The sequence below is a fragment of the Nicotiana tomentosiformis genome, chromosome 1 (genome assembly GCF_000390325.3).
Source record: "Nicotiana tomentosiformis chromosome 1, ASM39032v3, whole genome shotgun sequence".
NCBI classification, from domain to species: Eukaryota; Viridiplantae; Streptophyta; class Magnoliopsida; order Solanales; family Solanaceae; genus Nicotiana; species Nicotiana tomentosiformis.
This window is the reverse complement of record NC_090812.1, coordinates 60,500,315-60,644,493: the sequence shown is the minus strand read 5'-3', so window position 1 is coordinate 60,644,493 and position 144,179 is coordinate 60,500,315. Positions and strand designations below refer to the sequence as shown.

Sequence of the window (144,179 nt, the reverse complement as noted above, 5' to 3'; positions counted from 1 at the left end):
CTTAAATATTAAAAATTAGTATAGAAGGTATTGTAGTCCAAAAATATGTTATTGCAATTATGTCCTTTCCCTATGAGTTATTCCGCTTAATATTTTAGGGTATTTTGGTATATTAATATTGTATTTATACTTTTATAATAAATTAGGCTCTCCTTTTTCTTAATGGATTTGGACAATATAATACATTCTCAAATTAAATTAGTAATAGGACATTATAATACGTTTTCAAATTAAATTAGTAATAGAAATTTTTAAGAAGTATATCCTAAAAGTAACAGGATTACATGACTAAAAATATTTACCTGTTCAATTTTATATGAATTAGACAGGTCGAAAATAATTATACTAATAGGATTCCTAAAGGTAATCATGTAGGATTCTTAACGTATAGTATTATGTCCTAAAACTAATAGGATTATAAGGCTAATATCTAACATTCCGGTTATATTTTTTTATTATGAGTTATTATGCTTAATAGTATAAGATTATTTTTGTAAACCGACATTGTATTCATACTTTTATAATAACTAGTATCTATAAAGGTGCGTTGCACCTTAATAATGCCACATGATGGTTTAAATATTTATTTATAGGAAGGAACACCAAAATATAATTAATGAGAGAAATTTTATGTATAATAATACAACAATCACCGACATGCCGAAAAATATTATTACATTATCATAATACGTGAGTTCTAAATGAAATGATATCATCAGAACTTACACAAATGATCAATTTAGTCATGTTAGTTAGATAATTATAAATTATAGTTTAAAAGTATTTAATGTGATGGTATTTACCGAACAATTCTTTGTAGACGGTGTTTTTTGTGTGTATGTTTCCTTCTAATGCTTTGGTTGCTTTGCCATAACCCCTCTTGAAAGTGCAACATATAGTTGTTCGTGCAAGAAAACTTATTACGGCAAATATAGTCCAATGTTTAGGATGTTTGTACTTGTGCGGTATATATTATAATTGTAAAACATAAACATACTGAAAATTATTTTCACAGCAAATTTAAAAGGATGTTCTTTAGTTTCAGAAGACAAAAGTTGAATTTAGGGATAAAAATATACTTAGAAGCACATTGACCAGTATCATAATTTTTGCACGTATGGCATTTTTGTCAAAACTTTTATATACCATATGTGTGGTATTGCATAAGCTATTCAACGATCTAAATTTTTCAGTAGCATGTCAGGCATACTTTTTCTTCATATCAACCTATATACAACGGAATATCAATTTAACTTAGTTTATTATATATACGGTGACACAAACATGCATAAGTAATAATAAACTTGATAATAAACTTGTATGGTAAAAGGCCATTTGGTATTAAAGTATTCTTCTTTGTAGTAATTATTGGTATCAACTTCGGCTCAGTAAAAAACTAAAAAATATTTTATTTTTACCATAAAATTTGCTATCAACCTTTTATTTAGTTGATTAACATATTTATTTCTGCTAGCTAAGACAATTTTTTAATTTCTACATACAATTTACAAATTTTATTTTAATCTAATGATGAAAATATTTCCCTTATTAAATGGACTACTATTACCATTGGGGTTGATAACCAAGTGTTCTACTAGAACTAAATCATCTTTTATTGGATGCTATTCTTTGTTTCCGACACGAATTAAGAAGCCACTGAATATTAGATTTGTTATTACTTTATATTTCTTATCAGTTGAATCATTTTCATTTGAGGCCGTAAGTATAATTTTGGCAAGTTAGCTTTTACAGTCTCTGCTTTCGTCGATTTTAGAACTATTGGTAGTACTTGACAGAAATCACCTCCCAAACCAATTTTTTTCACCAAACGGTTCATTGATATCCAATATGTCTCTAGAACTTTGGGCAATTGATTCGATTGTTTGACACTTAGAGATAAACGCTTTATCCCATATTATCAATTTTGCTTTCCTTATAAATTTAGTACTATTGCTCTGCTTTGATATAGTTGTGATAGTTATTTTAGTTGTTTAAAGAGGTATATCAAACAACGTACACTAGTCTCTATAGACGTGCGTTGCCACGTCGTCTATAGAATTATTATCATTTTGTGAAAACTTTATGTAAGGAATAGTAATATTTACCGCATTAATATTCTGAACATATTTTGTTGAACTATGACATAAAAATTAAAGTGGTAGAAATCTAACTGCATAAATTTCAATTTGCTTCTATTCATCAAATTGATGTCAGAAAGCATGCGCTTGCTCCTTTACTTGGTATAGTTCACCGTGCTTGTATCTATTCTATCTTTGTTTTCGACCCAATACGGCTGGTTTTAGAAAGACTAATAAAGATGGGAGTATGTCTCTTTAGTTGTTTTTATTATAAATCGTGGAAAGACTTATACATATAGTAAGTTTCTTGTACATGAAAAACTCATCTATTACTTACTCGAGGGGGTAATTTAATTTTTTAAAGGTATAAAACTCCATCAATTACATGTATAATAAAATTTTACCGCATGTAAGGACCTTTGAATTCTAAATAATTGATTATATGTAAGCTTTTAGGCTTTGAAGATGAATAATTTAATTATGGTTGGTTTAGTCAAATCTTTAAGCTTTTTATTTAGGTTTTTTCCTCCCTAATTGAGCACATATTGGCTAATTTTTTATCCGATCACAACAAAATCATACAAGAAAATAAAGCAAATCACAAAATACAAAAAAGGTTAAAGCTCCATGTATGCAATTTCATTATATGCTAGGCATCTGACGTAAGTAAAAAAAAGAAAGAGAAAATTATGGTCGGGCCTTTCTAATCTAAGTAGGATCAACTTTGTAGGGTCGTATGTATAGTTTAAATCGAAAAAGAATTCCATCATTATGTAATTACAATTAGATTCTTAAATTATACAAATATTTAAGGGCATAAAAGTTTATCAATATTTTAGTCGTTCAACATTTAGCATAAATTATTCGTACTTTTATAATAATATAGATAGATATAGATAGATAGATAGATGATTTCAGTTGTATCCCAACTAATTTGAACTTGTTGATTGAATATTAGTACAATCAATTTGTATATATTGCTAGAGTAACAAATAATAGCAAGACTTTTATATTATTTAGAACTTAGCTAACATTTTATACATTTTATCTATCAGAGCTAAAATTATTTAGGAGTTAGAGCTTTAATAAGAAATATGACAACTACTTTTTCTTTTTTCAGTTCCTTTTTTTTTTGTTATTAGTGGGAAAACTCATGATTGGATCTTGTTTCCACCTGTACTGGCTAAAGTGTCTTCTAAAAGTTTCTTTCAATTGATATATTTAGTGATTTTTAAACTATTTTTATCGTATTCCTTGGACGGCTAAATCTGATTGAGTTGAATCTTTCCAGCAACTCCGTGTAGTCATATATATTGTTCTACATCTTTTCTATATATATCTCTAGTGGCTAGTGCTATGGCTATTTCAATAGCCTACATAGTAGGTATAGGCTGAATCATGATGAAATTTATGAATTTGGAATTCTAATTTTTTAAAGTTATTGTGTTTAAATTAATAATTTATATATGTTCTCAGGAAAAATCAAGGTGTCGGTCAAAGTTATTGTGTACCATCGAATTGGTAAGCATACTCTAGCTCCCTTGACCGTAGAAATAATTTAACTTCTCTTTTAGTGGAGTAATTGAAATATTTATATTTGTTCCTTATTTGTTTTAATTTTTGCGGTTAGTATTCAACATTGTAAAATACATCATATTTTTCATGCATAACATGAATACCTAGAATGTTGATCAAAATTTTATAGAGTACTCATTAAAAGTTTATTACTCCTTCGAAGGTATAATAACTGAATTTTATGCGGTTTGGTATTCAATTATAGCAAAAGTCGAAGCGGATGTCAATGTAAAAGCTAAAGAGGCCTATTCACATTTTTAAATAGAAGTCTTTCTAACACTATTTGAATAGGCCAAAATCTTAGATAACCCCACAAACTTGGTATGTTTTGTAAAATAAACATATAAACTTATGTGATAATTCGATAGACACTTGAACTCGTCCATAGTGTAACTTTTAAACAACTCTGTCCAACTTGGCATACCGCGTATTTTATACTTACTGATGAGCGCGTGATAGCTATTTTAAAGTTGTTGAATCAGAAAATTAACGATAAAAAAAACTCTCTTTATATAACTCATACCCAATACTACTTTCCCCAACAATTAAAAAAAGCCCTAGCCCCTAATATTCCTCTTCTCCATAGCTGAAAACACCATTGAAGCCAAAAAAATTCAAAGGTCATTTTATGTGTTTTCTTCTATATCTCTCTTAAATCACAATAAAAACTTCCATATATTTTCCTCTCTAACTTGTTATCTCCCTTCTCCAAACAAGTTGACGATGATTTCCCATCATAAAATAAAATCTCCACCTTTACATGATTTTCTCTTGATTTTGCTGAAGTTTGGATGAAATTTAACTTTAGAATTAAAAGAACTATGATATAGATTAGATAGGAAATGGGATGGGAGTTGGGTCTGAGAAAGCGAAGAGAGAGAAGATGAACAAATGAGAGGTATTATTTGGCTTTAGACTATTATTTGCTTATATGAAAAAGAAAATACACGTGTTAACATATTATTCGTTCATTTGCCATTTAAGTGGCGTTTGGACCTCACGCACAAAGAGGGTGTTTGGATGAGCTTAAAAGCTAGTTAAACTAACTTTTAAGCACTTTTTTTATTTTCTGGAGTGTTTGGCAAAAAAATAAAACTGCTTAAAAAAACCAAAAGCAACAAGTTGGTTGACCTCAACTTCTCCGATTTTGGCTTAAAAGCCATTTTAGTTTGACCAATAAAATTACTTTCTTGTCCATTATAAATTTTCATAATACCAAAATTACCCTCAGTCAAAGAAACCCTAAAACATCATACTTCTCCAAGACAACCCCTCCTCTTCTTTCCTCTTCCTCTCTGCTTCATATAGAGGTGTTTAAAAATTACACCTTGGACGAGTTCAAGTGTATCTGATCACCCTATAAGTTTATATATTTATTTTACAAAACGTGCGAAGTTTAAAGGGATGCATGTAATTATGGTAATTATCAATCATTTCCTTTTACTTTAGTTTTTCGTTTTTGCCAACCAACGTTGATGTTACAATTTATGTTAGGTGCCATGATATTGAATGTTTTTATCTTACAACTTTTTTTCCGTGCTTTACTTGATATTCCATGTTTCTTTTAACGTTGCTGCGGATGATATTATCTTTTCTTTCTCTTTTATTTTTTATTTTCTCACTTTCTTTTACATTTTAATGAGTTTAGGTTTCTTGTATCATAAATCTGGGGAATGCAATTCGAGATGAACGAATCAAGTTATATAGAGGTCTTCAATATTTACTATAATTTTTTCAAAGGAATCATGATTTAACATTTTAAATCACTCTATTCTCCCTGATAGAACATTCGACACTATTCTTATGTACTTTAGGCATAATCTACCAATTTTTTTTTTAATATTTCTTTTATTTTGGATGGTCTCTTGATTATTTACTTGTCACATACTATAGTGGTCATTCATTTTAGACAAAAAATTTTAAAAAAAGAAGAGGTCTTTGCACAATTATCTTGTGAGTTTGTATTTTGTAGGCAATCAATCACCAGTAATTAAGTAACAAGAAAATAAGGGATATAATTTAGTAGGAAACTATCTTTTATGTTTTGCTATAAATTTGCTTGCTCTTCTAAGTCACAAAGCAATCTCTCTAAGTACCCTCTATATCCGTTATCACGCACCTACTTGTCTGCTTTCCAATTCCTCCTGAGAATGCAATATATGGCAGACTCGGTCCTATCTTCTGTTTTAAAGGAGATCCTTGAAAAGTCCACCCCATATGTGCAGAAGTTCTATGATCTCTGAATTCACTACCAACTGCTAGAGCTTTTCTAGATGATGACCACATGTGATGGCAAAACTGGTGGGGATGTTTCTATCATCCCAATTGTAGGTAGTGGAGGGCTTGGCAAAACTACTCTAACTCAACCAATCTAAAATGATGAAAAGGTCACCCATTTCTTTGACATAAAAATATGGGTTTATGTGTCTCACAATTTTGATGTAAGTAAGCTCATAACAAGCATCATACAGTCTGCAACTAAAAGAAAGTGCCAATTCTTGGAGATGGATCTACTTCAAGCTCAATTTCAAGATTCATTGGGTGGAAAGAGATTTTTGATTGTTTTGGATGATGTATGGAATGAAGACCAAGAAGAGTGGGATAAGCTGCAGAGGTGGATGTAACGTAGGAGTGCCGGGTTCAACTGAACCTAGTACTTTCGACGCGAAACATAAATCTATGTGTAAATATCCACCAAAACTATAAAAACTAATAGGTATGAAGTATGAACCCATAACTTTTAAAATATAATGGGTTCAATGTTAAGAATTTTGGAGGTTGAGTTCAAATCCTAGATCTACCTCTGATAAGATGAGTGACTTATTGCAAAGTGCAGCAGAAGGAAGTAGAGTCATTGTCACTACATGGAGTACCAATGGTCGCGTCAAATCAATAGTGGGAACTACTTCGCCCTATTGTCTCCAATGCTTGAGTGAAGATGATTGTTCGGTTTTGTTCAAGCAATGAGCTTTCAGCGAGGAAGGAGTTGAGCATCCTAATCTGTTGGAGATTGGAAAACAGATAATCAAGAAATGTGGAGGTGTACCTTTGGCAGCAAAAACATTGGGAACTTTGTTGAGCTTCAAAAGAGAAGAAAGCGATTGGTTGTTTGTGCAAGAGAGTGAGCTTTGGGGTCTTAAGGAATGTGACAATGGCATACTGCCAGCTCTAAGGTTGAGCTACTTACATTTTCCACTATACCTCAAGCAATGTTTTGCATTCTGTTCATTGTATCCTAAAAATTATGAAATTCAGAAGGAAAAGATAATCCACACATGGATTTCTGAAGGCTTGATAACATGCCATGAGAGAAACAGACAGTTGGAGGATATAGGGCAATAAGTATTTCAATGACTTGTTGTGCTTATCATTCTTCCAAAAAGTCAAAAAATTTGATGAGATTGACATAGCAATATACAAGATGCACGATCTCATCCGTGATCTTGCTCAAAGCATTGGGAGTAAAGACTTCAAGATGTTGGGACATGACGTTGCCCAAGGTAGCATGGCACGGGCTTATCACCTGTCAATCCTTTGTCATTCAGATCCTGCTTCACTTCCAAAGGAATTGTATGGTGCCAAAGATCTGCGCACACTCCTATTCTTGTTTTGCACCCGAGACGTCCCTTCTTCTTTTCCACTGAACTTCCAATACTTGCGAGTCCTGGATTTAAGTGGATGTGTGAAAAAGGTGCATGAGTTGAATAGTGATTTGATATGTTTGAGATACCTTGATCTCTCAAACACTTCTATTCAATCACTCCCTCATGCTATCTGCAACCTTTGTAATATGCAAACCCTGAACCTTTCATCTTGTGGTAATCTACTGGAGTTACCTTTTGGCTTGGCTAATATAACTGGCTTAAGGCACCTTAACATAGTGGGATGTGAAAGTCTGACTCGCCTCCCTGCTGGTCTGGGGAATTTTCAGCTTCAAACTTTGCCTTTATACATTGTGGGCAAAGAGATTGGAGAAAGCATCAGTGAAATCATTTGTCTAAACTTAAGAGGTGAATTGAGTATAAGGTGCCTGGAGAACATCAGAGACAAAGAAGAAGCTACACTGGCTAATCTAAGAGCGAAGAAATATGTTGAGTTGTTAAGTCTCCAATGGGGAAGAGGGAACGAAGAGAAGATAGTGAAGCTGGCAACAGGATCTACGTCATATGAGGTTTGCAGAGAAGTTGATGGTACATCAAGATCATTACAAAGTGATAATGACATTGTCGTGGAGTGTATCCTTGAGTGTCTTCATCCACATGTAAACCTCAAAAAACTATATATCAAGGGATATCCTGGATTCAAATTTCCAGATTGGGACCTCCCTAATCTAGTTCTGATTGTTTTGATAAATTGTAGAGGATGTGATACTTTATCTACCCTTGGGAAGCTTCCGTTTCTCAAAACACTTTGTCTACAAGGGATGGATGGAGTTACACATATCAGCGAAGAGTTTTATGGAGTTGAAACCCTGAAATTACCATCTCTGGAAAAACTAACAATCAGGGATCTCCCCTTCTTAAAAGAATGGTCTTGCACAGACAATGGAGCAGCATTTCCTCGCCTGCAAAAGTTAGTTGTAGCTAAATGTCCTAACCTCATCACTGCTCCAACATTTCAATCTCTTCTTTATCTGGAGCTCCGTGATTGCCACCCTAGCTAAGATCTTGGAGCCTGGATAATATGTCTTCACTCTCCCATCTTGTAATTGATGCACTCCGAGGTTTAGTGCATCTTCCAGTGAAACTTCTGGAGAATAATAAACCTCTGGAGACTCTGGAAATACTTTCATGCAAAAGTCTCTCGTTTCTCTTCCTTCAGAAATAGAGCATCTCATGGATCTGAAGTCACTGATCATTAGCTACTGCGAAAAACTAACCCATTTGCCAGTTGGAATTCGAAAGCTGAAAGCTTTGGAGTACCTTGATAACAACGGGTGCACTGCTTAGTCATTGCCGACAGAAGAAATTGCAGGATTCAACTCCCTAAAGAGCTTGTCCATTGAGAATTGCAGCAACCTGATTTCTCTAACAAGTGGGTTCCTCCATCTAACAGTCTTAGAACAGCTCTCATCGTAATGGTTGCCCTCGGTTATTAACTTTATCTACAGATAGTTTCCAGAATCTCTCGTTTCTACGGGGCTTGAATATTATATCCTGCCCTGAATTACGCCCATTACCACTTAGCCTTCAACATGTCACTACGTTGGAAAGTCTGGTAATCCATAGCAGTCCTGATCTTGCAGATCTTCCTGACTGGCTTGCTAAACTTTCTTCTCTTAGATCTTTAGCAATTTCAAATTGCACACATTTGATGTCGTTGCCAGAAGGATTAAAACACCTCAATACTCTTCAGCATTTATCAATTCAAGACTGCCCTCATCTTGAACGGCTTTGCAAGAAGAAAGGTAAGGAATGGCGAAAAGTAGCTCATACACCGCACATCTATGTTGGTTCACGTAAGAAGAAAGGTAAGGAACGGCTTTTGACTCCATACTGAAGGCTGAAAGCAGCAAACATCTCTTTACTCCACATTGGGATATCAGGGTAAGCCATCATTACCTTTGCATTTCCCCCCTCATTTTCGGGTGCAAGTCATATACTTGCGCCAGTGATTTCTAGCTGGTGCAGGATTTTTACTTCTCTTACTGTCTTTATAAATTTCTTTGATGCATGTAGGGTTCCAGTATATCTATAAGTACTAGTAACAATGAGTATAAACTTTTTTTAAATCATAGATATTTTCTTAAAAATTTACATTTGAGTTAAAAAAAAAGAAGGAAAGCTTAAAAAAAGTGTTAGGTAAGTGAAGAATATTGATTTAGTTAAATGACATGAATAGCAATTTAAATAATTTAGCTCTTCATATTACACTTTAAGGGCACAATTTATGTAGCCTATTATGTAAATTTGAAAAATAATTTTATATATATGATGAATTAATAAAAGTATTGACTTATATTATTTTACTAATTAATTAATTAATTCAAAATTTAAATTATTTATTCTCACATTAGAAAATACCTTTTTTTTCTTGTTTATTCGAATAGTTAACGCTAGCTCATACCAAATTTCAAGTATTTAGTAATTATTATTTTATTCAGCCATATTCTATTTTTAAATAGTAAAATGATCAATATATATAATGTTATTATTTTATGTACTTGTTGGTTTAAAAAAATTGGCTCGTGAATGGTGAAATAGGTAAACTAATAACCATGAGATTAATTAGCATGTTTTCTCTTGTTCTTTCTCTTATTACTCCATTTTTTGTGATCATCAAGTCATAGCAAATCTTAACTATATTTAGCCTTTATATCTTAAGACTAACATCTTTATGTTGCAAAATTATTGTATGTTTTTTTAGATAGGCAAAGAAGTTTTAAGAATCTGTTTCTAACATAATCCTACAAGCAAAGAGGTTTTAAGAAATTGTTCCAACATAAACCTAGTTTACGTGATAATGAGTTGGACGAAATTCTTGACGACGTAAAATTTGATAAGGAAAATAATGAATATAATAAATTGAATATCCTACATGCAATAGTAGTAGACGAATGAAAATCAAATTATTAATGATTTAATAAGACAAATTTTATTTGATTACCAAATCCTAAAAATTAGAAAAATAAGTAAATGACTATATTGTCTAGTGTGAAGTCATATTTTTAAAGGGCAAAAAAGACGAACGACATTTCACTAAGGGTTTTCATACTTTTAATATAGTATAGATATATAGAGTATAGATAAATAGATGCTTGCATAGCGTATTTTAGTAATAATACAAAGATAACCCAATCTTTGTTTTTAATTTGGAACCAGAGCAAAAACAAACAACTTTTCAATGCTATTCTATAAATTGTAATGTTATCATCATTTTGACCCTAAACATATTCCCCTTCATCTAAGAATCTTTAACTATTTTTTCCTCCTATATTATGTTCGTTTTCTTTTCTACAATTTCTCTCATTTATGCCTTTTAAATTATATCCTTTAATTTACTTTCATTATTTTACCTGGTGCTATTTTTTATATTTGTATTAGATATTGTTAGGTATAATCCATCGTCTGTTTAGCACAAGTTGCATAGTGAATTAGTATAATGATGGTTAATATATGCTCTGGATGATAAATTTGTAAAATAATTATTATAATATTAGTTTATAATTCGAAATATCTCACCCAAACAAAATTAATTTGAAAACATACACGTTTGCAACAAAAAAAGTAGTGACAAACTTTAGAAAGATATCTATAAAGATTATGAAATCCAGAAAAGCTCTAACTTTTCTTTGGCTTCACCTCTGTAATATATCAATAGCCAAGGCTTTGATGTAGCAAGATAGTGAAAAACCAGCAAGACGGTGCAAGAGAAATTATGGCATAAATCAACCAAATCTTTGAGAAAATAAGAAGATAATCAATTGCACATATATTTAGCTACCATGTCCTCAACCTATGTGAATAATAAACAAATATCTAATACAAAAAGAATAAAATAAAATAAAACTATATTGAGATGTGTAGTATGTGCATATTATATATTATCAAACATTCTTTACTAATCCTTGAGTGATGTCCATCAAAATCATAGTTACCACACCCTGGGATAGAATACTCGGCATAAACCCCTTTGCGAAACCCTACTAAGTACTCTATTCATCATAAGATTTATTCAAAGTGCTTATTGCCAAACTATAGCTACCAATCCTCCTCTTAGATCTCATCTTCGGGAGAAACACCAAACAATATTGTCAACATCAATATTTGAGAACACATATTAAGCCTCCGATCTTTGAGAAACTTTTACAACTATTCTTTATACTAATTTGTTAGGATTTATAGAAGTAAAATCCTATTTAATTTTAAATTCCTAATATAGTTCGTAAAATCTATCATATAAGGGAAGATTTAATAGGGGAAATTTTAGTTGATCTAAAATTCTAAAATAAGAGAAATAATTAAATGACTATTTTGTCTAATGTGAAACTAATTTTTAAAGGGGAAAAAAGACAAACGACATTTCGCTAAGGGCCTTCGTGCTTTTAATATAGTATAGATATAGATAGATTTATAAATGCAGTGCCAATTGTTAGAGAAATAAAGTACTTGACTTTGATACCGAGTTGTTTTTTATGCCAAGAAATATATTAGTAAATCAAACACCTAAGTTCTGTGAAAATTACTGTACTACTTGAACTAGTAGAAGTTCTAAATTATTGTTGTTCTTTGACGCTACATTAAAGAGTGGTGGTGAGTTTTTTGTATCCAAATATAATACTGTCATTAGCAGAAAATAAAGCATCAATCTTTGCGAGACAAGTGCAAGAGAAAAGATTTAAGAATTTGGTGGTTTGAACTTGAGGGATATACTATTGACACAATGGCGCTCATTTGTTGGGGTACGAAACCCTTCACCTTTAAAAACATGACCAAGATGACCCCCACAAGCAGCACAAGTTATCTCCATCCTCATCCCATCTGGGTCGGGCTGAAAATCATGCAATCAACTCAAAAATGCTAAGAGCCCGATAATAAAATCATTAATGAAGAGAGATATTAAGCAATGGAGAGGGAAACAGGAAAAGTTCTTGCACTCTTGCTTTTCGCTTTGTAATTTTAGCAACTCTAGCATTAGAAATGAGGTTGATAGAGCACTCATTTCTAACAAAGAGGTTAAGGCTTTCGAGTTATCAAAGGAGCAAAATGAAAACGAGCTGTGGTACAACGATCTAAAAATATTTAGAAAGTAAAAAAAGAATAGGGAAGTAGCATATATAATTGAGGAGAAGCTCACATTGCGATTTATGGCCCCGGGGAGACCCTCATAAAAAGAAGGCCAGCCACAGGGTGAGTTGAATTTTGTTGCAGACCTATAGAGGGGAGTTCCACAACCAGCACACAGGTAGGTGCCTACACCAAAAAACTTGTTATACTCCCCGGTCCCTGGATTCCTGTGAATTAATTCTACAGTAAAAATCAGGGATTCCAATCATTTAATTAAACGGTAGGTGCCTACATCAACTAGCTTGCTTTGTTAATTGTTGTCTAAAAGTTTACTCCTTTTCTATTGGTTCTTGCTTTCCCCACTTTTTTCTTCTTTCAAGCATGAGTTACTACTTCTCCTAGTAAGTGAATCCAATATTATGTCAACAAACAATACCACCAAGCAGATAAACTAACCCAGAATTTTTTTTCTAAAAAAAGTTTACAACAAATCCAATGATAGCATAGGTAGCAGCTTAAATCATTATCGGTCAACTATGCCTCAATCTCAGACTAGTTGAAATCGTTTGTTCTATTCAGGCTTATTTCTCCAATACTACATAATTTGACTATTAAAATAAAGTTATAAGATCTCCAAAACTGGAGTTCCCTAAATGTCACAGACAAGCAAATGTCTAACCAGAAAAGAAAGACTCCTATACAAAACAACGAGCCTAATATTGCAGCAAAAACTAAGTTTTAATCCCAACTAATTGGTATCACATATATAAATTAAAATAATATACGCAATAGAAGGTAGAAGAAAGGGAGATTATACAGCAGCATACTCTGTGCCTTTCTGCCTCAGAATCCGGAATTGCTCAGGGGAGAGAATGGCACGCCACTCCTCCTCTGACTTCTGAACGGACCCTGCTCCAGCCATTGCTACAACTCTGAATTGGGTATTGGACAGGCCATGAATGTGGACTACTTTTTTCGGTTGGAACCTGGGGTTGAAAATCAGAGCTTTTGAAGGAGCAAATGTTGAGAATTTCAGAATCTGAAAGTCCATTCAGATAACTTTTTTTCTTTTGGTATATAGGTTAGTAGTACTATTATCTTGCAACTATTCTGGAACATCTAACCTTATGTGGCTAAAACACCACAAGTTTGTCGCCAACGCAACAAGAAAAGATGCAGTAAATTGTCAAATCTAGCTTGCGATTTTTCAATTTTTTGTTTTGTTTGTTTATACTTAACATCTTTTGACGTTATAAGAAAGGGTGGTCCACATGATTTCTTTTTTCAGATTACTGAACTTAAATGGAAGTGGTAGTAATTTTATTACGCAACATACGCATGTTGAATTGATTACGAATATGATCAGTGGCTTAACAATTCACCGGAAAATTATGGTACTGTATTGTACATAATTGTTTATTTCTATATATTTAGAAAGGTAAGCAATTATGTTATCTATTTATCTCTGTTTGACTTTGTGCAATCGAAGGTTTTGAGCAACTTTTTAATCTATATTATATTAAAAGCACGAAGGCTCTTAACAAAATATCGTTCGCTTTTTTTTGTCCTTTTAAAATAGAGTTTACGTTAGATAAAATAGTCATTTCATTATTTTTCTAATATTTAAGTTCATTAACAACTATTAAGCTCATTAATTATTTTCCTAATATATAAAACTTAAAATTTTCAATTCCTTTAATTATGGAATTTCAAATAATTTCAACTAAAAGTAGGAAATTTTCGTACTAGGAAAGTTTCGTGGAGTATTAAATTTCTCCTTGCACTTTCAATTAAAACTAGAAAAGTTTTGGTTAGGAATTTTAGATTCTCTTTAGGTTTAGGGGGATCTTTTTGGTTACGAAAATTTTGATAGATTAATTCTTTATAAAAATAATAGGTAACATCGATCACTTTGCACTCCTTTTCGGTTTAGGAATCCTTTATATATATACACTATTTGAACTACACACAATTTTATCTCATATAAATTCTATTCTATTTCAAATTATATACCTGAGTACTTCAATGAAAGAGGCTAAAATTTTATATTTTGATCATCAAATTAAGGATTTTCATGTTCTCTTTCTTTGAGCAAAATTCTATTGTATTAGTAGTTAAATTTTCCTTCACGTATTTGTATTAGTAGTTGAATTGAATTAATGTATCTGTATTAATAGTTAAATTTTGCATTCACATGTTCAATTAATACATTTTTATTTTGGTGTTCTTAATTGAATGACTGTACTTTTTATCTTAAAAATTTTTGTACCAACTTTTCAAAAGTCTTTTGTTAACATATAAGTTTTTGTTTCATGCATTGGATTTGATGCTTTCATTTCTGACTTAATGTATAAATTTTGTACAAGCTTTTTGGATTAGGCATTTAATCTAAGTCTTTATCCCTTTTTATTTACATCATTGATTATAAGTATTATATTTTTATCTTGAACACAATTTAATTCGTTCTTTGAAAGTGTCAAGTTCATTTAATTCCATGTAAGAAAAAACCATCCTTACTTCCCTGTAAAATTATTCTAATGTGAATGTGTCTTCTAATTTAAGAATATTATAACTCAAAAATAATTATTTATGGATAAACATGTATCATTGTAATATTGTCAGATCATGTTATCTCTCAGTTATGTACTATTTCTTCAAAATAACATATAAAATATTGTTATTTTATGATGAATAATAGATAAAACTAAAGCATATTTAGTTTGAAAATTGATGTTGAATATAATTTGGTGATATTTGAAAAAGAAAAAAAATAATATTTGAAGTTAAGTTGAAAAAGCTTATTCGGAAACCACGTTCCAACTTATCATTTGCGTTGTTTCCTATAAAAAGAGATTAAAGTTTATATACGAACTAAATATTATTATGAGCAATGTTAATACAAGTTAACACACTATGCCTACTTTGCTTGGACATATACAGAGTGTAATTACAACTTTGTCTAATACTATGAAATATATTTACGACAAGTAAAAAAAAAAATCCAAACAAGTTAAAAGAAAAATAGAACACTTCTAAATTCCTCACGCAAATAAAAGAAAAATAAAAACATGCATTCCCAAAATTCATACATAAATAAATGAGAAAAATATGTTTTCAATAAAGTAAAATTAACTCAAATAGCTGCTCATCCAACCACTTAAATTAAAAATAGCCGATAAAGGTATAATATATGTATAATTTATGTATTATATATATATATATATATATATATATATATATATATATATATATATATATATATATAATTATGTATATTCAATGTATAATCTATGTTTATAGCTAGAAAAAGTAAACAATGAATATGACCGGCTATTTGTGTAAAGATCCCTTCAAAAAATAATTAGATTTTGTTCATTTCCTAAAATTTAAGCTAAATAAAAGAAAAAATATATTTTTTCAACAAGTAATTGAATTGTAAATAAAGAGTAAATAATTTATTAAAAAGGAAATTCTAATTAACTACTTTTGACATGGAAATTTTTGAGAACATTGCTCCTTATCAAACAAAAATTTATGAGTCTTTTCTTAACCCTTTTGTATTTACGTTTTAAATTTTTAATATGTTATGTTTTTACTTTGAATACAACCTAATTTCTTCTTAAAAAGTGCCGAGGTTCATGTTAATTTTATGTAAGAAATGAATCATCCTTACTTTTTTTTATAAAATTATATTTAACATTAATTTTTTATTATAACTAAGAATTATAACTCATATAATTATTTATGGATTAACATATCCTTTAGCGTTGACATATCCTCGTATCCTTCAATCATGTACTATTTCTTTAAAACATAATACATACTCCCCCCGCCCCCATTTATATAGCATTATTCGAATTTTGATAGTCAAACGAGTTTTTCTTTGATCGTAATTTTTTATATGCCTTCTAAATAGTTAGATTTTTAAATAATGTGACTATAGTACTTTTGAAGTAGTTTTTAGATATGTAAATTTAACGAATCTATCAATATCAATTATTTTTAAAAACTTATACTTTTTCTTTAATTTTTATTTATGCAATATAATACTGTCATTGGTCAAATTGGTAGTCAAATTTGTATTACTTGTATTTCAAAAAGATATTAGGCGAGATATACCAACATAATATATTTATATCTTATTTAACAAGATATTATAATTACAACTATTATATAACTAATTCAACTAAATTCATCATCTTTGTATATTAAGAAGATATTTTTTTCAATGTATACAATAATTTATTTTTTTTGTATATATTTTATATCGATTGATATAAAACACACGTACACTAAAGCCAATATAGCAATATAAACAAAACTCTTTTATCTTGAAGAAGTACAAATCCCTGCTATTGTCAAAATTTATGGTCTACCGCGTTGAAAAATTGTCCTTTTGACCTTTTTTGCTCATCAGTTGCTTGACCATAACAAATTACTACTACAATTCTAAATGAAAAGGAATTAAGAAAGATAAAGAAATTGTACTCATTATCTGCCTTTTTATCCCTCATTCCAACCATTGTTCGTAAATGCTAGTAGTAGTCAACTAGCAGGTAATTTCTTTTTTACTTTTAGGACTAACCACCATTTTGTTTTTGGTTCAGAGGACTAACCTACATAGTATCAAGGGTATATTATATTATACTGTGTAAAGGAGTTACTTGCTGTAAACCTGTCGGGATGTATGGTTAATTATTGTGCCAAATGTATATGTATGTAATGAGAGTTTCTTTATTAATTCTAATGCTGATTTCAAAAGTAAAGTTTATTTATATGGTGTAAACGGAAAGAACGAAATGCTGCAATAGCATAGTTTGTTTTTTTTTAAAAACGTCCAAAGGGTGAGTCTAATGGTAAATGTTTTTTCATTCTTAGCTAGATATCTTGAGTTCCGAGTTCTGGGAATAATTTTCATCTATATATGGTGCAATATAAATTTATTTATATCTCTTAGAGAGATTATTACTTAATTATAATTTCATATTACTATTACTACTATTTAGAAATGACAGTTAAATATTTGTCATGGGACGAACACTGGTAAAATGGAAATTATAAATGTTTGTTATGGGCATTTTTGTATTTTGGTCTTCGATTTAGCCCTTTCAATCGCTTCAATTTCTTTGACACGTAGTTGGTCTTTATGTTTTGGTAGGTGTATAGGCCAAAAACCGCTCTAAAATATTTAGGGTAATGTATCGTTAAGGAAAGAATCAATCGAGGACGGCCAGGGCATAGCGAGGTTCGCGGTAAAGAAGGCAGTGATGGCCGAGGTCGAGCATCGTTGATGGGATAGCAACGGCTAGTTTTCGGAATAAGATATTAAAGAGAATATTCTAGTAAATATTCTCTGCACTTGTACTATTAGGATTTGTTAGGGATATGTGTAAAAGATATAAGGGAAAAAGAGAAGGAAGGGAGGCATGTAATATTCATTTGATAAGAACACTTTTTGAGAAGAAGATTCCCTCTCTCTCTCTGGTAAAAATACAAAGATTACCTTTTGATAAAGATTCTTGCTCATATTATTCCAAACCTTTCCACCATATCCGAGAATTGTTCGAACAAATCTTGGGTCTTTCTGTCACTCATCATTGTCAGGAGAAATATTCGTCCAATCCATCCATTATTGGGTGAATCATTCTCCCTATTTACTTAAATATCATTTATTACTATTTATTGCTAGTTACACCTCTATTATTGCTCACACTTTAAGAATATTTTGTATTTATTATCATCAACCCTTTATGGGATCTGTCCCCATCACCCACATGCCTCCAAGATTTGCATCTAGTATTATTATCCTTAACTAGATTTAACCCAGTATTACTTAAATTTAATAGTTTAGCCGAAAGTTATACTTTTTGGTCAAACAATTTAGCGCCGACTGTGGGAATTTTCTAGTTAAGCCATTTAGTTTCGTCTAGATCTACAGTCGGCACTTGTTACTAACGTAAAAAAAAAAACACAGAAAACAAGAAACCTTTTTCTCTCTGCATGTATACATCTAATATGGCGGGTAGCAAAAAAGAAAGAACGAGAATAATGAGTGACCTCCCGACCAACCTCATGAACATCATTCATGAAACTTTTGAAGCAGTGGAAGAGGACACGACACCCAATGCCTCTCCTAGGCGAGGTGGATCAGCCCCTCCCCACCGCAGCATCACAAAATCTCTTGGTAAGACAATCTCCACATCCGTGGGAGAGGAGGCACCACCAGCGATAAAGAAACTCCTTGAGGCCTGGCTAACTGATATACTGACCAGCGTCCTCTGTAAGCCTGTTCGGGACGCGGCCGCAGAAAATGCGAGAACATGTGTTACGCCACCAGTGGACGAGTAACATGATCAACCTCCCCTTCCTCCCACAACGACAGGTATCACTCACAGTGTTGTTAACAATGCAGGTGACGACGCTCTCACGGCCATTCTGAAAAGGATGGAGGAAATGGAAAACGAGAACAAAGCACTTCGGGACCAAATGAGAGAACACCAATGAAGGATCGATAAAATATCGGGCGCCCCTAAGCTATTGCCGAAGAGAGATACCGGTCGGTTCGTCGAGCAGCCGTACAATGATAGTGCTGCTCCACATGCCATACCAAAGACCTTTAAGATGTCACCCTATCTAAAAATATACGACGGCACAACCAACCCTGAAGATCATGTGACCCACTATGTCACCGTCGTGAAGGGCAATGACCTTGCCAAGGAACAAGTATCCTCCATTATGTTAAAGAAATTCGGCGAAACTCTCACGGGAGGCGCATTAACCTGGTATTCGCAACTGCCTGCACGCTCTATCGAAACCTTTGAGGAAATGGCCGATAAGTTCGTAATGGCCCATGCCGGGACCAAGAAGGCCGAGGCTAGAGTAAACATCTTTGCTATTAAATAGTCTTGGGGAGAGGGGCTGAGGGATTTTCTCGCCCATTTTAACCGAGTAAGGATGACCTTGCCAAATGTATCGGAAGGAATGGCGGTAGCAGCTTTTCAAAACGGGCTGAGCAGAAATGGTTCAAGGGCAACAAGAAAATTATTAAGTCGGCTTATGAAGTACCCACCAACTACTTGGGATGAAATACACAATGCATATTATGCTGAGGTTCGAGCAGACGAGGACGACCTCAATTGTCCGACTCATCGATTGATCTCGGTACAAGCCGAATCCAGAAAAGATCGAAGAAATGATATCAGAAGGGACCCAGTAGCTCCACGACCCAACTGGAACGGCATCTCCAATACGTCAGGACTATCGTTGCGTCCTCATCCCGCCATGAAGAGGGCCCACCCCGATCAAGAATAGGGACTCACTGGAATGAAAGAGGTATGCCCCCTTTATTATCCGCTCATAATTTTTGCGTGTCACCTACAGAGATAGTCTATGCCTTGGAGAAGCTTGGACTAAAGGTGAAATGGCCACAAAAGATGAGGTCGGACCCGAATACCAGAAAATCAGATGCCTTATGCGAGTTCCATTAAGAGAGAAGACACAAAACCGAAGATTGCATCGCCCTAAGATAGGAGGTCGTAAACATGCTACGACAGGGACACCTCAAAGAATTGCTGAGCGATCGGGGAAGGACCAACTTTGCCAGGGGACGTGAACAACATCAGGGGCCGCCAAAATCGCCCTCGTCAGCCCGCACCTTCCATATGATCATCGGTGGCGGGGACGACGCTTCCATCAACAGTGTGAATTTCACCACAACCCACAAGCTCAAACAGTCGATCACCCATGAACGGTATGATGAATTAGAAAAAAGTATCATCTTCGATAAGTCAGATACCGACGGTTTATCTTTCCCTCACTATTATGCTCTCGTTATCACTTTACGAATTTTAGATACTGACGTGAGACGGATTATGGTGAACGATGGGAGCGGCGTATGTATTATCCATCATGGAGTAATTGCACAAATAAAACTCGAGGACAAGATAGTTCCACGCTACACCACACTAACAGGCTTTAACAATGCAGTTGAGCGAATATCCGGCGAGATCACACTCCCCGTCTTAGTGGGTGGCATCACTTTGGAAACCACATTCCACATAATGGACCAGGACACGGCATACAATGCCATAATAGGGCGACCATAGATATACACTATGGGGGCCATCCCCTCCAGCCTGTACCAAGTCATCAAATTCCCAACTCCATGGGGAATATTCAGTATACGAGGGGATCAACGCATATCCCAGGAATGCTACCACATCGCCCTAGACTGTACGCCCACCCAACAAACAAAGGGTAAAGAGAAAGAGGCATAACAATTAGCAGGGTCGAGGTCGGTATGCGATGACAACGAGGACGTCATCAGAGACCTCGATGTGGCCGAGGCCACAGGATAGACCATAGGAGACCTCGAACCCGTTCAATTAGACAGCAACGACCACAACAAAAAAGCTTACATCAGCTGCAAACTTTAGGAACCGGGTAAGTTTCGTGAATTTTTAACTGCTAATGCTGACTTGTTTGCTTTTAGCCATGCAGATATGCTAGGTATCCCAAAGGAAATCTCCACGCAGAAATTGAACGTTGATCCACTCTACCCCCCGGTGAGGCAGGTTAGGCAGAAGTTCCACTCCGCAATTAATGACACAGTACGCGAAAAAATGGAGAAATGTTTTTTAAAATGGCTCCGTCAGGGAGTCGAAGTACCCCTAATGGGTCGCCAACGTGGTCATGGTGAAAAAGAAGAATGACAAGTGGCGGATGTGCGTAGATTTCACTGACATGAACAAATCTTGCCCCAAGGATTCATTTCCATTACCTCATATCGACCAACTCATCGACGTAACAGCCGGGCACGAGCTACTGAGTTTCTTGGATGCCTACTCGGGCTATAACCAGATCCTCATGGAGGAAGAGGACCAGGAAAAGACCACATTCATCACCCACTAGGGGACGTACTTGTTGCGACCAAACACACTCACGCAAGTATACGCGGTCGTCAAGTAATAAAGTGATTAAAAGTCGGATGTCGAACCCACGAGGACTTATGATTAACTATTAACTAAATTACACTATCCTAATTATCTAAACAAGAATTAAACCTAAAAATATTTTATTCTAAACTAATTAAATAAAAAAATATAAATAATGAACTTTGAACAGAGAAAGAGCAGAATTTTAAGAGATCAATGTAATGAAAACGATCTAGGGTTATGGGCTATCTAACAATCATATTGTATTCTTAAATTGAATTGACCGACTAATTTATCTAGCTTATTGGTTGACAGGATTAATATTGCTCATAAGAATCTGTCGAGTTCTTACTCGCCTATTTAAGCTAACCTAACGCCTATATGTCTATGGAGTTAGAATCAACAAGAACGCATGTATAATTCCTGTAAATCAACCAAGCAAGACAATTAGGTATATGTCTATGCTAACCATGAATCCGTTCCCCGATGCCCGAGTTCAAGAATTTGCCCTACTCAATCCTATATGCAATATAGAATTCCCACTTTCGAGTTCAATTCTAGATTCGTAGATAATATTCAATTGGTGATCAAGCAATTAAATAATTAAGCACAAGATTGAATAAATAAACTAATATGATAAATCAAGAAGTCAAAATTAATATCCGAATAATAATAGTCATGAAAGAATCACAACCCTAGAATGTGAAGTTTAGCTCCATATAGACATGGTAGCCAAACAACAAATCATACAAAGAAACATAAAAATTACTAAGTTTGGTCGGAGAAAGATGGAACTTGATGAATTCCGGCCTCCACAGCTTTGTCGTGGCTTTTTCCCCTTCCCAATATGTTAGATGACCTAAAGGAGGCGTTTTTGGCTTATATATTGCGTACAAAAGTCGTGGGCCAAAGTTCTCCTATTTCTAGTCCAAATCGGCTTCAGGGATTGATGCTAAGGTGGATGCGACGCATCCACCTCGTCCTCCATTTCTCAGCTTCACATGCGAGGGTGAATGCGACGCATCCACCTCGTCCTCTACTTCTCAGCTTTGCATGCGAGGGTGGATGCGACGCATCCAACCCTTGTTCCTCCATCTCAGCTTTGCCCATGTGCGGATGCTAAAGCGGATGCTATGGGCCGACTTCACTGCTAAGGGTGCACGAAATCTGATTTTTTTTCTAGATTGGATGCGACGCATCCAACCCCTCTTCCTCTAGCTAGAGAACCTTTTCTTCATATTTTTGCACTCCAAACACCCTAAATCATCACACACAACTCAATTAGTCATAAAACTAATAATTAAACCATGTTGGGCATTTTAAAGATCAAATAGCATCAAAAAGCGGTTAAAACATGGGTAAAGTAACAACAACACATATCGAAATATGCCCAACATCACCACCCCACACTTAAATCTTTGTTCGTCCTCGAACAAACCATCAATATAGTAGACGAAATAAAATTAAGCTCTTATCATTCAAAGCACACTACACATATGACCATGGTTATTTGCTACAATTAGGCTCTAGAATATGCATCACATACACTTCCCTTTACTTATGTCATTCTTTTAAAAATATTCAAACAAAGATAACATGCTCACAACAACCCTAACCTCAAAAACCGACTCAATGTCACAATGCACTAATGGCTTGAACACCAAACATCATAGAGAAGTCTAATAACGTTACCTATCCCTCGTGAAACCATGTACCCTCACAATAAGAACAAGAGAGCGAGTTCAATCCACACATTCGAATCTCATGATCAATTATATTTTAATGACTCACATATATCAAAGAAAATCGCTCACTCTCACAAAGAAGTCACATGCATGAAATTGGTACCATAGGCTTGCCCTTAATGTAAATCTCTACTAATGTAAGCTCGCTCGATCTAAAATTAATTAGGACTTTTTCATGGTTGTAATGTGGGCTAAGGGATGGGTAGGATATATTTAAGGAATAGTGACTCACCCTCCTAAGCACTTTAATACATCACAAAATTACTTTAAGCGTATTTTCTTCAACAATACTTCAATTTCACAAACAATATCACCCCCAAAAATAGTCCCTTCTTCTTTAAGCACTACTTTAGTTCATACCCACTAGCAAGAACAAGACAACAATTTATTCATTTCTATTTTTCCTTTCTTTTTTTTTTCAATTTCCGCTAGTGGTGTAGTATTTTACAAAACAAGTGCACCTTTCTTCCTTTCATTGGTTCCACTCAAAATTCATCCCACACTTAGCCCCTTCTTACTTCTTTTAGCGCTCATCTAACAATTAAAGTGCTTTAAGAGGTAAAAGGATCAAAACAATATCAATTAAGAATAAAAAGGGTAAAGGCTTATAATGTGGGTACCAAATAACAGGTCTACAGGCTCAAAAGGGTTAACTAGGGATAGATTTTATTTGTGATAAGCAATTAAGCTCAAAAAGATTAAAGAAAGCCTAAAATTATTTTTCAAACCGAGCATCACCTCAAATTTCGCTTCAACTCACATACCGGACAAGTTCTAGACACAAGTACAATACATGAACAACATAAAAACCTCACTCCACATGGCACATGACTCACTAAGGACGATCACATTCTGACTCTCAAGCAATGTAAGTATTCACGGAGCCACAAGATATTAAGTATTAAACACAAGGTGAACATAAGTCATGTAAACGAGACATATGCGCCACAAAACATGCTATCCAATTTATAAAGGCTTCATGATCAATTTTAAAACATAGGAAAGGCACTACATATGCCAAAGCCTGAATATGCTACTATCAAACAAGTCAAGAGCCCCCTAGGAATCTCATATTTCTTCCTCCATCTCATTTTCTAAATTCCTAATCTACTCGGAAAGGAAAAAAAAACTACCCGGTTCAAACTACATCCCATGGAAAAGAACTGAGGCACAAAGAAAAATCGCAGGGGATTATTACTACCTAAAGAAAGCTAAAAGACATATTTTGGATTTTTGTTTAGACTTTAATCCCTCAAAAAAACTGTCTAGGAGAAAAGTTCAATTTTTCTACTTTTATCATTTTTTTTTCACAAAAGCTACTACACTTAAGAATGAGTACTACAACTAAGCTAAAATAGCACAGAAACTCATCCAAACGATCTCCTCACCCCTCACTTAAAATTTTGCAATGTTCTCAATGCACACTATAAATAATATGAGGGTAAACGAGACTCCCTGGTAGGCCAAAGGCCGAAGCAATAGCGGCTCATGAGGTACTCAGACTTTCCCCAGGCATCGTCCTTTGTGTGGACACCCCACACTTAGTCCTCACCATCTAGCTCGCTTTTGCACTCTTCTAATGGCTTTGCTTCCTATGCTCATAATCCTACAAAACAAAAATAAATACTATAAAATAATAAAAATAAAATAAAATAAAAAGTAAACAAAAATAAAAGAAAGCAGTAAAGCTGGGTTGCCTCCCAACAAGCGCCTGATTTAACGTCGCGGCACGACGTGAATCGCTTTTTGCCTCCACCTCGAACTTATGAATTGAGCCCCTAACATGGCATCCAGTCTGCGGCTATGCTCCAGTGGTGGGGCTACAACGATAACCAGGCAACGTAATAAATTTTTCACTCTACACTTCTCGGCCTTTAGATGAGGAATGTATTTTTTTGCTTTTTGGCATGACAAATTCAAGAATACAAGCACTCTCAACCTCACCCTTTGACTCCCCCATAGGCTCAAATGGCTTGATTACTATCTTACTATCTAAACATAATGTGGAAAAATGATTGGAATGAGGACCAATACGCCCTAACTCTAGAATTGTATTACTCTTTACATCCTCATATTTACATACACAAGAATCTTCAAATATAACATTATCTACTTTCTCACATGGCTCTAGTGTACTTTTCTCAACATGGGCATCATCAACAAAAATATGCTTGAGTGATTGGATCTCCACTTTTAGCTCCTCAATTTGGCGCATAAGCTCATTTTCAGCTTTACACAACTCATTACTGTTTTGTTGGGCGTTAGACGCATCAACCTTTGTATTCAATTGAGCCTCTAAGTCGTGAATAGTAGTGCCAAATTTATCGATCTCTTGTCCCAATTCGTCTCTTCCTTCTATAAAGTATCTCATCTCATTTGTAATTTCCTCACGTTGAGCCTCATATATTTCTAATCTTTCGGATTGTTCCACCAGCGACATATGGCTCAAAATCTCCACTTTTTCAAAATTATCTTCTTGCTGGTGCTCGCTCTCTTCATTCAATTCTTCCATATTGGCCTTCATTCTTGTGATTGCTGCCCTCATTCTTTTTATATCATTTTGAGTTCATCCTATTGCTCTGCTACTTGCCTCAGAATATCCCTTATATATGCATCAGGTTCCATATCCTGCACTTCATTGCCCCTATCAAACTCAGAAACATCATTAGAAAGATCATAATAAGGGCTCAGAGAAGGATGAACAGGATTAGGACAACCATCCTAATGGCCATCTTGACCTCCACCCATATTACAAATATTCCACTCAAAGGATTGAGATTGTGCGCAAAAATCGATACCGGGAATATTCTGACAATTTTTCCACTAGTGGGGTCCTCCACAATATGGACAAGGATCATCAAAATAAGAATAACCATCATTCAAATAATTTTTATTCCAAGATGCCATGTTAAAATAAATAACAAATACTAACTAAACTAAAAAAAATGAATAGATAAAAAAATGTCTAATCTAGAAAAATAGCTACTTTCTAAGTCCCCGGCAACGGCGCCAAAAACTTGTTGCGACCAAACACACTCACGCAAGTATACGCGGTCGTCAAGTAATAAAGTGACTAAAAGTCGGATGTCGAACCCACGAGGACTTATGATTAACTATTAACTAAATTAGACTATCCTAATTATCTAAACAAGAATTAAACCTAAAAATATTTTATTCTAAACTAATTAAATAAAAAAATATAAATAATAAACTTTGAACAGAGAAAGAGCAGATTTTTATGAGATCAATGTAATGAAAACGATCTAGGGTTATGGGCTATCTAACAATCATATTGTATTCTTAAATTGAATTGACCGACTAATTTATCTAGCTTATTGGTTGACAGGGTTAATATTGCTCATAAGAATCTGTCGAGTTCTTACTCGCCTATTCAAGCTAACCTAACGCCTATATGTCTATGGAGTTAGAATCAACAAGAACGTATGTATAATTCCTGTAAATCAACCAAGCAAGGCAATTAGGTATATGTCTATGCTAACTACGAATCCGTTCCCCGATGCCCGAGTTCAAGAACTTGCCCTACTCAATCCTATATGCAATATAGAATTCCCACTTTCGAGTTCAATTCTAGATTCGAAGATAATATTCAATTGGTGATCAAGCAATTAAATAATTAAGCGCAAGATTGAATAAATAAACTAATATGATAAATCAAGAAGTCAAAATCAATATCCGAATAATAATAGTCATGAAAGAACCACAACCCTAGAATGTGAAGTTTAGATCCATATAGACATGGTAGCCAAACAACAAATCATACAAAGAAACATAAAAATTACTAAGTTTGGTGGGAGAAAGATGGAACTTGATGAATTCCGGCCTCCACAGCTTTGTCGTGGCTTTTTCCCCCTTCCCAATATGTTAGATGACCTAAAGGAGGCGTTTTTGGCTTATATATTGCGTACAAAAGTCGTGGGCCAAAGTTCTCCTATTCCTAGTCCAAATCGGCTTCAGGGATTGATGCTAAGGTGGATGCGACGCATCCACCTCGTCCTCCATTTCTCAGCTTCACATGCGAGGGTGAATGCGACGCATCCACCTCGTCCTCTACTTCTCAGCTTTGCATGCGAGGGTGGATGCGACGCATCCAACCCTTGTTCCTCCATCTCAGCTTTGCCCATGTGCGGATGCTAAGGCGGATGCTATGGGCCGACTTCACTGCTAAGGGTGCACGAAATCTGATTTTTTTTCTAGATTGGATGCGACGCATCCAACCCCTCTTCCTCTAGCTAGAGCACCTTTTCTTCATATTTTTGCACTCCAAACACCCTAAATCATCACACAAAACTCAATTAGTCATAAAACTAATAATTAAACCATGTTGGGCATTTTAAAGATCAAATAGCATCAAAAAGCGGTTAAAACATGGGTAAAGTAACATCAACACATATCGAAATATGCCCAACATCAGTACTGCTACAGGATCATGCCCTTCGGACTGAAAAATACCGGGGCAACTTACCAAAGGTTGGTGACGAAGATGTTCAAAGATCAACTCGGTAAAACGATGAAAGTCTACATGACGACATGCTGGTCAAGTCCAAAAGGAAAGAAGATTACATCGACCACTTGAAAGAAGCCTTCGGCATACTAAGGCAATGCGGCATGAAACTGAACCCCGAAAAATGTGCATCCGGCGTGGCCTCAGGAAAATTCTTGGGTTTCCTACTGTCGCAGCGAGGTATCGAGGTCAATCCTGACCAAATCAAGGCCATCGAAGGGATACCAGAGAACTTGACCACCAAAATACAGGTCCAAAGGTTGACTGGCCGTATTGCCGCCATTTCGAGGTTCATTTCACGATCCTCTGATAGGTGCCATAAGTTCTTCGGCGTACTCAAAAAGGAAAATGGCCTCCAATGGACCTCTGAGTGCGTCCAAGCCCTGAAGGAGTTAAAGGTATACTTGTCCTCGCCACCGTTGCTCTCAAAACCAGAACCGGGATAACCCCTCATCGTCTATCTTGCCGTGTCCGAAGTACCTGTGAGCGCAGTACTGGTCCAAGAAAATAAAGGTACGCAATATCCCATTTATTACATTAGCAAAACACTAGTCGACGCCGAGACAAGATACCCCCATCTTTAAAAACTGGCTCTAGCCTTAGTCGTAGCTTCACGAAAGCTTAGACCGTATTTCCAATGCTACCCCATCTCGGTCGTTACGACTTTCCCCTTGAAAAGCATTTTACATAAACCCGAATTATCTGGCAGGTTGGCCAAATGGGCCATCGAACTGAGCGAGTAAGGTATTACATATCGGCCGTGAACCGCGATAAAGTCACAAGTCCTCGCAGACTTCGTCGCCGACTTCAGTACAAAAATAATGCCTGAAGTCGAAAAAGAAGTCGTCCACACTTCTCCCCAAACACAGGATCTCTAGGTCCTACACACTGATGGCGCATCTAACGCGTCAGGATATGGGCTGGGACTCATACTCGAAGTCCCAACAGGCGAAGTGATTCTCCAGTCCAGAAGATACCGGACATGACTAACAATTAGGCCGAGTATGAGACCGCAATTGCAGGACTGAGACTAGCACTCAAATACGGGGCGAAGCGGCTAAGGTTGCGCTACGATTCTCAACTTGTGGTCAACAAAGTCACATGGGACTTTCCAAATCAAGGAGCAAAGGTTGCAAAAGTACAAGACCAAAATCTGCAAGCTGCTACCCGGGTTCGACGAATGTCAGCTCGACCAGATCCCCCGAGCACAGAACACCGAGGCGGACGACTTAGCTAAATTAGCAGCTGCCACCAAAAAAATTATGACCAGAGAAAGAAATGTGGTCCACCTCCTCCACTCATCAATAGATCAAATAGAGGTAAGAACGATAAACTTGACTTGGGACTGGCGCAACCGTATTGTTGCATATTTGCTGGATGGCATACTCTCAGATGATAAAAAAGAAGCCAAGAAACTTCGAATGCAAGCAGCCAGGTATAACATCATTCATAACGACCTATACAAGAGGAAGTATGGCAGCCCCCTGGCGAAATGCTTAGGCCCAAATTAGACACGGCGCGTCCTTGAAGGAGTCCACAAAGGCCATTGCGGAGCTCATTCCGGCAATCGAGCTTTGGTAAGATGCCTTATACGGGCAGGATACTACTGGCCCACCATGAAGAAAGAGGCCGTAGATTTCGTAAACAAATTCGAGCAGTGCCAGAAGTACGCCCCGATGATGCACCAACAGGCGAGCACCTCCACTTAGTCACTTCTCCTTGGCCGTTCATCAAATGGGGAATGGACATCGTAGGCCCCCTCCCGGCAGGGTAAGGTAACGTACGATCTCTTTTGGTTTTAACTAACTATTATTCTAGATGGGTAGAAGTAGGAGCATTCACCCAAATACACGAACAGGAGGTAATCGCCTTCATATGGAAAAACATCATATGCCGTTTTGGCATCCCCAAAGAGATCAGTTGCGACAACGGACCCCAATTTACAGGAAAAAAGATCGCCAAATTTTTTAAGAAATGGCATATCAAAAGAATACTCTCAACACTGTATCACCCCGAAGGTAACGGGTAAGCGGAATCCTCCAACAAGTCCATACTGAACATCATGAAGAAGAAACTCGAAGACGCCAAGGGACTATGGCCGGAAATATTACCAGAAGTACTCTGGGCCTACCGAACAACGCCAAAGACAAGCACATGAGAAACGCCATACTCGTTAGTCTATGGGATTGATGCAGTAATACCGGTCGAGGTTGGGGAGCCCAGCCTAAGATACTCTCGCGAAAGCAGACCCCAGAACGATGACAATAGAATGCAGGAACTCGACGAAGTCGAGGAATGAAGAGATATGGCCTATGTGAGAATGGTCGCCCAAAAGCAACAAGCAGAATGCTATTATAACAAAAAGGCAAAAATTAGGCCACTCAAAGTCGGGGACTACATGCTTAAAGCTAAAACACAACCAAGCAACGACCCGCGAGAAGGCAAACTAGGAACAAACTGGACGCCCCCTACAAAATCACGGCGACGAAAAACAAAGGATCATTCACACTAAAAATAATGGAAGGAACGTGGCTACCAAACAACTGAAATATTACACACCTCAAGTACTTCAACTTTTAAGAAAAAACGTCCTCTAAGTCATACTTTTTTCCCTCACTTGAGTTTTATCCCAATTGGGTTTTCTCAAAGGGGTTTTTAACGAGGCGATGAAATACAAATAGGCGGAGGCACAAGATGGCTAGTTCATTGCTCGACCTCTCAATATGCTTATCCAGGTCGACCAATGAAGGGACTAAATAGACTGGGACTGGAATGCCAGCCAAAACTAGATAAACTAGGACTGAAATGCCAGCCCGAAAAATATGTAAATTTCTCCAAGTGTATGAACAAAGCACAAATACATGAAGTTTACCCATGTTTTCGTCAAGCGTACAGCCAAAGCAACGTTGCCTCGATACCTATTCGGCCCTCAGCCATAACTAAATATAGGTTATATTCGACCTCGTTCGAATCAACACCTATTCGGCCCCTGACTATAACTAAATATAGGTTATATTCGACCTCGTTCGAATCACACCTATTCGGCCCCCGGCCATAACTAAATATAGGTTATATTCGACCTCGTTCGAATCAACACCTATTCGGCCCCCTACCATAACTAAATATAAGTTATATTTGACCTCGTTTGAATCAACACCTATTCGGCCCCTGGCCATAACCAAATATAGGTTATATTCGACCTCGTTCGAATCGACACCTAATCGGCCCTCGGCCATAAGTAAACATGCGATGTGTTCGACCTCGTTCGAACCAATACCTATTGGCCCTCGGCCATAATCAAACATAAGAATTTATTTCAACCTCGTTCAACCTACTTGAACAAAGTTATTATGACTAGGGCAACCAAGCAACAAAATCAAAAAAGCATACAAACCCGAACAGAAGAAAAAGAGTTAAGTACGATTAACAGAACTAGCATTTAAACACTTCGGTCACGTTACACAATATCCGCTCATCAAGCCCGCTTGAGGCCAACCTCAATAAGAGGAGGGACTAACTGTATAGGCCAAAATCTGCCCTAAAATATTTAGGGTAATGTATCGTTAAGGAAAGAATCAGTCGAGGACGACCAGGGGATAGTGAGGTTCGCGGTAAAGAAGGCAGTGATGGCTGAGGTCAAGCATCGTTGATGGGATAGCAATGGCTAGTTTTCAGAATAACATATTAAAGAGAATATTCTAGTGAATATTCTCTACACTTGTACTATTAGGTTTTGCTAGGGATATATGTAAAAGATATAAGGGAAAAATAAAAGGAAGGGAGGCATGTAATATTCATTTGATAAGAACACTTTTTGAGAAGAAGATTCCCTCTCTCTCGTAAAAATACAAAGATTACCTATTTAGGCTACACCACTGTGTCATCTCCTCTTGATTCCACAATCAAGTTGAATGCTGGAGAAGGGCCTCTACTTTCAGATCGAATATACTATAGAAAATTGGTTGGAAAGCTCAATTTTCTCATCAATACAAGATTGGACATAACATATAGTGTCCAACACTTGAGCCAGTTTATGCAAGCCCCAAGGGAGGCACATCTGAAGGCTGCTTTATATGTCTTGAGATACCTGAAGCATGATCCTACATTGGGAATTTTTCTGTCCAAGGATCCCAATTATGTGTTAAGAGCTTATTGTGATTCAGACTGGCATCTTGCCCTGATTCAAGGAAATTAGTTAGTGGCTATATTGTCCTACTTGGTGATAGCCCTATTAGCTGGAAGTCCAAGAAGCAGAGCACAATATCACTATCTTCTACTGAAGCAGAGTACATGTCAATAAGGAAAGTGGTAGGAGAGCTAGTGTGGGTGAAGAGGTTGATAGAGGAACTAGCAGTGGTCTGCAATGATCCTATTACTGTGTTTTGTGATAGTCTGGCAGCTGTTCACATTGTAAAAAATTCAGTTTTTCATGAGAGAACTAAGCACATAGAGGTAGATTGTCACTTTGTGAGGGACAGGATTCAAGATGGGTTGATTACATTGCATCACATCTCCACCAATGCACAGATAGCTGATATTCTGACCAAGGCTCTTACAGGAATTAAACATTCTGCTATTCTTGGCAAGTTGGCAGTGAGTTCCTCACCTCCAACTTGGGGGAGGGGGAGGTATTGAGACTTATATTGTATTTATCCCTTTTATAATTAGTGTTAGTTAGGGGCAGTTTTGTACTTACACTCAGTAGTTAGATTTGTTGTCATTGAGATATAGCCTTTGTTATACATTTCAAAGCTAGTTAATCAATAACCTAAATTATATTAACATTCTTCAATACATGATATTTTCGGAAATAAAGTCTGCTGAGCAAGACACTATGATCTTGGCTGATGAACTGAGTATATATGAAAGTGGAAGTTCCTGATATTTGGGCTACCTAGGATCCCATATTATTGGTGGGGTTGGTTTTCAACTGAACGGCAGACCCGACGCGACTGACAGATAAACCGACGTTAATCGCAGGTCTTGTTTCAATAGTATTGTTGCTTGAATTTAATTCTTCCTATTTTTTTGGGTAGAATTTTCTAACGATGAAAACTGTGTAATAGAGAATGGAAGCTGTAATTGCTAAAAGCTTTAATCGTTTTCAACTACAATTCATCAAAACGGGAGAATAAGTGTCCTTATAGCTTCACAAATCAGATATATATTTAACTAAGATAACATATTTTTCTTATGTAGGTGTACATTGATTTAGCTACAGGGTATGCAAAACAAAGCTTGAATTATTATCTGCAGTTTCATCATTGTGAATCTTTTCTATCCATCGTCATTTTGAATAAAAATATCATAGATATCATGTGTTGGGCCCGTGCATTGCACGACGCATGCCACTCTAGTACATATAGACTCCAAACTTCCCTAGAACTTGTTCTGTATGTTTTAATTTTTGGATATCGTTTAACTTCTTACATTGTAGTAAGAAAGACTCTGATCTCTTTACTTGAATCTTAATCGTCGTAAACCGGAAAAAATTTGGATTCGATGTGAAGACATGAGCTTAAACTCTATTGACAACAATTAAAAAGCTTTAATACTTTGAATTTAAAAATCAGATTGTGCCAAATTATTATTTGTTTGAATTGGATGTTATTGCAAATAATTGGGAATTTTCTTTGAAATTTATATTTCAATTTTAAGAGAATTTGTGAAGTTTTGAATTGGTTTTGGTTGGAACTTCAAATTGAAACTCGAAGAAGAAGACATAAATAAATTGTATATGTTCTGTATGCCGGGTGTACAAACGACATACAAAATATTCACAAGTAATATAATCATATACAAGTTGTATATAAGTTATATGTAAATTGTGGCTTTTTGATCGGATTCTATACAAAAAATTATATATAGATTTTATATAAGTTGTATGTAAATTGTAGTTTTTGACGAGATTATGTACAATAAAAAATTATATTCAAATTGTATATAAATTATAGCGTATGACCGAATTCATATGTATTTTGTAAAAGATTCTAGTAGTATTTTATAAATATGAAAACCTAGCTAAACCGGAAATATTTTTCTAATTTTGTGTATATATGAAAAAAAAATTCCAATTCCTTTTTGGTATGTGTACCAGACTTCCTACGATGGGAATCCGAATAAATCGGACCAGTGGATTTAATATCGGATGATTCAACAAAAAGTAACTTTTGTATTTACTAATATCATTTTAAAAGGAATTTGGTAATTCTTTATTCAAATTCAAACCGCTGAAGTTATGATCATCATCTGTCAACTCATGCCCGGAAGAGGAAAACCCACTTTTTCAAGTTTTTTCAGAAAAAAGTTTTTCAAATTCACAAAGTGAAATGTATATTCAAACGTAATTTTAAATTTTAAATTTTAAATATTATTTTTTAATTTAATTATAAATATTTTTTTTTATAATAAATTGCAATTGTTATGTCCAAACACATACTTATAAAAAGACAAATAATTATTGGATTTGAATAAATATTTGATAATGAACAAAAAAGAGTATTCAAGTTATTAAATAGCCAAATTATAACTCTAATTACGCACGATGAAATCTAATACAGTAGGGCAACCAATTCCAAATCAAAGTCAAAAAGGGTATACAACGTTTACATTATTCTCAGTTCTCACATTCCTAAATGGAGTGGCAAGTCTCACGTTTGGACCATTTCCTATGAGAATTAGGAGTGTGGAACCAACGCGTAAATGGAATAACCAAAAACCCCACAACTATAAATAGGAGCCGTAATAGTCAATAATCCCCAACCACTGTCTTACAATTCAACCATCATCTATCGATTCGGTCAAACATTTGCCACCAAATACCCAATTATATTCACCAAATTTTTTATACCAAACCCATTCTTCTCTGTCACCTGCTCTGAATCTCAATATCAAATCTGGGTTTCGGAGTTCTCTCGCAATAGCCGCTATTGTTTCTCAAACTTGCGTTTCAATGGCGGTAGCGAGTGGCTTTGCGACCTCTTTTGCAGGTGACAGTTTTCATTCTGATAATTTAAGTTCTACGTCTTGTTCTTCGTCTTTTTCTCCTTCTGTGGATTGTTTCCGTCATCAAGTTAGATTTTTAGGAAACGGTCGAAGAATTAAGCCGTTGGTTTATTTGACAAAATCGCATTCGTTTACCCCTAGATGTGAGGTTGCTTCGAACTCGGTGGTTAATAATGGTGAAAAGGAATCTAAAGCATCGAGTCTTTCAGCTTTGGAGCTTCTGAAAACATCTGCTGCTGATAGTAAGCATCCTTCTCAAGCCTTTTCTTTTTAATTATTTGTTTACTCATTTAGTTAGACATAGGAATTAATAATCTAGACTAGACTATTCTTGTTAGCGTTAAGACTGAGTTAATATGTCTCCAGAAATACTAGTTTAGCTAGACATCTAGGATATATATATATATTTTTAAAATTTAAATGTGCGTCTTTGATTGAATTGATTTGAGGTTGTGATAGGTTGTAGTAGCTTGATGGCTTGTGTAAACATAGCGTTATTTAAGATATAGACGTAGTTGATTGATTGAATATTGTACGGTGATGAGAAGTTCACTTAAGATGGCTTTAGAAGGTTAGAATTTTCGTCTAAACATTAGCAATTTTTTCTTGACCAGGATATACAAAGAGTAGCAGCAGCATCATGGTTATTGGACTTAACATTCACACAGCACCAGTTGAAGTGCGGGAGAAAGTCGCCATTCCAGAAGCACAGTGGCCTCAAGCAATTCGTGAACTATGTTCCTTGAATCATATAGAGGAAGCTGCTGTATTGAGTACTTGTAACAGAATCGAAATATATGTTGTGGCGCTGGCCCAAAATCGTGGAATTAAAGAAGTGACTGAATGGATGTCTAAGGTAAAATTTTCTTCAATCATCATTATCTGCATAATGTTTTCTTTTGTTGTCTCACATCTTAATCCATGTGATAAACTAGCAACACTATTGCTGATATAAAACCGCAGTCTACTCTAATGTGCATCATCTAGCCTGTGTGTCTTGTGGTCGGTTATGAACAAATTCTTGCTGGTTTCAAAGGTTTAGGAATTACTTTGTATATTCTCCATAATGAAAGATACACTTAAGAATAAACAAAAGATTTGGCGTTGCTATGCCATAAAATACACTGTATTTCTACATTTAAGAAGGAATTGGATTTTATTTACAGTGCTTTGGCTCCCTTGCTCACAAATATCTTTGCAAATGTCTAACTACTTAAAGCACAATTTTCAATGAAATAAAGCCATAAGCTACAGTTCTTGTTGTACTTTATCAAGCAAATCTTTTTGACACAAATATTTTTGATTGGCAGTTTAGTGGAGTTCCAGTTACAGAGCTTTGCCAACACCGGTTTTTGCTATACAATCAAGATGCCACACAACACCTGTTTGAAGTAGCTGCTGGGCTAGATTCCCTAGTCCTAGGAGAAGGACAAATTCTTGCACAGGTCAAGCAGGTTGTTAAGAATGGACAGGGCGTCCCTGGCTTTGGTAGGAAAATAAGTGAGCTATTTAAGCATTCAATCACAGCCGGAAAGAGGGTTAGGACTGAGACCAATATTTCCAGCGGATCAGTATCAGTAAGTTCAGCTGCAGTGGAGCTTGCTTTGCTGAAACTTCCGGAGTATTCTTCTTCTACTGCCCGCGTGTTAGTAGTTGGAGCAGGGAAGATGGGAAAGCTTGTGATCAAACATTTGGTTGCTAAAGGGTGTAAAAAGATGGTTGTAGTTAACAGGACCGAGGACAGAGTTGCTGCCATCCGTGAGGAGTTGAAGGATGCTGAAATAATATACAAACCTCTCTCAGAAATGTCATCATGTGCTGCTCAGGCTGATGTAGTATTCACCTGCACTGCTTCAGAAGCTCCTTTATTTGTAAAGGAGAGTGTTCAAGCACTTCCTGATGTGAACTCTGAATTTGGGGGACAGAGGCTATTTGTCGATATTTCTGTTCCTCGGAATGTGGAGCCTTGTGTCTCAGAACTCAAAGGTGCACAAGTTTACAATGTGGACGATCTTAAAGAGGTTGTGGAAGCAAATAAGGAGGATCGGTTGCGGAAGAAAATGGAAGCTCAGGCCATCATTGCCGAGGAAGTGAAACAATTTGAAGCCCGTAAAGACTCCCTCGAGACGGTTCCAACTATCAAAAAGCTCAGGGCATATGCTGAAAGAATTAGGGCTGCTGAGGTTGACAAGTGTTTGTCTAAGATGGGTGATGATCTCCCCAAAAACAAGAAGAAGGCTATCTATGATCTCAGTCTAGGGATAGTGAACAAGCTGCTACATGGACCAATGCAGCATCTGAAATGTGATGGAACTGAAAACAGAACTTTGAGTGAGATCCTTGAAAACATGCATGCCCTTAACAGAATATTTGGTCTTGATACAGAGATTTCTGTATTGGAAGAGAAGTTACGAGCGAAGATAGAGCAAAATCAAAAGCAATCTTCTTGAGGTTCCTTTGCCATTCAGAATTTTTTAATTATTTTTCCCTCACAAAAAGGTCAACTGGGAGGGTTCAACTGGGAGGGTTCAACTGGGAAGTCAACTGGGAGGGTTCAATTGAATATGATCATGGTCTCAGATCCATGTTTTCTGGGAGGGTTTGCTAGTCTTAGCTGTATCAAATTAGAAGAATAATTGATCTAGTGGCCACGAGTTAGATTCCGGGACATTATGAATTTTTTTCTAGGCTTGAGGTAGCCCCATTATTACCACGAGGGATTCCCTCCGATTGTGAGAAAGTTTGTTTTACAGTTGCAGTTGTATTTGTTACTCATTTGTTCCATAAAAAGTATATCCAGATATCTGTTGAATCCTGATGAGTACTCATATATCAAGTTCATGAGGGTTTTGTGAAGCTTCTCGCTCACTCTCTCTGCTTCTTTTTGCTTTCATTATTGTGTCTTTCCCTTTGTCAGTTGGCTCATCCTTTATTTGTTTTTACAATATAGTTTCTGCACCAGCAGGGTACAGACAACATAATAATCCCGTGTTAAGAATATTGAACCATGCATGAGTTACTAGTGGTTAAGGTGGCTAGAAGTGCATAATAATTTAAATCATAGTATTGTCTAATTTTCTTATAGTTATGATATTGCAAGATTCCTGTCTAGCAGGATATCATGAAAACACAAAGAAAGCGTCAGAGAAGTTAATTTCGCTTGCCTTCTTTGCGTGTTTAGTTTAGGGGTGGACATAGTTTGGGCAAATTCGAAATCTGATTTTTTTGGATTTTTGGATTATGGATTGGAGTTCGGATTTTATTTTTAAAAATTTTGGATTTGGGACTTCAAAATTTCGGATATCCGAAAATCCGAATTTTTTTTACCTTATATTTAGCCTTACTAGTTAGACATTAGCTCATTACGGCATTACCCATATACATACTTAATACTAATAAGTCTAAATCATGCCCATTAAACATTAGTCCATATATTCAATACAAATTACTAAGTCCAATATGGGATTCTCTACTAAATCAAATATAATATAGAGTTTTCTTTTCTCTCACGTCTCACCCACAAAGCCACACCTTACGTGCGTTTGTAAACACTAAAGAGTCAAGTCCGAAATTGACTAAAGATTGAATTTTGAGGTCACCTTTCCCAGTTAATCTTTTAATTTATAATAGTATAATTTAAATCAATGTGATGTATTGCATATCCGAGACCTTTTTCTTGAAGAGGCATTATATACAGTCGAGAAGATATCAAAAACTAAAGCATCTTTTGATTACCATCTTTCTACTTCATTTAAATGATTATTTTTATGTCGAGTGTTTTCTATATGCTCAACTTATAGGCTTTAAAGTCAGAACCGAAAATCCAAAAAATCCAATTCGATTAATCCGAAACCGAACTTAAATAATCCGATCCAATCCGAAATTATTTGGATTGGATTTGGAATATAATTTTTTCAATCCGAAAACCAAAAATCCAAACCGCAATTTCATATTCAATCCGAACTGCCCGAACATCCACCCCTAGTTTAATTAGTAGAGATATTACGTTTTTTAGAAGTTATTAATGTTGATAATTGATGGATGATAAGTCTCTTCGTAAGGTTTGATCTAGATTAATTAAGAAAAAAGTTCAATCAACTTCAATTCCAAATTAATTGAGAACTGAACTGTGGGAATCTAGTCTAGTGTGAAACCTTAGAGTTCATCTTTCACTCAAATCCTGTATATTTATTACAAAAGTTCCCCATATAAATCAAAGAGTCACCATATAAATCTCAGAGTTGTGATAAAATCACGAAGCTAAACTCATAAAGTTTATATCATGAATCCGCCTTTGGATTATATTTATCTTTTGTATCAATTCAAATTATATAAATCTTTGGATCAGCTCACAGTCGCAGTCGTATTTCATTCAATTTCTTCATACCGTTGAAAAGAACAAACTTAAAAGTAGATTAATGGCTATTTACTTATTTAGTTATTTATTCTTTTTGCCTGAACAGTTCGATATGGGTGTTGGTACTTTGTATCGAATCTTCAAACTACAACAAAAATTAGCTAAAATCAACAACAGAAACTGAAATTGGTTCTACTATTAATTATCATCCTGTGAAAATCCAATCAATTTTTTGAGACCAGGGAAAAAAGCAGAAGTGGACTCAGGAGTATTTTCGACCAAGTATTCATCAACCAAATCTTTAACAGACCTAGCAGACAAGGGATGAAAATGAGCAGCCCATTCTAACACAAAACCTTTAACCAAAACCCATTTCTCCTCTTCACTTAATCTCTTCCATTTCTTCTTCATTTCCTCCGATTTCAAGCCCGTGTAGTTGCAAAATTCCGAAAACAATAGGTCTCTGCTTTTCTTCAGTGCCTCCTGTTTCTGTAACATCTGGGTGTTTATTTTATCAACCTCTGTTGCAAAATCTAAGGCCAGCTCTAAATCGCTCATGTCGTTGTTGTTGGTACATGAGATTTTCGGAAATTTGTGTGGATTTTTGAGGGGATATATGGAGGGAACACAATTGATTTGGGTCTTTGTGGATTGTGAAGGGAAATAGTTTGGATAAAGAAGATGAATTCTTAAAGCCATGGAAAGAGGGATTTAGGTTTAAGTTTTTGTATTGGAATTTAAAGGGTTTCTTTATGAGTTTATTGTTGGGGCTCTCTACTATGTGCACCTAGTCTTGAATGTACTTCGTAAGTCACAATTTATGTGGCCATATTTAATTTACGGAAAACGACCAACAATACTTCTGACGTATTGAAAATGACTCAAAAATATACTCCGTTAACTTTTTAGTCTGCAAATACTCATAACATTTGTTTTTTGGCTCAAACTTACCCCTATATCTAACATAACTAACCTGGTCAATTTTTTGACTTTAACTTCGTCATATGGCATTTTTTTTAACCCGCTAGGTATATTATTTGTATTAAATAAAACCCACATGTATCTTTTAAAATACCCAACGACCCTGACTCGCTCTTATATATTTAGACGGTCGGTTAAAAATAATTATATTCGCTAGTTAAATATATAAAAAATATACATTGATTATATATAAAAATATGTATATTATACATTAATATTTTAATATATATTTTACATGATATTATTTTTAGGAGAAATTATACGGTATAGTTTTCCCTTCAAATTTTGTAAATCTTAACAAGTTTAACAAATATAAATTTTAATTTACAAACATAAAAATGATAATATTCTATTTATATGATTCTAAAGGAGAAGCAAAGAAATAGATGGAAAGGTATTCTTTAAAACCTTTAATTATATACATATCCAACTGCTTAGCATATTAATGGACTTCACATGATCTTTTCAATGGGAACTAATAGTGTTTTAATATATAACGATAGAGCTAAAATATTAACAAAAACTACCGTTCCATTGTCAGATTTGCTTAATAAATTCGAGTTATAGATCATAATTAATAGAAAAAACTACACTGTATAATTTTTCCTAAAAATAATATCATGTAAATATATATTAAAATATTAATGTATAATAATATATATTTTTATATATAATTAATGTATATTTTTTTTATATTTAACTAGCGAATATAATTATTTTTAGCCGACCGTCCAAATATATAGGAGCGGGTCAGTGTCGTTGGATATTTTAAAAGATACATGTGGGTTTTATTTAATAAAAATAATACACGTGGTGGGTTAAGAAAATGCCACATGGCGAAATTAAAGTCAAAAAATTGACCAGGTTAGTTTTGTTAGATATAGTGGTAAGTTTGAGCCCAAAAACAAACGTTAGGGGCATTTGCGGACCAAAAGGTTAACAGAGGGTATTTTTGAACCATTTTCAATACGTTAGGGGCATTGTTGACCCTTTTCCGTTTAATTTAACACGAAATTTCAGGGAAAAAATCTTTTGAATTTGTGATCTAGAACAAATCATAAATATTTGTTTGACTTTAAATTATTTTATTAAAGGTCAAACAAGAAGTTTAAAATTGAATTGTTCATAAAAAAAGAAAGTATGACACGTAAATTGAAACAAATGGAGTATTATATTAGCCTATAGCACAACTTTTATGATGTGGTCTCTGGCCGTTTGCATTAATCTCGATTATTCTATGGGATACGAGATATGTACATGTTACCTCCAACCAGAACAAGTATGGACAACTCTATCCATCACTGCTTAAATATTATAGAACAAAATGAAAATATCAATATTAAAGAGCTTCCAAATAAAGGTTTTAATAGTTTTGAAATAGATTTAAAAAGGTGAGTGGATCTTTTTTTATTTTTTTTATTCTCATCTCCTTTGGTTTTACTTTGATCTCATTTTGTCGGAGTTATTGCTCCTTTGATAATTCTGAGGTTGTAGGTGAAGGACGCAAACCATTTGACCAACCCCTATTGTTAAGGCAAGTGTACCGTAGAATACTAGAAGGGACAGGTATTACAGATTTATTTCTTGAGGAAACATGTGTGCATTATGGAGTACTTATAATAGCAAACCAATTTTATTGCAAAAAAGGAAAAGAGATAATTCGCACAACATTTTATATGATAAAAAATGTAGTTAAATATTTTTAATGAAGATGAACACTAATTGGGAATTGGCCAGAAATTAAAACCATTTCCAGGAAAAGAATAGTTCCTGCTTGGGGAAAAAAGGATTAAGGATATTTCTTTGATTAGCATAAAACGTGTTACTTGAACAGAAGCTTTTTATAACTCACTCTTAACACATCTCTAGCCCCTTTCACTGCATTTGCGAGTTTATCATTTTTTGTTCCATGAGTTCATTTACATCCTCCACCCCAAAACACAAAGACTGAAAAAGAAGAGAGTACACCTGAATGGAAACAAAGAAGAAAACTATTTATAAAAATGATGATACATGTTCTACAAAGTTTCAAAATGGGGAACAAATCCTCCTGAGGTATAATGTGAAAGGACAAATAATAATTCATAGAGTATGAACTCTAGGCCTTTTTGTTTACAATCAATCATCTGCTGCCTCCATTTTTCCTCGCAAGAAAACCATCGCAAACCAAAGAACATGAACAAGGCTATACAGCATCAAAGGTGCTAGAAAGAATATAAATGAACAGAAATTAGTGAACTGGTTCTACCACCTCCTTCAGATCAGCAAGTTTGTAATAGGTGTCAAAAATATGAGCCCGGATTCTTTGATCTATTATGAGCTCAGCTGCAAATAATTCAAGAAACCTTTGCAACCATCCACAACGAATCAATGATTACCCTGTCTCCAAAATATAATGATTGATGAGCTGGGCCAGAATATCAACCCATGTATCTGGAACACCAGGAAGGCACCAGTGCATACAGTCCTGACCCCAGACAGCCACAGCGTCCTTTTTCCCCAACCAAATTGCAGGATGGGCATCTGCCCTGAACTCGCTCAAGTGAGTCAGATCGAGGATTCTGATATTTGAGCCTTGTAGAACCTCTTCGATGAGATGATTTAGTCGCCTTGCTTCTTTGTTAACCCCATCATATCTGGGATCAAACCACAGGTCAAGCTGTTCAGGTATCAGTAAAATTTTCTTCAGAAAAAAACCTGTCACTACTTACTATTATTAATTTTCTAGCGCATAATAAGTCGCTACAATTTGTCAGCAAAAGTATATAGGAAACCTAATTGCCGCAGAAACAGTAAATATAGAACGAAAAGCACTTAATTGAAGGGAGTCAGATATCAAACAGATTAAGTTTCAAAATTCTGTATGAATTGTCAGCGAAAATAAGCTTTCTAAATGAGCTATAAGAGATCAGGTAGCAAATCCTCACTAAATGCCAACTCTTTATCAAAATTAACCACATCTATCAACTTTCCTTGCATTAAGTTAGGGGCTAAGCTATGCATTTTGAAGTGATTCTTTTTTGGGATGATAATTTGCATTTTTCAAGTGATAATTTCAAAGCACACTAGTACCTAAACTTTTTTAAACTTAGTGGTTCTAGAAAGAATTTTAGGGATCAAATGCCCCTAGGCCTGATTCTTAACATTATGAGCCAAGAAATAGTGCTGCCAAATGTAAATTGAAAACTGAAGTAAATGTATAATGTCTGCACTCTCATACACAAGGGACATTTCTACTGGTAACTAAACGAATTGACAACCTTGAAAAGTGGAAATCTCAAATTAACCAGAATGTGCTACACTTGCATACCTGAAGTTCATCAAGGGGTTCGTCCAATGTGCAACTACCATTTTGATTCCAATCACCCCCGTGAAAGTGTCTTGGCGATTGCAAGCGCCAAAATTTACGTGTTTTCTCTGGTAATTCTTTTTCTATGTAGGCAATCATATTCTCGAGAACAATCTTAAGCCCATCAAACATCTCTAAGGGAGGTTGAATCGGTTGCCCTGCCTTATAAAAAACAAGAGGCGTCTCTTTAGGGAATTTGTCAAAGCCCCACCTGGAAGATATCAATGAACATTAAAAACGAAGAAGTCAGATAATATGTTCTTAATAACTAGATTCGGTAAAACAATTTGAAATGTCATGCCAGGAATACAGAAACCAAACGTCCATAACTTTTCGTAGGAATGTCCAAATGATGAACGGCTTGGACCGTCGGAAACTAGACTTGACGGGCTACAAGTTCATTCAATGATGCCCCCCCCCCCCCCCCCAAACACACACACACACACACAACAACAAGAAAAAGTAAAGAACCCAAAAATTGATCCATCATTATTCCGAAACTAGATGTGGACCAATACGTGTCTAGAGACAGAGAAAAACTCATATTGAAGTCTTTTAGTCGGCTTATTCTCAAGAGTAGCCCGCGCAGTGAATATAGAACTTGCTTTGAATATTGAACAAACACAATTGGAATCATTAACAATGCAAAGTTGCTGCACAACACAAATTACCAGCTGATCTACCTAGCTCATCCTCCATCGGCACTTCAATTTCCTCTGGTACACTCACACCCAAAAGAAGCAAGATAACACCTTCCACTTAAAAAACATGTACATTATTCACTTAATATGGAAGATTTTTGTTTTCTGGTAACACATTAATCTATAATTTCTTTTTCTAGGATTAACGATGCCGTAGAAGATAGATACGAGCTCAGACCTTTATGTGTTTGAATTAAGTTTTAGTACTTTTCGAGTTTCAATAGAGGTACAGGTAGAATGTTACCATTCTAAAAAAAACAGTGGTGCAGGTAGATGGTTAGCTCCAAAGGTGGCTGAAGATTCCATCCATAGCGGGTGAGGTGTTCGCAATGGGTAGGTAGTTGATGTTAATGTTTTCGCCCAACAACCGTCTGTCATCCAGATGCTTTATTCAATTTCCTTACATCTTATGTAAGAGAACTTCAAACAAAAATGACAATTTTTTAAAAATAACAGAGAAAGAAAAGTGGTCGTTCATTTTGGATGGAAGAAGTGATAGACATATCAGCTTATGTGCTAAAACAGCAAGAAGGCACATGAAATTACCAATGACCAGTGTTGAAGACTAAAACATCATAAAAGGAACCAATATGAGCCCAATCATCTGCTGGAATATCGACATCTACTCGATATCTTCCCTTCAATCCATCTTGGTTGGAGTCATCAAGTTGTTTTGGCTGCCACCTTATTCAATCAGTAATGAGCAAGTAAGGTTAATCTTTGCACTTGCTACTAAATTGGAACAGACTGAAAAAAAGGAGTGTCACATAAATTGGGAGAAAGGGAGTGACAAATTGTTAATTGACAAGACAATGGAATAAAAGCCTTATCTTTTTTCACTTGCTACGAAACAACACAGTATACAACAACAGGCCAAGCAATATAGTGCAAAATCAAAACAAGGTAAAAGAAAAAAGCAATGTACTCACTCATATTTCGCGAGCAAAACAGCACGATGATAAGCCACAGTAACATTAAACTTCGGAAAATAAGCTCCTCTCCAAGCCCCCTTTCTCTTCCATTTCTTTGCACCAGAATCAGCTACTCTTAGTATACACAAAAACGAAACCAAGAAATTCTCATTCACCGAATCCCCAACAAACCCAATATTCTTGTTCCTCATTAAACTCAAGAACTCAACCGGATCGATCCGAGCCAAATCACACTTGTCGGGTACCCATTTCCATGAATTGATCCGACCCATGTTTTCCCTTTGGTTTCTGAGGCAGTTCCAGGCGTTCCTGTGAAACGGGCAGGACTCATCGTAAATGGGTTTGCGATTCGGGTCGCTGATCCACTTGCCTTTGAAGAGATTACAAGAGGATGAGATGGGAATTTTGGGTTTTGGAGTGGGAGTGTAAAGAGGAAGAGATAAAGAGTAGAGAGAAATGAGTAACAATGTTGGTAGAATAAGCCATGAGAAAAGCTTTGGGGTAAACTTGGAGGCCATTTCTGATCTCCTTCAAACATGAATCAAACGGGACATAGATGAACCATTTCAAAATATGAGGAGTTAATCGATACTATATTATTGAGTTTTTGTTATTGGGTACCTAAAATATAGCCCCGAGCATATTTAGTCATTGAGTATGCTAAAATGGAGCATCTTTAGTCTTACTAACACAATGTATTTAAAAATTAACGGTGTTATCAAACTCTGATTCATGAAGCAAATCTTCTGATCTGAAACAAAAAATTTCCTCTCATTTTATTGGATAACGCAAATTATCACTTTAATTCCTTATTTTTAGATAATATATTCTAAAATTTTGACCTTGAAAATAGCCCCTTATGTGTCAGTTTTTAATGAAAAAATGACACTGTATAGCCACTGTAAAAATAATAGCCGAAAAAATATATAAAATTTATATATTTTTTATTACACAAATTTTATAGACTTTTTCCGCTACAAGATGTAAATAGTTTCTGGCACTGGCTAAAAGTGATAATACAATCTGGTTATTCGTTTGCTTCAATAATATGCCTGGAAGTGATCCCGACAGCTCTAATTTTTTCAAATTTTAACTTTTCTTTTTGGAAAAATCAACTGAAATTTTTAAATGTATATATATACAAAAAAAATATACAAATTTTATACATTTTTTCGGCTATTATTTTTACAGCGGCTATACAGTGCCATTTTCTCATTGAAAATTGGCACATAAGGGGATATTTTCAAGGTCAAAATTTTAGAACATTATCTAAAAATGAGGAATTAAAGTGATAATTTGCGTTATCCAATAAAAGGAGAAGAAACGTTTTGCTTCAGAGCAGAAGATTTGATTCATGAATCAGAGTTGGGTAACACCGTTAGTTTTTGAACATATTATGTCAGTAAGACTAAATGTGCTCCACTTTAGCATACTTAAGGGACTAAATATGCTCAGGGTTATATTTGAGGGACCAAAATAGACCTACCCTCAAACATAAGGGATAATATTAGTCAAAAACTCTTACAAGTAAAAATAAAATAAAAATAAAACTGTAGTCTAACTACTTCTTCCCTCCCAATTCCCTCCTAATTTATGTAATGATATTTTAGTTTCAGAAAAAATAAAAGAAGATATTTCCTTTTCAGTATGTCCAAAAAAAAAACATTTTTATAATTATTCATTTTACCCTCACTAAATTAATCTATAAAAATATTTATAACTTATTTTAGATTATTAGTTTCAAAAGTGTATCTTTATTTCTTAAAATTCATGGATAGTCAAATATCATTATACAAGACAAGGGGGTACCTGTTTTATAGGAGTATGATCCTAGAAATATACTTTCCGATTATGAAATTCATGTTTTATAGGTTAGATTGGTCAATATCACTAGTTGTCAATACTCAAAAGTCAAATTACCTCTAGTCATGTTAAAGAGTTAATAAAAACATTGTCTTATTGTTGTTAATTTTAAACTGCTTCCAAGTAGTTGTGTCCAGATACCTTGCTATTTCGCATTAATGATTAGCTATTTGTTGTTAGTTTGCAAAAACCATTGTGTTTTTATCTGGGTTGCAAGCTGCCCATGGTCTTTCTTTTTAACTCACCATAATCATCAAGCAGACAAGAGATATGCAACTGTTTATCTATAAAAGAGAATACTCTTAAATATTTCTTTCTCTGCCTCTTTTAAGCCCTACCAAAAGTCCAAAACACAGGATCAATCTGGAATTTAAGGCAATGGGGACTACTAAAAACCATATCAGCAAGTTTGCCCCAGTTATACTGTACATTTTTCCAAATGATTTTTGCTTATGCTTGTAAGTTACAGCTTTGAAACTCTTTGTTTGATTTGCACACATTTCACTGCATGCCTTCTGGGGCTAATGTATTGGATGAGGCTGCAGATGAGAAAGTTGCAGAGGAAGAAAGTCGCAAATATTGGTTTCTATTTAAGTACTCAGCGTAGCAGAGAATACGTATCAGCTTAACAGTCTTCATGGAACCATATGGACATTCACCGGTATTTGGGTTCTGTTTGCTTTTCCAATGGCTCTATTGAGGATACTAGCCAAAACTTGCTGAAGAGGAACACTACGAAATACAAGGGGGAGGTGGCCGTTACTTCTGCTGGAGAAATATCATCATTATTTCATTATGTGGTAGTGGTACCTCAAACTCGGTATAGTCAGTTTCAACATCATTTGGAAAAAGACAGAAGTTTCTGTAAATCACCAAAAGCCTGATAAATAAATCCACGTCTTCATGACTCGTGTTACCATTATCCTGAGCTTCCAAGGCCATAAGCTTGATTTCTAGTTCCCTTTCAAAATGTCATAAAATTGCACTGGTTTCTTCTTGGGCTCAGCACAAGTTTCCTGAAAAAGAGGAAGTAAAATACGTTGGTACTGAAGTCATTTCTGCATAGGAATCACTGTTTCAAGCTTTGAATGATCACGATCGCACTCAATTACCTCAATGGCAGCAGCCAAGCGCAAAATGGAAGCTTCACACCAGGGTCGGCCAATGAGTTGGATACCTATGGGAAGCCCTTGCTTGTCGTAACCAACCTGAGCATGCAACTCAGGTTATGAGATGGTGATTATCATCATTGTTATAATAGGTGAAACTAGGCCCACCTCATTCTGAACGGGATAAACAAATCCTACATTATGGATTGATATGCTTCTGGAGGATAAAGCATTTTTTGGGGATAAGTGGAGAGAATAAAGCCAAATTTGAACCATTTTTTTCTATTTTCACGCAAACCCCTCCCGTAAACCAATGAAACAATCCATGAGGTTCAAGAGAGTACCATCCCTGAATGACCATTGGTCAACTAACCACCCTGGATAGAGGAGAAATAACTTACAGGAACAGAAACTGCAGGAAGTCCGAGAAGATTTGCTGTTATAATAAACCGCATAAGATTTCCTGAAAAAAGAATACATAAATACGAATCTAACCTGAAACTGCAAAACAGTAAGCTGTCCAAGAAAATAGTAGATAAAACAGCAGGAAAATTTCTACTAGCTCTATAGTTGATAATATCTTGAAACAGATCGAGTGTAGGAAAAAACCTGAAACTTGCAAATCAGTCTCCCCAACATTAAGAGCACTTGGTGGAATTCTGGGCGCTGTCATGCTGAAAAAGAAGTTTCACAGATGGTTTTAGGAATATACAGAACCATGAACTGCCTATGCACACAATCTCAGGATGTCATATATCAAAATTGACATGAATCAATGAACCAATCTCCTTCCTACACATCCTTGACTTGCCATTTAATGTTTTAGGTATCTATGTGAACAAGTCAGTCACGTGACCGCTTCATTGCTAAGAATATTATCTCAGGCACAGAAGTCCCACCAATCAAAAGAAGTGGGAAAAACGAAAAACGAGCATGACAAAACAAATAGGGAAATAGTTTGAAAAGCTAGGGATGAGTGATTAAATGCGTGCACATGAAAAGGTGGGAAAATACATTATTTACTGGAATACTATTAGCCTTGGTGAAAGATATGAAAGATAATTCTGCAAATTTTGGAGGCTTCTCTTGACCTACCCGGTTGTAGGTGTCACAATGACATCCACCTTCTTGAAAATCTCCATATGGAAATACATTATCCTCCGCCTGCAACAACCCAGAGAAGAGTTATGTCTTAATCATATTATCTGTACTTCTCAAAGATTGCATTCTTCTTACATCTGTTAGAAAATAGAAATGCATATGATATTAATTGAAAGGATTAGTAGTACAGAGTATATGCGCAAGCAAAGCATAAAAGAGCAGACATAACTAGTGAACAGTATGTTAGGAAGACAGACATAACCAGTGAACAGTATAGAACTTAGAAGATATTTGGCCTAAGCAGTCAACAATTTCTCCTATTCATCATCCCACCATGCTGATTGTATGAAACATTTACTTTCAAGATATTAAATACTCCATCATATGTCTTCCCAAGCCATGCTTGTTTTGGAGTGTATCTGACTTCTTTGAACGACATCCTTGTTTAGGTTTCCAAAGTTATCAACTTAAAAAGTTTTGGCAAATAACAAAGTGCAAAATCCAACCGTAAGCAAAAGTATTGACATTTTCGGTAATTTCAGATGCCACAGTATTCTAGACCATAACACAGTTCGATTCTAAAATAAATTCATGACTAATAGCCTGTTTGGCCAAGTTTCTAAAATCAGCGTATTTTGAAAAGTGCTTTTCAAAAAAGTACTTTTGGTAAAAAGGAATTTGTGTTTGGCTAATCAATTTGAAAAGCACTTTTGAGCAGCAATTAGTGTTTGGCCAAGCTTTTAGAAACTGATTCTAAGCAGCAAAAAAATGTTGTTAGGGAGAAACTACTTTTTTCTGCTTCTCAAAAATTGTTTCTGTTTCTACTCAAAAGCAATTTTTTTTCTTCCTAGAACCTTGGCCAAACACCTCAACTTTGGATTAAAAAAAAAGTACATTTTTGGAAAAAAAAAAACTGCTTTTGGCCTTGAAGAAGCTTGGCCACACAGGCTATAAATTTATATTGATTTACGTTAGGTAGCTTGAAAACCAATATATCTCACCTAAGTCGCTGAGCAGCAACATAATCTGCTGCTGTAAATGAACGGAAAAGTGCCAGATTGGTGCGAGTATCATATGTCAATCTTGGTCCTTTTCTGGAGACAAAGGGAAGAAAACAGAATTATAAGATAATATCAGGAAACAAATAAGATATCGAGATCTAGTAAGAAGCAATGTGATGTATAAAATATCAAAAGCTAGAGTGTGTACCCATCTTCACAGTCTGGATTCATACTGCATAAACATTCAGACCCGATAGAAACAAGATGAGCTGTCCGCATCTCATGCAACTCTGGTATTACAATCTCTACCGTCTTCAACCATGAGATAAAGAAAAAGATTAGAAATATTTTACAAACATGTAGAAATGATAGTTACTTACAATACTGATGCTAATAATTCCGCCAATCCTAAACCAAAAGCTAGCAAATATACGTGCCAAAGTCCAAGATAAAGCTATGAAGAATGTAATAATAGAAGTAGGCTTACTTTGCATCCATGGTTTTCAGATAGTCGACTAAGAACATTCTCACACTTGTCAGAAATATCAACTGAGAATACATCATTAAACCACTGCAAGAGGAGGTTGCTATGAGTTTATCAAAGATATAACCAAAAATAAATTCAGTAAACAAAAGTATACTCACCTCTGTATATTTTCCAAGGCGCGGTGATTCCAAAGATTGCGAGCTCTCTTGTGAAGAGAAATCAGGTACACAAGGGAGGGTCTGAAAGAAATAGAGAAAGATGGTTAAATTAAAGAAACAGAACCTCTGATCCACAATGATGTCCAAACTCAATTAGATAAATGTGATATCTTAATGAATCTAAAATCTTCTTCCGAGATATAAACTAAGAACACAGCTCCTAGATGTTTTCAATGAAAAGGTAAAGGTTTTATTGAAAAATACCAAGGAGGTACACAAAAAAGTACATCAGAGAAGGAAGAAAGATGCCTTCCTTCTATATGTCAAAGGAATACAATATGTCTAACAGAGTCTCTATGTCAGTTACAGTATTCCTCCTACTCCATAGATAAAGACTTATCAAACATCTACATTTTACAGCTGATATACTATCCTTCCTCTCGAACCAAATATTCCAGAAAATGCACAAAGGAAATAGCATTCCAGAACTGCCTTTTTTTCCCAGTGAAAGAGGATTGTCGAATCCATCTTCTTAAAGCTTTATTAATGCAACCTGGCGTGTTCAATAGATGTTCTAAGCCTGTATGTGATGTTTCAGGTTATCCTGTCTACTGGAAGGGTACTTTAAGAAGTAATATAATAAAGAAAAAGAGGAAAGCATAATGGCCAAGCAAAATACAGAGTTTAAGAATAAAGAAGATAATTAAGCATTCTTTAACAATTCACTGATTACCGGTCTCAAAGAGATTCTATTAGCAGGAGAGGATCCCAAAATTGCTGCATACCTGATAAGTAATGGATAAGCTCAAATCACTGCAATTTCCTAGAATCTTCGATTCTAATTTTATTTAAAACAAAAGTGAGATCAATAAAGCTAGTAAATCAAGAACTTGTCCTGTGGAACATGAAACCTACATTAACAAGTCCAGGAAGACTCAACTTGACAAGTTCACTGGCATACTTGACAAAACACAACATCAGACTAAAATATCTAAATATTCCTACTTTCTTTGAATCTATAGGAAAAGGAGTTAGTTTTTCCTATTTTCTTTTGATAATTCAGCTGTGTTTTTGAAATACACTTAAAGGAGTCATTTACATCCTAATGGTAGTGTAAAGTGCGTCTTCTTTTTCGCCTGACAAGTGAGGTTGCTCCAGTGGCAAGAGAACCAACCACGGCATTGGGATTGGGAGTTCGAGTCATCAAGGAAATGAAGTGAAAAAGGGCCACTGTTGACTTCTGAGCAGGGGATTGGGGAGTGGGTTTTACCTTATCAAACCATATAACTGTTTTCTTTTCTTTCCCATTTCCTCAGTGTGGGTCTTGCGCATTGCACAAATCAAGATGTCTAGGATGAAATTGTAGTAGTTTGTTGACAGTAAATTGCTTTAGTTGGAGAGACTCTTAAAGCTGTGTAGCATTACCCCATCTGTAGTTTGAATTTTCAACTTACATACTCCTTAAAGCTCTATCTTTCTCATTTCCTTGCCTCAATAAAAAGATTCACTTAGTTTGTCCTGTACCATCACACTTAGTAGATGGGGCAAGCAGATTTGTAGGCCAGCTAATTTCAACATAAATTTCATTTATTTGGTAGTCCAAATAATAAGCAGAAAACTACAGTTTAAGATTAAGCATATTTCCATTATTCAAACTTATGACAGCTTACACAAGTATGGTGTCCTCAACTGTTGCAGCGATTGGTCCGATAATTTCCACTGTTCCAGCGCCACACAGTGACCTGGATAAATAAAAGAGTATTATGGTGAATCTGCCCCATTTTGGAAAGACACTTTTCTCCCTTTACATGTAAAAGAAACCACTAAGAACGCCATAAAGACATGAAGGAATGTCTAAGCACCCAAAACTGACTTATAATAAGAAGGTACAAGAGATAACAGGTTTGATTTTATTAAATTTACTAAAGGCGGTGCATAAGTGGAAATCACTAATCAGTTCACCAGAGTCAGCTGCAAGTGGATACTTTCTTTCTTTCTTTCTTTCTTTCTTTCTTTCTTCTGTTTTTTATGATACAAGGAGTTATTAGTGGAGATTCCAAGTTATGAAAAATCACTATGGATTTGTTGTGTCATTGTTAATCGTTTGGAGTGTTGATTCCTTGTCTGAAATGTTTGGAGGCTTTTTTCCGAACTCAAATTGTGCATTAAGCCCTATAAGCACCAAAATCAGTCACAACTTATGGAACTTCACTGAGTTCAGTTGAGTCCTTTAAAAACTAAGCACCCCAGCAGGAATTCTTGCGATCAGCCAGCAGTAATTTCTAGCTCCATATCCATATTTTCTTTGCATGTTTAGACTATTAAAAAGTATGCGGATATATAAAGTTTCATATTCAATTCTTTACCCTGATAACTAAAGCTTCATATTCCATTCTTGATAAATAAAGTTTCATATTCCACTCTTTTACATAGGCAAGCAACCTATGAGATGCTACATCAAAAGAATGCTTCTCAAAAAGTATCCTTACTGGAGTTATAAAGATTTGAATTGATATTAATGTAGCAAGACGAAAGCAGCATAACATATGATCATAATACCATCATTTGATCGGATGATCATAATACCATCTTTCAAGGTACTAGAATAGGGTTATTGTGAAAAAGCATGAACTCTTAACTCATATAACGATCTGGAGAGATAATCAATCCAATTCAGATGGTCTATATCACTACATGTAGAAGGTCGAAGTAAACAAATGTCTACACGTGCATATATGAACCACAAGCTCCTAAATGAAGATACAGACGTAAATGCAAGAGAAAATGATGGTTGAAAAAAGAGGAAAAGGAATAATGGCTATACAGTTAGAAGATCTGCTAGGGAGAAATGCAGTTCATAAGGCACATGTACATCTGTGTGACGAGCTCACCCTTCCATGTCAGTTCGACCATATGTTGACTTCAAGCCCACAACACCACAAAGGGAAGAAGGAATTCGAATTGAACCTGTCCTTACACATTAAATCAAGCATCAATGAACATACTGGTTTTATGAAGATTGAATATGTGGATTCTTGAGTGTGACATGGTGTAGGTGTACAACCTCCTCCGTCCGTCCCCAAAGCAGCAGAACACAATCCCGAAGCCACAATAGCTGCAGGGCCTGAGGAAGACCCTCCTGTATACCTATCAGGATCATGTGGGTTTCTTGTAGTCCTGTCACAAAGATATTTTTAACTTAGGAATGTTATAGGGTAGAGAAGAAAGACTATGTTCACAACAACAATTAATGTACAGATCTTGAGTTTCCCACCTCAGGATATACTGCAAAGGAAGTCTATGAAGCTGGTGTTACAGTTAAAAAAGAAAGGAAATGTCTGAGGAGTGAGGACTGCCTTAGAAAGGGTCAAATGCAATTTAACATTTCGCGTACACAAAGACTTTCTACAAAAAAGAGTACATAATGAACACCGAGAACAATTTATCTTTGTCATTTGTAGCTTCTACGAAACACATACCCATAGTTTGCGTTATTTCCAGTGGTACCCATGCCCAACTCATGCATGTTTGCCTTTCCAACCAAAATTGCACCGCAACTTCGTAATCTCGACACAGAAACAGCATCCTTCTTTACCTCACGAACCTCATGCATCCATGTCGTTGCTCCTGTTTGCATCAAGTATATAACTAAATCTGGCAATAGGGCTTGGTCAGCAGATGAAAACTAAAATACATACCCTTCGAAGGGTGAGGATAGCAATCAATATCATCCTTGATTGCCATGAAAATCCCATCCAAGATTGACAGTGGATTCCCTGCTTAATTGCCAGTCAGAAAAGTATTATTCTGACAAAGCATAGATTGCAAGTATATAAATTATGGAGTATTATTCACTTACAGTTCGACTATGTATACAGCACTAGAAACATGTAAATATCGAAATACCTTGTTCAAATCTTTGTGTAGAAGCAGCAGCTTGCTTTCTCACTTCGTCTGGGTCAAAAGAAATTAACAGTGGTGATGGGGGCTTCTTATTATGGAACTCCTCAATGGCTGAGATGAAGCGCTCTGCAACCTGTAACAGAGGGAATAACTTCTTTAATCCTAGAGACTATACAAAAGAAACAAAACCAATCAACCACAGAAGTGCCTTGCCATAGATGGAGTAGTAAACTTAGATCTGTATGCATATGCATAATCACGAATCTTCCAATAGCGGAATGATGCAGTTGAATCGCCACTCCAATTGCTAGCTGGATCATATTCTGGAAGATGTTTTAAGGCTAGCTCAACCCGCTCTTCAGGCTTTCCGTCTTCTTCCAGGCCGACAACAGCAAGTTCTGGCTCTAAAGTCAGGAAATACAAACCGAATTAGTGCCAAGTATACAGCACTTCTGTATCATGGCTAGGTCACCATGGACATTTGATGACAGGTCCCACATTTTTATTTTACTATGTGTGCGCACACGCGCATGTGTGTGTATGCACATCTATACATCTTCTGCATCCATGTTGATGCCATCAATTTTAACAAGTTTTATCACCACCGATATGATTATGGAAGATCTCACTATTTTGTTACTGATGACTGCCTTACAATTAGAGTAGCCCCAACTTCCATGATTAGGAAGAAAGAAATGCAAATGTTCAACAAGATCACACAATTTTAACAAGTTTTATAATAACCAATATGATTATGGAAGATCTCACTATTTTGTTACTGCTGCACTGCCTTACAGTTTTATAACAGCAGCGTGCCGGCGTCCTGAACAACTTGCGCATACCTACTAATCCACCATGTAATTGCTACATCCTACTAGCACAGGAAAATTCACATAATGTCGCATTTGTTTCAATGAAGAGAACATTGTACAACTAAAAGGAAATAACAAAAAAATACATTGACCGTTTTAATTAGGTCTCATTCTTTTTGGTCCTTTTAATTATTACTTGTAAAGCAGCTCATTTATGTGAAAACTGGAGTCTAATTCCACCAATGTCGAGGGAGGATAAAAGAACCGTATTTCTATTTCATTTCTAAGTTCCAACAGAAATATCTAAATTCAGATAGATAAATAGATATATATATATAGAGAGAGAGAGAGAGAATGGATATCTTAGAGCAAGAGTGAACCTTGAGGAGGAAATTCGGGTTTAAACATAGGAGTCTCCGGTATGACGGTGTATCTCAACTTCTGTCAATCATGAATACATATCTTCTTCAGTCTTTAATTAACCATTTCATGCATACTCACAATAGTAAGTATATAAATATTGCACATAAATACAACAAATTACGAATTAAACCTCATCAAATTTGTTTTCATTCTTGAGGTGATTCATAATCAAAGATCCAATACCCGGTGCTTCAACCAGCTTCAAGAAAAACTTGAACCAGACACCAGTCAAATGAGGAGCTGCAATTGAATAAAAAAAATGCACATTATAATTTTTTTAAAAAGGCAATCAAATACTAGTACTAGTATAATATCAAATGGAAATTAAACCTTGAATTTTTTCCGGTATGTACTTCACCGCTGTCAAGTCAACTTCACTCGCCGGCAACATCACTTGTTTCTTCCCCATTTCTAAATCTAACAAAAATTCACCACAACCATCACTTAGAAAATAAAAAAAGAGAAAATCAAAATTCAAAAGCTTAAATCTTTACGGAAGTTTCTAGAATTGATCTATTTTCACACCTCGCAGACGTCGGAATTCACAAAGCTTAAAATAAATGCTATCAGCAAGTATGAAAGTTCGTTGCCGGCCGCCGAGCAGTGGTTAATAATAAAGTGCGCAGTGAGCGCAAGTTTAATTGTATTGGTTAAGAACTAGTACTACTTTAGATTGGTCCAAGAAAATTGGTGAGAACAGTAAGCACAGAGGCGTAGGATAGTAGAAATATATATGGATATCGTATTGGATTGGATTGGATTATCCAATTGTGAATTTCAAGACTTCCGCAAGAATCTCAAAACGCGGGCGCGGCAGTTTAACGATTACATGGACGATCATTTCTATGATATTGATATGCTTCTGTTTTTATTGGTTTGACTTTTCCTACGACCGATAATGACATTTTGTGCCATTTGGTTCGGGATTAGGTTAATATATTTAGTATTTGATTAAAAAGTATTAGCTAAAATTATATTATTCTTATATCAAAATCTTGAAATAACATGATTGCATGTAAAGTTTGAACAGTTGAGCTACTTTAGGTGAGTTAAATTGAATTGAATTACATTACTCACGTCAAAATAGGAGGTTAAATCAAATAAATTATTGGCAAAGCATTCAGCTCAAAATCAATTTTCATTTTTCATCAAATCAATCTACTAAATTTTTACTTATTATTATTATATCAAACAAATCAAATTCAAGAAAATTATTTTGATAAGTTTTTTTATAGGTCAATATATGTTCTATATATGCCGTTCAAATTGGCTCAAACTCTTAAATAAACTAATTTTGGCTGTACCGAAAAGACACACAAATAAATGGATATCCAGCCAAACCCAGTACTCCACTATTGGCATTCAATTAGCAACAACTAATTTGGTTGGCAATTAAAGCGGATTAAAGTCCATATTTTTTGTCCATATATATACTCCCTCGGTTCACTTTTACTTGTCCAATATTCTAAAATAGATTTTCATTTTTACTGATCACTTTTAGCATATCAAGAAATTTTTATTTTTATTTTTATACCCACATTATTAATTACTCGTTTTAAATTATTTTCTTCAGTCCATTAAAAATATGCATCAATTAATATGAATATCATGGTAAATTATGCATGTCATTTATTATTTCTTAAGGGATGTGCAAAGTCCATAGTGGACAAGTAAAAGTGCCCGGAGGAAGTATATATATAGAGAGAAAGAGAGAGAGAGTCACGGGTTTTTTTACTTTTTTTCTTCTTCTAGTTACATAAAACTCCCATCGATACCACATGAATATATGTTTTGATGGTAGATGGTTGTGATGACCCAAAAGGTAATCTTTCAATTTAATAATTATTTATGTGTTCGGAAACCTCAAATGGCACTATTCATAATTCATCGACTAGCGTGTGCAGTCCGTATAATTTTTCGGAAAGTTTTTATGTGAAAAATTGATAAAAATGTGAAATAGAGTCTTAAAACTCAATTAAATTGACTTTAGTAAATATTTTTAGTAAACGGATCCGGATCAGTATTTTGACAGTTTCGGTAAATCCGTCTCGTGATTTGGGACTTGGGCGTATGCCCAAAATTTAATTTGGAGGTCCCTAGCTCAAGTTATGACCATTTAGCGGAAATTAGAAATTTAAAGGCTAAAGATTTTCAAGTTTGACCACAGAGTTGACTTTTTGATATCGGGGTCAGAATCCGATTCCAGAAATTGAAATAGCTCTGTTATGTCATTTATGACTTGTGTGCCAAATTTGAAGTCATTCCGGATTCGTTTAATATGTTTTGGCACTAGTTTTGCAAAGTGAAAAGTTTGGAAAAAAATCAAAAGTTCGAATCGAGGTGTGAATTATAATTTTAATGTTGTTTGTCGTGAATTGAAATCCCGAGTAATTCCGTATTATGTTTCTGGACTTGTTGGAATATTCAGACGAGGTCCCGAGTGGCTCGAATGAGTTTCGGACGAGCCACAGAGCAATTGGAACCTGCTGCCCAGTGCTGGTTCTGGTGTGTCGCACCTGCGACATTTTGTGCGCAGGTGCGTGATCGCTCCTGCGGAATTCCAGTCGCTTTTGCGACATTGGACAGCCCTGCCGAGCTCCGCTTCTGCGGAGAAATGAACGCAGGTGCGCAACCGCATCCGCGATGGACGAGCCGCTTCTGCGGTCACTAGTGCGCTTCTGCGATGTCGCAGGTGCGACATTTCTGGGCGCAGATGCGGCCACTGGACAAGCTGCCCTATTCCGCAAATGCGAGGCCGCAGGTGCGAAAATATAGTCCGCGGGTGCGAAAATGCTGGACAGAATGCTTAAAAATCGGGAGTTAGCCATTTTTACTCATTTTTGAGTTTTGAGTCTCAGATTTAGGCGATTTCAAAGGAATTTTTCACGACTTTGAATTGGGTAAGTGTTCTATAACCAAAAGTGATTATATTTCATAAATCTATGTCTATATTCATCATTTATTTCGGATTTAGATGGAAGAAATTGAAATTTTTACAAAACTTTTCATAAACAAAAAATTAAGATTTGAAGGTCCATTTGACATCAGAATTTGGTAATTTTTGTATGGTTGGACTCATCTCGGAACGGGTGTTCAGATTTCGTGAGTTTTTTCGAGATTTGAGATGTGAGTCCCACTGTCGAATTTTTAGATGAATTTCGGATTTTAATCCGAAAAATTAGTAAATTCATATAGAATTAATTCCTACGATTTGTATTGAGTATATTGAATTGTTTATGACTAGATTTGAGGATTTCGGACACGAATTCGCGAGGCAAAGGTTTATTGGATTCTTGAATTTGGTTGCAAAGCGAGGTAAGTGTCGTGGTTAACCTTGACTTGAGGGAGTATGACTTAATTGTCTATTTGCTACGTGATTTAATATGCGGGTACAACATATATGTGACGTGATAAGTACTTATGTATTGTGGTTGAGTAAAATCACGCGTGTGAAATTTGTTTATTGTGAATAACTGCCTATTTAATTAAGATATTCCTGGTTAAGTTTATTATTGATTATTTGATTATCATTCGTAAAATTATTATTCATTTAATTATTGTTGAATATTTTGGAAGGTAAAGTCGGTATTCTGGTATTGAAATGATTGATAAATGTATATCCCCGCATTTAAATACTCTTTCGAAATTATATTATTATTTTCATGGTAAGGAAGAGTGTAAAAGCACGAAGGGTGATGCTGTGCCATTTTCATTGTCTATAATATCATTATCACGGTAAGGAAAAGTGTAAAAGCACGAAGGGTGTTGCCGTACCATTGGTGAGTGTAAAAGCATGAAGGGTGACGCCGCTCCATTTTCAGAGAGTGTAAAAACACGAAGGGTGATGCCGTGTCAAATGAGAGTAAAAGCACGAAGGGTGGTGTCGTGCCATTTTCATATTATCAATTGCTCATTTTATTGTTGAGGAATTATTTAGCTGCTAAATGATAATTTTCCTGCTGAAATTATTATATCAACCCCCTTCGCATGTTCCCTCCCAAATTCATAAAGTGTTATTTATTATTTTATTATTGCTTCGTATTTGTATATACTTGTACAAGTTGTTTACGTGCGTGTCCTGTCATAGCCTCGTCACTACTTCGTCGAGGTTAGGCTCGACACTTACGGAGTATATGGGGTCGGTTGTACTCATACTACACTATGTACTTCTTGTGCAGATTCTGGAGTTGGTCCCAGTAGCGTACCATAGACGTGCTTGGATTCAGCTACTCAGCGGAGACTTGAGGTATAACTGCACAACGTTCGCAATTCTAAAAGTCCTCTTCTATCTTATCCCAGTTGTGTATTATCTTTCAAACAACTTGAATTTTATTCAGACCTTTATTTGTATTATTCTAGTAGCTCGTGCACTTGTGACACTAGATTCGGGGATGTATTTTGATAATTCGGTATTTATGGCCTTCCGCACTTTATTTCAGTAATTGACTTCTATTTAATTAAATTTGCTTTAAAATAGTTAAGATTATTTTAACGTTGGCTTGCCTAGCAAGTGAAATGTTAGGCGCCATCACGAACCTGAAGGTGGAAATTTCGGGTCGTGACAGTTAGTTTATTAGCTTATCGGTGTCGGGTTATCAGATTAATGGTTTCGGGGACGGAATACTCAATTTTCTTATCGGATAAATTATTAACCCGTTAAGAATTATTATATTTATATTTTTACCCATTATAAAGCAACTTTTTAGTTGCTTGAGCTTCAACGTCATCATAACTTATTTTTTGGGTATGACTAGGCAGATCTAGATAATTCTTGATACCTTTCTGCTCAAATAAATCATTTAACTTGATAACCGAAGCAAAATTATATCCACAATTTTATATTAACTGAAATTTATTATTGGTTAAGGATCCCCAATTTGTATTTTAGCTTGCTTATTGCTTATTTGTAAAAGAATTAAAGAAGAAGAAACTGTCATTAACAACGAGAACTTCATTAGCCTACCGAAGTGTGATTGTGATTGGACCGTCTATCAATTATTTAGTACCTTGCTTACTTATGTAATTTTTATTGTCTATTTTATTTAGTCGATAAATCGCCTGATAATTGCTAATCCGATACCGATGCGCCTTATATCTTATCGGATGGTGATAATTGAAAAAAATGATTTATTATTACTCCAACTTAACAAAAATAAAATTACACTAAGAAAACTAAAACAAAGGGCCATTAAGAAAATTACTCTATTATCTAACATTAATGTTTGCAAACGTAATCCTAAAATGAACATACTGAAAAGTATTGTAAAATTATTTTCTCTTAAAGTTTCCTTTTCCTTTCAAACGAATTCCTTATTTCTTATTTATTTTGAAATTGTTTTTACAAAGTTCTCTATTATACTTTCGTGTTGTTGAATGCATATTTAATCTAACACAAAGTCATCTTATTAAAGCAACATCACAAATATGTGTTTCAAAATCGAAGTTGGTCAACTCAAGAATTTAGAAAATATTTTCTTTTGTAAATCGAAAATGATCTTTCTTTCTTTAGGTTAAACAAATTTTCCAAAAAAATATCAATTTTTATAGAATACAATCCAACACAAAGGCACATAAGTTTTCTCCAAAAATTTCTCCACGATGCATATAACAATAAAATATGAATCTTTGCCATTTTAGAAATCTTCTAGCATGGCACCCTTAATCGATGATGACTACTTTTTTAATGCCTTCTTTATATGTTTATCGGTATCTTATAGGATGACCGGTGGGAACTATTCAACTTTTTAAAAACATATCCTTTGCAAGTATATGTTTTAACTATTCAACGTATACTGAAAAATTAATCGAGTATCGGTTGATGTTTGCAAGTATGATGGGCATGAGTTCATACATATACTTGCTAACTCTCGTTCTATGTGTTTGACGCATGTACTTTATAGTCAATTAAATCTTTCTCATTTGAAATCTAACTTAAATTAATTTGATTAAACTTTTATTTTTCGTGAACTTTCTTAGTCAGAAGATGCTTTTCAACTCATCGCATTGCATTTTGAAAGAATTGTCTATTCAAGTAAAGCTTAAAATGATTTTTTTAATTTTTGCACGAAGATCTAATTTCTTAAAATTTCTCTAACATCAACTTAACAACAACATACTCAGTGAAGTCCCACAAATATTATTCGAGTTTTTTTCAAATAATTTTTTTTTAATTTCAAATCATGTCGTCTAAATGATATTCTCATTAATTGACCTTTCTCTAATCTCCGTAAATATTTTTAGACTAACGAAAGATTGCAACAATATACTCTAAGCTTGAGATGGTTAACATAAACTTGTATATCTTGATAATATTCTACTCTCTTGTTTTAACTATTTTATTCTATTTATAATTGATAATCTAAAATTAAGCTTTCATTTTTTTCATGTCATTTTATGGCTTACTATTTTACCGTTAAATCTATGCTGCAGTACTCCTTTAGTAGGTTTACAAATATTATAGTTATGATTATCACAAACTCGTAAGTCTTAATTATATTCTACTATCTTTTTAAAAACTATTTTATTCTATTTATAATTTATAATTCAAAAGATAAGCTTCCAATTTTTTATATCATTTTATGTTTTACTATTTTACTGTTAAATCATTGTTGCAGTGGTCTTTTTGTAGTTTCACATATAATATAATTATGAATGGACTAATTTCAGCATATTCTTTAATAAAATCAAATTTTGACTGTTGGAAAAATAAATGAAGTTTGACTAAGAAGTTGAAATATTTTATATTCATTAAAAGAAACATGTAATAACACTGTTAATTAGATCTATAAATGAAAAACTATTAATATTAATATAAAAGCCAAATAATTCAAGCAAAGAGTTTCTGCCAGAAATGGGACAAATTTAAGTGGGGCCATTCGTCATATAATCAGGGCTCATAAATTATGATAGCCTCAAAGAAGTTGTAGATGAGCCCACGTTTACACCACATCAGCTGATATGTATTTAGAAAGTTTAAGTGGAGCCCACACATTTCAAAAAGATCCGTTTCTCGTGGCCCTTTTTTTACCATCTAAGAGTCCTCAAATATTGACATATTTACGGAAGAGTATTAACATAAATAAAGGAATAAATTGAAATATTTGAGTTTATTGTCATTTAACATTGACCAGAAGCTCCTCAATTGTGGTAAAAATGCGGCTGTAATGAACGAAAAGACAGTAACAACCCTGTAAAAGCATGCAAGCATGTTCACATGGAAGAATATTTTAAGATATAAACAGAAATACCATGGTCTTTTGGTCAATTCACATTTACCAAAAGCTCCTCAACATTGTCTCTTATTAATAGTAGTAACTAGTGAAAGTGTGCCCGGGTTGAGCCGGGACCCAATTGCCATAACAAAGATTGTAAAGTTTTCTTTTTTCCTCTAAATTTGTTTGGAATAATTTATTAAAAATGAATCGTGGGATAATTGATCAAAGATAATCAAAGCCACCTGGTGATTTAGAGCTTTTGACTTTTGTAATTTGAATACAACTATTTGCTTGATCAAAATAGATATACTCTCTTCATCTTTTTTATAAAATGAAAAAAATTATTATATTTTGCAATAATTCTCTTGAAGTCAAATTGAGTTATAACGTATTAGTGCTTAATATAACCAAGTTTTGTTAAAACTAATTTAAACTTTGATTAACCCATTTTTTGTAAATACAAAGTATAATATTTCAGTATAAAAAAAAATAAAAAGATTTTAAGTTGCGATACTTCTAATATCATATCCATGCTCAGTGTTTCGATCTATCGGCTGAGATCGAGACCGCTAAGGGGCTCGAGGCTGAGGCCAAGAAGTTGGCCTGCCCCGAAGAAGAAGAAGACGACTTTGAGGGTTCCGATGGAACCGGGGGCGAAGAAGACCAGGTTGTTTAGATGCCTTTGTAAAAAAAAAAATTGCTTTTTGTTTTTTGTACTCGTGTACTTTGTATTTTTGTTAGGGCCATTTGGCCTTTGTAAAGATTGTATATAATATATGAGGCTTGTTTTCCCCTTCGACAGTTTATATATTCTGTTTTCTTTTGCTTTATGTTTTATGTCCGCAAAGGTCGAAATGCCTTAGCATAAAATAGTTAGGTCATGTCTAGAGGTTCGAACAGACCTTGCCTTCGACATTATTTTGTTTAAGGCATTGTGGGAGTTCGGCATGATCAAGAACTTTTTTCACCAAAGTACTTATGACTTTTTAGATTGTAGTTTGCCGAGGGTAGCCTTTAGAACCGGTTATGAAATTTTTGAAGGTCTTGTTTTTGTTACAGGCCTCAGACGTCTCCGAGCCATTTAAGTATGGTCGTAGCCTTTTTAGTTCGGGCATTGTCTAATAGGTCTTGTGCCCTCAGGCTTCGATAGCCCGAGCCGTCCGAGTTTGTTTTTGAACGACAGTCCCCGATTGGGGTGATCGTTTGAACCCTGATAAGGCGACCCTTGGGCTCGATTCCTTTAGGAGATCGTATGTAGGAAATTCCTTTACGAAAATAATTTTTTTTAAGGGACAAGATATTTATCTGCAAGGTAGAGACTTTATTTTTGTGCGTAATAGTTACACATGTTTACAAGCTTTGTGTCAGGGCTCAAGTAGTCTATGCGGGCACGGTTCATTTGACCATTTGACCCTTACAGCAAATCTTACCGATCGAACTGTGACCATTGAATCATAAAGTTTTCTTCCTTGCTAAAGCTGTTATCTGAGGGTGATGCCCCCCCAGTGTTCGGGGCCGATCAAGAGAGGCCTCGAATACTGTCGTGGTCGTCGATACCGGTTCGTAACCGGCCTTCAATTTTAAGTTAGCATGATTTACTTATTGTCTCGTTAAAAACCTTCCAGGAAAATCCATTTGGGACAAAACAGGTTCAAGGGAAAAGGAGTGCAACGCATGCTTGCCTAAAAGTTGTATGGGATCGTACCTTAGCAATAGTATCGCTTCAAGTGAGCTATGTTCCATTTGTTCGGTAGTTGCTCACCGTTTATCGTTTTGATTTTGTACGATCCATTTCCGGTGATCTCGATAATTTGATAAGGGCCTTCCCAGTTTGGCCCCAACTTCCCTTCGTTCGGGTTTCAGGTGTTTAGTGTAACCTTCCTTAGTACCAAGTTCCCGACATTGAAGTGTCGAAGGTTGGTCCTTTGATTGTAATATCTCTCGATCCGCTGCTTTTGGGCGGCCAACCAAATAAGGGCTGTTTTGCGACTTTCATCCAATAAATCTAGGCTCGTGTTCATAGCCTCACCGTTCAATTCCTCGATTGCATATCGGAACCTGAGACTTGGTTCTCCGACTTCGACCAGTATTAGAGCTTTGGCGTTGTAGACTAGTGATAACGGGGTGGCTCCGGTACTGGACTTCGAGGTCGTTTTGTATGCCCATAAGACTTCGGGTAGGATTTCCTTCCATTTTTCCTTAGCGTCAGCTAACCTCTTTTTGAGGTTTTGGAGTATGGTTTTGTTGGTCGATTCTGCCTGTCCGTTCCCACTAGGGTGGTAGGGTCTTGATAGGATCCTTTTGATCTTATGATCTTCGAGAAACTTACTTACTTTGCTACCAATAAATTAATTTCCGTTATCGCATACGATCTCGACTGGCATTCCAAAGCATCATATGATATGGTCCCAAATGAAATCGATGACTTCTTTCTCCCTTATCTTTTTGTATGCCTGGGCTTCCACCCATTTAGAAAATAGTCAGTCATAAATAATATAAATTGAGCCTTACCGGGTGCCCATAGAAGGGGCCCAATAATATCCATTCCCCACTTCATGAACGGCCATGGTGACAAAACCGAATGCCGCAGCTCCCCGGGCTGATGAATCATCGGAGCGTGTCTTTGACATTTATCATATTTTCGTACGAACTCCTTCGCGTCCTTTTCCATATCGATCCAGTAATAGTCGGCTTTGATAACTTTTCAAACCAATGATTCGGCGCCTGAATGATTTCCACAGGTGCCTTCGTGGATTTCCCTCAAAACATACTTGGTGTCCTCTGGTCCTAGACATATTGCGAGTGGGCCATTAAATGTCCTTCTGAACAGGGTTCCATCTTCAGATAGGCTATACCGGGCTACCTTTGTACGTAGGGCCCTCAATTCCTTTGAATTCGACGACAGTTTTTCGGTCTTCATGTATTCTATATTTATTTATTTCTCCAGTCCCAAGTTAGGCTCGTTGAGTTAATCTCGGCATGACCTTCTTCCACTACCGATCTCATAAGTTGTACGACTGCCCCCGAGTTGAACTCGTCATCCTCGACCGATGACCCTAGGTTAGCGAGGGCATCGGCCTCACTGTTTTGATCCCGAGGTATGTGTTGCAAAGTCCATTCTTTGAATCAATGTAATGTTACCTGTAATTTATCGAGGTACCTTTGCATTCGTTCTTCTCTGACCTCGAACATCCCATTAACTTGGTTTACCACAAGGAGGGAGTCGCACTTAGATTCAATTACCTCTGCCACCAAGCTTTTGGCTAGTTTGAGACCTGCAATCATGGCCTCATTCGGCCTCATTGTTAGTCAATTTCACAGTCCTAATAGATTGTCTAACTACATTGCTTGTAGGTGGCTCCAATACGATGTCAATTTCTGACCCTTTTGCGTTTGAGGCGCCGTCCGTAAAGAGGGTCCAGATCCCCGAGGAGGTCCTTGAGTTGATTAATAATTCTCTTTCGACCTCGGGTATTAGGGCCGGCATAAAGTCGGCTACAAAGTCTACCAAAATTTGAGACTTAATGGCGGTCCGGGGTCAATATTCAATATCGTACCTATTGATTTCTACGGCTCATTTGGCCAACCAGCCCGAGAGCTCGGGCTTATGCATAACGTTCCTTAATGGGTAAGTAGTCACGACACATATAGGGTGACACTGGAAGTATGGTTTTAGCTTCCTAGAGACACTTAGCAAAGAGAGCGCCAACTTTTCTAGGTGAGGGTACCTAGTTTCGGCCTCACCTAGGGTCCTGCTAGCATAGTAAATTGGAAATTACGTACCTTGTTCTTCCTGGACTAGGACTCCACTTACCGCTATTTCCGATACTGCCAAGTACAAGTATAGTTGTTCATATGTCTTTAGTGTATGAAGCAGCGGTGGGCTCGAAAGATACCGCTTGAGTTCCTCCAAAGCCCGTTGGCATTCCAGAGTCAATGATAAATTCTTCTTCTTATTCAATAGCATGAAGAACCGGTGGCTCTTCTCGGACGACCTCGAGATGAATCGCCTCAAGGCAGCTATGTGCCCGGTTAATCTTTGGATGACCTTCATGTTGTTCACAATCGTGATATCTTCGATGACTTTGATTTTGTCGGGGTTGATCTCGATTCCCCGGTTGGATACCATGAATCCGAGGAATTTACCTGACCCAACTCCAAATGCACATTTATCCGGGTTTAGCCTTATATTGTATTTCTTCAATACGCTGAAGGTTTTCTGCAAATGTTTTAAATGGTCCTTTGCTCACAGGGACTTAACCAACATATCGTCAATATAAACCTCCATTGATTTTCCTATTTGTTCCTCGAACATCTGATTTACTAGGCGTTGGTAAGTGGCACCTGTATTTTTTAACCCGAACAACATCACGTTGTAGCAGTAGGTGCCATATTTAGTGATAAAGGAGGTTTTTTCCTGGTCACCTAGGTTCATCCATATTTGGTTGTACCCGGAGTAGGCATCGAGAAAGCTGAGGATCTCGTGGCCGGCCGTGGTATCGATCATACGATCGATGTTGGGCAAAGGAAAAGAGTCCTTGGGACACGCCTTATTCACATCCTTATAGTCTACACACATTCTTAATTTATTTCCTTTTTAGGGACTACCACTACGTTCGTTAGCCAATCCGGGTATTTAACTTCCCGAATGGAACCTATTTTAAGGAGTTTAGATACCTCGTTCTTGATGAAAGCATGTTTGATCTCGGACTAGGGTCTCCTCTTCTACTTCACCGGATGAGATTTCGGGTCCAGGCTTAGCTTATGAGTGGTTATTTCCAGCGGGATCCCTGTCATGTCAAGGTGGGACCAAGCGAAACAATCTATGTTAGCTATAAGAAACTGAATGAGTTTTTTTTCTGAGCTCGGAATTTAACCCCGTGCCCAGGTATACCTTTCGATCGGGTAGGTGCTCAACCAATACGACCTATTCTAGATCCTCGACCGTCGATTTAGTGGCGTCGAAATCATAGGGGGCTATAAAAGACCTGGGTACCCCGTAATCATAATCATCGTCTTCATCAATCCCCTATTTCTCCGGTTGGGTTGGAGCTGATGTCGGTAATTGTTATTAATTTTCTGGCTTTCTGATCGAACTCGGCCTCTTTGTTGTTGTAAGTGCGGATGTCAGAATCACCTCTTCGACCACAAACATCTCCTTTGCGGTTGGCTGTTCTCCATAGATTGTTTTAATTCCGCCTGGTGTTGGGAATTTTAACACTTGGTGCAGAGTTGAGGGTACTACCCTCATGTTGTGGTTACATGGCCTTCTGAATAAAGCGTTGTACCTCATGTCTCCTTCGATTATATAAAACCTAGCTTCCTGGATGATTCCGGCGGTGTTCACCGGTAATGTTATCTCACCCTTAGTGGTTTCACATGACATGTTGAATCCGTTTAGAACTTGGACTGCATGCACGATTTGATCTTATAGACCGAGCTACTCCAAGACCCTTGATCGGATGATGTTGACCAAGCTACCTGGATCAATTAACACACGTTTAACTCAAATTTTATTTACGAGTACAGATATTACCAGTGCATCACTGTGGGGCTGCACGATCCCTTCTGCGTCCTCGTCGTTGAAAGAAAAGGTTCCTTCCGGTATGTAATCTCGAGTTCGTTTCTCCCTCATAATGGACACTTTAGTGCGTTTCAACATTGCCCCCCTGAGGGACGTCGACCCCACGAATGATCATGTTAATTACGTGTTGAGGTTCTTCTTGTTCAGTCTGTTTGTTAAAATCCCTATTCCTGAAATAATTCATGGCTTGGTCGCTCAGGAATTCTCGAAGATGCCCGATGTTGAATAGTCGGGCTAGGTCCTCTCTCAACTGGCGGCAATCCTCCATTCTGTGGTCGTGCGTCCCGTGATATTTACATATCTGGTTAGGATACTTTTGGGTTGGATCGGATTGTAGAGGTCGAGGCCACTTGGTATCTTTGATGCGTCCGATAGCTGATACAATGGCGACAACATCGACATTAAAGTTGTCTTCCGATAACCTCGGTACTTCTTTAGGTCCGATGGGCCTATCGAAGCTATTTTTGCTCATGAGTCCCCGGTTCCTCTGACCTCGGTCACTTATCCTTTCGTTTCTCATAGAGTTCCGCCCCGACCCACTGCTTCTTCGGTCTCCATTATACGGTTGGTACCGATCCCTGTTTGGTATCAATTCACGATCGATGTCTCTTTTGATTCTGTCGATGTTTCTGACGGGATAAACAGACCCCGAAGGGGCCTCAAGTTGATCATCTTCCACTATGATCTTCGATTGATACCGGTTATGCACGTCGGCCCAAATAATGGCCGGATATTCTATCAAGTTTTGTTTCAGCTGTTGTGAAGCCACCGAGATTCAAACATTGAGCCCTTGGGTGAAAGCATGAATGGACCAATCATCAGCAACATATGGCAGGTCCATTTGTTTTATTTGAAACCTGGACACGAACTCTCTCAGCATCTTGTTATCCTTCTGTTTCACTTTGAAAAGGTCAGATTTCCTGGTTTCGACCTTGATGGCCCCGGCGTGTGCTTGCACGAAAGAATCCGCAAGCATAGCAAATGAATCAATAGAATTAGGAGGTAAGTTGTGATACCACATTATAGCCCCTTTTGACAGGGTCTCTTCGAACTTCTTCAATAGGACAGACTCGATCTCGTCATCCTCCAAGTCGTTCCCTTTGATGGAACATGTGTAAGAGGACGTTACATGCTCATTTGGGACGGTCGTTCCATTATACTTAGTAATCTCAGGCATGCAGAATCTTTTAGGGATTGGCTTCGGAGCTGCGCTCGGAGGAAAAGGTTTTTGCACGAACTTCTTGGAATCTAGGCATTTCAATATTGGCGGTGCTCCTGGGATCTGGTGTACCCTGAAATTGTAGGTTTTCACCTTTTTGTCATTAGCTTCAATTTTCTTCTCCCCTGATTTTATCTGTTTTGTCAATTCTTTGAGCATCTTTATGATCTCGGGGTTAGCCCCCGATTCATGTTCATTGGCCTTTCTGCGACCGGTTCATCCCTGCGGGTGACTTCCTGGGGTGGATCGGGTTCAACCCTGCTCGGTGCACGGCTTTGGTTCTGTAAATGAGCTATCACTACCTGTTGAGCCTGCAGCATTTCGAAGATCACCCGTAAAATGATCCCGTCTCCTCCAATGTTTTGTGTGTTTCGAGTTGCTATCAGGTTTCACCGCGGACGCTATTCTCGGGGTCGGTAGGCAAATTTACGTCGATAGCCACATGTGGATTAGCGTCAATCTGGCCCGCGGTCGGAATTCCGATGGGATAAACGGGTAGTACCTCGCCACCGGGCACTATTTTGTTATTTTCACCTTGATGGCCGAACTCGTTGTCCACATGTAGGGGTGCTGCTGATTGAGAGTTTGACATTTTGTATTTTAACCTGAAATTAAAGACACTTCAAAGAACAAGCGTAAAGTAGTGTGTGTTATGGAGATTTGTATCAAATAGCCACTATTACTTAGCCCCACGGTGAGCGCCAAACAGTTTACCCTCAAAATCAGATAACAATTGAATTTGTAAGTGGTTTTAAGGATACGTGATTTAACTTGATACAAAACGACAAATTAGATTGCAATTGGAATAAGTAATGGAAAAGTAAATGCTAACCACACAAGTTGAACAATCTTAGCCCTGGAAGGTTGGCCACCCTCGAGCCAAAAGTGCTTTTATTGATATGAGAACAGAACAACAAGAGAATAATAAGAACTTAAAGAGAATAATAATATATTGCTTTGGAATGCATGTTATGATGCGTTGAATGAATTATCAAACCCCCTTTTTATAGTAAAGGGGTCCTACTCTAGGTACATTTCCATAAAAGGTAAAAATCTCATGATTCGCTGATTGCTGGTTTCTTACTGATAAATGCCGAAATTTTCGCCACAATATCCGACCGGTCGCAGATATTTCGGTCTTCTGTTGGTTAACTTAACAATGTTTCTCCGAGTTCGTTCGAGACTAAGGTCAATACCGGACTCACTGCTTCTCGAAGGCAGGCGTTCCAACCTCGGGTTCTAGCTCGGTGGGACTCGAGGTCTTCAGTCCTTGGTTGCTACGTTCCAAGCATAATCTACCAAGTTGTAGGCGAGCTCGATTTTGACTCTCTCTCTCTCTCTCTCTCTCTATATATATATATATATATATATATATATATATATATATATATATATATATATATATATATATAGATATATATAAGAAATATTTTTTTAAAGAGCTATAACACTTCATGGAGCATAATTGAGAAAACTTGATAATCTCATTCAAATGAAAGCAAGCTAAAAGATGATTCCAAGTAGAAAAATGATAAAGGCAAACAAAAAAGTAAACATCATACAAATTGAAAGTCGTTATATTGTCAACTATTTTATATATCTAAGTGTTGGCAAGCTTAATGTCATGGGAGAATTTGTATCTTCGAATAGTATATGTATTAATATAATTACTACGGTGCTGATTGCTGGTTCCTTACTGATAAGTACCGAAATTTTCGCCACAATATTCGACCGGTCACGAATATTTCTGTCTTTTGTTAGTTAACTCAACAATATTTCTCCGAGTTCGTTCGAGGCTAAGGTCAACACCGGACTCACTGCTCCTCGAAGGCAGGCGTTCCAACGTCGGGTTCTAGCTCGGTGGGATTCGAGGTCTTCAGTCCTTGGTTGCTACGTTCCAAGCACAATCTACCAAGTTGTAGGCGAGCTCGATTTTGACCGTATATATATATATATATATATATATATATATATATATATATATATATATATATATATAAAGTGTTGATAAAGGCAAGCTAAAGGATGATTCAAATGAAAGCAAGCTAAAGGATGATTCCAAGTAGCAAAATGATAAAGGCAAACAAAAAAGTAAACATCATACAAATTGAAAGTCGTTATATTGTCAACTATTTTATATATCTAAGTGTTGGCAAGCTTAATGTTATGGGAGAATTTGTATGTTCGAATAGTATATGTATAAATATACTTACTACGGTGAAATAATCTTGTATTATTTAATTCGGTATTTCATTTTTTTTTCTTAACCTTTCTACGTTTGTTTCTTAAATAAATAGTCATTGACTTTATCTGAATGTTAATTGATATAAATTTTTCAGAGAAATTATTGATGTATTTAATCTTTCAAATTAAATATCTTCACAATGTTAATCAGTTGTACATTCTTGCATGATAACTTGTAAAATTCGGACTAAATTATAAGTTGACTATATTGATTGAGGACTTTTATGAGCAAAGTTTCTTCTTTTATTTTTTATTAGCTAAACATAATATAGAGTACACCCTAAAACTAGTTAAACTAAATCTTGTATGCGCAGAGATTTAGGATCGTAACATTAAACTTGTCGCTCGTGGGCCGTCTCTTGAATACTCCATTTAATACTCCACATAAAATTAGTTTAAGCGGCCAAAGAGATCTTTTGAGACGAATTTACTAGCTCTTTTGAATGAATTTCTATGGCTTCCATGAAAATTTTCTCTCTCTTGAAATCAGGCGTTAATAGTTCAACATCACTAAAGCAATGCAAACTCTTGCACCAAAAGATTGTTACTTTAGGCTTACAAAGCAACATTATTTTTTCCAAGAATCTAATTAACCTATACATCTCTTGCCAAGATTTCCATTCTGCCAAGCTAGTTTTTCAAATTCTTGAAAACCCTCTTGATATCACCTTGTGGAATGGTCTAATGTCTGCTTATACCAAGAACCATTTGTTCAATGAAGCTCTTGAGCTCTTTGAGAAGCTGTTGTACTTCCCATATCTCAAAGCTGATAGTTACACCTTTCCTAGTGTTCTCAAGGCTTGTGGTGGTTTAGAAAAAGTCCAGTGTGGTCAAATGGTACATGCTCATCTGATTAAATGTGGGCTTTTATCAGATGTTGTTGTGACAAGTTCACTGATCGGTATGTACGCGAAATGCGGTTTTTTCGGTTCAGCTATACTTCTGTTTGATGAAATGCCTGAAAGAGACATTGCGTGTTGGAATACTATGATTTCATGCTACTATCAAAGTGGGCTATTTGCCAAAGCGCTTGAGTTCTTTGAGAAAATGAAGGGTTTGGGATATACGCCTAATTCGGTTACCTACACAGCTGCAATCTCGTCATGTGCGAGGCTTTTGGATATGGAAACAGGGGAGAGAATTCATCAGCAATTAGTGAATGATAAGTTTTCATTGGATGGTTTTGTAAGTGCTGCTCTTGTAGACATGTATGGGAAATGTGGCTGCTTAGAGAAGGCTAAAGAGATGTTTGAGCAAATCCCTGTCAAGAGTTTGGTTTCCTGGAATTCCATGATATCTGGGTATAGTTTGAGAGGTGATACCAGATCATGCATTGAGCTTTTAACAAGGATGAGCAAAGAAAACACTAGACCGTCTTCTGTGACTTTAAGCAGCTTATTAATGGCATGCTCTAAATCCGCTCAATTGCAGCACGGGAAGTTTCTTCATGCATATATAATTCGAAATAAAATAAGATCTGATGTCTTTCTTAATGCTTCACTTGTTGACTTATATTTCAAATGTGGCAGAGTTGAGACTGCCCAAAATGTCTTTAGTAAGATCACAAAGAAGAGTGTGGAAGCTTGGAATGTAATGATCTCCGGATATGTGTCAGCTGGATACTACTTGGAGGCTCTTGACATCTATAATGACATGAAGTTGGCAGGGATAAAACCTGATGCAATCACTTTGACGAGTGCCTTGGTATCTTGTTCACAGTTGGCTGCCTTAGAACAGGGCAAGGAGATCCACAAGTGTATCATTGACAATAGGTTGGAATCCAATGAAACTGTTATGGGATCATTGCTTGATATGTATGCTAAATGTGGTGTCGTAAGTGAAGCTTTTCAAGTCTTTGATGAGTTGCCTGAGAGAGATCTGGTATCATGGACTACAATGATTGTGGCATATGGATCTCATGGCCAAGCTTTTGAAGCTTTAAAACTCTTTAATGAAATGCTGCATTCTAATGTAAAACCCGACAGAGTTGCATTCCTTGCAGTAATTTCTGCATGTGATCATGCAGGATTAGTGGATGAAGGTTGTCATTATTTTAATTTAATGGTCACTGTTTGTGGCATCCAACCATCAGCTGAAGAGTACTCATGTCTTATTGACCTTCTTGGGCGTGCTGGAAGATTGCGTGAAGCCTATGCAATTCTACAGAGCAACCCACACATCAGGGAGGATGTTGAGTTGTTAAGCACATTATTTTCTGCATGTCATTTGCATGCGGAACGAGAGATTGGAGAAGAAGTTGCAAAGGTACTTACTCAAAAGGACGTCGATGATCCATCCACTTATGTTGTTTTTGAAAAAATGTATGCTTCGCAGAACAAATGGAATGAGGTACGCAAGTTGAGACTGAAGATGAAGGAGCTAAAGTTGAGGAAAAAACCTGGATGTAGTTGGATTGAAGTAGACAAGAGGATTCAAACTTTCTTGGCAGATGATAAATCATTCCCATTAGTTGACAACGTTTATCAATGTCTATGCTTAATATACAGTGACATGGAAAACTATATATGAATGCTTTAGTCATAATAGCAAGGGAGATGAATACTACTCACAGCCAGCTACTTGACCACGCCAATCACCTTGTTCATTAGACATAATTTTGTTTTTCCAAACAAATGACCATCATGATTCTGTCTCTCACCGACACACTAATCAGAAGGACATTGGTTGGTCTCTTCTTGATAGTTTTGAAATATTCAAGGTAAGATTTGTACATGTTTCAGCTTTATTTATACGTAAGAATAAGAATACTAAGTAATGATTTTGTTACCATCCTTTAATTGCATTGTTTGGTGTAACGACCCGACCGGTCGTTTTGAGTATTTGAATTCAGTTCGGAGGTTTGAGGTCATGAATAGCTTCACATGGTGTATTGTGACTTGTGACTTGCGTGCATCGTTGGTTTCGATTTTCGAATGGTTCGGAATTGATTTAGAAGGATGACTCTTACTTGAGAAGCTTGAAGTTGAAAGAGTTTACAACGTTTGACTTTTGTGTATTTGACCTCGGATCGGAGTTTTAATGGTTCTGGTAGGCCCGGATGGTGATTTTGGACTTGGGCGTATGCCCGGATTTGCATTTAGATGTTTATAGAAGGTTTCGGCACTAATTGGCGAAAATTGGCAATTTAAAGGTTTAGAATTTTCCTAAGTTTGACCATGGTTTGACTTTATGGCTATCGGGTTCAAATTTTGGTTTCGAGACTTGGCATAGGTCCGTTTTGCCATTTGAAACTTGTCTGCAAAATTTGGTGTAATTCCGAGTTGGTTTGATAGTATTCGAACGCGTGGTTGTGTTTCTAGCAATTCGTGGAGTTCATGGTGATTTTCATGTGTTTTGGTATCCGATTCGTGGTTCTAGTTGTTATTTTGGTGTTTTGATCGCACGAGCGAGTTCGTATAATGTTTATGCACTTGTGTGGATGTTTGGTGTGGAGCCTCGGGCACTCGGATGGGTTTCGGACGCATTTCAGAGTGTTTGGAAGAGTTTTAGTTTTGCTTGTTTTGGTCTGCTACTTCAGGTCTCGCAAAATGCGAGATTTTGTTCGCATTTGCGAGGAGGGTTACGCATTTGCGAGGTTGGGGTGGCACTGTTGAGTTTGCATTTGCGAAGAAGTTGATCGCATTTGCAATGACACTTGGGCATGGTATTTTTCCGCATTTGCGACCCTCTTGTCGCTTTTGCGAGGTGCCTAGCATCGCATTAGCGAGCTTTTATGTCGCATTTGCGACGTCAACAGAGTTGGTCAGTGATCGCTTTTGCGATCAAGTTTTCGCAATTGCGGGGTTCGCATTTGCGAACCCCAGGTCGCAAATGCGACATCTGCAGCTTGTTTATAGTTGAGTGTTTCGGGACTTAGCTTCATTTTACCATGTTTTGAACCCTAGACTCGGTAGGAGGTGATTTTGTGGAGAGATTTTCATACCAAACTTTTGGGTAAGTGATTTTAATTAATTTTCAATTATATTTCATGATTATATACAAGATTTAACTTCAAATTCATGAGAATCTACGAGAAATTTTGGGGATTTTTGTCTATGTTTTGAAAAATGAAAATTTGAGATTTGAGAGTCGAACTGGATTCGGATTTGAAAACCAAACACATATATGAACTCGTGTGACTATGGGTAGTCGAAACCTACTCTTCGACTAGGGTTATGACCGGGTGGGCCCGAGGTTGGCTTTTGTTGACTTTTGGGGAATTGTATAAAGATCATAGCTTTAGTAGGAATTAGTTTCTCTTGCATTGTTTGATATTGGTAAGTTGTTTTTGGCTAGATTTGAGCAGAGCGGAGGTGAATTTTAAAGGGATAAGCTATTTTGAGTATTGATTTGACCTAATTGAGGTATATCTTGCCTAACTTTGTGTGGGGGAAACTACCCATTAGGATTTGGGTTGATTGTACTATTTAGATTATGTGGAAGACTTGTACATGAGCTTATATGTGGCATTTGACCGGTTTAGATTCTTGGACTTCTTTCTTGCATTTAATTGAAGTGGTTAATACATGTTCTATCCTTTGTTGTCAAGTTTACTCCCTATCTGCTTTAATTGTTAATTGCAATTACTTGTTGAATTCATGTCTTATCTGTTACGTGCCTTAATTGTTTGTGCCTTTATTTATGAACTGCCATTACTTGCTATTTGACTTTGTGAGTCATCATGTAACTATATTATCCGCTTATGACCTTCTTTGTTTAGTTCTTTTACTTCATTTAATTTTGTGATATGTCGTAGTTGGTTGATATTTGTTTGCTTAATTCATATTGTTTGCGGATCGGGTTGCACACCACAACAGTATTGAAATGATATAGAAAGATATGATATGAAGCGATAAGAACGGATGATATGATATAGGTGGGATCGTTGCACGCCACAACAGATTGATGTTGTAATTGTTTATGATAGTAAAGTGATTCTCGGTTGATTCTCATGGTACATTTTATGTTGGAAAGGTTTATCGGATGAATGGTTATTGTTGTTTCTTAAATCGATTCACTTGTATTTTGATCGTATTTGGTTGACTGTCGGTATTCTAGTAATGAAACAATATTGATTTCTTGAGTGAGTCATGCATTCTACGTGATTTGTTGTGTTGCTTTAACATGCTAATTTGTGTCTCCGTTATTTCTCGGTAAATTGATTGTCAAGGTGAATTTATGTGCATGGGGTTATTATCTCATATTCGGTTGAGTTGTTAGTAACTTAGTTGTTCTAAATAAAAGAATTCTTAAGATGTTTTTACTTATGTGACTTTCAAAAATAAAACTCGTTATCTCACTTCGTGCTTTACTATTTTAAATGGTTATCTTATTTTTACTTTAACTGGGTTTTCAAATTATATTTATCTCCTTATTTGATGTTTTCCTTACTTGATAATTGTCATCACGTTTTACTTTTAATAAATTATATATGTAACTCATTAATTTAAGGGAAACTACCAGCTATATCCATTTATAAGTAGCTTATTACAAAAATTGGTCAATTCATAAAATATTACTAATATTAGCCAAATATTATTAATATTAGCCAATTAGTTATTTGTAATAAAAAAAAATCAATTTTTTGCTTTCTTTTGAGTGGGTGTTATTAGAATAAATTGGGTATATCTTAAGGAGTTTGAATCTCAGTTTTGGGATGATTTGGTGAATTTTTAAGGTGGTTTGAATTGAAAATTCAAAATAAAAACAGAACATGAAAAATGATATGTGTATCATTTGTGTCACATAAGTATCATATTTGTATCAATTGTGTATCACATATATATCCATGTATACCTGTGTGTGAGATACATGCGTGATACATGTTTGATACATGTGTTGCAGAAGAATTTTTTGAACTCGATTTAATTACGAATTTTGATACAAAATCAGTCCAAATCATCTCCAATCTTCCTCAAATTTTATATATTGATTTATCTATATGTTTTCAATGAATTTTAACTATACCCATTGAAAAAGTTTCTTTTTTGCTTAGATTTTTGGAATATTATATATATTTTTTTGTATTTCATCACCTTATTTACTACCTCATCCATGCAATTTCCTTTCTGTCTTGCATCTAATGTTGCTAATCACACTTAAAAATATGAAAGGAGATTTTTGCATGTGATTCTTTGAGAGAAAGAACCTTATTTATTTGGTTTTTCAATTTTTATATGTGATTGACTAGTTTTGGTAGGTCTATAACTAATGGCTAGAGGTTGGTAAGTTGAGACTTATTTGAGACATTTGTGTAAGTTTTCCTTAATTTAACGAGTGTTTTACATTGTTTAAACACGATATTTTTACTTATTTTATTGGTTTCTAAACTAAACCTATCTGATACTCCATTTTGTATAACTTGTTCTTATTTTACTTTATTTGATTTCTAAAATATACTCATTATATCATTTGTCACCTTACTTTATTTCAGATTATTATTACGATTATCCGAAATATAAGTGAAATATATTGATAATTAATAGGTTTAACTTACAAATACGTCTCTTGATTAGGAGTGGGAGACTTACTCTACAGTGGAAAATATTTCAAGAATCAAAATGAGAAAGGAGAAAAGAGGGATGAAAAAGTTAATATGAGAACTAGTTGAGCTACTTGTAGCAATCATAAAAGAACTTAGTGTGGAAGCCTAAAAAATTATACGTAGAGCATTTGGTGAACATGGCGAGATAACTAATTAATAATGTGTCATTATACTGTTGCATCAACAGAACGAACAAAATATAACGAAAGAATCATAAAGCAATCAAGATATAGTAGGTGCACTACAGCAAATATAAGATCTCTAGTAAGTGACTTGCAAACATAATTGTAGTAACAATCCAACACGACAGATTGGTAAATTATTTTTTTTTCAACAATGCGCTTACCTTGAAACAGAAAAATCTGGAGCAGCAAATAATATCACCAAGATCCACGAAGATAAACAAACCGTTCTGCTCTTATGCTCTATTCTTTGGAGAAACTATGTCATTCAGTTCGATCCAAGATGTTTCCGCAAATACCACTAAGTATGGAAAAAAGATTAAAATTCATACACTCAAAATTTATCAACTGGAATATTTTACATGTGCATCACCAATAATTTCCAGACTCATGCAAACAAAACATCAAAGAGAAAGGTACTGAAGAGCTAAGCAGTCAGCAAAACTTATCTGGCTTTGTGATTGTAAATGTACATGTACATTAGTCAGTGTATTGGAGCTAAGAACTTAAAGTTTATCCAATTCGTACGTAAATAAGCATTTCTAAAAGAGAAGCAGAGAAGGAGAAGTAGAATGACGAACGAAAATGCAAAGGAGTTGCAAGTGTTTTACCAGAGGTATATTGTAGTGTCATCTTAGCATAGTTGTAAACATGGTAAGGTAAATCTCCACACAATTTGGATGGAATAGTTTTTCCATCATTTAGGTTTAAGAAGCTATGTACAAGATTTAAATGGGAAAACTGACAAGAAAGTATGATATTTGCAACAATTTTTTTCGTTGCCATATATTGAATATGGTTGCGAAAAGTATTTTGGCAAAAATCGAAAAGTTATTGCATGCCGTTGCAATAAATGCGGATGGAAAAAGTTTTTGCAACAACAAAAAATGTCGTTGCCAAAAGCTAACTTAACGCAACAAGAAATATTGTTGCCATAAATTATATTTTGGTTACACACTTGTGGCTTATAAAAATATTTAGCAACAAAAGTTATTGTTGTAATAAATTATTATTATTTTCGCAACAATATTACGTGTGACAAAAAATCGGGGAGAGGGTAGTTAATAATGTGTTATAAAGGCCTTTAGCAACAACTATTGTTGTGGGCACAAACCACTTTTTGCCAACAATATTATATTTTCTGTTGTACAACTAGCAATAATAAATGTGTAGTTATTACATACACAATTCACATTTTCTTTTAAAATATCACAAATATATATATATATATATATATATATATATATATATATATATATATATATATATGATATATATTTGCAAAGGTCAATACAACTGATGCACCAAGTATTTACATACTTTCAAAAACTAAATACTACTAAAACACATGTTCTTACTTTAAAAAAAAAGATCATCTACAGGGTCATAATTTCTAATCTAATAACAACCCAAAAAGTAAATCTTCTTCAAGTAGCTTGACCTTTAGATAAACCATATTGTTAGCTATGTTGGTTTACTCATCTTCATCCTACAAAAATAAATAAATTATAATTATAATTATAATTTTTATAAAAGAAAACTATAAAGTATACACACATATCAAAAAAGAAAAATTTGGACACCAATGAATGATATAAAAAGATTCTTATAGCCAAGCTAAAGCTAAGAAATCATCAAATAAGAACCTACACCATGTAACATAAAAGAAAAGAGCTAACTATCTACTATAGAAATTCTACCATGTACTATACATGGTTGTTAGACTTGTAGTGGCCCAAATTTTAGGGTCTGACTAATTAATTTTTCAGTACCAGGACCAGGACAAATAACAATTCCAGGTAGCTTTCAAGGCACTCCAATATTTTTTCTTTATCAAACTATTAAGCAAAACTATACTTTTTCGCTGTTGTAGTGATCTTTCTGCTAAAATGCACAATTGTAATTTGTAAAGGTTGGGGGACTGTTTACAAAATAATATAGTTATACTCTGTTGATGTATTTCTATTTAACTTGTGAAATTTTAGTATCCACGGTTGCGCATCTCACATAAACAAGCACATAAAGCATAGCATGTTATGACCATAATATCTCAATTTGGTGATTTTGCATAGCACCACAAAATCACATTATATCGCATTCTTTATTTTCTTCTAATTTTTTCTCTCCAAAGTATAAGACACTCTCTGTATATGACTTTAGTCTACAATCTTTTAAAGGCCCAAGATCAAGCAACTTCTTTTTTTGAACTCAGATGACAAGAGAACTAAATAAATTGCAACTGAAAACTATAATGCAAACATGACATTGGACAATATCAACCAAGGAATTTACTTTTATAAGAGTTAGACAAAGTTTTCTTACCGTGATGTCATCCATAAGTATTGAACGACTTGCCTCATTTGAACCACTTAAATTAGAAACAATGTTTAGAATTCCAGCATAAACTCCATTCTGTTAAACATAGTAAAACTACATAACTTAATTTGTCGTACAAATCAGTGGAAAGGAATGATAGGGGAACGAGTCAGAAACAGAGATAGTGAGATCGACAAAAGTAATTTATCAGTACAGACATATCCTGTTCTGTTATTTGGTGGATCATATGGTAAGTAATAAGGTATATCATTTATTAATTTAGTACATGAGTGATTTTTACTTTGCAAGTATGTATGCTGGACACTTATTTGCAACCAATTCTAGAGCTATGCTTCAATTAGATATTTTCTGTTTTCTTGTGTTTAGAGCAATGCTAGCAACATGCTACCACTTTTATTATTGTGTAATTTGACGGAAATATTCTTAGGATCAAAAGTAAATGAAATACCTCATTACTTAGCACATGGAATGCTAGTGCCATCATGTTCTCTTTTAACAATTTTTTGGTCAAGCACTTAGTACCATTGATTAGTTCCTAATGTCATTCTCAAAACCTTAATTTAATAACTACTTACGGTGCTTTCAATTGGACATATACATAGACGTAAAAGCTATTCAATTTCCTTTTTAAAAATATCAAATATTAAAATTGTCCACATAGATTTTAGTCCCAATATTGGTTGAAAAATAGAAGTATATTCATGATTCTTCTTCTAACATACTATACAAATTTATTTGACGGGTCTTTATAAAACCACTTCAGTTTAAATATGAAACTATAAATTAAAGTTAACATATCTGAATTTGAAAAAGAAAAATAGAAAATTAAGAATCTGATGAAACATAATAGTCAAAAACATATACTATACAACTACAGCCACCTAAGGCCTGGCTAAGAAAGTTCAGGATGAGTGCAGGCTACTAAGAATCTAATTTACTTGATAAGTTATTTGATGACATTTACCGATCCCCAGTGCACACAAAAGCTATTTTGACAATGGTGGTGGCAACAGTAGCCATCAAAATCTAAAAGCATGAAGAAATAATGTTATCCTTTCAGAAAAATCAGGAAAAGAAATCGAGCGGTAATTTTTAAAGTTAAAACAATGGCAAGTGAAATGGCATTATATATATATATATATATATATATATATATATATATATATATATATATATATATATATATAGGTGTATAGTAAACACAATATATACAAGCTAGAGATTTTATAGGGCTGGGTTATAACAAATGAATTAACTTACGTGGCGGTGGATTTGAGAGTAATTGATAAACAGATCCAATACCACAAATAACAAGTACGTAATTGATAAACTTCTCATGAAATTGATATTTAAAATTAGAAGTGTGGAACTGTTAACCTTCAATCTAATATCTTATCACATAATCCTTCGTGGAAAGAATATTTCACATTCTTGTTATGCCAACAATAGAAAAATGTCCATTAAAAAAAAGAAACAAGAAACTGGACAACAATAAAAGAAAAATTTTAAAAAAAGTCCATTAAAAAAAAGGAACATGAAGATAGTTATTCAGATTTGAGAGCTCCTTCCATCACTTATGGCACAGAGACTTGGCGCTTCGCGAGTGATATGGTGTGTCGAGTTATAAAATAATAGACGCAGTGTTGGAATGTGTCAATTTGTACACCACCAGAGGAGGAGGAATTTGAGGAACAATGAAATTTTACATTTAAGTCCATTATTATCTCTTAGGAACCACACACAATTAGCAGTATTTTTCAGTAAAAATTTGGATTAACACCAAAACATGTAAAAGCAGTTAAAGATTTGCTAAGCTAAATTTTCATACATACCATGTGAAAATAAAAGATTTTTGTTTAAAAAGAACAAGAAAAAGGATACCACATGAAGCCATGCTACTATAGAACTTCTGTATTAAACTTCTAACGTATCTCGTACAACATGAAGCTAGTCTGTTTTCGACTAACACAATGTATATCTCAGTGCCACACATAGTCCGCTTCCGGTTAAAGATATGCACTGACCACCCAAAGTATGCAATTTTGAGTTAACCCTAAAAGCAGAAATATTATAAATATTTAATTCGAGCTCCATCATTTAAGTTGCAATGCATATTATAAAATGTTTACAAATGCTAAATATATACCTGTACACCTGGGGGCGGATTTAGGTGGCGGAAAGGTGTTCATCCGAACACCCTTTGTCGGAAAATTACACTGTTCATATAAGGGTAATTTATTTATTTACGTATAAATATAATATGTTGAACCCCCTTGACACAAGCTAAAAACTTGGCTTAGTGGTCAAGGTTGTTTAGATTTTGTAGAAGGTTGCAGGTTCAATTCCTGTTAGCTACAATCTAATTCTTTTTACCTCAGACGTTTTTTTTTAATTTTAATCGAAACGAAACGACGTTGTTTCGTCTCGTCTCTTTTAATATGCTTTTTCCCCAAAAACGTGACTGACTTTGGGTTAAAATCACCAAATCTATCTCTCTTCGTTGCCTCGCTGGCTCACTCCACTCCCTCTCTCTCTTCAGTCTCTCTACTTTGATGCTGCTGCTTACTATTCTTGCATCCCAGGTAAATTCCTTGTTCTTTCTAACTTTTTCAGAATTTTATTAGTATTTTATTGGTTATTCTTAATTTAGGTTAATGACTCTTGTTTGTTATTTTTTGATTCTTGAATCTGTAGGCTTTAATAATGTAAATTATTGAGTTTTCTATTGCATTTGCTTTGATAAACTTATGGAAAATAATTGCTGATTTTTTTAGATTGTAGACTTATGAATCCGTAGACTGTAGACTGTAGACGGTAGACTTATGAAAATAAACTTATGAATCTGTAGACTTTCATTGTATATTTGATTTTTAAAATTTTTGAACCTCCTTCGCAAATATCCTGCCTCCGCCGCTGCAGTTTACCAACCAAAAGATTCTCCGGTTTGGTATCTCTGTGTATTACGTGTTTCTCATGACAATATGTGAAGGCTCGGGCTAACGATACAATATACTGTTCCAAGACACAAGATAAAGAAAAAAATAAGAAAATTTATGGTCAGTTGATCAGTTCAAAAGTAGTTAGGATGCTGAAAGGCATGAATATAGTTAAATGTTGGAGATATATAAATCTGCTGACACTCAAGACTATCTAGAATGGGGACCAAAACCGAAGATTAAAAGAAAAAAACTCCCCATCTGCTCATCTACAAAATGTCATTATTCTCTAAGTAAAGATTTTGAAGAAGGAAATTCTACAGTTTAATAACAAATGTAAAAGCAATTTTGTACTTCAACAAGAAGTAACAGTTGCGATACGTCGTTCAGTAAAATATTTGCATTTCTGTAGTTCTTTGTGGAGTTCACTCTTGGTAGTATATTTTAGGATTAAATACACACGTTTCTGCATTAGCAAGTACGATCATTAGTCTCCTGAAAGTTCTTCTTAAGACCCAAAACTGAAAACAAGCAATGCAGAAGAGGCTACAGAAAGAACCACAATTTACCCGATCATAAAGGTAACCATAAAGCCTCAAGAGTATTTGGATGGCGAAGATGGCTTTGTATTTCAACTCCAGGACGAAGCTGATGCTCAAACTGGGAGTGTTTTAGCTGGGTCTTGAACAACAGTTTTAATACGACAACATGATTGCTCTGTTTTCATGAAACAACTAACCTTAAGTAGGAAACATGATTGTATAATGTAATGTCTGTGTAATAAAATTCGAAAAATCTTTTATCTTATTGTCCATAAGATATCATCTCCAATCCCCTCCTGTCTGAAATTGAAGTATGTGAGAGAGTTGAAATAAATGAAAATTAGGACTAAAGCATGAAAATATTGAAGACACAAAACTAAGAACGTAAAAAAGTCAGAAAACTGTGTACTTAGGATAGTAAGAGAGGGAAACAGCAAAGGAACTGTGGAAGAAGCCTATGTCGAAAACATCAAGCAGCTGCTTTCTTAATGATTTCATCATAAACAATATTAGATGTAGAATGATCATCATGTCTAGTTGGTGTAGATGGTCGATCGGATCAATAATTTCACACAATTTGAACTCTTTGCTCTTGATAAGGCAACGTAAAACTGACCAAATAAATTCCAACAAAATCTAAAGTTTGACCTTGTGCTTTATTTATAGTCATAGCGAAGCACAATCTAACAGGAAATTGCGTTCTTTTGAACTGAACATGTATTTTTTCATCCTGTGATGATAATAATGATATTCTTGGGATAAACACATACATATTCTTGAAATCACCTACTGTGATCTTAGCACTAATAACATAACTTTTAAAATCACAACAGGTCAATCGAGTGCCATTACATAAACTTTCACATGGATTTAGATTTTGTAATAATATAATTGGACAATTCTCTTTCAAACATAATTTGTAAGGGGGCAAACTAGGAGGATTTAAAGTGTGTAGTAGATCTTCTAGTTGTGTTTGGTTGTTAAATTCAATAGCCTCATCGGTGCCAATAAATATTTTTGATTTTCCTGTGAATCGATCAATAAGCATGTCATTAATTTCATCAACGAAATCATTTTTTATTGTCAAGATCACACGCGAATCTGTATAGGATGAATTAGAGTATAATGAATTCAAATTTGAATATGTCGTTCTTAATAATTTATCAAGAGATTCTCTTTCGGTTGTATAAGGAATAATCAAAGAATTTGGAATTTCAATCTTGTCTGCCGAATTGACTCGTTCTTGTCCATTTTCAATTCTTAGCAAATAATCACAAAATGCAGGATCCGTTTTGGCTCTCATATTCTCAGATAACTTTAATTTTTCAAGTTCATTCCAAATGCTAGAATATAACAAACTTTCACCAATGAAATCTTCCTTTTTTCCGTACCGCACAACTGGAAGAGTTTGTATGAAATCACCTCCTAAAACTACAACTTTTCCGCCAAACAATGTATTTGTATTCATCAGATCTTTTAACAGTAGATCAAAACCTTCTAACATTCTTTTTTTAGCCATAGATAATTCATCCCATACAATCAATTTTGCATCTGGGATTAAACTATAAGTGAGCTTTCTTTGCGAATGTAACAACTGCTATTTTGTAACACTCCGTAAATTCGGACTAGGTGTAGACATGTTAAATGAGTATTAAGATGACATCTTGGACATATAAATCCCTATCGGAATGAGTATGGGTGAAAAGAGTTATTTTGGAATCAAGACGGAGAGTGAGGTGTATAAGATTTGAGAAAATCGATTAATTTTATAGAATGTCTGTTTTCTAGAAGGATTCCGTAATTATCTGTTGCAAATTTGGGAAAACGTAAAACATGAAAGTTGTATCCCTTTGAAATAGCTTTCCAACAATATATTGTGGAGCCAGAACGGATCCCTTTGCAAAACGTTATGTGCGTTTTACAGAGCAATGCGCAATATGCACGCCCAGGTGCGCGCCCACATGGTCACGTGCGCGGCCGTGTACTTGTGGCAGTGCTACTGCCATTTTGTGCATTCAGGTGCGTGGTCAGGCCTTCAGGTGCACGGGGGCGCACCCGGGGGGGGGGGGGAGGGAGAGGGGAGGGGTCATTTTTAAAGCCCTACTTCGTCCCCCACAACCCTAAACACAAAAACTTGCTCTAGAAAGGGAAGCTCTCAAGAACCCAGCTCCTCAAAGATCCCTCCACCATCCAAGGTAAGTTCTAATGGAGATTCTAAGTTAATTCCAATTCTCCAATACTTTATTAACATGGGTAAACCCTCCAAATCATTAGATATTCAAATGGGACATCATGGTTGAGAAAAGAAAGCCTAGAACTCGAATTCAAGAGGATCGAACTTCAAAAGGTAATATCTTCCACCTCTACTTGATTATAGTATTGGATTAATGACTATAGACTCTATGTTCATGAGATATGAGTTTACGGGTTTGATAGAAAGCATGAACAATTATAGGTTTGGGTTGTTGATTAATTATTAAGAATATTGTTTATTTTATGGGTGATGAAGAATGGTATTGATTATAGCAAATTGAGATTTTAGAATTTATCTATGAGCAAGAGAATGGGTTGTTGGGTGTAGAAACACCATTAATGAGGGCTATGAAGCTTTATACCCACCAAGTGTTTGATAAAATGTCTAAGTGACCAAAACATGAGTATTGTTTCTAATTTGGAATCCATTTGACTTGTATTGATATATATTAAAGTTGAAAGGGTTGGCGAATGTTGTATTATGCTCAAGAGCAGGAAGTTAAGGTATGTGAGGCTAACTCTCCATGTTTGGGAATGTTAATGATTCTCCCTATATTACGTTTCATTTACGACTTTACTAATTGCCTCAGAAATATAGTTAAGTCTAGTTTCCTGAATAGTTGCAGAACTTCTATTCTCTAGCTTCATAATTCGTTCATGACTTTCATTCTGAACATTGTGAGCTCAGTGCGTAATCAGTATAGGCTTGTGTTTAATTCCCATGAGTCTCAGTCTAGATTACCAGCATGTCATAAATAGTTATAGCATAAGTTCTCATAATCAGTTCATGAATACATGTCTCAGTTCAGTTCTATTCAACATTCAAGTATCGTGTAACTCAATATGGTTCAGTATTTCGGCATCATGTATTACAGTACAATTCTCAGTTCCTGTTTTTAAATTCCTAAATGTTGAACAGCTGTATTGGGCCTGAGGCCGTAGTTTATATGCTTTATTCATATTTCGGTCTGAGGCCGTAGTTGATGCTTTATGCATTTTTGGGCCTGAGGCCATAGTTATGTATACGTATACTTGGGCATGAGGCCGTATCTTGTGCATATATATTGGGCCCAAGGACGTAGTTTATTCAGATAAGCAGGTTGTTTATCATTCAGAAGAGGGAGTATTCATATCCTTACCTCATTTGTTCAGTTCAATTATCCATTATCATTTCAGTTATTAATTATCATTTCAGTTATCAGTTATCAGTTATCAGTTATCAGCTATCAATTTAGTTATCAGTATCATTTCAGCTATCAGTTATCATTCCAGTTTAAATTTCAAAAGTTATCATTTCAGTTATCAATTATCAATTCTCAGTTATCAGCTTAGTTTCAGTTTCAACATTTGTAATTCTTTCTTTCAGTTGCTTTATATACCAGTGCAATTCAAATGTACTAACGTCCCTTTTGCCAAGGGCCTACATCTCACGATGAAGGCAATGATTTACAGGTTGAAGATTCAGAGCGCTAGGATTCTCGTACCAGCTATTTGGTGAGCCCCAGTTCTTTCAGGGCATTTTTATCACTTTGTAGTCTTTCAGTATTTATAGATAGTCAGTATTTTAAGTACTTCATTAGAGGACTCATAGACTAGAGTAACAGTTAGATAGAGTCACATGCTTTTCATGTTAAGCAATGTTGGCTACAAACATGTTTCAGACTTATGTTAGTATTTCCGCACTTGATTTATATCATTCAAACTTTCAGTATATTAGTATGTATTAGTTTATCTTCCGCATTTAGTATGTTATGATATCACATATTGATTCAGCCAACCAGTTGGTTCACTCGGTCACATGTAATCAGGCACCGGGTGCTGTGTTACGTCCAGGCCCAGGTTCGGGGCGTAACAAAGCTTGGTATCAGAGCACTAGGTTCAAGAGTCTTGGGGAGTCTATGCAACCGTGTCCAGTGGAATTTCCTTTATCTGTGTGTGCCAGCCGCTCATATAAATGGATAACTACCAAGACATTCAGGATTGTCTCATTTCTTTCTACTTTAGATCATGCCATGAAGCTTAGCGTAATAGGTAACCTTCTCTTCCTATCGAATTCCAGACGTATCGAATGCCCAAGCGACATGCAGGAAAAAACCAAGGTTCTAGAGAGGATGATTCCCCATTGGGGTATAATTATGGAGTACAAGTTTATAATAAATGAGACTTGTGAGCATGTTAAAAGTGGGATGTAATGGATAGTAGTACAGATTAGAGCATAACCTTATCAGAAAGTACAAAATCAGTTATCATGTTCTATGGTTATCGGTTTATCACAGTTACCAGTTATACAGTTATACAGTTTTTCAGTTAGCAGGTGTATGGTTATTCAGTATGCCAATATTTAGCTATTCAGTTACTAGATCTCTAATTTTCAATGTATCCAAATTCCGGTGACTTGTGAGTATATAGTAATGCATATGGGCGCTAAAAGAAAATGTAAATAATAGTGGTTATAGCAAAATCTTCTCATATTTTAGGTGCTAATTAAGACCCAAGACTCGCCGGATGGTGCAGTAAGTGATTTATCAGATGATGGTATATTCTAAAGGATAAGTTTGTGTTGGTAGTGGTATGTGTTTTGTTTTGTACGACTCATGCATATGACTAAGAAGATATGATGTACGAAATGAGAACCAAGAGAAGCCTATATTGAATTTCAGGGAATGGTTTTAAGTTTTCCAGATTCATACAAATCAGAACTAGAAAGTACCACGTTAGTAAATTACTATAAGAAATGGCTATTATTGTAAGATGAAAGATATGACAGTTCTCCCTTAGGTTATTTGACTAAGTGTTTACCGCAAATGTTTATAGTTTGATATGATTTTGAAGTGTATAGAAAGTTTGGGCTTTGATATTCCAATTTCATTTAAGACAGATGAAATTTCCCTATGTGTGATCCATATGACTAGTTCAAAAAAAAGATAGTATGCGACCATAGAATATGGTCTGATGGTGATGGAAGTTAGAAATTACCTTATGCTTCACTTCAGTTATCCAAAGTAGAACAAGAAAACATAATTCTAGCAGGTGGTTAGTAAAAGAATAGTAAGTTTTGAGTTGATACAGTGAATTAACAATTTCAGCAGAGCTAGTAGAGGTACAATTTGATTCACTTAGCCAGGTTAACTATAGTGAGTGGATGACAGTTTGAAATACCGAACACGTGTTAGAACCCAAAGAGTTTAAGTTAAACCCGAAGTACAGTGACAGTGGAAGAAAGGAAAATTAGCTAGTTGTAAGAGTGCAAACTACAGAAGAATAGCCTTTAAGAGTTATCAAAAAGAGGTTTCCCCAAGATTGACAGAGTGAGCAGAGTTAAATCATTAAGATTGTGTTTGATAGTTGTGAATACATTGGCCTTCCATTTATATAAGTAATTTAGTTTTTCCTAGTAAGAAAGCTCAGAAGTAAGTTGAAAGATGAGTCGTCATTGACATAAAGTGCAAAGAATTGCAGAAGATAAGAAAAGTTGTTCGGATCCCAACAAAAGAGAAGGATCCACAAGTACAAGACCTTAACCTTTATTCTAAGGGAGAGATGTGAAAATCGTCAGTAAGTCCAGTTGGAGATTTGAAATCCACATAGTTAGCATGGGATATAAAAACCATAAAATCATGCCCAGTTATGTATCACGAGGGTAGTGCCATTGCACGAGACTCTAATTTTGGAGTAATAGTCAAAGACTTAGCTCACAACAATGCTATAAGTATTTTCAGGAAGTGCCTTAAAAAGATAATCAAGTATGGGAAGTATAGCTCATCATTGAGACAGACAAGAGGACTATGGTGAAAGAAGTTCACCACTTAGCCAAGATAGGAGTTCGACTTCGGACTCCGAAGATGACAGAGTTGTTGTCTAGAACATGACTTATTCCCCCTTAGTAGCCGAAGAGAAGGAGAAACAATTTGATGATCCCTACTCGTTGCAGTTGAAAGAGGAGATTCACAAGTATAAGACGATGACTTTTGAATAAGGGGGAGATGATGGTACTTTGAGGTACTAAGACGAACTATGACATAGATGGACTTAGAGAGGAGGATCATGTTAGAAGCCCATAATTCCAGGTATTCTATCCACCTAGGTCCCCCAAAGATGTATCATGATCTCAAGGAGATTTATTGGTGGAATGACAAAAAAAAAAGAGAACGTCACAAACTTTGTAGCCAAGTGTCCGGAGAATCAGCAAATGAAAGTCGAGCAACAGAAAGCCCAGTGTTTTACCATAGTTTACATATATTCATGAGTAGAGATGGTAAATATAGACTTTATAACATGATTATCTCACTTATTTTGAAAGCATGATCCAATTGGGATGATCACAGACCACTCATTAAGTTTGCTTATAATAAAAACTAACACTCTAGTACCAAGATGGCACTGTGCGAGACTCTGTATGGGCGAAGGTATAGATCGCTAATTGGTTGGTTCGAAGTTGGCGAAGCAAAGCTGTTGGGACCAAATTTAGTCTATCAGCTATGGAGAAAGTCAAGTTGATTCAAGATCATTTGCAGACGGCTCAAAGCCACCAAAAGTCCTATTCATGCGTGTTGTATAGAGACCTAAAGCTTTAAGTTGATGATTGGGTGTTTCTGAAAGTTTGGCCTATGAAAGGTGTTATAAGATTTTGGAAGAAATGAAAGCTCAGTCTCAGATACATTGGGTCGTATAGGATCCTACAAAAGATCGGACAAATAGCTTATGAGTTGAATTTTCCACCAGAATTAGAGGTTGTACACCCAGTATTTCACGTATCATGTTATAACATTCAAGTTTCCAGTACTCAAATACTCATGTCAGTTCAGTACTCATATATTCATGTCAGCTTAGTACTCAAATATTGATGTCAGTTCAGTACTCAAATATTCGTGCTAGTTTCAATATTCATATATCCATGTTAGTTCAGTATTCACGTGTCACGCCCCGAACTCGGGGAGCGCGACCAACGCTCAACCGAGTGAACCCGGCCGAGAAAGCATGTTTAGATTTTCTTTAACCTAAACTCATCCATGAATAAATAGGAGATGCACTCCATTAATCAAACACTGAAAAGATTTCATTAACAACTCCCATTTTATTTTTATTAGCAGCTTCATTCATAATTTCCAAACTATTACAAGTTTATAGATATAATGAAAAACATGTCTGCCAAATACCAACATTTCTAATTCAATTCCCCACGTCAAACACCACCCACAACCTGTCTACGGAGCCTCTAAGTACAACAGAAGAGTAATATAGAAATGCCAGCAATAAGGCCCCGGCTATACCTAAAAATACAAAGTGCAACACCAAATGACATCATGCCCGAAATAGAGTAGGGCTCACCAAAACCTGCTGAATAGGGAGTAACTGCTAACGAGGACCAAAGTTGCCTGCTGATGAACCACCTACATCCATTGAAGATGCAGCGCCCCCGACAAAAGGGACATTAGTACATATGGAATAGTACTAGTATGTAAAGCTAACTGTCCTCTTTTAAAATAGAATGCCAATATGAGAAAGGGAAAACCATAGAAGCAGTAAGTCACAATCAACAATATCCAAATGCCCAGTTAAAATATAACAATTTTTAAAATACAAAAATAATATATATTTTTGGTTGGGAGATCATTAATACCAATATATCACCGTTCACAGTACCAATATTCACAATACTAATACTACTGTACTTTTAGCATGGAGTCCGATCACGACCTGTCATGACCCTAGACTCAAACCTGTCATGATAGCGCCTATCGATGATACTAGGCCAACCGACTCCCACAATAGTACAATAATTCATTCAAAGATATGCCAAAAAGGCGTCTTGTATAGCAGAATTTCATAAAAGAAACAAGGGTTGAACTCAAAAATAGAAATGCATAATGAAAAGCCCCAACCATTAGGGTGTCACTGAGTCATGAGCAACTACCAAAAACTGGTCCGACAACAATAAGACTAACATAGTCTGGGAAAAATCCAAAATACAATTAAGGGGGAGATAAAGAAGGAGAAAATAGGGCTGGGATCGCCAGGCAACTACCTTGCTAACTCCAATGATCAGCTACAGGAATATCAGCAGCCGCTAGCATGACCAAAAATGCCTAGATCTGCAAACAAGGTGAAGAGAGTAACGTGAGTACATCAACTCAGTAAGTAATAGAAATAAATAAAGACTGAGAAGTAGTGACGATCTAAATGCAAGTACCGTTCATATCACAAAATTTAGTAAAGTGCGTCATGCTTTGTAACCAAAGTTTAAGTCAAATCAACTTGTTTAAATCAAGTTCAAGTAAATCAATTAGAAATATCTTTCAACAGTTCTCAAATAAGGACTCAAAGCAACTATGAGCATAGATGATGAAATCATATACTGCCCCTCGCTAACATCACTCAGTTCTCCCAATCACTCCAACCTCACAATCACTCATGCCTCACCATCACTCATGCCTCACAATCGCTCAACACTCGGCACTCACATTCAGTAGGTACCTGCACTCACTGGGGGTGTTCAGACTCCGGAGGGGATCCTACAGCCCAAGCGCTATAATCTGCACGGACAACTCACGTGCTATAATATCATATTAGAATCCGTACGGACAATTCACGTGCTAAGGTACAATACCTCACAAACAGGCCCTCGGCCTCACGCAGTCATAAACCTCTCCAGTCTCCCGGGCTCTCAGAAATCAAAGAAATCAGCCCAAACAACATTAACATGATACAACAAATAGAATAATAGATACTGAGCTATGATGTAAGAATGCATGAACATGACTGAGTATGGGATATCAACTAAAGCAGTGAGAGGACAGCAAGAAACGACCTCTAAGGGTCCAAATAATATTGGCATAAGGCCTAGACATGGTATCTAGCATGATTTACAGTAATTCTTTCTAAAGCACATAAAGAGCATATAGCTACAACAAGTTGTTAAACTTTACAGTTGCTACGGGACGGACCAAGTCACAAATCCCCAATGGTTCACGCCCACACGCCCGTTACCTACCATGTGCGTCACCTCCAAATAGTCACATGACACAAAAATTCGGGGTTTCATACCCTCAGGACTAGATTTACAACTGTTACTTACCTCAATCCGAGCAAATCTCTACTCCGCAATGCCCTTGCCTCTCAAATCGGCCTCCGAGCATCCCGAATCTAGCTACAAACCGTACAATACCATTAATACATGCTAAAGGAATCAATTCCACAAGAAAACTACCAAATTAGACTCAAAACCCGAAATCGACTTAATTCCGACACCCGGGCCCACATCTCGAAATCCGACAAAAGTCATAAAATCCGAAATTCCATTCACTCACTAGTCTAACCATACAAAATTTATCAAAATCCGACATCATTTGGTCCCTCAAATCCTCAAATTACACTTTCCAAAATCCCAAGCCCTAACCCCCAATTTTCACTTCAAAACCCTACTAATTAGATGAGAAATCAATGGGAAAGTACCATAGCTAGGAGTATAAGAGCTCAAGAAACTTACCTCTGTTAAAACCCTTGAATCCCCTTCAAAAATAACCCCAAAAGCTCCAAAGTTCGAGTTAAAAATGGTGGAAATGAGCAAAAATCACAAAGTCCTCAATTTATACATTCTGCCGAGTGAAACCGCACCTGCAGCCCCTCTTTCCGCTTCTGCGACGCTGCACCTGTGAAATTTCCATCGCAGGTGTGGAACTCACTTAAGAACCCAGGTTCCGCATCTACGGCCAAATCTCGCACCTACGAAAGCGCACCTGCGCATCTCCCTCCGCTTTTGCGACCATCGCAGGTGCGGGAACTTCATCGCACCTGTGCCTTCTGCCCAGCTCCTCCAATCTCGCATCTTCGATCTCCCGTTCGCTTCTTCGTGCTCGTACCTGCGATGAGACATCCGCATGTGCGATTATGACAGCTGAGTTCAACTTGAGCAATTTTTCCAATTTCCAAACTTGTTCCGTTAATCACCCGGAATTACCCCGAGGCCCTCGGGACCTCGACCAAACATACCAACATATCCCACAACATCATACGAACTTAGACAAATCATCAAATCACTCAAAACAACAACAAAATACCAAATTACACTCGGATTCAAGCCTAAGAACTTCTAAACTTCCGAATTCCACCAACGATGCCGAAACCTGCTAAACCACGTCCGAATAACCTCAAATTTTACACACAATTTAAAAATAATACCACGAACCTATTCCAACTTTTGGAATTCTATTCCGACCCTGATATCAAAATTTCCACTACCGACCAAAATCGCCAAAATTCTAACTTTCGCCAATTCAAGCCTAATTCTACCACGGGCCTCCAAATCTCATTCCGAACGCGCTCCCAAGTCCAAAATCACCTAACGGAACCATCAAAATTCAAATCCGAGGTCGTTTATACATAAGTCAATATCCGGTCGACTTTTCCAACTCAAGCTTCTACTTTAGAGACTAAGTGTCTCAATTCACTTCGAAACCACTCCGGACCCGAACCAACTAACCCGATATATCATAATATAGCTGAAAAGCACAAAAAGAAGCAAAAATGGGGAAAATGGGGCTATAACTCTCGAAACGACCGGCCGGGTCGTTACATCATCCCCCTCTTAAACAACCGTTCGTCCTCGAACGGGTCTAGAAACATAGCTAGAGTCTCAAATAGGTGTGGATATCTGCTCCGCATCTTCCGCTCGGTCTCCCGGGTGGCCTCCTCTACAGGCTGACCTCTCCACTGCACTTTCACTGAAGCTATATCCTTTGACCTCAACCTCCAAATTTGTCGATCCAAAATGGACACCGGCTCCACATCATAAGTGTTATCACCCTCCAATTGAACTGTGCTGAAGTCCAAACATGGGACGGATAGCCAACATACTTCCTGAGCATGGAAACATAAAACACTGGATGCACACTCGACAAACTGGGTGGCAAGGCAAGCTTATAAGCCACCTCCCCTATCCTCTGAAGCACTTCAAAAGTCCCAATAAACCGGGGGCTCAACTTGCCCCTCTTCCCAAATCTCATAACACCCTTCATGGGTGATACCTTCAGTAAAACCTTCTCCTCAACCATAAAAGACACATCACAGACCTTCCTGTCCGCGTAGCTCTTCTGCCTAGACTGCGTTGTGCGAAGCCGCTCCTGAATCAATTTCACTTTATCTAATGCATCCTGGACCAAGTCTGTACCCAAGAGCCTAGCCTCACCCGGGTCAAACCATCCTACTGGATATCTACACCTCCTCCCATATAAAGCCTCGTACGGAGCCATCTGAATGCTCGACTGATAACTGTTGTTATATGCAAACTCCGCGAGCGGCAGAAACTGATCCCATGAACCCCCAAAATCAATGACACAAGCACACAACATGTCCTCCAATATCTAAATAGTTCTGTCGGACTGCCCGTCTATCTGAGGGTTAAAAGCTGTGCTCAACTCAACCTGAGTACCCAACTCTCGCTGTACGGCCCTCCAAAACTGCGATGTAAACTGAGTGCCCCTATCTGAAATGATGGAAACTAGGATACCATACAGGCGAACAATCTCTCGGATGTAAATCTCAGCCAACCGCTCTGAAGAGTATGTAGTGCCAACTGGAATGAAGTGCGCGGACTTGGTCAGTCGATCTACAATCACCCAAATATCATCGAACTTCCTCGAAGTCCGTGGGAGCCCAACTACAAAGTCCATGGTGATTCGCTCCCACTTCCACTGTGGGATCTCTAACCTGTGAAGCAAGCCACCCTGTCTCTGATGTTCATACTTAACCTGCTGACAGTTGAGACACTGAGCCACAAACCCCACTATATCCTTCTTCATCCACCTCCACCAATAGTGCTGTCTCAAATCCTGGTACATCTTCACGACACCCGGATGGATGGAGTACCGCGAGCTGTGGGCCTCCTCAAGAATCAACTCCCGAAGACCATCCACGTTGGGCATACATATCCGGCCCTGCATCCTCAACACGCCATCATCACCAATAGTCATATCTATGGCATCACCTCGCTGAACCCTGCCCTGAAGAACGAGCAGGTGTGGGTCATCATATTGACGCTCCCTGACACGGTCATAAAGAGAAGACCCGGAGACCATACAAGCCAATACCCGACTCGGATCCGAAATATCCAATCTGGAAAGCTGGCCCGCTAGGGATTGAACATCCAATGCCAAGGGTCTCTCTGCTACTGGGAGATACGCTAAACTCCCCAAACGCTCCGCCCTGCGACTCAAGGCATCGACCACCACATTGGCCTTCCCCGGATGGTACAAAATAGTCATATCATAGTCCTTGAGAAGCTCTAACCATCTCTGCTGATGGAAATTAAGATCCCTCTGCTTAAACAGATGCTTCAAACTCTGGTGATCTGTATAGATCTCACGACGAACCCCATACAAATAATGACGCCAAATCTTCAAGGCGTGAACAATGGCTGCTAACTCAATATCGTGGACAGGATAGTTCTTCTTATGAGTCTTCAACTGGCGCGAGGCATAGGCAATAACCCTACCCTCCTGCATCAGAACACATCCAATACATACCCTCGAGGCATCACAATACATGGTTTAAGAACCTGAAGCAGATGGAAGAACTAACACTGGAGCTGAGGTCAAAGCAGTCTTGAGCTTCTGAAAGCTCTCCTCACACTCATCATACCACCTGAATAGAGCACCCTTTTGGGTCAATTTGGTCAAGGGCGATGCAATATATGAAAATCCCTCCACAAAGCGACGGTAATAGCCCGTCAAACCAAGGAAGCTCCTAATCTCCGTGGTAGAGGACGGTCTAGGCCAACCCTGCATCGCTTCTATCTTCATCGGATCCACCTGAATACCCTCATTGGACACCACGTGCCCCAAGAATGCTACTGAACCGAGCCAAAACTCACACTTGGAGAACTTTGCATAAAGTTTCTCCTCCCTCAATCTCTATAATACAATCCTCAAATGATGAGCATGCTCCTCCTGTCTACGAGAGTACACCAGGATGTCATCAATGAATACAATAATGAATGAGGATGTCATCAATGAATACAATAATGAATGAGTCCAAATAGGGATGGAATACACTGTTCATCAAATGCATGAATGATGCTGGGGCATTGGTCAGCCCAAAAGACATCACTAAGACCTCATAATGGCTATATAGGGTCCTGAAAGCTGTCTTACAAATATCTGAATCCCGAATCTAGAGCTGGTGATACCCGGACCTCAAATCAATTTTGGAGAACACCCTCGCTCCCTGAAACTGGTCAAATAAATCATCAATACGAGGCAAAGGATACTTGTTCTTGACTGTGACCTTGTTCAACTGCCTGTAATCAATGCACATCCTCATGGAACCATCCTTTTTCTTTATAAATAGAATCGGTGCACCCCAAAGTGACACACTAGGCCGAATAAGCCCCTTATCAAAGAGTTCCTGAAGCTATTCCTTCAACTCATTCAACTCCGCCGGTGCCATACCATACGGTGAAATAGAAATGGGCTGAGTGCCCGACACCAAATCAATACCGAAGTCAATATCCCTGTCAGGCGGTATGCCCGGCAGGTCTGCAGGAAACACATCCGAAAAATCACATACCACCGGAACAGAATCAATGGTAGGAGTCTCTGCACTAACATCCCTCACAAACTCCAAATAAGATAGGCAACCCTTATCAACCATACGTTGAGCTTTCAAATATGAAATCACCCTACTAGGTACATAATCTATAGAACCACTCCACACAACCCTCGAAAATCCCGGCATCGCCAACGTCACGTTCTTTGCGTGACAATCTAGAACAGCATGACATGGAGATAACCAATCCATACCCAATATCACATCAAAGTCAACCATACTGAGCAGCAAAAGGTCCACTCGGGTCTCCAAACCCCCAATAGACACCACACATGACCGATACACGCGGTCCACAATAATAGTATCGCCTACCGGAGTAGATACATGAACAGTAGAGACTAGAGACTCACGGGGCATATCTAAAAAATGAGCAAAATACGAGAAAACATATAAATAAGTGGAACCAGGGTCAAATAATACAGAGGAATCTCTCTGACAAATTGAGACAATACCTATAATCATAGCATCTGAAGCAATAACATCTGGTCTGGCAGGGAGGGCATAGAAAGAAGCCTGGCCACCCCTGATCTGCCTCCCCCTCTAGGGCGACCCCTAGCTGACTGACCTCCACCCCGAGCTGACTGGGCGGGTGGTGAAGTAACTGGTGCCGAGGTCAAAGGCTGACTCCTCTGCTGAGATAGACCTCTATGATGATGAGGACACTGCCTCCACATATGCCCAAACTCCCTACACTCAAAACAACTCCTTGGTGCTGGTGGCGGGGACTGAAGGGAGCCCCGAGCACCGGGATAACTGGTAGAACAACCTGGCATAGAGGAGCCCTGAACTGATGGAGCACAGGATGAACTCTAGGCTAGAAGGGCACTGAGTGATGAGTGGCCCTGATGAGAACTGTGAGAACCATGGCCAGATGATGCACCACGGTGAACTGGGCGGGCTGGCTGAGCATGCTTGAATGGACGACCTCTGTCGTGCTGGAACAGACCCCCATAAGGAGCACCACTAAATCCTCCTTGTCCTCGAGGCCTCTTGGCCTCCCTCTCAATCCTCTTCTGACCGTGAACCATCTCAATCTACCGAGCAATGTCGACAACCTCATCAAAAGTAGCACCAGACACCCTATCTCTGGTCATAAGCAACTACAGCTGAAAATTGAGACCATCTATAAACCATATGATCCTCTCCATGTCTGTGGGAAACAACCAGATAGCATGACGGGCCAACTCCGAGAATCGCATCTCATACTGCATCACAGACATATCACCCTTGCGAAGCTGCTCAAACTGTCTGCGCAGCTTCTCTATGAGGGACTTAGGCACAAACTTCTCCAAAATGACCACGAAGAACTATTGCCAAGTAAGGGGTGCTGCGCCAACAGGCCTACACCTCTATTAAGTCTCCCACCATCTGAGTGCAGCCCCAGAAAACTGAAAAGTAGTGAATGAGACCCCACAAGTCTCCAGAATACCAACTGTATAGAGTATCCTCTGACACCTGTCCAAGAAGTCCTGAGCATCCTCTCTCTCTGTGCCACTGAAAGGTGGAGGCTGGAGTCTCCCAAACCTCTCCAACCTATGCTAATCATTCTCAAGCATAGCAGGAACCACATAGTCCTGAGCAACTGCAACCGGCTGGGCTAGTGGTGCCCCTGGTGTCTGGAGTCCTTGAACAACCTGCTCGGGTGTGCGAGCGGCGGGAGTCTGAGTGCCTCCTCTGGCCTGAGAAGTGGATGCGGCCGTCGAGATAGAGACCGCCTGAGTAAAGCCGGTACACGCTTTCAGAATCTGAGCTAGGGCCTCCTAAAGGCCTAGAATCACAATAGGCATAGGTGGGGCCTGATCTGGTACATCAACAACTGGGATCTGATCCTGATCTGGGGCAACTGGTGGGTCTGCAGGTACTGCCCAAGCTACTGTGTGGGCTGCACCTCTTCCCCTGCCGCGGCCTCTACCGCAACCTCGGCCTCTCGCGGCCCTGGCTGGTGGTACTGGTGGCTATCCATCCTATCCAGTAGTACGAGTCCTCACCATCTATGAGAGAATGAAACAACAGATGTTTAGTTACCAGAATCAACAGATTCACATGACAAGAATTCAAGAATGTGGAATTTTTTCTAAAGGTTCTGCAGCCTCTCGAATATAAGTACAGACATCTCCGTACCGATCTGCAAGACTCTACTAAACCCGCTCATGACTCGTGAGAACTATGTAATCTAGGCTCTGATACCAACTTGTCATGACCCTAGACTTAAACCTGTTGTGATGGCGCCTATTGATGGTACTAGGCCAGCCGACTCTCACAATACTACAAAAACTCATTCAAAGATATGCCAAAAGGCGTCTTGTATAGCAGAATTTCATAAAAGAAACAAGGGTTGAACTCAAAAATAGAAATGCGGAATGAAAAGCACCAAACATCGGGGTGTCACTGAGTCATGAGCAACTTCCAAAAACTGGTCCGACAACAATAAGACTAACATAGTTTGGGAAAAATCCAAAATACAATTAAGGGGGAGATAAAGAAGGAGAAAACAGGGCTGCGATCGCCAGGCAGCTACCTTGCTAACTCCAATGATTAGCTAAAGGAATATCAGCAGCCGCTACCATGACCAAAAATGCCTGTATCTGCATACAAGGTGCATGGATTAACGTGAGTACACCAATTCAGTAAGTAATAGAAATAAATAAAGGCTGAGAAATAGTGACGATCTAAATGCAAGTACCGTTCATATCACAAAATTTAGTAAAGTGCGGCATGCTTTGTAACCAAAGTTTAAGTCAAATCAGCTTGTTTAAATCAAGTTCAAGTAAATCAATTAGAAATATCTTTCAACAGTTCTCAAACAAGGACTCAAAGCAACTATGAGCATGGATGATGAAATCATATACCGCCCCTCGCTAACATCACTCAGTCCTCCCAATTACTCCAACCTCACAATCACTCATGCCTCACCATCACTCATGCCTCACAATCGCTCAGCACTCGGTACTCACACTCAGTAGGTACCTGTGCTCACTGGGGGTGTTCAGACTCCGAAGGGGATCCTACAGCCCAAGCGCTATAATCTACACGGATAACTCACGTGCTATAATATCATATCACAATCCGCATGAACAACTCACGTGCTAAGGTACAATACCTCACAAACAGGCCCTCGGCCTCACTCAGTCATAAACCTCTCCAGTCTCTCGGGCTCTCAAAAATCAAAGAAATCAGCCCAAACAACATTAACATGATACAACAAATAGAATAACACATATTGAGCTATGATGTAAGAATGCATGAACATGACTGAGTACGGGATATCAACTAAAGCAGTGAGAGGAGAGCAAGAAATGACCTCTAAGGGTCCAAATAATACTGGCATAAGGCCTAGACATAGTATCTAGCATGATTTACAGTAAATCTTTCTAAAGCACATAAAGAGCATATAGCTACAACAAGTTGTTAAACTTTACAGTTGCTACGGGACGGACCAAGTCACAAATCCCCAATGGTGCACGCCCACACGCCCGTTACCTACCATGTGCGTAACCTCCAAATAGTCACATGACACAAAAATTCGGGGTTTCATACCCTTAGGACTAGATTTACAACCATTACTTACCTCAATCCGAGCAAATCTCTACTCCGCAATGCCCTTGCTTCTCGAATCGGCCTCCGAGCGTCCCGAATCTAGCTACAAACAGTACAATACCATTAATACATGCTAAATGAATCAATTCCACAAAAAGACTACTAAATTAGACTCAAAACCCGAAATCGACTCAATTCCGACCCTCGGGCCCACGTCTCAAAATCCGACAAAAGTCATAAAACCCAAAATCCCATTCACTCACGAGTCTAACCATACAAAATTCATCAAAATCCGACATCATTTGGTCCCTCAAATCGTCAAATTACACTCTCCAAAATCCCAAGCCCTAACCCCCAATTTTCACTTGAAAACCCTATTAATTAGATGAGAAATCAACGGAAAAGTACCATACCTAGGAGTATAAGAGCTCAAGAAACTTACCTCTATTAAAACCTTTGAATCCCCTTCAAAAATAACCCCAAAAGCTCCAAAGTTCGAGTTAAAAATGGTGGAAATGAGCAAAAATCACGAAGTCCTCAATTTATACATTATGCCCAGTGAAACCGCACCTACGGCCCCTTTTTCGCTTCTGCGATGCCACACCTGCGAAATTTCCATCGCAGGTGCGGAACTCACTTAAGATCCCAGGTTCCGCATCTGCGGCCAAATCTCGCACCTGCGAAAGCGCACCTGCGTATCTCCCTCCGCTTTTGCGACCATCGCAGGTGCGGGAACTTCATTGCACCTGCGCCTTCTACCCAGCTCCTCCAATCTTGCATCTGCAATCTCCCGCTCGCTTCTTCGGGCTCGTACCTGTGATGAGACATCCTCATGTGCGATTATGACAGCTGAGTTCAACTTCAGCAATTTCTCCAATTTCCAAACTTGTTCCGTTAATCACCCAGAATCACCCCGAGGCCCTCGGGACCTCAACCAAACATACCGACATATCCCACAACATCATACGAGCTTAGACAAATCATCAAATTACTCAAAACAATAACAAAATACCAAATTACACTCGGATTCAAGCCTAAGGACTTCTAAACTTCCGAATTCCACCAACGATGCTGAAACCCGCTAAACCACGTCTGAATGACCTCAAATTTTACACACAAGTTAAAAATAATACCACGAACCTATTCAAACTTTCGGAATTCCATTCCGACCCTGATATCAAAATTTTCACTACCGACCAAAATCGCCAAAATTCTAACTTTCGCCAATTCAAGCCTAATTCTACCACGGGCCTCCAAATCTCATTCTGAACGCGTTCCCAAGTCCAAAATCACCTAATGGAGCTAACAGACCATCAAAATTCAAATTTGAGGTCGTTTACACATAAGTCAACGTCCGGTTGACTTTTCCAACTTAAGCTTCTACTTTAAAGACTAAGTGTCTCAATTCACTCCGAAACCACTCCGGACCCGAACCAACTAACCCGATATATTATAATATAGCTGAAAAGCCCAAAAAGAAGAAAAAATGGGGAAAATAGGGCTATAACCCTTGTAACGACCGGCCGGGTCGTTACACGACCCGATCGGCTAGGCCATCTCATTAGTGACATCAACCACATTCACTCTCAATACCAATACCACCGTACTTTTAGCACGAAGTCATCATGACCCGATCGGCTAGGACATCTCATTAGAGACATCAACTACAATTTCAGTTATAATTTCCAGCACAATCACCGCCATATGTGCGGCATGCCATCCGATCATGACCCGAACGGCTAGGCCGTCTCATTTGAGACATCATCCCTTTATATCAATAATCTCATCCCAATTAAGGGGAATAATTTTATCACATCAATCTCATCCCAAATAAGGGAAAATAATTTTTTTGCATCAATCTCATCCCAAACAAGGGGAATGATCACAATCCACTCCTACACCGGCACGTGTAGTTTCAGGGTTAGGTTATTTCAACCTACCTTTCCTCGGTGACTATCGATATCCCAAAAATATTTTGATTTGCATACAAAGGAAACAGAAGTACAAATTGCATTTTATCTCATAATCTTTCATACTGTATATAGCTTCATTGGTACTTTCAGCTACTTACAACATCATTATTTCATTGGCTCTCTTGGCCATACATATGATTTATCATTGATGGCAGGCCGTATTTCATATTCTACGCTTTCATTTCTTTCCTTTCATGGATCATCATCATAAATATCAACATATATAATATTCTGGAAATCGCAACTTTAAGTTCGTTAGAAATGAAGTCTTTAAATACAATAGATTTCTTTCCAAGAAATGGAGTAAAATGATTGACAATCGAAGCGCAAGTCAAAATCATAAACAAGTAGCACACCATTTATTCTTGAAATACTTTTCCCCAAAAAGGGCAATACACAATTTCCACTCACGGATATATAAGAACGTAGAACACATTGAAAATACTTACAAAGCATAACATTAGTTAAAACAGCCACATATGGGCATGACGTGAGGACACAAGCTTTTAGGCAAATCTACTTTTGAAGTAATTTTAGAACAGTTGAATCAAGGCCCATTTCATAATATTTCTCACATCATCTCATTTCATTGGCACCACTAGCCACAAGTATAACTTTCATTCTTGGCATGATGGCCACACTTATATCTTTAACTCACTTCTTTCAATTTGGAGCATCTTTATAGATTATCAACAATAAGGTATTTCCAATCAAAACTTTAGTTACACACATGAGCAATTAAGAGTCTTAAGCATATCAATTTTTCTCGCATAATTTGTCATACTAGCTTTCATTTGGAACACGACTCAAAGCCATAACATTTTAATACATAACCCATACTTTGAACATAAATATTTTGACATAAGGCTCATTCGAAATAGTCAAGTTTATAAGAAATAACTCGGAACATAGGAATTAGGAACTTGAGACAACCATACTTGAAACTTACGGGAACATCATGGAATTCAATTCTAAGAGAGTAGTTTAGCCTACATACCTTGATGGAGCTCTTTAGTGCTACTAAAAGCACCCACTACTCTTACAACTTCAATCTACATCAACATAATTCAATTGGACCAATATTAGTAAAGATTTCCAGGTTTTTGGTCGTTTTGGCATTTTATCAAACATCTAGAGTGCATAGTATTTAACTACCTCTAGTAATGGTGTTTCTTTATCCAACAATCATTCCTTACCACCAAAAAGAGATACTACAACATCCTTTATCCACTAACTACTTTCTTAGTATCATTATAATCATCAATGAACTCGCATCCACCAAATTTTACTAATTAACTCATTACAAAATCTCTACAACACTTAATAATCTAGTTTAAGTATTTATGGCTTCCAATAACCATCTCATAAGTGCTAGTACTTATTCCTCGATCATATATTCACTAACAATCTATGCATGTAGGTTTAAGGGTGAAAGATTATCTCTTGTAGACCAAATCTTGAAAGTCAACTTTTGGAGTGTTCTTGAGATTTTGAAAAAATCCTATGGAATCCAATACAAAACCTTGTTGTAACTAGTGATTGAGAAGTGGAATCATCATAAAAACACACTTAGAAACTCACCTTAAGTGTGTATTGGAAGACTTGGCCGAATGGGTGTTGGAGAGAAAAGCCCTAGTCTTGAAATCCATTTATTTTTCTCTCTTCCCGCTCAGGTATTAATAGGCCGAGGTACAGTATTTTTCCACTGGTGCTATCCCTGTGCTATAAGACTTTAGCTCATTGGTTTGCTAAAATCAGGTACAGTATTTTCCACTGGTGCTATCCCTGTGCTATAAGGCTTTAGCTCACTGGTTTGCTTAAATCTTCTACTTTCCTCCTGTACTATAGTTGCGCTATGAGGAGATAGCTCACTGTATTTTCTTTAGTCTTATTGCTTTGAAACTAACATCCAAAGGTTACCCATTATTACAACACTCAAAGATTGATAAAATTATTATCCCCAAGTATCCAAATAACTTTATTCACTCCAGTAATTCTCATGTGGTTCGGGTCTAAATTAAATTGTATTCCTAAGCTCGAAATTACTCGAATTAGAATTAGAAATTCACGGGGCCTTACGCATTAGCCTATCACGGCACCACAAACCTTGTGTTCTAGGTAAAATTTTACGGGGCTTTACATCATGTATCCATGACAGATCATCATTCACATATATGTTTCATGTTATGCTATGATGCCCTATGAAGCTTGTGTTATTCTATGATAGCTGGCGGGTGTTTTGGAGAAACGTTGAAGGTAACTAACCTTTTCGTTCAGACCTTATATTATAATCTCCGCGTCCTTCAGTATTCAGTCAGCTCAATATTCAGCCAATGTAGTAGTCATTCAGTTTAGTATCTCACCAGTTCAGTAATCATGTATTCATTCAGTTTTGGTATGCAAGTGTTCATGAAATTTCATGTTTCCACCAGACCCGTTTAAGGTCCAGAGTTAGCCGAAGTTACAGTCAGGACAATCATTCGAGGACGAATGATCCCAAGGGGGAGATAATGTAACACTCCGTAAATTATGACTAGGTGTAGACATGTTAAATGAGTATTAAGATGGCATCTTAGACATATAAATCCCTATCGGGATAAGTATGGGTGAAAAGAGTTGTTTTAGAATCAAGACGGAGAGTGAGGTGTATAAGATTTGTAAAAATCGACTAATTTTATGGCAAGTCTATCTTCTAGAAGGATTCCGTAATTATCTGTTGGGAATTTGGGAAACTGTAAAACATGAAAGTTGTATCCCTTTGAAATAGCTTTCCAACGATATATTGTGGACCTAGAACGGATCTTTGTAAAAAATGTTATGTGCATTTTACAGAGCAGTACACAATATGCACGCCCAGGTGCCCGCCCACATAGTCACGTGCGCGGCCGCGTACTTGTGGCAATGCTACTGCCATATTTTGCATTCAGGTGCACGGTCAGGCCTTCAGGTATGTGGGGGCTCACCCGGGGGATCATTTTTAAAGCCTTACTTCGTCCCCCACAACCCAAAACACAAAAACTTGCTCTAGAAAGAGACGCTCTCAATAACCTAACTCCTCAAAGGTCCCTCCACCATCCAAGATAAGTTCTAATGGCAATTCTAAGTTAATTCCGATTCTCCAATACCTTATTAACATGGGTAAACCCTCCAAATCATTAGATATTCGATTGGGACATCATGGTTGAGAAAAGAAACCTTAGAACTCGAATTCAAGAGGATCGAACTTCGAAAGGTAATATCTCCCACCTCTACTTGATTATAGTATTGGATTAATGATTATAGACTCTATGTTCATGAGATATGAGTTTATGGGTTTGATAGAAAGCATGAACGATTATAGGTTTGGGTTGTTGATTGTTGATTAATTATTAAGAGTGTTGTTTATCTTATGGGTGATGAATAATGGTATTGAATATAGCAAATTGAGATTTTAAAATTTATCTATGAGCAAGAGAATGGGTTGTTGGGTGTAGAAACACCATTAATGAGGGCTATAAAACTTTATACCCACCAAGTGTTTGATAAAATACCTAAGTGATCAAAATATAAGTATGGTTGCTAATTTGGAATCCCTTTGACTTGTATTGATATAAATTAAAGTTGAAAGGGTTGGCGAATGTTGTATTATGCTCAAGAGCACGAAGTTAAGGTATGTGAGGCTAACTCTCCATGTTTGGGAATGTTAATGATTCTCCCTACACTATGTTTCTTTTACGACGTTACTGATTGCCTCAGAAATATAGTTAAGCCTAGTTCCCTGAATAGTTGCAGAACTTCTATTCTCTAGCTTCATAATTCGTTCATCATTTTCATTCTGAACATTGTGAGCTCAGTGCGTAATCAGTATAGACTTGTGTTTAATTCCCATGAGTCTTAGTCTAGATTACCAGCATGTCATAAATAGTTGAAGCATAAGTTCTCATAATCAGTTCATGAATACATGTCTCAGTTCAGTTCTATTCAACATTCAAGTATTATGTAACTCAATATGGTTCAGTATTTCAGCATCATATATTACAGTACAATTCTCAGTTCCTGTTTTAAATCCCTGAATGTTGAACACCTGTATTGGGCCTGAGGCCGTAGTTTATATGCTTTATGCATATTTGGGCCTGAGGCCATAGTTATGTATACGTATACTTGGGCTGAGGCAGTAGCTTGTGCACATATATTGGGCCCGAGGTCGTAGTTTATTCAAATAAGCAGGTTGTTCATCATTCAGAAGAGTGAGTATTCATATCCTTACTTCATTTGTTCTGTTCAGTTATGAGTTATCATTTTAGTTATCAATTATCATTTCAGTTATCAGTTATCAGTTATCATTTCAGCTATCAGTTATCAGTTATCATTCCAGTTTCAGTTTCAATAGTTATCATTTCGGTTATCAATTATCAATTCTCAGTTATCAGCTTAGTTTCAGTTTTAGCATTTATAATTCTTTCTTTTAGTTTCTTTACAAACCAGTGGAATTCAAGACCAAGTTTGTCATGCCCCGAACTCGGGAAGCGTGACTAGCACTCAACCGAGTGAACCCGGCTGAGCAAGCCTGTTAAATTTCCTTCTACCCAACTCATCCATGAATAAAGAGGAGATGCACTCCATTAATCAAACACTAAATAGATTTTATTAACAACTCCCATTTCATTTTCATTAGAAGCTTCATTCAAAAATTCTAAAATATTACAAGTTTATAGATATAATGAAAAACATATTTACCAAATACCAACATTTTTAATTCAACTCCCTACTTCAAACACCACCCACAACTTGTCTACGGAGCCTCTAAGTCCAACAGAAGAGTAGTATGGAAGTCTCGTCAACAAGGCCCCAACTATACCTTACAGCACGATGTACAACTCAAATGACATCAGGCCCAGAATAGAGTAGGGCTCACCAAAATCCAATGAATAGAGAGTGACTGCTAACGAGGACCAAAGCTGCCTGCTGACGAACCACCTGCATCCATTGAAGATGCAGCGCTCCCGGCAAAATGGACGTTAGTACATATGGAATAGTATTAGTATGTAAAGCTAATTGTCCTCTTTCAAAATAGAATACCGATGTAAGAAAGGGAAATCCATGGAAACCATAATCAACAATCTATGAAATGAAAGAATGTGTGAACATTATGAGATGAGTTTTAACTCCTTTACATAATAATGTCATTAATATCCTATGATCACCCATGGCTAGCACAAGTAAGCGATAGTATGAACATGAACTGTGGCCGTTTGCCAAAACGAGAATCATGAACTTAGCTAGTGACCTTAAGATGACAAAGAGGTATATAATGAGGTGGAAAAGAGACGTCCCATGCTAAATGATGATGAACCTTAAGAAGAGAAATTGGGTCTATGTACCATTGAAACCTACTTAGTGATTTGCCATGCATGTATCAATAAGGCTTGTGGGAATATTGTTGAGCTCAAATAAGTAAAGATTGGGTTGTGAAATGAAAGAAATCTTGTAGCCAAATTTGCACACCTAGTGTTTGATAAAATATTCAAATGAGCTGAAACCATGAATATCTTCCTAATTTTTGTTCAATTTTGTTATGTCTCAAAATAGATTGAAGTTGCTAGGATTTTCGGAATATTGTAATAATGTAAGGAAAGCTCAAGAAAGGTATGTTGGTTAAACTACTCTCTTAGAATTGAATTCCATGGTGTTCCCGTAAATTTCAAGTATGGTTGTCTCATGTTCCTTATTCTATATTCTGAGTTGTTCCCAATAAATTCTATTGTCCCGAATAAGCAAAGTGTCGAGAATTATGTATTCAAAACGCGTTCCGAATGTTTCTATCTATCCTTTGGGAATGTGTTCAAGAATGATATGTATATTAAAATGCTATGTCTTCGAGTCGTGTTTCAAATGAAGGTGTAATGACCCGACCAGTCATTTTAAAAAGTTATAGTCCCATTTCCCTATTTACTACTCATTATGTACTTTATAACTATTATGTAACTTGTCGGGTTAGTCGGTTCGTGTCTGGAGAGATTTTAGAATGAATTGAAACACTTAGTTCCAAAGTTTAAAACTTAAGTTGAAAAGGTTGGCTGGATGTCGACCTATATGCAAACGACCCCGGAATAGAATTTTGATGATTCCAACAGCTTCGTATGGTGATTTTGGACTTAGGAACGTGTTTGAAATTTTATTCGGAAGTCCGTAGTTAAATTAAGCTTGAAATGACTAAAATAGGAATTTAAGTTTGAAAGTTTGATCAGGGAGTTGACTTTTTGATATCGGGGTCGGAATCCAGTTCCGAAAATTTTTATAGCTCTGTTATGTCATTTGAGATTTGTGTGCAAAATTTGAGGTCAATCGGACTTGATTTGATAGGTTTCAGCATCGAACGTAGAAGTTGGAAATTCTTAAGTTTCATTAAGCTTGAATTGGGGTGTGATTGTTATTTTAGCATTATTTGATGTGATTTGAGGCTTCGACTAAGTCTGTATGATGTTTTAGGACTTGTTGGTGTATTTGGTAAGGGTACCGAGGGCCTCGGTTGAGTTTCGGATGGTTACGGATCAAATTTGGACTTGGAACAATTGAAACTTGTTGCTGCCTACTGATGCAATCGCACCTGCGGAATTTGGCTCGCAGAAGCGAGCGTGGGAGCGCAGAAGCGGAAAAGGAAGAGTGGAGCAGTGGCTGCAGGTGCGAGGAAAATACCGCATCTGCGGGACCGCAAATGCGGACATGGGATCGCAGAAGCGAATCTAGCCGCAGAAACGAGGGAGGTCTTCGCATCTGCGAAAGTGCAGATGCAGTCACGTGCATCGCAGGTGCGAAAGCACTGACCAGATTACAAAACAGAGGGGTTCCGGCATTTTTGTTATTTTGGACATTTTCAACACGGTTTTGGGCGATTTTTCAGAGAGAATTCATGGGGAAACTTGAGGTAAGTCCCTTGTGATCATTTCTATTCCATAATATTAAATTATCATCGAATAATTCTTCTAGATTACATATTTTTGAGGTGTAAATCGAGGATTTGAACTTAGGGATTTGAAAATAAGATTTGAAGATTTTGAGGTCGAGTTGAGGTCAGATTTTTGTCATTTTGGTATGGTTAGACTCGTGGTTGAATGTGCGTTCATATTTCGTAACTTTCGCCGGATTCCGAGACGTGGGCCCCACGAGCAATTTTTGAGTTAATTTTGAATTTTTATTAAAAAATATAGTATTTTCTTATGGAATTGATTCTATAATTTTTGTTGATTGTATCGAATTAATTATGACTAGATTCGAGTCGATCAGAGTCGGAAAATCGAGAAAAAGGCATACTACTTGATTAAATTGGAGCAAGTCGATGTATGTGACTTGTCTAACTTTGTGTGGAGGAAATTCCCACTAGGATTGGTATTGATGTGATAATTGTAATTTATTGAAAGTCGTGTACACGAGGTGACGAGTGTGTACACGGGTTAAATGTGAAAAACTCTGGTTTTGAAATTGTGTATATCTCTGTCACACATTAATTAAGTTATTTTATCCGATTATATTCATCATCATTGTTCTATTTTATATTCCTAAATTTGTCTGACATTTTTTCTACTAATTATTTTTACCTGTTTAGCTGAAACTTGGTTTCTTTTATTCTGTGCATTATTTGAAGGTGGAATTTCTTTAATTTAAATATTATTAAAAAAATGAAGTATTTTACATTTAAAAATTTGATATTTAGACAAGGTGTTAAATTTGTCAAATATTATTTTTGCTGAACATTTTGTGAGATTTTCGTACTCATTATGATGGAGCCGTGAGCTCTTTATTGTGGAAAAATATTATTGTTGATTTATTTTGGCAAGTTAAATTATTTGGGCACTTGAGGTGCAAATTGTGATATTGATACGCATGCGGTGGTATAAGGTCTGGGTGTTGAAGCGCATGCGGTGAGATAAGGGTGGCTTGATACGCGTGGCTAGTAGGGGAACTACTAAAAGTCATGCGGTGTGATAAGGGTGGCTAAAACGCGGGATGCTATTTCGGGAAAACTATTTTCTTTAAAATTAAATGTGAAGGTTCCCGCGGTGATATAAGAAAATGAGATATTGTGAATTTATTTATGATTTGGGACTACGAGGCGGTACCACCCGGTGTGCCCTTGTTGATATTGATTTATGGCCGCAGTTGCCTTTGATTATTGTTGTGATTTTCTTAAAGTTGAAAAGAATTCTATTTTGTTTCCACGAGGTATTATTTGCTATTATTTTGCGTAGTCAATTGGTGACATACTACTTACTTGATTCATTTCCATTGTCATTTCATTTTTATTATATTGTTAAACATTTTACCTTGTCTTTTATTATTCCAGTAGGGCCTGACCTGACCTCGTCACTACTCTACCGAGGTTAGGCTTGGCACTTACTGGGTACCGATGTGGTGTACTCATACTACACTTCTATACATCTTTTTGTGTAGATCCAGGTACATCCTACCAGTCCAGACATCAGTGAGCTACCTGTGTACAGAGATTTCGAGGTATACCTGCCAGCGTCCGCAGACTCCGGAGTCCCCTTCTATCATTATTATGTTGCTTCCTTATTTTTCTTTAGACCCCGATATATAGATACGTTGAGAATAAATTCTTAGAAACTTGTGACTTATTTCTACCGGGTCTTGGGAGTTGTAATTATTTGAATTGCAATTCATTTATTTTAGATTTCTATCGTTATTTCCGCATTGATAGGCTTACCTAGTCTTAGAGACTAGGTGTCATCACGACATCCTACGGAGGAAATTTGGGGTCGTAACAGAAGGTTATGATGCCAAATTGTGTGAGAAAATCTCAATATGCTTAAGACTCTTAATTGCTCATATGTGTACCTAAAGTTGTGATTTCCTGAATATTCTATTTGTTGATATTTATAATGATGATCCATGAAAGGGAATATATGAAAGTGTGGAATATGAAATATGGCCATGTGACATGGATGAAGAATCATATGTATGGCCAAGAGATCCAATGAAATAATGATGTTAAAAGTTGTTGAAAGTGCCAATGAAGCTATATACGGTATGAAAGGTTATGAGGTAAATGCATTTGTATTGTTGTTTTCTTTGTAAGCAAATCAATAATATTTTTGGGAGTATCGATAGTCACCAAGGAAGGGTAGGTTGTAATAACCTAACTCCGAAACTACACGTTGCCCTTTTGGGGAAAAGTATTTCAAGAATAAATTGTGTGTTACTTATTTATGAACCCATGATTTGTTCGCCAAACTAAATATTGCTAGAGGTGTACATAGGTCGGGTTGGTTCAGATTTTTTTATTACCAAACCAAACCAATTGTATCGGGCTATTAAATTTAAAGACCAAACCAAACCAATAAAAGTTCAATTTTTTAATCTCGGATTTTTCGATTTTTTTTCTTCATAAAGTCTTCATAGCACAAAACATAGAATTCGTGCTCCAAAATATTTCTTTAATCCTAGTAAGATAAAACTATATATGGTATTTTTTAAATAAAATAACATAAATATGAGATGAGTCGTGACATTGTACTAAAATATCCAACAATAAAGATAATAAAATCGCATAATTTTTTTTTATTAATAAGCCATAATGAAAACAAACATAATTTAAAATTAGTAATAAGTTGTTAAAATAAGTACGACTAATAAGTACTATTATTTACACGATTAAACACTAAAAGAAAAATTAAGTTATGCATTTTATCTAAACAATGAAAAAACTAAAAAATAGATATCCAACACTATTTTCATTCATAGCACAATTGAATTGAATGTCTTTTATTAGCATTAGTATTGATTTGATTTTGGTTTAGGATTTATTTGAGTTCCTAATATTTATGGACTATAAAACTTATTGGAACATCCAAAAATTATAAGTCCAAGCTTGAAATAATACATTAAAAGGTAAAATTATGAAAAAGCTTAAGAAATATTTATAAACTACACTACAATAATTATTTTTATGTATTAAATATATTTAAAATTTCTATACATATAATGTCAGATTGGTTTGATTCGGTTTGACTTTTTTTTGGTTAAAACCAAACCAAACCAAATATGGTCGCATTTGTTTTCCAACACCAAACCAAATCAAACCAAACCATAGTCGTGTTTTTTTTTCTCGGTTTGACTCGAATTATCGGATTGGTGCGGTTTGTCGGTTTCATTTGTACACCCCTAGCTGGTGCATTAGTATATTTACAAGCTGATAACCGATAAGTCAAACCATTAAGCATAAATATCCGCCCAATATGCCCAATAAGCAATCCTAGCAGATGATGTTTGTTTTAGAATATAGTGAGGTGCATTCATACATTATACAATATAATTAATAGTATATAGTCAGATGCATTATAGTAATATAATTTGAGTAATCAGATAATGAAAACTACAAAAAGATGATAGTGATTTATAGTATCTTATACTATATAGTTTTTCAATATATTGACAACTTTATTTTATAAAATATTAAATTAGATGCATTGGCATTCATACTTCAACTCCAATAGAAGTGAACATATACAAGAGAACAATGCAATAGTAACTGGACAATGACACTTTTTTTGAATAATTAATGCAAAAGAAAGGGTCTGTTAGTAGAGCTGGGAGAGAAGAAATACTTGTTATTAGATCGGCAATAGGCACACTTTTAAAGGACTTTAGGCCGACAAAGCGGGTAAAGAACTTGCTATGCATTTTCGTTTGAGATTGTAAGCCTTTAGGTCAAGCGAAATTTTGCTTCTTTTTTAATCTTTCCTCCAATGTCCAAAGTAGTCTGATATAGCTTGACTAGGAGTATAAACTTTTACAGCTCTCCTGTGAAACTAAGGTCAATTGGAAATCTCATTTCCACATTAGAGGAAGGATACTTTTCTGCAGTCACTAGGAGATGTAACTAGGAACCTCATGACAGAATACCCCTACTTTAGCATATGAGCAAGACTTTTTGGCAAGAAAAGTTATATTGTAGGATCAATACAATTACAGCAAATGAACCACTTCAACAGTTTCGTGAGTACTGAAATCACCAATGCATGAGAGCCATCATCAGTATGTAAATTGAGAACCTAAACTTCACAACTGGTTCCCTTTCAAAATATCATAAAACTGCACCGGCTTCTTCTTTGGCCCAGCACAATTTTCCTGAAAAGTAACATATCGACTATTACAGTGCCAAACATAGATCTACGTACCAAGTGGCATTGAGGTCTATATGGTGTCATCTGTTTCAGGAAAATGGTCCGTGACTCGTTTTGTTGGAAGGGGACCCATACCTCTATGGCAGCCGCTAAGCGCAAAATGGATGCTTCGCACCATGGTCGCCCAATGAGCTGCATGCCTATAGGAAGTCCTTGCTTGTCATAGCCAACCTGAGCATACAAGATACCCAAAAAAATATGAAAAAAAGTCGGAGATATTATTGACACCACCATCTGTAGTAGTTTCCACAAGGTGAATGATTTAATATAAATCAATCTCCTCAGGTATTACCAAGTCCATGGGTTCAACATAAAACGTCAGAACAATTTAAACAATTGTGTTTACAGTTTGAATGCCGGGACATTCGACTACGGAAGCTATTCATCTTGTTAGGAGATTGATGGAGCAGTATAGGAAGAGGAAGCGAGATTTGAATATGGTGTTCATCGACTTAGAGAAGGCTTATTATAAAGTTCCGACAGAGGTTCTGTGGAGATGTTTGGAGGCTAGAGGTGTTCTGGCAGCATACATTAGGGCTATTAAAAACATGCATGACGGTGCTAAGACTCGGGTGAAGACAGTAGGAGGAGACTCGGAAGACTTCCCAGTTGTGATGGGGCTGCATCAGGGGTCAACCCTCAACCCATTTTTATTTGCCTCGGTGATCGACACACTGACGTGCCACATTCAAGGAGAGGTGTTGTGGTGCATGTTATTTGTAGATGACATTGTACTAATAGATGAGACGCGAGGTTAGAGGTTTGGAGGCAAATCCTACAGTCTAAAGTTTTCAAGTTGAGCAGGATCAAGACAGAATACCTGGAATGCAAGTTTAGTAGAGCGACTCAGGAAGTGGACGAAGACGTGAGGGTTGATTCACAAGTCATCCCTAGGAGGGATAGTTTCAAGTACCTCGGGCCAATTTTACAAGGAAATAGGGAGATTTACGAGGATGTCACACATCGTATTGGGGCGGGGTGGATGAAATAGAGGCTCGCTTCTGGTGTTTTGTGTGATAAGAATGTGCCACTAAAACTTAAAGGTAAGTTCTATAGAGCGGTAGTCAGACCTACTATATTGTATGTGACTAAGTGTTAGCCAGTCAAGAATTCCTATGTCCAGAAGATGAAGGTAACAAAAATGAGGATATTGAGATGGATGTGCGGGCATACCAGGTTAGATAGAATTAGAAATGAAGTTATTCGGGACAAGGTGCGCGCTGTGAAAGACAAGAAGTTGGAAGCGAGACTTAGATGATTCGGACATGTGAAAAGGAGAGGCACAGATGCCCCAGTAAGGAGGTGTGAGTGGTTGGTCTTGGAGGGCCTAAGGAGAGATAGAGGTAGGCCGTCGAAGAGGTATTGGGAAGAGGTGACTAGGCAAGACATGGCAATTCTCCAACTTACAGAGGACATGACCCTGGATAGGAAGGTGTAGAGGTCGATAATTAAGGTAGCAGACTAGGTAGCCGAGCATTGTCCTTGCTCGTTCTGGTAGTTTTAATGCATTCCTCAGTGTGAGGCTTGTATTTTCTTATTATCGGTTTTTTGTTATTGCTTATTGTTTCTTTCGCTTCGGTTTTCTGTTTGGTTTGCTGGTGTTGTTACTTGCTGTTACTCCTTCCTCTCTATCTTTTCCGAGTCGAGGGTCTTCCGAAAACAGTCTCTCTACCTTCTTCAGATAGGGGTAAGATCTGCGTAAATTACACTGGGTTTGTTGTTGTTGTTGTTGTGTTTACGGTTTGAGTTTTGGAAATGTTAAATGAAGGAGCTCTTCGAATGCAATTTTTATTTCCAGTTTAAAATTAGCATTCTTCCAGGACATAAAACAAATTCAAATTCTGCATAGTTTTGCTCTTCATCCATTGACTAGGTGTAGGCTAGTAACTCCTAACTTGTCCAACATCAGAAAGGTTTTCTTGGCAGGATTTCACTTACCAAGATTAGCCATGTAGAACTGCACTACGCCACATTAGAACTGCACTATGCAGAAAATAATTTAATTGCTAATTCATCTTTATGACGTTAACAATCTTTGGGGATATGTCTCTACCTTTTTAATTGATTTTGATATATGGGTTCACACACTTTTTCATTTGTGGTACCCATTAAACCAAGTAAACTAAGGGCAGATAATACTGCAATTTTTAAATGTAAAGGGTATCCAGACTGGGTACGAAATTTAGTATGCCTCAGACAATGTGCTTTCTATCCCATCGAGTTAATTTTTCGGAATCTTTAGTTAGTCTAAATTTTCAAGTACAAAGGAGAAAGATGCTATGCTTACAGGCACAGAAATTGCAGGAAAGCCCAGAAGATTTCCTGCTAATACGAACCGCATAAGATTTCCTGGAAGAGAGTGTGAGAGCAAGAACCAACATAAGATTGTAAAGTAGTACACCTATATACAGGAATAAACTTTTTATTAAACAAAAGGAGGAGGAGGAGGAGGATAATGCAAAAGAAATTAGCAACTAACTATACTTTACAAAATTCACACAGATACCACAGTTAAGAATATCTTAAAAAGAGGATCATCCTTCTTATATCAATACATGCAACGACACGAGAAGTTATTCCAGTTGTAAGATTACTTCACTTCCAATCAAAAGGTTTAGAGTTCGAACCACCAAGGGAAAAGTAGGATAAACCACTGTTGTCCGGGGGAGGGAGGGGAGGTTTGGGGGTCTGGAGTTTACATCAGAAGAGAAAAAAATAGTGCGTGTCACCACTCTATAGCTCTAATAGATCAATCTATTCAGTCTCAGTTAGCATGAACCAGTGCATCATAACGAAATATATACCTGAAACGTGAAAATTGGTCTCTCCAACTTTAAGAGCAATTGGTGATATTATGGGTGCTGTCATGCTGAAGAACCGGGAAAACAATTGTTAGTTAAAGACGGTTTCATGCATATTCATATTCCAGCAGCAGCAAATAATTAACAGACCTGCTGATTTCACATATATGTATATTGTTCAAAGACATTAACTTTTATGCGGATACAAAACATTTTAGAGGTTTGATCTAGATTTGACATCAACAAAGTAATCAATCTCCAACTATCACCTTCTTGCTGTTCCAGTGAAAACAAAATCTTATTCATGCTTCATCACTGACCAAATTCAATATTTTAATTGGAATGGTGAGGGATGGCGCTATCACAAGTGTATATCCTTCCTCCAGATAACGGGAAAAGAAAAACATCGGGGAAACTAAAAGAAGCACTTGCAAATTAGGTGCATGCACATAAAGAGATGTGTAATATTTTTACAGATGACATGAATAATAGCAGTGCTTTAACCAAGAAAGTGATAAAAAAACTTATGCACTATCGCCCAAAGACAGGAATGTGAATACATACCCAGTAGTAGGTGTCACAATGATATCCACCTTCTTGAAAATTTCCATGTGGTAATACATTAACCTTCGCCTGAATAATTAGCGAGATTATATCCAATAACTTATAGTACTTAAAAACTTTTCATATTGCCTATATCAGAAGCGAATGCACTTCTACCCTAATTGCTAGTTGAATAAAATACCAGAATTATAGGACTGCATACTTTCATTAGCATAAGAAACAAGAGGATAAACAAGATCAGAGAGCACTAGCAACCAAAAATTGTAGCGCATAGACTTTTAAGGCTTTTCTTTTTCTTATTCTTATTCTACCTATGTTCTTTTGAAAAGAAATAAAACCTATTTAGATGATTTAGCACGTAGTATTAAACCCAGACTGAGTGGAAAAAAAGAAGAAGCCTAATTGTCACTTTCTTACATAAAAGAGATTTCAATATTTCTTGAGCAAATTTATGAGGAGCAACCAAACTATGGATCGAAAAAAGGTACACCCAAAAGATTTAATTTCATTCTCACCAGATACAAGCAGGCAAAGGTGTTGAGGATGATCTTGTGTCATTGACAAGACTTTTCTCTTTATTTATACAACCGCTTAGTACAGAATACCATTGTCTTAGACTTCCAAAACAAGTAACAAATGATCAAACTACGCACATCTTAGTTCAGATATCCTTTTAGATGCCACTATATTTGCAAAGCAGATCAAATTCAGAATTTGGCAAATTATGCCTCACCTAAGACACTGAGCAGCAACATAATCCGACGCTGTAAATGTTCGAAAAAGTGCCAGATTTATCCGAGTATCATATGTTAATCTTGTTGATTTCCTGGAAATCAGGTCGAAAACAGATCATTTTACAAATGCAAAGCTGCTAGGTGTTCATCAAGAAGAATATGAATAATGTTATCATGTCATGTACTGGCCCACACAAGCCAGCTCAAGCACATGGAAGACCTGCTCAATAAGGTAATGAGACATACCCATCCTCAAAGTCCGGATTCAGCTCAGATAGTGCTTCAGAGCCAACAGAAACAATATGTGCAGTGCGCATCTCAGGCAACTCTGGTATTACAACCTCTATCGTCTTCAAATTAAGGGAAGAAAGGCAAAATAATTTAATAAAAATAGAAATGGTAAAAAGATAGAAAGAAAGAAAATAGTTAGTCACAAAATTGATGCTCATAAGACCCCTAACTCTAAGCAAGCAAGATGGCAGATGAATAATCACAATCCCTTGACAGAACCAAAGAACTGGACATGGGCAATACACTTACTTCGCACCCATGTTTTTCCGATAGCTGATTAAGAATATCCTCACACTTATCAGATATTTCAGTTGAGAAAACATCATTGAACCACTGCAGGAGGAAGTCAAGAAACTATTGAACTGTTACAAGAAAGTTACATTTCAGACGCTTCTCAACCAGAATAGCAATTACCTCAGTATACTTCCCCAGGCGCAGTGATCCTACAGCGTACCAGCTCTCACATGAAGTTAAATTTGGTAAGCAAGGGAGATCCTGAAACATAGTAAAGAAAGGACTGTAATATTAATGGAATAGGCACATGTACAACTCAGCTCTGAAACTCATAAGGTGAAAATTACTTTGTCAAAATGAAACATGGCTCCAGAATAGTCCATAAGAAGTGCAATGCTCCCTAGATGATCTAAACAAGAAAGAAAGTGTTACAAATCATCCTATTTCGTTGTACTTTTGAAAGCTGATGTTTAGGTCCTACTACATCAGCTAGAAGTTTCTTTCTTCAATATTGTGGTCCATGTAGACCAGTCTATTACAGGAGTTGCACAACTTCAGGATTTCTATCTGCAGAATTCATCCAGAGGCCAGAAAAGACCGATCCAATATCACTCAAGAAGCCTTTCTCTTAAGGTTTACATACTACCAGGGTTCCCAACACTAAGAAGTGGTATATCAACTCTTCTCGTGAGATTTCTTGTAGGTTTTTAAGATAATGGAGAAACAAAAGCGGATGGTCAATCAAATGCCTTTGGAGGAACATGCTTAGAAAACTCTATAAAATCACTTTGTGTTCTGTAACATTTCTAGTAAATAGAGGAATAAATGAAACAAAGATGTATCATACTAAATCTAGATTATGATGACGAGCATATGCAATATTCTTGGGTAATTACCGGTTTCAAAGAAACTCTCTCAGCAGGAGAGGATCCTAAAATTGCCGCATACCTGGTAGTAAGATACACAACTTAGATTTCTGGAAGTGTTGATCTTAAGCTCATTGAAGGCAAAAAGTAGAGCAACATATCTAGTAAGTCATAAGCAATAAAACTAATTTCATCAAGGGTAAGTTTTTCGTGCAGCTAGCGCTCAAGGATTTGAGTTTAGTATTATCAGTTTGGCCGCATCATGCACAAGCACTAGGGGACAAAATATGAGGAATCTCAAAACAGTTCAACGTTTATTTTTATTAGTCATTATCACTTATCAGTAATGCTTTGTAAAGCTTTGTTTTACAGTTCCATTTATATTAACTCGCACTATTCTTTATGAACACACATAACTCCCAATTAGTTTGGGATTAAGGGGTTGTTGATTGATTGATTTATTAATGAACTCACATAATTGGAAGCAGGATTAAGACTCTTGTACATTTACTACTTTCATCTCTCAAAGTGTAAATAGCGCAGGAAACGCACTCTCCCCCATCCCCAAGATAAAGTAAAAAGAACCCTCTAATATTTTTGAAAAGAGTAGTTTAAGCAAAATAAAGCTGATATACGGAGAAATAGAGAGAGAAAGACGATTAAAACTTCTGCTGATAATAGCAATTTACGGGCATATAATATGAACTCAAGTACTTTGACGAGTCATTTTCACAAGCTATGTGATTGCACATTCTTCCTCAGTAGTGATGGTCCAGGCTGTCTTGCATTATTGCATCCATTTATAGAACTACTAGGACTGCACTTAGAAGAATTAAATGCACTCTAGGACATTCAAACCTGTGAATTACTTACACCAGTATGGCATCCTCAACAGATGCTGTGATAGAACCAACAATTGCCACTGTTCCACCACGATATAGCAATCTGGCAAAAAAAAAAAAGATGAGATTAAGAAGTGACCTATTTAGGACTTACAAAGTAATGAGAAAATAACAATTCTGCACATAGCAGATTTACAATTAAGGTGACAAAAAACAATAAATTAGCACATATGGTCACTACAATTGGGCAAAACACTATAATATTCATCTTTCCATAAAAGGAATTTCAGCAAAAAAAAAAAAAAAAAATTTATAATGATGGTGTTGGGGCCAGCTTGCACGCACCTCAACTACTCCACCGGGTACCTGCTACCTCCCACCTCATACGGATAATTCTGTTCATCAAGACTTAGACATATGAAAAGAAATCACCTAGCTTTTTATACCTTTGCTGGAATTTGAACCCTAGTCTCACATGGTTTTCATCCCACTTCATTGAGCCCTAGTCCATAACCCTTGGGTGCGGGACTTAAACAAAACTTATACTCAAAAGATACAGGACAGCTTAGTAAATTTTTCAAAAATAACAAAAAGATATATGTACCCCCTCACCACCTATGTTTCATAAATAATCTCAGTCCACAAGCTTTCACAATTCCCTATGTTCCAGAGAAGAGAAGTATTTTCCTATATAGGGAAAACATCTCTTAATCTATGTGGATCTGACGAGCATTTTACCATGAAAATTTATAATGGCATGAACATTTTATTCACCAACTCTGTAGTATGACCTGTTCTGAGCTTCAACTAATACAAATACGAACCTCTAGTCACCTAACTTCTATTATAACCCCGAATTCAATTTTTTCAATCAAGAGAACATGTCAAGCACCATGTTTAAATAGACCTCAACAGCTTACTAGTAAAAAAGAAAATTGATAATGACTTCCTCTTATCCATTCTCTGCAATTTTGGTTTATGTCCGTTAACAAAGTATACTATTTCTAAATATACTCATTCCGGTTTTATAGGTTGGAACAGAAGCTTATCCATGAAAGCACTTTTTTTTTTTTACTATATACCTTGGTAAGCATTGCTTCTACTTATGGTGACTCAGAACAGCTTAGACTGAAATGCACAACTTGCAGAAACCCAAAAGGGGAGACCAACACTAACAATTCAAACTCTGTCCTTTGTCACACAGAGCGATGAACCTCGACCTAGAAATACATAGTTACTTGTGTGTTCATCTATGAACCAAGAAACTGAAAGAAGAAACGTGCATAAGCATAAAAGTACACGAAGATGTTAGATGATGGAAGGTATATTTCAGGGTTCACTTCATGGTGTTACAGTATGATTCTTAGATTGGATGTGCACAATAGTACGAGCATAAAAACAGGGAAGATAAGATAGAAAGGAAATTAATAGCCCCCCCACCCCACCCCCCTTTCATGGCTTCACTGTAAGATGATCTTCAGGGGATGACCTGCTAATAGTCAGAATGCAACTGTATAAATTTAGAACTCCTACATAATAGGAGCTCACCCTTTCATGTCAGTCCTTCCATATGTTGTCTTCAATCCCACCAAACCACAAAGGGAAGAAGGAATCCGAATTGAACCTGTCCTTTTACATGAAAAATGAACTTTAGCAAACATAACATACAAAGATTTCATAAGATGATTCATGAGCTACATGGTATCATAGACAACCTCCTCCATCTGTTCCCAGTGCAGCAGAACACAATCCAGAAGCTACAATAGCTGCAGAACCTGAGGAAGACCCGCCCGTGTACCTATCTGGAGCATGCGGATTTCTTGTTGTCCTGTCATAAAAAAATCCACTCACCCATACTGTTGTTTATAACAAAAGAAAACATTCCTAAACAGAGTGGATAGTAAATAGCGTAATATTGTCAGAGTTCACCTGCATAACAATAATTAAGTCAACACAATTCAAAAGGAAACAGTTCTATGGAATCTTTAGGGTTGCTCTTCATGGCAAATTTTCCGCAGATTTGCTACTTAATTTAATATTGACAAATGTGTGACTTAAGTTAATTAAATTTTTAGCGAGCTTTAGTATCACGGGTTACTTGGTATGAACTGTGAGCATTTCTTGTCTATTGTTTACGGCTTGTAAGTTAAACTCACCCAAAGTTCGCATTATTTCCAGTTGTTCCAAGGCCCAATTCATGCATATTTGTCTTCCCAACCAAAACTGCACCACAACTTCGTAATCTTGAGACGCAGACAGCATCCTTCTTCACTTCATGAACCTCGTGAAACCAAGTTGTTCCACCTGTTTGTCATTAAGTATGCAACTAGATCTGGCAAAGAACTATGCTTTGGTGACTAGAGCTAGAGTACATACCTTTTGATGGATGGGGACAGCAATCAATGTCATCCTTAACAGCCATAAAGATACCATCCAGGATTGATAATTCACTTCCTGCACAAACACAACAGCTAAGAAACGGAGCTGAATAAAGTCAAATGTAGATAGCTGGCATGACATGTTTTTGAAATACAATGACACGAATACCTTCTTTAAATCTTTGTGTGGAAGCAGCAGCTTGGCTTCTGACTTCACCAGGATCATAAGAAATCAGTAACGGTGCCAGTGGATTCTTATTGTTAAACTCTTCTATAGCTGAGATGAAGTTCTCTGCTACCTATGACACAAATGTAAATATAATCTTATCCTAATAATACATCTATACTGAAAGCATGAAAACAGGGAAAACAATGACTTACCTCAGATGGAGTTGTAAGCTTAGATCTGTAAGCATATGCATAATCACGAATCTTCCAATAGCGGAATGGTGCGCTTGAATCAGCAATCTGAATACAGCCTGGATTGTAATCTGGAAGACACTGCAAGGCTAACTCAACGCGTTCTTCAGGTTTTCCATCTTCTTCCAAGCAAACAACAGCAGGTTCTGACTCTAATTCACAAGCCATACAAAATGGATTAGTGACTCCAAATGGCATTGGTTTTATCAAAAACAAAATTTCTAATTTAGGACCCTATTATATGCTTTTGTCCTGTTATCTTCTTCGTTACTCCAGAGTGAAACGCCTACCACCACATATTATCAACCCGCCTCTCTTCCACCCCTCTTCCAAATAGACTGTCTCTTACAAGGAAGGAAAAACAAAAGGTCCCAGAACAAAAGATAAGCCTATTTAAACAAGCATGTTGACCAAGTCAAGCAGATCATTATGATGGTCTACTCGTAAGCCAAGGATAGATAAGGGTGCAAAAATTCACACTTTTGAGAAGATGAACAGGAGTGTAGACAATGTAGAGAGAAAAAGTTTCAAAATTACTGAAGAAAGAATGATAAAGGGACTAACCTTGAGGAGGAAATTCAGGTTTAAACATGGGATCCTCTGGTATGACAGTATTCTTCAACATCTGTCAATCATGAAAACTTGACCTTTTTAGCTATCTAAAATATGACATCACTTAGACATGAATTTTCACAACAGAAAAATGAAAATAAAACTGGAAACATTAAGAACCATACCTCGGATGATCGGTTCTTGTTCTTCAAGAGAATCATGATCATTGAACCGATAATCGGTGCTTCAGCCAACATTACAAATAGCTTCAACCAACATCCAGTCAGATGTGGACCTGCAAGTCCATAGCGTGCAAATTCACAGGATGTTTTTTCATCACCAGTAAGTGAATAACTTGCAATAACAATACAGAGATTTGTGATAACAAGTACTCCGTCCCCTCTGTCCCAGAATGAACTTAATAAACAAATTAAAATTTATTCTTCCGCCATTTGATGAGGAAAATTCATAAAATTTCAACTTATGAATTTTTTTTTTTTTTTTGTGTATTTCGGAATATCTAACTTTTGATTTTTTGTTTAAAAAAGTAAATTAATCAAGTAGGATTTACGGAAGGAGAACCTTGAATTCTTTGAGGCGTATACTTGACAGCCGTCATATCAACTTCACTCGCCGGCAACAACACTCTCTTCTTCCCCATTCTAACAAAAGGCAATTTATTCAAAACTATTAAAATCACTAAACAATCACTTAATTTAAACTTTTAGATTGCATAAATTGAACGAATACGCAACCTAAGAATCTTTCAAAATTCTGCTATGCAACTCAAAAATTAACTTAGCGGAAAATGAAGATTTTCGCGAAGCGGTGAAGCTTTAACAGACTAACATTGAATAAGCAATTTATTTGAAAGGCCTTTTATACAGCGGTTGAAGGCTATCATGCGGCAGCAATGACAATTAAACTAAGCTTCTTTTTTTTTTCCTTTTCTGAAGCTGGTTTGTTGGGGAAAGTGGCGTTGTGGACGCGTGGGAATTGAATTCGTTCTCGAGTTCGTGTAAACATTGCGCGCCCCTGGCGTCGGATAGTATGTAATCATGGCGTCAGCGATAATTAATTGCGTCATGTTCATGCGTATTGCATTGTCTTTTCCCCGTTAAAGAATCCAGTCTCCCGCTCGATTCCATGCGGCAGTTGGTAAGCAAGGAGGAACAACTTTTAATGGACCGGCATCAGCACGTGGCATATATGACAGTTAAAAGAGCGTGGGCCGGTGACTTTTCGGATTGATAAACGAAAAATAAATTTTATTTATGAAGTTATTAAAAAATAGTTATTATTTTGTTAAAATACGAAAAATTACAGCATAATATGCTGGATTATGGAGTTCTTGCGTATAAACTTATAGTATATTAGGTTGTAATTTCCAAATACGGAAAGTTCGAGCATAATATGTGGGACTATGAAGTTTCTACATATAAACTTTCGGTATATTATGATGCAACTTGAGCATATTATGTTGGAAATTCGAACTCCAGCATATTATGCTGGAATATTTTCGGATTTTTAATAGTGTTTTTGTTCAAATTTTATATATACATGAAAAATGGCTAAATTTCGATTACTTTTGAAACTGTGGCTATTTTTCAATTAGCAATTTTAAATTTGACTATTTTTGAATTTCAGTCGATATGACATTGGGGTTGGGCTGGGCCGACTACCATTTTGTCTCAAATGAGACTGTGAAATTGGGTCTGCCCAACTCAAAGAAGCCCAACCGAAGATGGTTTGCATTTGTATGTATACTAATGGAGGGGGAGCTCGGGCTTTGCCCGAGCTCAACGTGGACAAAGCTATCTTCTTTTATTTTATATTGTGTTACCTTTCTGATTCTAACCTTAATATTATGTGAACTATCACCGGTAGGGTTGGGCGATTAACAAGAATGGTCTCGTAAGGGTTGGTCTTAGCCTAATGTCCCTACAATTAACGATATTTAAAAAATGGCCTCTGACTTGCATACAATTATTGCTCTTCATCATTATCGAATTGGTAGAATTTATATTATATTTGCTCTAACTATCTAATTATTTATTAAGTTGCTCATCAAAGTCTACCAGGTTGACATGGTTTTGCTCTTCACGAATTTTTCTACTGGTTTATAGAGTTTATGTTATATTTACTTTACCGATTTGTTAAGTTGTTCATCAAAGTCTATCCGATTGACATAATATTTTTGTGTTATTTTAATAAAGTATTCTTCGAATTTATTGTATAGGGTAAAATATGCTATGACAAGTGGCTGCTTAAAAGAATGACACGCGGAACCGAAGACAATTACCCTGTTTGGCACCGGAAGGAATGACACTCATAAAGAGGCAATAAATACCTTCGCTCGATGTCATTAATGAAGAATATTCCACAGCATTGAGTGCACTGTCCGTTACAAAGAATTTGTCATTTATACTTGATCTGTGCCAAACCCACACTACAATTGAGTAGCGAGGCGGTCGATGCAATAATAAACCCAACAAAGGTCGAGATCGAATCCACAGGGAGTTAGAATATAGAATTAGGTGTATATCTAAGTTAATAGCAAGTTTTGGCTTTAATTGCACCTCCACAAACTTGATTGGTTTTTCTACTTCTGACTTTACTCTAAAGATTGCAATAATTGAAACTAAGGACAATATTTTTGTTGTTGTTTTTCAAATATTTAAAGAGACTAGGGTAGTGACTTCTACCTAGGTGGATATCTAACGGGTAGCAAAATCTAGGGCAAGCTTGATTAGTTTGAATTGTAATATAGCTATCACACCCGGGTACTCACTCTATACCTCTCGGTAGTTTGGGTGATTTTGCACAATTTGACTTTTTCAAGTCCAAATGGGTATTCATGCAAATCAAGTGATATTAGCTCAAGTTGGGTATTACTATCTCTAGGTTTAACCCTTTAATTGGGGCTATCAATTTCTTGAGTTCACCCTAATTCCTTGTTAAGCCTAGTTTTCCTAGACTTAGTCTCTCTTTCTCAAGTAGAGACTAAGTTATAAAGGCATGAATCAATGTTTGCAACCATTAATTCTTGAGTTCTAGCAAGAACTAGGCTAAATATCACTAACTCATTCACATTCAATCCCTAAAATCAAATACCCATTAAATACCCACACTACGGTTGGGTCACAACCCTAGCTATGGGTTGTGCTACTCATGGAAATAACAGAAATTAAAGATGAAATGAAGATAAAATCCATAATATTAATTTATGGAATGAAAATCTAATGTTAAGAAGTGAATCTAGTACAGAATGTTTTGAAAACAGTAAAACCAGTCGTCATAGGTGCTCATACAAAACATAATATAACCTCACACACCCTAAAAATGATAAAAAGTTCTATTTATATTAAGCTGAAAATATCTGACAAAAATGCCCTTGCGGAGGTTGTGCGGCCACGTAATTCTGAGTGCGGCCGCACTCTTGCTTTCGCGGCCGCATAATTCTGATGCGGGCCGCGTTCTTCTCTTTTGGATCTGGGTTGAGCTTAACTTTCGCGGACTGCGTAATTCTAAGAGCAGCCGCGCTCCAGATTATGTGGCCGCATAAAAGTGATACGGTCTGTGTTCTTGAGTTTGGCTTGAAATCAACTCTCTGATTCTTCATCTTGCGGACCGCATAATTTCGATCGCGGCCGCACAATTCTGGTGCGGTCCGCACTTCTCTCTTTGCTCAAGTTGTCAGCTCTCTGAATCTCAGTCATCGCGGTTCGCGTAATTTCAATTGCGGCCGCACAGTGACTTTCGCGGCCGCACATTTCTGGTGCAGTCCGCACTCATCACTTAGCCCAAAATCACACTATCTGGATCTCCCTCTTGCAGACTGCATAATTTTGATCGCTATTTGTGCGGTCCGCGCTTCACACCTCTTTGCCCAGCCTTGGTTTTTGTTTAACTTTTGACTCCTTTATGAGTTGATTTTGATTCCTTTGGCTCATTTTGAACAATTCATGCAAGAAAGTATATTTCATTAGTTTTCGGGAATACCTTCAAGCATTGTTTGCCTAAAACACAAGTAAAAGAAAGCAAATAATAGGTTATAATCCCTACTTATCAACTACCCCAAACTTAAGCTTTTGCTTGTCCTCAAGCAAATAAGGTAATTCCCACCTCCACTAGAAAAAAGGGTATTTCAGCTGGCCTAAGGTGAATCAATCATGCATCAATTGGGACTAACAATTACCCTCAACACAAATAAATTATCAACAACACCATGTTTTGACCTTTTGAGTACCATAGTTCTAATGTGACACTAGAGTATCAATAGTTGACTTAATTCACCAAGGAAGCTCGCTCTATCACGTAGGTCATTGTAGAATCCAAACTCCTCATCCTCTACTCTCCATGAGCAAATCTCACTTTAGAATGTAACACTCAAAACAAGGATTGTGAAGAAGTGCGCTCATCTATCTCAAAAGCATGCCACAAGTCCTGCTCTAAGTACCATAAGCTTGACCCTTATGTAAATCACCACTAATGTAAGCTCACTCAACTTGAAATCATATAGGGCTTTTGCGGGAACGTAATGAAGGCTTTTGGATCAAGGTAGGACTTATCGGCATATGATGGTTTTATCTTTCTTTAAGCACTTCATTTCCTCTTTTTGGCTCATACTTTCTTGACTCTTTGAATCATTTTCTTCTTCCTTAGGGGAACTAGAGAGACGTAATGTCATTCTTTCTTGCTCGTGACAATCAGTTTTCTCCTTTTCTAATCACTCCATGCTTTTCATCCTTGCTTTCTTTGAATCCCTTCAACTTTCTACTTTATTCACTTTCTTTTTGGCATATTTCTTTTTGGCTTTTCTTCCTTTTCCATGTCACTCTTTTTTGTTCTTTGTACCTTTTATCACTTTCACATTCCTCATCTCTCCCCTAAACTTATGCTTTTGCCAATTGTATCAATAATGCTAAGGAAAGATCGGGTGCCAAAAGAGGGTCATTATAAAACGGATAAAGGCTTGTAACATGGCTATTGAATGAAAAATGGCTTTGGCTCAAAGGGGTTGACTAGAGATATCACATTGGTAGGCTACAGAAGCTTTCAAGTTTTAAATTGGATCAAGGAGAGCCTGCAATCATTTCTCAAGTTGAGCTACACTTGGAATTTCGCCTAGACAAACATTCAAGGCAAGTTCTAGACTTATTGGCACGGAACTTGGACTTGCAATTCAATACCTCACCTCTCAAGCTACTGGATTGTTAAAGAGAACAGAGTCGAGGGCCCACAACAACCCTAGCTAAGATTGAAAATCACAAATGGCTCAAAGAAATCACTCAATGATTGTTTTAGTCAACATAAGAGTCTAACGGTCACATCTAGAGCTATTCTTTACCAATCAACTTGTTTCTAACCATAAGGTCGAAGGTAAATGTGTTAGTACCAAGTGAAGTCTGCTTGAGACACTTTTATTCATTACTACTATATATACAAAAACATAAAGAAAACAGACTCAATCCCTTAAGAAGGTTGTCACGCCATCCATCATTGGGAAGAGCCACCTGGTTCATACAACATCCACCTTTGGAAAGAACCATGACATTAAGAAAACCAAAGGCTTATTGTTCACACAAAATGTAAAAAGAAGCTAACAACTTAAAAAGAATCCACTAAAGTAAATAATAAGCTATGCTACTAAGGAAAAACAACGAAAGTAGTTATGAAGTAAACTACGGAAAGTAAACTGAATATGTACAAAATGACGTAAAGCGAATATATACATAAAGGGAATGAATATATACGTTGAATGGTAAGAATATATACATACCAAAAGTGAAAATAAAGATCAATAATGATAAAAATAAAGATAAAGAAAAATAGTATAATGGTTATTACATACCAAATGTCATCAAATCAAAATGGACCACCCCTCAAATGAAAAATAGCATTGTCCTCAATGCTCATAACAAATAAGAACAGGAAAAAGGGGTAGAGAGTAGAAAAAACTCCCTATGTGGTCTCTGTCTGCATCGGGTCCTCAGCACCCTTTGTATCCTCTAACTGGATCTCCACATCCTCTGACTGGGGAACTACGGTGTTGCTGAGCATCTGAATCAGCTCTGCAGTAGTGTGTGTAGTGGTAGCCGGCTCCTCAGACTAGCCGGCTGCTACATCTTATGCCTCGGGCACTGCTGCATGTGCTGCTGGGACTGTCTCCTCCATGAGTAGGTCTAGTGGAATATCACTAGCAGAAGCAATCTTCTCAACCTCTTTGCTCAACTTCTCCATCGAATCCTTAGATGCGTGAGTCTTACGCATCTTCTTCACCTGCTTCCCCAAATCCTTGATAATCCTCCCATGTGTATCAAGAGTCTCCCGAATCTTCTTCTGGTCATCCAAAATCTTCTTCTGATTGTCCCAAATCTTCTTCAAAGAGTCCTCCATTGATGGAGGTACCTGAAGCTCTGATGGGGCTGAAGACTGTGCAGCCACTGCACTGGATATGGCAGTCAGCTTTGTGGTAGCTGCCTGCATCCAGTTGTTGAGACTGGATAGTGTCTGTGAAACCCGTAGTGCAGTCTGAGGGTAGGTAGAAGATATGGGAACTGACAGTTGCACTGAGAGGGAAGGTCCGGAGGAAAGAGGAGGCATGGCAACTGCTCCGGCAGAAGTACCGGCTGCTGTAGAGGGCTCGGCAACTGACCCGGTGGCCACTACCCCTGGCTCTTTAGACTGGCCAGTGGAGGTAGTGGCTTTACCCTTGAATTTAGGGTTGTCCGCTCCCTGGAGGTGGTACCATGAGAAAAGCTTTTTAGCCTTCACCTCCACATCAAAATGTCTCGGCTCTACCCCTTGGTCTTGGAAATACTCTGTGAGGAAGTTGGGGTAGGGATACGATCTTTCTTCTTTCTGGACTGCATTAGAGATGTTGTAGGACATCAAGTTTCCTACATTAATAGGATAGCCTGCCATGATGGAAGCTACCAATACTGCCCGGGGGAGTGGAAGGACATTCTCATGCTGGCACGGGTCAAGACGGTTGCACACGAATGTTGCCCACCCTTTTGCTTCAAAGTGAAGGGTGGCTCTGACAATTTGAACTCCTGTTGTGAGCCATGTAGGTGTTGTCCCCGGAATAGCAAGTATCTCAGCTAGCCATGGGCGAACTGCATCACCCAAGGCTAGCTTCTCCAGGTATTGCACTGCCTCGACATCCTTAAACCCTACATATGTGTTCAGTGCATGGCCATCAAACCGGATTTTAAAGTTCCGGACCTTCGTCACCTTTGTACCTTTTTTGATGTGGGCAACATTGGCATAAAATTCCTTGACAAGGTATTCATTTTCATCATGCATCTGGAAGGTGAACCATTTCCATCCTTTTCTCTCCGTAAATTGCTTTAGGACATTCGGATTGTGCTGGCTTAGGTCTTTGGTTATGAATTGTCGCTCAAAAGTGAGCGACCTTTGGGGCCACCACTTACAAATCTATCAGCCCACACCTCCGGCTTCCTTGATCTATCCAGGCCTCCCACAATTGTGTCACCCCTTCTCCCGACATCCGGGACCTCATCATCATCATCTAAAATGATTGGGGTAGCTATCGTGGCAGGTGTTGTAGCAGGTGGGGAAGATGGTTCAGATGCCTGACTACCTCCCTCTGAGCCATCAAAAGAACTAGAGGAGGAGGTAGGTTCATCGACTAAATGGAGTCTATCGGGGAATTATTGTGATTGTGCCCCCGATTGTGGTTGTACAGAATCCCCCTCAGACGTTTCCCGGGATGGGAGGTATTCACTGGTTTCTGAGGATTCCGGAGGTGGTCTACTGAGAGTAGTCTTTTTACCCAAGACTTTCTGGACTGATAGTGGCATGTTAGGTTTTCCTTTACCCCAGCCTCTGGAGGATTCTGCCCTCCCTTTGGAAGTATCACCTCGACCACATGAACGCACCATTGTCTGCAACCAACAAGTAGTGAAAGTCAGTTAGAATTGGGGTTCAACATGTGTTATTGAATTATAGTTGTAAAGAAAGACACTGCTTCTCAGAACAGGGCAGCGCGGACCGCACAAAATTGAGTGCGGTCACAGACTGCCCATCGCGGACCGCAAAAAAATGAGTGTGGCCGCGAAAATCCCACGTTCAGACTACTGGTTCTCTAAAGTTACCTCAGCGCGGACCTCATACTTTTGAGTGCGGTCACGAAAACCCATCGCGGATCGCACAAAATTGAGTGCGGCTGCATAATCGATTTGTTGGGTCTTTGAAGTTTAATTGTGCGGATCGCACAAAATTGAGTACGACCGCGAAAACCAACCGTGGACCGCACAAAATTGAGTGCGGTCGCACAAACTTAGCAATGACAAGTGCCTTCAACCTAGGGTATCGCGAACCGCACAATTTTGTATGCGGACGCATACCCTAGTGCGGACCGCACAAAAATGTGTGTGGCCGCGAAATTCAAATCAGAGCGGCACTGAAGTACGATTAATACTAGGGTTGTCACTAATTAGGCATGATTTGTGGTAATTGAACAATAAATGCTACTAACCCCAAACCCCATTATGCATTCAAACACTACCCACATGCTTCTAAACAAGAATTTAGCATCAATTTGACATTTTTGGCATGAATTTAACCCTAGATAAAAAGAAAACTACGACAAAGAGAAAAGAAAAGAAAAAGATGAAATTAATTCATTGAAACTAACATACCAGTAATGAAATGTAGTAGCAAATCAACAATTGATGAATATGGGATGAGATTGAAAACAAGAAAGAGTGCATTGTGCTTGAGAGGTCAGATTGTGTAAAGTGTGAATAGTCTCAAAAAGTCCTATTTATACTTTGGCCCACCGACTTACCTGAGTGCAGCCGCACAATTTTGGCGCGGTCCGCACTCTTTAACTTTTCTAACTAAACAGCTAATTCAGTGATGCGGTCCGCATAAAAATGGCTGCGGCCGCACAATCTGTGCGGTTCGCGAAATTTTGATCACGATCGCGAATCCTTAAGGAGTTTTGTCAGGACAAACTTCAGAGAGTTGGCATTTTCCATCTTTCAGTTGTGCGACCGCACACAGAATTGTGCGGCCGTGAAGGGCTTGTACGGCCGCATAATTTGGCGCGGTTCGCACAATTTCACCACTTGGCCAATTTTTGTCTTGTCAATTTTCTGCACTGCATACCCAATTCCTGCATACACTTCACAACCAGTTAGTCCAAAACAATGTCTAATCTAACAAGAAAATCAAAAGAAAGAAAAACATATGGGTTGCCTCCCAAGAAGCGCTTGATTTAACGTCGCGGCATGATGTATGTTACCCTCATTCATTTGAAAAGGAGCAATGCCACAATGTGGCCATCATCGACCTTACCAAGGTAGTGCTTCACCCGGTGTCCATTGACTCTAAAGATCTCACCATTCTTATTTTTCAAATCAAGAGAACCAAAAGAAGTCACATGTACCACTTCAAAAGGACCACTCCACTTTGATTTAAGCTTTCCCGGAAACATCCGTAACCGAGAGTTGAATAAAAGAACAAGGTCACTTTCTTTGAATTCTTTATTCCGGATATACTTATCATGTAGGTACTTCATCTTGTCCTTATACAAGGACAAACTGGAGTAAGCATGGAACCGGAACTCATCAAGTTCATTCAATTGCTCCACCCAAAGATTGGCAGCTACATCCCACTCAAGGTTCAATTTCTTCAATGCCCACATGGCCTTATGCTCTAATTCTACTGGAAGGTGACATGCTTTCCCAAACACCAACCGATATAGAGACATACTAATTGGAGTCTTGTAAGCTGTGTTATAGGCCCAAAGAGCATCGTCAAGTTTCCTTGACCAATCAGTCCGATGTGCATTGACAGTCTTGGATAAAATACTCTTGATCTCCCTGTTGGAGACTTCAACCTGTCCACTTGCCTGGGGGTGATAGGGGGTTGACACCTTGTGAGTGACACAATACTTGGAGAGTAAAGTGTCAAAGGCTTTGTTGCAAAAATGTGAACCCCCATCACTAATGATAGCCCTTGGGGTGCCGAACCTTGTGAATATGTTTTTCTTCAAGAAAGCCACCACACTCCGTGCTTCATTGTTGGGCAAAGCCACAGCTTCAACCCATTTGGAAACGTAATCCACAGCAACAAGAATATAGGTGTTCCCACACGAGCTCACAAATGGACCCATAAAGTCGATGCCCCACACATCAAAAATATCAATCTCGAGGATGGTGATGAGAGGCATCTCATTTTTCTTGGAGATCCCACCGGCCCTTTGGCATTCATCGCAACGCTTAACGAGATAGCTAGCATCTTTGTACAAGGTAGGCCAATATAATCCATATCTTAGGACCTTTGTAGCAGTTCTCGACCCACCATGGTGACCACTATAGGGCGAAGAATGGCAAGCTTCAAGAATACCCAATTGCTCTTCTTCTGGAACACATCTCCGGATAACACCATTAGTGCAAATTTTGAAGAGATATGGCTCATCCCAATAGTAGTCCAGGCAGCCCTATTTGAGCTTCTTCCTTTGGTTTGAGGTGAACTCATTCGGAACAATGCCACTCACAAGATAGTTGGCCACATCGGCAAACCATGGCATCCTAATCATAGAAATGGAAAGGAGTTGTTTGTCAGAAAATGAATCATTGATCTTAAGGCTATCATGTGGCCTCCCTTCCTCCTCCAATCGGGACAAGTGGTCCGCTACTTGATTCTCCCTACCCTTTCGGTCTTAAATCTCTAGATCAAACTCTTGCAATAGAAGCACACACCGCATCAACCTTGCCTTAGTGTCTTTCTTGCTCGTCAAATAACAAAGTGTCGCATGGTCTGTGTGAACAATCACCTTTGTACCTATTAGGTACGGGCAGAACTTCTCCATAGCATAGATAATGGCTAGGAGTTCTTTATCGGTCACCGTATAGTTAACTTGGGCCTCGTTCACGGTCTTGCTACCATAGTAGACCGGATGAAAGATCTTATTAATTCGTTGCCCCAATACCACACCAACCGCCACATAGCTTGCATCACACATGAGCTCAAATGGTAAGCTTCAATTTGGCGCGGTGATAATAGGAGTGGTAGTCAACTTATACTTGAGTAGTTCAAATGCCTTCAAACAATCTTCATTGAAAAGGAACTTGGCATCTTTCTCCAAGAGTTTTCACAAGGGGTTTACCACCTTAGAAAAGTCCTTGATGAATCGGCGGTAAAACCCCGCATGACCTAGAAAGCTTCTCACTCCCTTTACGGAAGTAGTGGGAGGGAGTGTGGATATCACTTCAATTTTTGCTTTATCAACATCAATACCATTCTTGGAAATCATGTGACCGAGGACAATGCCCTCGTTGACCATAAAGTGACATTTCTCCCAATTCAACACTAAGTTAGTTTCTTCACAGCGTGACAATACCTTATCCAAGTTATCTAAGCACTCTTCAAAAGAATCCCCCGCGACAGAGAAATCATCCATGAAAATCTCTAGAAAGTCCTCCACCATATCAGTGAATATGGACATCATACACCGCTAAAAAGTTGTTGGTGCATTGCACAACCCAAATGACATTCGCGAGAATGCGAAAGTGCCATACGAACAAGTGAAGCGGTCTTCTCTTGGTCTTCAGGTGCAATAAGAATCTGGTTATATCCGAAATATCCATCCAAGAAGCAATAATAAGCACGTCCGGTTAACCTATCCAACATTTGATCAAGAAATGGAAGCGGAAAATGGTCTTTCCGTGTAGCTTTGTTGAGCTTTCTATAATCCATGCACACTCCACCCGGTGACAGTCTTGTGGGGATCAATTCATTTTTGTCATTTGTGATCACAATCATGCCTCCTTTCTTTGGGACACATTGCACTGAAGAGGTCCACGAACTATCGAAAATGGGGTAAACCACACCGACATCCAACCACTTGATGATCTCTTTCTTTACTACCTCTTGCATGGCCTCATTCAATCGTCTTTGATGTTCCACAGAGGGTTTGGAATCCTCCTCCAAAATGATTTTGTGCATGCAAAAGGCGGGGCTTATACGCCGAATATCCGCCAATGTCCAACCTATTGCTTTCTTCCTCCTTTGAAGCACCGCAAGGGTGGCATCTACCTGCACGTTAGTTAAGCACGAGGAAAGAATAACAGGTAAAGTGGAACAAGGGCCTAGAAACTCATACCTGAGGTGTGAAGGCAAATGATTTAAATCCAAGGTGGGAGGCTCCTCGATTGAGGGCTTTGTTGGTGGAGTCTTCCGATTTTCGAGATCCAAGGAAAGTTTCCGGGGCTTATAAGTATATGATCCCATTCCTTGAAAAGCATTGACACATTCTACAAAGTCTTCTTTCTCATCCTCATCATGATTCAACAATACAATTTCCAAGGTGTCTTCCAGATTTATCACAGCACTTGTGTCATCAACAATTATTCCGGTCACAAGATCCATGAACGAACACACTTCGTTGCTATTTGGATGCCTCATTGATTTGCAAACATGGAACACCACCTTTTTATCACCCACCCAGAAGGTGATCTCTCCAGCTTCCACATCAATTAAGGCCTTCTCTGTAGCAAGAAAAGGTCTCCCCATAATGATTGGCACCTCGTAGTCAACCTCACAGTCAAGTATCACAAAATCTGCGGGAAGGATGAACTTGTCGACCCTAACTAACACAATCATCAATTATCCCCAATGGCCTTCTCATTGTCCAATCCACCATTTTCAACCTCATGGATGTGGGTCTTGGTTGCCCAATCCCCAACGTTTTGAACACAGAATAGGGCATCAAGTTAATGCTTGCCCCCAAATCACATAAAGCTTTGGCGAAATCGGCACTCCCAATAGTGCACAGGATTGTGAAAGCACCGGGGTCTTCCAATTTTGGAGCCATGGAGTGAACCATATAACTCACTTGATGTGTCATTTTGATCGTTTCATAATTCATTGATCTCTTCTTTGTTACCAAATCCTTCATGAGCTTGGCATATCCCGACATTTGTTCTAAGGCTTCAACTAATGGTACATTTATGGACAAACTTTTCATCATATCAATGAATTTCTTGAATTGATTATCATTGTTTTGCTTTGCAAGTCTTTGAGGGTATGGAGGAGGGGGCCTTGGTATTGGTACCTTAGCCTTTGGCACTGCCGGTTCCGGTATGTCAGTCACGAGCTCCCTAGACGGGTTCACTTCTTCTTGTGTCTCCTCCAAATTTTCATCAATATCAATCCTCGCTTCTTCATTAGCTTGAACATCATTGATTGGCTCATCATCATCTTAAACCAACACATCATTATCCACATGTCTTCTTTGGTTTGAGGTAGTAGCAACTCCACCTCTCCCACTTCTTGTTGTCACGGCCATTGCATGCCCTGTATTCCCACCTTTTGGGCTCACCACCGTATCACTAGGTAGTGCCCCCTTTGGGCGAGTATTTAAAGCTTGAAAAATTTGGCCAAGTTGAACCTCCAAGTTGTGGATAGAAGTATTGTGGGAGTTTAATTGGGCATCAGAGTCTATGTTTTTCTCCATCATTTGTTTAAACATGTTTTAAATCCGTCCCATTTCACTATTGGAAGAACTAGGACCTTGCGACGGATATGGAGGAGGGTTGTTTGGTTGTTGATACATCGGGGGCCTCTGAAAGCCCGACCCCCAATTTCCTTGATTGCTATTGTTCCAACCTCCTTGATTATTGTTGTTCCCCCAATTTCTTTGATTGTTGCCACCCCAATTACCTTGATTATTTCCTCCCCAATTACCTTGATTACCCCAATTGTTTTGATTATTGTTGTTGCCACCACTCCAATTTCCTTGTTAGCCTTGGTTGTTCCAGTTTCCCTGGTTTTCTTGTGATATCCATTGTTGTTGATTTAGAGCATTGCTTCTTTGACCTTGATAATTGTTGACATATTAAACCTCTTCATCTTGCTCATCATATGAATCATCTTGATTATACCCACTATTACTTTGCTCAAATTGTTCTGGATGGTTTTGTACTTGTTGACCTCGTTGTCGTCTCTTGTTTACCATCATGTTTACCCCTTCCATGGCATTCACTTGTTTTGACCCTTGAACTTGTTGAAGCTGAGCCTTGGCCAATTGGTTCATGGTGGTTGTCAACTCCGCAATAGCTTGCCCATGATCATGTAGCTCCTTGTGTAGGTGAATTACATTTGGGTCGCCCTGAGGAACATTGGCTCTACTTTGCCATGCCGAAAAGGTGTCCGCCATCTCATTCAAGATTTCACAAGCTTCAGAATAAGGCGTGTTCATGAAGTTACCCCAGCAAGTTGATTTACCACACACCGATTTGTTGTGTTGATCCCCTGTAGAAGGTCTGTTGGATCATGGCCTCGATCATATCATTGTTCGGGCATTCTTTGACCATGGTGCGATATCTTTCCCAAATCTCGTGCAATGGCTCATTGGGCTCTTGTTTGAAAGCTAAAATTTCATCCCTTAGTGTAGCCATGTGCCCCGGAGAGAAGAATTTGGCAATGAACTTTTCGTCCAACTCATCCCAAGTGTGGATGGAATGATTGAGCAATCTCTCTAACCATTCCAAAGCCTTTTCCAGTAGAGAAAAAGGAAATAGCCTTAAATGCAGTGCATCCTCGGTGACATTTGTTTGCTTGCTCCCCCAACAAGTATCAACGAACCCTTTGAGGTGCTTGTAAGTATTATGGTGTGGAGCTCCGGTGAAGAAACCCCGCTGCTCAAGCAGTGTAAGCATCACGCTGGTAATTTGGAAGTTGCCCGCCCCAATCCGGGGCGGGACTATTGCACTTGCATAGCCCTCATTTGGCAACACCTGGTGCGCTGCTCTTTATGGAGGCGGTCGGCCTCGCCTGTTTACTTGAGGCTCGGGATGAACCTCATCCACTTGATCGTCATCTACCTCCTCCGCCAATGGTAAATTTCCGAGGGGCTCATTGTTAAGGGCCATTTTGTACCTAAAGCAATTCACAACAACATTAGTGACTCGGAAGGAAAGAAAGACAAAACATACAAATACCTAGATATATTTCTATATCCGTTTAGCTCCCCGGCAATGGCGCCAAAAATTGATCTGTGCCAAAACCACACCACAATTGAGTTGCGAGGCGGTCGATGCAATAATAAACCCAACAAAGGTCATGATCGAATCCACAGGGAGTTAGAATATGTGATTAGGTGTATATCTAAGTTAATAGCAAGTTTTGGCTTTAATTGCACTTCCACAAACTTGATTGGTTTTTCTACTTCTAACTTTACTCTAAAGATTGTAATAATTGAAACTGAGGACAATATTTTTGTTGTTGTTTTTCAAATGTTTAAAGAGACTAGGGTAGTGACTTCTACCTAGGTGGATATCTAACGGGTAGCAAAATCTAGGGAAAGCTTGATTAGTTGGGATTATAATATAGCTATCACTTCCGGGTACTCACTCTATACCTCTCGGTAGTTTGAGTGATTTTTCCCAATTTGGCTTTTTCAAGTCCAAATGGTATTCATGCAAATCAAGTGATATTAGCTCAAGTTGGGTATTACTATCTCTAGGCTTAAACCTTTAATTGGGGCTATCAATTTCTTGAGTTCACCAAAATTCCTTGTTAAGCCTAGTTTTCCTAGACTTAGTATCTCTTTCTCAAGTAGAGACTAAGTCATAAAGGCATGAATCAATGTTTGCAACCATTAATTCATGAGTTCTAGCAAGAACTAGACTAAATATCACTAATCCATTCACATTCAAGCCCTAAAATCAAATACCCATTAAATATCCACACTAGGGTTGGGTTACAACCCCCAGCTATAGGTTTAGCTACTCATGAAAATAACAGAAATTAAAGATAAAATGAAGATAAAATCCATAATATTAATTTATGAAATGAAAATCTAATGTTAAGAAGTAAATCTAGTACAAAATTTTTTGAAAACAGTAAAACTAGCTGTCACAGGTGCTCATACCAAACAGAACATAACCTAACACACCCTAAAAATGACAAAAAGTTTTATTTATACTAAGCTGAAAATATCTGACAAAAATGCCCCTGCGGAGGTTGTGCGACCATGTAATTCTGAGTGCGGCCGCACTCTTGCTTTCGCGGCCGCATAATTCTGATGCGGGCCACGTTCTTCTCTTTTGGATCTGGGTTGAGCTAAACTTTTGCGGACCGCGTAATTCTAAGAGCGGTCGCGCTCCAGATTATGCGGCCACGTAAAAGTGATGCGATCTGTGTTCTTGAGTTTGGCTTTAAATCAACTCTCAGATTCTTCATCTTGCGGACCACATAATTTCAATTGCGGTGGCACAAGGGACTTCCGCGGTCGCACAATTCTTGTGCGGTCCGCACTTCTCTCTTTTGCTCAAGTTGTCAACTCTCTGAATCTCAATCATCGCGGTCCGCGTAATTTCAATTGCGGCCGCATAAGGACTTTCGCGGCCGCACATTTCTGGTGCAGTCCACGCTCATCACTTAGCCAAAAATCACACTCTCTATATCTCCCTCTTGCGGACCGCATAATTTTGATCGCGGCCGCGTCATAGCTTTCGCAGCCGCACAATATTTGTGCGGTCCGCGCTTCAGACCTCTTTCCCCATCCTTGGTTTTTGTTCAACTTTTGACTCCTTTGTGAGTTGATTTTGATTCTTTTGGCTCATTTTGAATAATTCCTGCACGCAAGCATATTTCATTAGTTTTCGGGAATACCTTCAAGCATTTTTTGCCTAAAACACAAGTAAAAGAGAGCAAATAATAGTTTAAAATCCCTACTTATCAATACTCACCGTTACATCTCCATCAATGGCCCTCATAATAGACATTAAATAAGGGCACGATCCTAGGACCTTGTTCCCTAGACGTAGCTATAAATAGTGAGCTCTGTTATCATTGTAAGGGAGGTGAATTTTCTGGCAAATCTGATACTATAATCTATACTAAGCTCTACACAACTTTGTCTTCTTATTTTTTGTTCTTATTATTGTTGCGCCCGGAATCACTATTTTTGCTATTTTATCTTCACATCAAGGCTAAGTATTACATGTTTCTTCAATTATTTTATTATTTCAGGATCGAATTAATTCATTTGTCTAGAAATCACGTAAAAGTTCAACAGTACCATTTTACAGGTAAACAGTTTGGCGCCCATCATGGGGCCTAGACATCCATGTAATTAAGTTGATCCTTGCCTCTTTTACTAATGTATTTTGATTATTTGTCTTAGAAAGAATCATAAGAAATGGCAGATAACGGTGTTAACAACACATACAATCCTGAGGTTCAAGGAGACCAGCCTCATTTCAAAGATTCAATTAGTGATACCCACAATGAGGGGAACGATACCACGCCAGTCTACGACAGGTGATACCCGCGACATGTTCGGGATGTAACTCCCGATGATACTTAAGAGGAACATGTTGTTTATGCGGTAAGGGTCCTACAAGAGCAACAAGCAATTATTTTGGGCCATCTCACACGGCAGGATAAGGTTATGACGGAGTTGAAGCAGGCATTATCAGGGCTTCCAATAATGCGAATAGACGAGATCCAGTTCCTCCCGGTGTTCCTACAAACCAAACAACTCAGAGGGCCGACTATAACACCATGAGGGACAAGGTTGGCTCCGATGGAGGTGGGGGGGAGCGAATTCGGCCCCATTAACGAAAACAATCCCTTCAAGAATGAACTTTTACGTTTTATGAGGAAAATGAATGCCCGCATAAACCAAATCTCGGGCGCACCACCGGTGCTGAAAGGACCAGACTCGAAGAAGTATACTCAGTTGTCGTATAAACCGAGCGCGGCACCGGAGTTAATCCCAAAGCGGTTTAAAATGCCCGACGTGCCAAAGTATGATGGAACTTCAGGCCCTCATGAGCATATTACCACCTATACAACGGCGGTAAAAGGGAATGATTTAGCTCCTCACGAGATTGAATCTGTCTTGCTGAAGAAATTTGGGGAGACTCTCACGAGGGGAGCCTTGACTGGTATTCTTTGTTACCCGAGCATACCATAGATTCATTTGAGATGCTCGCGAACTACTTTATTAAGGCTCGTACCTGGTCCAGAAAGGTGCAGGCCCAAAAGGCCGACATATTCAGGATTGCACAAGGAGAATCTGAGTTGCTGTGGGAGTTCGTTACCCGGTTCCAAAAGGAGAGGATGTTGCTCTCGGCTGTTCTGGATGAATGGGCGGCTGAAGCATTCACCAAAGGTCTGAATCCGAGAAGTTCATATGCTTCCCGGGAATTAAAGAAAAGTTTGCTTGAGTTCCAAGCAATGACTTGGGCGGATGTCCATAACCGATACAAGTCAAAGATAAGGATCGAAGATGATCAGGTTGGTTTCCCGTTGTCAGCAAAGGGATGGGAAAAAAATAAAGAAAAATCAAAAGATGACTTTGACACAGATAGTCAGTCTTTGAGGGACCGATTTTTGCCCTACGAACGGACCGAAGGCCGCGTCAGAGGTTTTCAGTCATGAGATAGATTTGCCATCGACAAAAGGTCTGATTGCGGATGGAACAAAAGATCATTGCAGGACAAGGAAGCGTCAGGTACGCGGGATCCTTCCTCCCCTAGGCTATCAGAATTCAATTTCAATGTCAGCGTAGTAGAGTTAGTATCAGCTATGAGAGACATCAAGGACGCACGATTTCCAGGGACAATAAGATTCGATCCTAGCCAGAAGGACCCTAACTTTTGGTGTCAATACCACGGGATGAATGGACACCGGACTGGGGACTGCCGACATCTCCAGGAAGAAGTGGCATAACTGTTGAAGAATGGTCTCCTCAGAGAATTCTTGAGTGACCGGGCTAAAAACAACTACGGTCGCAACCGGGACAATGCGAAACCCTCGAAAGCAGGGGAAGATTCCCCGTTCCAGACGATCAACATGATCTTCGGGGGGAACGAGATCAAAGGGGTCACCTTCTCGGCAACAAAAAAGACGAAAGTATCAATAACTCAGAGCAAGAGACTCCAGGAAGTTGCCAAAGATGGCATCACTTTCACTGAGGAGAACGCAGATGGATTGCTTCTACCACACAACAACGCACTGGTAATTTCTATAAATGTGCTAAATTTTAAAATTAAACGTGTTCTAGTGGATCCAGGAAGTTCGGCCAATATCATACAATGGAGAGTATTGGAGAAAGATAAACTCACCGGAAGCATCATTCCGGCCACAAAACTCCTCGTCGGATTCAACCTCGCGAGCGTGACAACCAGAGGAGAGATTTTGCTGCCTACAAATGCTGAAGAAGTGATGAAAATAACTCTTTTTGAAGTGGTAGATGGCGATATGGGATATAATATTATTGTAACGATACGGTCGGTCGTTTTGACTATTATAATCCCATTCCCCCATTTACTGCTCAAATTATTCTTCACAGTTGTTATGTGACTTGTCGGGGTGATTGGTTCGGGTCCGGTGAGGT

The 144,179-nt window shown here is 37.3% G+C and overlaps 8 protein-coding genes, 1 long non-coding RNA gene and 1 pseudogene across 17 annotated transcripts; 5 read left to right on the top strand and 5 right to left on the bottom strand.

Annotated features, from left to right (window-relative positions):
• Window positions 1–4,306: 4,306 nt before the first annotated feature.
• Window positions 4,307–9,296, top strand: LOC104105318 (putative disease resistance protein RGA3; annotated as a pseudogene).
• LOC104105311 (peptide methionine sulfoxide reductase B5-like) lies at window positions 9,216–13,430 on the bottom strand. Of its 3 annotated transcripts, none has more exons than XM_070183998.1 (3): window positions 13,207–13,430; window positions 12,450–12,606; window positions 9,216–9,344 (listed from the first exon to the last, which is right to left on the bottom strand). In XM_070183998.1, the coding sequence occupies exons 1-3, from the start codon at window positions 13,428–13,430 to the stop codon at window positions 9,231–9,233; spliced, it is 495 nt and encodes a 164-aa protein (XP_070040099.1). In that variant the 3' UTR covers window positions 9,216–9,230. The 3 variants fall into 3 exon arrangements, with proteins under 3 accessions (XP_070040099.1, XP_009611866.1, XP_009611865.1); XM_009613571.4 differs by lacking the exon at window positions 9,216–9,344 and adding an exon at window positions 11,860–12,143; XM_009613570.4 differs by lacking the exon at window positions 9,216–9,344 and having other exon boundaries at window positions 12,159–12,606.
• Window positions 13,431–19,920: 6,490 nt separating this feature from the next.
• Window positions 19,921–20,484, top strand: LOC138906635 (uncharacterized). Its single transcript, XM_070195932.1, has one exon. It carries the CDS (start codon window positions 19,921–19,923, stop codon window positions 20,482–20,484), a length of 564 nt encoding a protein of 187 aa, XP_070052033.1.
• Window positions 20,485–34,334: 13,850 nt separating this feature from the next.
• On the top strand, window positions 34,335–37,477 carry LOC104105312 (glutamyl-tRNA reductase 1, chloroplastic-like). Its single transcript, XM_009613573.4, has 3 exons — window positions 34,335–34,826; window positions 35,199–35,440; window positions 35,895–37,477. Exons 1-3 carry the CDS (start codon window positions 34,532–34,534, stop codon window positions 37,032–37,034), a joined length of 1,677 nt encoding a protein of 558 aa, XP_009611868.1. The 5' UTR covers window positions 34,335–34,531; the 3' UTR covers window positions 37,035–37,477.
• Window positions 37,478–39,117: 1,640 nt separating this feature from the next.
• On the bottom strand, window positions 39,118–39,732 carry LOC104105313 (uncharacterized). The gene has a single exon (XM_009613574.4). The coding sequence runs from the start codon at window positions 39,638–39,640 to the stop codon at window positions 39,140–39,142; it is 501 nt and encodes a 166-aa protein (XP_009611869.1). The 5' UTR covers window positions 39,641–39,732; the 3' UTR covers window positions 39,118–39,139.
• Window positions 39,733–41,895: 2,163 nt separating this feature from the next.
• On the bottom strand, window positions 41,896–45,496 carry LOC104105314 (protein trichome birefringence-like 12). Of its 2 annotated transcripts, none has more exons than XM_070183974.1 (4): window positions 44,902–45,496; window positions 44,519–44,656; window positions 43,233–43,482; window positions 41,896–42,558 (listed from the first exon to the last, which is right to left on the bottom strand). In XM_070183974.1, the coding sequence occupies exons 1-4, from the start codon at window positions 45,420–45,422 to the stop codon at window positions 42,553–42,555; spliced, it is 915 nt and encodes a 304-aa protein (XP_070040075.1). In that variant the 5' UTR covers window positions 45,423–45,496; the 3' UTR covers window positions 41,896–42,552. The 2 variants fall into 2 exon arrangements, with proteins under 2 accessions (XP_070040075.1, XP_009611870.1); XM_009613575.4 differs by having other exon boundaries at window positions 41,896–42,581; window positions 44,902–45,493.
• Window positions 45,497–47,038: 1,542 nt separating this feature from the next.
• On the bottom strand, window positions 47,039–56,615 carry LOC104105315 (fatty acid amide hydrolase). Of its 2 annotated transcripts, none has more exons than XM_070183963.1 (21): window positions 56,287–56,615; window positions 56,092–56,172; window positions 55,892–56,001; window positions 55,719–55,779; window positions 54,740–54,930; window positions 54,530–54,659; window positions 54,322–54,399; window positions 54,103–54,250; window positions 53,688–53,800; window positions 53,515–53,590; window positions 52,294–52,365; window positions 51,357–51,408; window positions 50,624–50,704; window positions 50,466–50,549; window positions 50,187–50,290; window positions 49,979–50,071; window positions 48,972–49,040; window positions 48,486–48,550; window positions 48,278–48,339; window positions 47,880–47,975; window positions 47,039–47,783 (listed from the first exon to the last, which is right to left on the bottom strand). In XM_070183963.1, the coding sequence occupies exons 2-21, from the start codon at window positions 56,168–56,170 to the stop codon at window positions 47,721–47,723; spliced, it is 1,827 nt and encodes a 608-aa protein (XP_070040064.1). In that variant the 5' UTR covers window positions 56,171–56,172; window positions 56,287–56,615; the 3' UTR covers window positions 47,039–47,720. The 2 variants fall into 2 exon arrangements, with proteins under 2 accessions (XP_070040064.1, XP_009611871.1); XM_009613576.4 differs by having other exon boundaries at window positions 56,092–56,178; window positions 56,287–56,614.
• A 15,737-nt stretch (window positions 56,616–72,352) lies between these two features.
• Window positions 72,353–76,019, top strand: LOC104105316 (pentatricopeptide repeat-containing protein At5g27110-like). The gene has a single exon (XM_009613578.4). The coding sequence runs from the start codon at window positions 72,476–72,478 to the stop codon at window positions 74,549–74,551; it is 2,076 nt and encodes a 691-aa protein (XP_009611873.2). The 5' UTR covers window positions 72,353–72,475; the 3' UTR covers window positions 74,552–76,019.
• Window positions 76,020–83,562: 7,543 nt separating this feature from the next.
• LOC138897922 (uncharacterized) lies at window positions 83,563–88,527 on the top strand. 2 transcript variants are annotated; one of them, XR_011410744.1, is made up of 2 exons: window positions 83,563–83,667; window positions 88,234–88,527. It is a non-coding gene; the product is annotated as an uncharacterized lncRNA (long non-coding RNA). The 2 variants fall into 2 exon arrangements; XR_011410745.1 differs by lacking the exon at window positions 88,234–88,527 and adding an exon at window positions 84,562–84,838.
• Window positions 88,528–114,672: 26,145 nt separating this feature from the next.
• Window positions 114,673–125,945, bottom strand: LOC104106687 (fatty acid amide hydrolase-like). Of its 4 annotated transcripts, none has more exons than XM_070183938.1 (21): window positions 125,545–125,945; window positions 125,372–125,451; window positions 124,975–125,084; window positions 124,802–124,862; window positions 124,199–124,389; window positions 123,987–124,116; window positions 123,816–123,893; window positions 123,596–123,743; window positions 123,155–123,267; window positions 122,988–123,063; window positions 121,471–121,542; window positions 120,628–120,679; window positions 119,912–119,992; window positions 119,747–119,851; window positions 119,453–119,556; window positions 119,206–119,298; window positions 118,473–118,541; window positions 117,912–117,976; window positions 117,395–117,456; window positions 115,183–115,278; window positions 114,673–115,051 (listed from the first exon to the last, which is right to left on the bottom strand). In XM_070183938.1, exons 2-21 carry the CDS (start codon window positions 125,448–125,450, stop codon window positions 114,983–114,985), a joined length of 1,854 nt encoding a protein of 617 aa, XP_070040039.1. In that variant the 5' UTR covers window position 125,451; window positions 125,545–125,945; the 3' UTR covers window positions 114,673–114,982. The 4 variants fall into 4 exon arrangements, 3 of the variants coding, with proteins under 3 accessions (XP_070040039.1, XP_009613577.1, XP_070040046.1); XM_009615282.4 differs by having other exon boundaries at window positions 119,747–119,830; window positions 125,545–125,944; XM_070183945.1 differs by lacking the exon at window positions 119,747–119,851.
• Window positions 125,946–144,179: the final 18,234 nt, after the last annotated feature.

Bases quoted from the DNA above. Each gene is read 5' to 3' on its own strand.
- LOC104105314 (XM_009613575.4), bottom strand. From the start codon at position 45,422: ATGGCCTCCAAGTTTACCCCAAAGCTTTTCTCATGGCTTATTCTACCA. The intron at 44,657-44,901 runs GTGAGTACATTG...TGATTGAATAAG, and splicing joins GTTTTGCTCGCGAAATATGA to GTGGCAGCCAAAACAACTTG. The intron at 42,582-43,232 runs GTATGCAAGTGT...ATACCTGAACAG, and splicing joins AACCCCTTGATGAACTTCAG to CTTGACCTGTGGTTTGATCC.
- LOC104105315 (XM_070183963.1), bottom strand. From the start codon at position 56,170: ATGGGGAAGAAACAAGTGATGTTGCCGGCGAGTGAAGTTGACTTGACA. The intron at 56,002-56,091 runs GTTTAATTTCCA...ATTCAATTGCAG, and splicing joins CATACCGGAAAAAATTCAAG to CTCCTCATTTGACTGGTGTC. The intron at 47,784-47,879 runs GTAATTGAGTGC...CCTCTTTTTCAG, and splicing joins GCTTGGCTGCTGCCATTGAG to GAAACTTGTGCTGAGCCCAA.
- LOC104105313 (XM_009613574.4), bottom strand. From the start codon at position 39,640: ATGGCTTTAAGAATTCATCTTCTTTATCCAAACTATTTCCCTTCACAA.
- LOC104105316 (XM_009613578.4), top strand. From the start codon at position 72,476: ATGGCTTCCATGAAAATTTTCTCTCTCTTGAAATCAGGCGTTAATAGT.
- LOC104106687 (XM_070183938.1), bottom strand. From the start codon at position 125,450: ATGGGGAAGAAGAGAGTGTTGTTGCCGGCGAGTGAAGTTGATATGACG. The intron at 124,117-124,198 runs GTAAGTCATTGT...TTTGTGTCATAG, and splicing joins AGCTTACAACTCCATCTGAG to GTAGCAGAGAACTTCATCTC. The intron at 121,543-122,987 runs GTGAGCTCCTAT...TTTTTTTGCCAG, and splicing joins GGAAGGACTGACATGAAAGG to ATTGCTATATCGTGGTGGAA.
- LOC104105312 (XM_009613573.4), top strand. From the start codon at position 34,532: ATGGCGGTAGCGAGTGGCTTTGCGACCTCTTTTGCAGGTGACAGTTTT. The intron at 34,827-35,198 runs GTAAGCATCCTT...TTTCTTGACCAG, and splicing joins GAAAACATCTGCTGCTGATA to GATATACAAAGAGTAGCAGC. The intron at 35,441-35,894 runs GTAAAATTTTCT...TTTGATTGGCAG, and splicing joins TGACTGAATGGATGTCTAAG to TTTAGTGGAGTTCCAGTTAC.
- LOC104105311 (XM_009613570.4), bottom strand. From the start codon at position 13,430: ATGGACTTTCAGATTCTGAAATTCTCAACATTTGCTCCTTCAAAAGCT. The intron at 12,607-13,206 runs GTATGCTGCTGT...ATTAATTCACAG, and splicing joins CTGAGGCAGAAAGGCACAGA to GAATCCAGGGACCGGGGAGT.
- LOC138906635 (XM_070195932.1), top strand. From the start codon at position 19,921: ATGCTACGACAGGGACACCTCAAAGAATTGCTGAGCGATCGGGGAAGG.